Raw genomic sequence first — 143857 nt, forward strand, 5'->3', positions numbered from 1 at the left:
ATTATGCATTAATTGACTGCTTGTGTACATGGGTACAATCACCACTGTATAAAATCACCAAAAAAACATCTCATCCAACATTTACATTATATATCATAAATGGTCCATTACAGAAACTAAAAAAACTATTATAGAGTAATATAGGTACATTATGGGTATCACTAAAAACTACTTCCCTACCCAAGAAGATATATAAACCCTAGATGAATGAATGAAACACGTGGACTTTGGCGGCGGTTTTGTAACTTAATACAAACTACACCCTAGCCCCAAGGATTGCTAAATCCTTGGGGAATACATGAAACGTGCTCAGCAAACATTTACATTACAGATCATAAATCGTGCATTACTGAAAATAAAAAAGCCATTACAGAATAATATAAGTACATTATGTGTATCGGTAAAAATTACTCCCTAGCCGAGATGATATCTGAACCCTAGATGAATGAGTGAAACTCGTGCATTCAATTGGTCATCCTCGTTCGACTTCGTCTTGCCTTCCCAATTGCATACAACATAATATGAGGTTGTAACGTCGTCAATCTCTAGGGATTGGAATTTCTGACCGACGACAGGCTTCAACTCAGGAGAACAATCAGGTACAACCACAACTGTACAAAAACAAAAATAAAAACGGCTCAGCAAACATATACATTACAGCTCATGTCTCGACCATTACTGAACCTAAAACAACCATTATTTAGTATAATATGTACATTATGTACATCAGTCAAAACTACTCCCTAGCCGCGATGATATCTAAACCCTCGTTTAATAACTGAAACTCGTGGACTTTGGTAAAGATTTTGTCAATTAGTACATACTACACCCTAGACCCAAGGATTGCTAAACCCTGTCGGAAAACAAGAAACGTGCGCCGAACAATCGAACACGACAAAACTTAAATTAAACCGGTCAGTAAAAATGAACATTATAGGTCACAAATCGTGCATTACATAACCTAAAACGACCATTATATAATATAATATGTACATTATTTGTATCAGTTAAAAACTACTACCTAGCGAATATGATTTATAAACCCTAAATGAATGACTGATACTCGTGTACTTTGGTGACGATTTGCTTAACTTAGTACATACTACACCCTACCCCCAAGGATTCTTAAACCCTTGGGCAAAAGACGAAACGTGCGTCTATCTATCATACACGACCAAATGTAAATAAAACTGGTCAGAAAAAATGTACATTACAGATAACAAATCATGCATTATAGATCCTAAAACAACCATTACATAATATAATACGTACATTACATGTGTCATACTCGCGGTCCTTCGTACAGATTGTGTTTCACCCAATATACTACAACCCTAGCCACCAGAAATCGGCAACCCTAGGGGAATGAAGAAAACCAAAACCCCACCATATCAAAACCTGGAAATCATGTTTCCATATAAACATAGTGAGATACGATGACCTGCTCATTAAACCTAATCATTGCCGTTTACATATCATGCATTATATAGGCAATAACATCCATTACATATTCATATTTGGTGCATTATTTGAAGCGATTTAAACTACTAACCTAGCCACGACGAAAACTAAGACCTAAAGGAATGCATCATACCCGTGGTCCTTCGTAGACTTTGTGTTTCACACAATATACTACAACCCTAGCCCCCAGAATTGGGGCAACCTTAGGGGAACGAAGAAAACCTAAACCTCACCTTATCAAAACATGGAAATCATGTTTCAAAATAAACATAGTGAGACACGACGACACAAAACACGAATTGCCTGCTCTACAACGAACGAATACTGTAACTGATGTGGATTGAATTTAACATCTCCGATACGTAAACAAGAACGGAAAGAGAAAAATTACCTTCTTCCATTATCGAGAGAACGATGACTGCCACAATGTCGATAGCAGACGTTTATAATACTGAGCATGCGTCGACCAAAGCAACGCCGGTAACGGACGAGTGAAAGCGTGAAGAGAAGGAGTAGGGAGAGAGAGAATTCTGGAGCGTGAGATTGGAAAAAAAACCGCAAAGATTTTTGAGGGAGTAAATCATGGAAATTTCCTTAACAACCATATTGTTGATTCTCTCTATTGCCCTTTACGGTTTTAATATGGATTAAATTTAATGATTTCAGCAAATAAGTTAGGCCATAGGAATTGAGTAAATAAACGCATGAGATTTAGAAGGAGAAAGGAGAAATTATGGGAAAAGGAAATGAATACATCTATATATATATATATATATAGGATTGTATTCAATGTCGAACTAATTTTAAAGACCGAACTATTGAACAAATCTCATCCACCCTTTATTCTAATCTAACGGTTAATTCATTATCAATTTTATCTCATTTGTTTATTCAATTAATATTACGAAAGGGTTGTAATGGAAATTCATAATTCATACGGTTATTGCTTTTTCATAATTCATGCTAAGTTGATTAAGGAAATTGGATCAACATTATTGTGATTCACGATTATTTGGAACTGAATTTTGCATTCCACACCATCGCTCACACCTTCAATTACATCTCCATCACCAATTCACGCCCTGCAAGTAGATGAACACGTTTCCATTCTGCGGCTGCAATTAACGCACACCATGTCTTTAATTCAGCGCCTGCAATTACATCTCCATCGACTGCAATTCAATATATGCAATTCAGCATCTGCAATTACATTCACCATCTGCAATTTAATCTCCATTGATTTCACGCATGCAATTACATCTCCGACTGACCTCGAGTCGGTTACCGCCCATAACTCAGCTCCCAACACCGCGCCTCGGCCCTCCCTACTCGCGATTCAGCGTTGTTGTTCGGGCACCGTCTCGAGGTCAGTCCCGGGTTGAAATTCACCCGCAACTCGGCCCCAATGTATTGTGTCACTGCCGCCGCTGCTACAATGTCGTCGTTCAATCACTTCATCTTATAATTACTGTACTTCATCTTATAATGAAATAACTTCATCCGAGAAATGAATCAAATTTCGAAATTATAGTATGAAATCACTTCATCCTATCATCAAATTTCTTCATCTTTTAATGTAATAACTTCACCCAGGAAGTGAAAACATTTCAATTAAAATGAATCAAAAATTTCAACAATCCAAAATAAATAACTTCATCAAATGATATAATTTCTTCATCTTAAGAGGAAATCACTTCATCTTACATTGAAATCAATTCACCTTATACAGTTAAAAAAAATGAAGCTTACTAAATTAAAGTATCACTGCACTCACCACCACCAGATCTGGAACGCAGATTCCGCTCATCGACAACCAAAATTCAAGACTTTAGTTTGTAAAGTTTTCATCGATACCTTTGATTTTCTTCTGCCTCATGTCAACCATGGTGAGAATTGGATGGTGAAGACAAAACGATGTCCGAGATCTCTACATTGTCGATGTGATTAGAGAGAATGGAGTAGTGAGAGATGAAACCGGGGCAGCGAAAGTTGGAAGAGGGAAGACGAAGGTGTGAATTTGATTTACCCTAATTCATACTTCCGTGATTTTTGTTTACCATGTTTGACTAAATTAAAAAATGACCATGCGACCCTTGGCTGAACTAATTAAATAACGGGATGAAAAACTGAATAAAGATGTTGTAAGTTTAATCTCTTCCATTAAAATTTTAATCCAATGGTCAATATTTAGTCTCTAGTTCTACACTAAGGAGGTGTTGTGCATATAAGGTGACCATATATATATATATATATATATATATGTATATATATATAGGGGAGCATTAAGCTCCTATTGCCCCCTTAGTGTTAAGTTCTAACTTAATACTAGCCATTAGATTATGATTATGGACGCATTAGATTAGTAGGAGATATGAGGGTCCGTTTTACATTTTTAGGTGGAATTGGTACATTACAGGGGTAGAAATGTAAACACTCCAATATTATCTTCCGTTTCAAAACTGCAAGCACGAAAATTAAGAGTGATTTTTGGAACAATGATTGATATTCCAGTTCCACACACTCTCTCTCATCGTAAACGTTTCCCCCATTTTCACTACCGATCAAAACCCTCCCCAAATTCCAATCTCGATCAAACCCTAGCAGCCGTAAAGCATATCAGAAAAATTGCACTACCACTCGTTTGGCGACGTAAATAATACTTAATCTTGACATTACTCCGTCGTTTCGATATTTCTCCTCAGTTTACGGTTTATTTGGCGACGATGACGAAGCCGATGTCAACCATTTCTACCGACGGGAAAATTCGGTAAGTTTTCCACCGTCGATTTTCAAAATATCTGCATATTTTTTGGAAAATTGTGGTCTTTATTTGTGTAGTTCACATAACATAAAAGTAGTTAATGGATCATAACAACTCTTCCAATGATCTAACTAGTTCTCTTCCTTTCTCAGCCATCGATCTTCCTTAAACAACTCTCAAAGAGTGATGCATGGTTATATCCTACAATCTCCACCTTAATCATGCCATCAACCTTTGTTATTCTTGCCAAAACTTTGTCTGAACTACTCTTCAAGCCCCACCGGCCCGAGAAAATATTTAAATTTCACGCCTGGTAACGGCTTAGTCAACATATCTGCAACATTGTGATCCGTTGAGACTTTTACCATTCTTATCTCCCCTTTCTTGTCTTTCACCTAAGTCTTCCAAGTTCCTCTTTATCCACTTGGCTTCCTTTACTACTTCTGTAATAGCAATATACTTGGCCTTAGTCGTTGATAGGGCCACTACATGCTGAAGACCTGACTTCCGGCTTACATCAGTACCAAACAAATTGAAAATATAACCAGTTTGTGACCTTCGGTTCGATGTATAGTTCAAATCACAAAAACCTGTGAGAACTCCACCTTGAAAATCACTTTCTGTCTTGTATACCAGACCAAATTTGGATGCACCCTTGAGGTACCTGAGCATCCATTTCAATGCAACACAATACTGTCTCCCATGATCAACCATGAAACGGCTGGTCACACTAATGGCCTATGCCAAGTCTGTCCTAGAACACAACATCGTGTACATAATATTTCTTATGATACTTGCATAGAGTATCTTGTTGAGCTCATTTCTCTCCTCATTATTGCTTGGTGTTTGATCCATAATCAACTTAAAATGGCTAGCTAGGGGCATGCTTACTGCCTTTGATTAATTCATTTGAAATTTCACCAGTAACTTCTGAATATAATCATATTGAACCACCCTGAGCTCCTTTTGTCTTCTATTTCTGAATATATCCATCCCGAGGATCCTTCTTGCTTCCCCTAGACCCTTTATTTCAAATTTCATCTCCAAACCAGACTTTACCTTCCTCACTTCATCAATGTTGGGTGCTGCCACCAACATATCGTTACATACAGGAGAAGAAAATCCATAGCAACTCCCTTACTTTCTTAATATATACACAGCTGTCGAAATGAGATTTTCTAAAACCAAAGTAGTGATGTGCTCATCAAATTTGATATACCATTGTCTACTACTTTGCTTTAATCCATAAAGACTCTTTTTCAATAAACAGACCATACCTTCATTGCCTGGTGCTATGAAGCCCTGTGGTTGTCACATATATACAGTTTCTTCCAAGTCTCCATGCAGGAATGTTGTTTTCACGTCTAGTTGGTACAATTCCCAATCGTGCTTTGAACCAGAGCTAACAAGATCCTAAGTTTGCTTGACTACGGGTGAGAACACTTAATTAAAATCCACCCCTTCCTCTTGAGTGAAACCTCTTGCTATGAGCCTAGCTTTGTACCTGGTTCTTTCAGTTTACCCAACTTCCATTTTTCTTTTCAAAATCCATTTGCAACTGATGAGTTTTTGAGTGCCCGGATCCTTAACCATAATCCATGTCCAGTTCTTTATCAGAGATTCATCTCATCTTTCATTGCCTTGTTCCACTCTTTTCTATCTCTGCTCTTCATGGCTTCTAAGTAACTAGCACGCTCTGAGTGCTCTATAATTTCACCAACACATGAGGCAAAAAAACTCATCTCATAGTCATTAAACTTGGATGGTCTCCTCACTTCTCTTCTGGCCCTATCTCTAGCCGACATATATTCATTGTCATCACTATGAATTGGCTGTGATTGCTCACGCCCAACTACTTAACTCAAAGATATATCTTCACTCTGAGTAGCCCTTCCTTCAGCAGTTGCATAGGTCTCAGCTCCACCCAAATCAGATTGCTCAAAGATCACAGACTTATGACTATTTTGGAGTTGTTCTTCACTTTTCAGATAAGGCATGCATGTTTCATCAAAGATTACATCCCTACTGATGATGATCTTCTGATTCCCTTTCTCTATGCACCATAATCTGTATCCTTTTACTCCATGCTGATACATTACACATTTCAGAGCTCTTGGATCTAGCTTCCCTTGTTTGCAATGAGCATATGCTCTACAACTAAATCTCTAATCTGATTGTAGTTACTTATCTTTGCCGTACCATCTGGTATTTGGAACTTCATTCCCTATGGCAGAAGAAGGTGAATTGTTGACCAGTGTGGCCGCAGTGGTGGACGGAGGAAGTATTAAATACAAGAAAATTGTCAAAAATAGCAATTAAGATCAAACTTGTAAAAAGACAATTCGGCTAAACAGTTTCTAATCTATGTAATAAGAGTTGAGTGTAAAACTAACTAAACTTAAATATTTGATATATACTATTAAATTAAGTTAAAAATGTGAAAATTGGAAAAATCCTTATTTGACAAGAACTCCTAATAATAAGTTAAGTCTCCACACCGCTATATTAACCAGTAGAAGTGGGTTGAGGTTTTGAAATCGAAGGTTTAAGCACAACGGTAAGACTAGGTCTGGGTACACTCCTAGCTAGTTAAAGTGAGCACGCGCACGCACTAATATAACATAAAAGTCTGCATAAACCGATGACCTTTCAAATAGTGCCGTTGTCGGGGATTAATGGCATACTTTGTTTATTTGCTTAATATTTTGCTGTGAATATTGTTAATAGTTTTTGTTATTTTTCGCAGTTTATGAGGCTTTAGGGTAGAGGCTCGAACTTTGAGCGTTAGAGAGAAATGATTGTTCTAAAAGATACAGAGTCCACTTGGCGAAGGAGAAAGTGGGTAAATCCAGTTACTACCCGTTCCGGATTAACCACAGCCTTACCCATCGACTTAGGTTCGAGTTAGAGATGTCAAGTGAATCGGGCCAACCTAGCCAAGCCCGGTGTGGAATAATTTTAGATTTTAACTACAACCAATGTCATGTGTTGAATTATTTACCAATGTTTTACTAAATTTGTTAATATCTAATTGTTGTTTACATATATAATCATTTTTTTTCGTAGTGTAGATATTGGATTATTATAAAGTAAATTAAGATCTGTATCGCACAGGTGGTATACTAGTATATATTTAATATTTAAGTTTATAAAATGTGTTGAAACACATTTTATTTGAACAAAATCTATAATTTTAGTCTTTTGACAAATAAGGTCTAAGAAAGATCAACGGAATAAATATGTAGGAAAGAAATATCTAGATTTGTTATTAATACGTGAAGCATTAATTTAATTCTTTATTTGTTTAATGGGTTATTTTTAATTCATTTAAACTAATTTATTTAATTCTTTATTTGTTTAATGTTATTGGATTTGCCGAAAGTTAAACTATTTAGTGTTTTTTTACTTACTTCATCTTAATAGATTTAATTTATTTAATATTTTATTTGCCTAAAATTTTATTGAATAATGTTCATTAATTATTGTTTGTTAGTCAATTGAACTACAAAATCAAAAAATCCATAAAATTTTTTGATATTTAAACAAATAAAGTTGTGGACTGTGGTACTATAATTTATGTAATTGTGATATCTTATATGTATTATATTATATTTCAATATGATAATTTATGTAATTGTGATATCTTTATATGTATTATATTATATTTCAATATGATATCTACATTCTCTGGAAGAAGTTACCACAGCCCATATGTGTTCTTACATAAGTTTTGCAAAATTTGCAAGGCCCAAAAGAAACCCATGAGATCAAGTGAGGATGACCACATATTGAAGGCTCTTCCCTTTGCTCTTAAGGGCAAACGAACACTTGGTTTATGAGGTTGCCGCCGAACTCCATCAAGACGTGGCACAACTTCAAGATGGCTTTCTTGGATCAGTTCTTTCTGGCGACCAAGACGAGTGCTCTCCAGAAAGAAATTTGGGTAGTTATACAAGAATATGATGAAACATTGAGCCTGGGCGAGGTACATGGGTCTGTTGTATGCATGTCCGAACAATCGCATGTTAGAAGCTGAGATCTATTCAGTCTTCTATGAAGGAATGAATGCAGAGAGCAAGAATTCACTTAATTCATCAAGTGAAGTAGATTTTTCCAAGCTGCTAGTCAGTGAAGCCAAGAAAATAATGGAGATACTTTTGAACGCCAAAAGAGTATGAGAAGCAATTGATTAATGTGGGTCATAAGTCTTGATTTCCATACAGCACTAACCAAACCCACCCTTTTAAATTTTTATAACACTAGTATCACGCTCGTGCTATGCACGGTCTATTTTACTTTTTTTTATGAAATATTCTCTTAAAAAAATCATTATATGGGATCCAAAATTATAAATGTATATAACAATAGGGTCCTGTTAGGTTGAGATTTTTTAGCTTAGTTGAGAATTGAGATGCATTTTCAGCCACTCATCCGCAACATTTTCGAAATGTCAACTGCAAGTAGATTATGTCAACTCAGGGGTATTATCGCCAATAGCCTGCACATCAAATGTCAACAACTTATAGTTGACATTATATGTGTGTAGTTGACATTAATTGTATATGTAGTTGACATTATATGTGTAGTTGACATGAATTGTATATGTAGTTGACCAAAAAAAATATTTTAATTTTTTTTAAAAAAATTTTAAAAAAAATTTTAAAAAGTATTTATTGAATAAAATATACCATGAAATTACCATTTTTCCCTTTCATAATTAATTAATCTAAAAATATTTTCCTTGTGGCAAATTTTGGACCACTCATTTAATAAAAATGAGTGGCTGATAATGCATCACAATTCTCAATTAGGCTAAAAAATCTCAATTGATCACAACCCAATAACCATATATATAATAATATATATTTGATAAAAGTAGTGAAAATTTTATAAAAAGTTTTGATACAAAATTATGACTTTACTTGTGTCACAATTTTGAGATTTTATTTATTATATATAATGATATTGATATATAGCAAGAATATATAAATATAGTAAGTTTGAAAAAATATTCAATGTACATATCCATGTTTTTAATATTTTATTGAATGTAATTTAAAAAATTTATATTATTTTTAGTCATTGGATCTTTATATACGCATCTTAATTATGCTAAGATGTGAATACAAATTATTTCAACAAATAACCTCTTACGTGCATTCAACATTATAATTATGTTAATTTTAATTTAGTAATTAAGTAATTAGTTAATAGAATCCTTTAATGTTTTAGGTGAATAAGACATATTTGTATACGAATGCACCTAAATTATTAAAATAAAATTGCTATATTGGAAATAAAATTACACTTAATAAATAAAATAAAAGAGAAAGATGAGCGTCTTGAGGGGTGGAGAGCGCAAAACACACTAATTACAATATTAATTTTAGAAGGATAAATAAATATACAAAAGGCGATTCAAAATAAGATGGCCCTATAATCACTCAATTTTAATAAAATTTGAATATAGGGTTCATACTTCCTCTTCTTCAAGTCTCTCATCATATCTCTCTTTTCCTTCCAATTTGAAAACAGAAATATTGTGATGCTCTTTCACTGCTCACTTCTCAATCTGCTCTCTCCTTGTAGCCGTGACACTCTACTGCCGCCTTCTCCGTTCCGGCATTGCTGCCTCCTTTCTAGTCATCTACTAATTTATATAGGTATATATATAGATTTCCTACCATCCAATTTATAGTGTTGTTCCAATTCACAACTTCATACTTGAGATCCATGTGGGATGAATAGGGAGAATTAGCTCTCATGCTTCATAAAATGATAACCTTTTAGTTTATTTTCTTTTTTTTTTTCTATCCAAACCTGAAACAGGAAAGTGTGGCTATTTATGTCATACAATGTTGTTCTATTGAATATTTGATCATAAAAAACGATGATTTGGAGCTAGAGTAGTCTGTTTGTCCTTTCATAAATTTATTTTGGTCATACCTTCTTTCTTCTTGATCTTTAATTTCTGACAATATTTGGAGTTTCAAAGATTATTGACAAATGATTCTTGGCATGAGTGAAAAATTAATTTCCTATAGCTACAATTAGGGGCCAGGATAATACTTGAAAATCAAATATCTCGATCAAAAATAATTTCGAAATTTGTTCTGACTCTTTCTCAAATTTTGGTAAAATTTGATTTAATTTTTTGTTATATATCGATTTCACTTAGATTTGATTCAGGAAAAAAATCCAAATTTAATTTTAATACTACTATAATAGTGTATGCATATGGGTTGATATGATTACTTTTTAGGTAGATTCTAACAAATAATTTTGGATTTTCTACATTTTTCTAATATTTTGGATTTTTCAGTGTGATTTCTGATTCAGTATGTATTCGTAGTTTGAATTTAGAACTGAAAATTGAATATTTACCCCTAGATACAAAAAGTACTCACCACAGAAATATGAAATGGGCAATATTTTTTTCTTATTAAACAGAAACCACAAGTAAACTGGTGCTCCAAATATTTGCCAAGGTTGTGTCATTCATGTATGACAACAAAAAATAATTTAAAAAATATAGTACAAAATGAAGAAAAGTGGAAAGAGTTAGATAAAGTAGGATGGTATTCATGAGAAGTTACTTAGTTGGGCATGTAGCTTGTGCTGATATTATAATAATGCCTAGGATGAGACCGAACAATCCAAGTGCATTGCCAAATATTTCTTAACAAAAAGCGTTGAGCACACCTACTTCCTATGATACCAAGTAAGAAGACCCCACCCACAAGGGGGAATACTATACTATGAGATGAAATTGCTCTTGTCTACACACTAAGGACCCGTTTGGTAGCTATGTCATGTTTCGACTAGGCATGATACAATTCATGATACTTATCATAGTTTCAATTAGTTAAGAAATATATATTGAGGCCTCGTTTGGTAGCTATGTTACGATTAGATAAGAGGATTAATCCGGGTTTATTTGTGCATTTGGTAGCTATGTTAATAAACTTAATAGCCCGTGTTCTGTATCCGGCCCGCACAAAGCCCATTAAAAAATCTATGTTTCAGTCACATATGTAACCACCCATTTTGGCATGTTACATATCAAGGATACCTAGTTAATTTTGCAAAATACATTTTTACCCATAATGCAAAAATTTCTAGCCCTAATCCAAAACTAACGCCTCTAATTGTTAGACTATTTCTCCAATCATCTTCGATCTCGACGCCTTGAACTACTTGTAGATCTCGCCGGAGGTGCACAACGGATTCACGATGGTGGTGGTGGCTGCGCCGATCATGGACGCCGCCATGAAAGTGAAGACGAACTCGGCGCGGTTCTAGAGGAGCGACATCACCACGTCGTCTTTCCTAATTCCGACGGCGGAGAGGCCGGCTGCGACCTTCCGGCAGATGAGGTGCGTTTTGGCGAAGGTGTAGGATTTTCCGGCGCTGGCGCCAACGATGAGGCAGGGGCGATCTGGATACTCAGAGGAGTGCTGGAAGCAGTAGGTGTGGAGAGGAATGTCGTTGGTTGCATCCTCAAAAGAATAGTAGCTGTTATACAGTCTGTTTCATGATTTGGAAGCATATTTTGTTTTTTTCTTTATCATAAGCACATTCATTCATTGAGAAAACGGAATCGTCCATTCACAACTCACTTATTTTGCCGGGGTGTGAAGCACATTTGTGACTATGCAAAAAAAAATTTTTTGTGCAGACAAGTTTGATTATTGAAGATGAAGCCTATCTTATGTAAAAACCCTTCACTTGAGTCGGTTTCAGAAGAGATAATGCATCAAAACGTGATCGAATCAGTTGTATTTCTTATAGGAATAATTTGGGCAACATAAGGATAATTAAGTAATTAAATAAAATAATGAGGATAATTTTGACAATTACAATTTTAATCCTTATTTGTAACTTGTTGAACCAAACACTTAAATAAGATAACTCTCAATTATCTTAATCTACCAAACACCCAATATATATTTCTTAACAAATTGAAACTATGATAAGTATCATGAATTGTATCATGCCTAGTCGAAACATGACATAACTACCAAACGGGCCCTGAGTGTTTGATAGATTAAGATAATTGTGAGTTATCTTATTTAAGTGTTTGGTTCAACAAGTCACAAATAATGATTAAAATTGTAGTTGTCAAAATTATCCTCATTAATTTTATGTAATTACTTAATAATCCTTATGTTGCCCTAATAATTCCTATAAGTATGGGTTATGTTGCCCTAATTTTTAGTTTTGATTGATTCTAATATATCGTTATTAAATTAATATTTTATAGAAGATGTGAGACAGTGAGAGGATCTGTTCAATAAAGAACTTTAATTACGTGTGTTTAATTCTATAGGTAGTGTAGTGTATAAAAAAATTCAAAATTTATGTGTGATTCCTCTCTTGTTCAATTCTTTAATATAATATGTCTTTATCTTTAATTTAACAATAAAATATTATAATATGTGATTAATTATCTCATATTTATTATTAATCTATATTTATTATATATTATTAAATTTTTGTTTACCATTTTCATATAGTGATATTATTTCTAATTTTATTTAATTAGTTTATAATCTAATCAATATTTCAAAATGTCTTAGTTTGTGCATAGCACAGTGTAATACATAGTTTAAAATTTAAAATTCAAGCATAGATATTTGCATATTTCCTATCTCTAGTCTTACTCTTATATATAATTAATGATTTCTGGGCCTACAATAGTTATTTATTTTTATGTGAAATTTTGTAATTTCACATTTTACAACAATTCAAATAATTAGATCTAAGCCAACGTTAATTATGTCTCCAGCAATAAATTGATAATACAAATTACCTTTATTACGTGATTGCATAGTTTACCCTGATTAGATGAGCAATAATTAATTATATTAAATTTGTCTTAGTTATTGCTCTTATTGATAATATCTAGCTAATTAGTAATTATAAATAATAATATACTAAACGTGCCTCATGTATAATAATATTGATTATGACTATTGTAATATTAAAATACAATATTATCACACTTAGGTGAGTTTAATAATATGAACCTTTTTTCCTTTTCTTTTGGAGCTTATTTTTATTACCAAAGTTATATCTAAAATTTTAAATTATGGGTAAAAATGTATTTTGCAAAATTAACTAGGTATCCTTGATATGTAATATGCCAAAATGAGTGGTTAATATGTGACTGAAACATAGATTTTTTAATGGGCTTTGTGCGGGCCGGATATAGAACACGGGCTATTAAGTTTATTAACATAGTTACCAAATGCACAAATAAACCCGGATTAATCATCTTATCTAATCGTAACATAGCTACCAAACGGGGCCTAAGATTATCCGATTTGACGGTTTAAAAGAAAAGCGTTAGGCAAGCAAAGCCCACGATCATTCCAGATGCAAATATGGATTCAGGGTCATTAATCTTTGACTTAGCCACACTTTCAAGCTTTGTCTGTAGAATGATAGCAACTATCACTCCATATATTGCAACACCCTCACAGAAAATGACACTGAAAACAAGAATGTTGGAAAAAGGTAAAGCTATGCCATTGTTAATGCTAACAAATAATTTTCTCAAGTGCAATATCAGTGCACACCAAGAGTAGACAATCTCCACATAGAATAATGAAAAATTATACTTTCTCCGTCCCATTACAAGTGAGAGGTTTCAATTCGGACGTAGTTTTGCAAAAATGACTGTAATAAATAAGTAATTAGAAGGAAGAGAAAGTAAAGTCAGAAAAGAATACTTAATTAGAAGGAAGAGAAAGTAAAATCAGAAAAGAATACTTAATATATATATATATAGGGGTGTGATAAACTACAAACCCCCTCAGATACAAACTATGCAAACTCTAATCCTACACATTTATTAGAAATAATCAACGCTTAGTATAGATTGTATATATAATGTCAACATTACCTATATAATTGTTCACTAAGGGTAATTTAGTGATGTAACTAAGCAGCCCACATAATTAGGTGTTAAGTTGTGATTGAGAATCCAGTCAGTTACTCCTTTTCAACACCCACCCCTTAATCACGTTTCTTCTCTCCCCTCTCCTCCATTCGAACCCTTCGATAATCTACTGCAGTCAATCGCGTTTCTTCAAGGAACCAAGCCTCCAGCAATCGTTCGAATAATCGGTGTTGACGCGACCTCTGCTTCGGTGACATGAGTGCTAATAATCTGTGTTGACGCGACCTATGCTCCGGTGACATGAGTTCTCCGGTGACCTTTGCACCAATTTTAATCTTCGTGATTTCAATTCGATTTTAAAAGTTAGGTAGAGGAATAAAACATTATCATGTCAGTATCATATTTGTAAATTATGCATGCAAAGTTCAACAACAACATACCAGAAATGCACCAATTCTCTATACATAATCTCATTAGCCATCATAAAAAAAAAGTTCAATGTCAGTTGTGGATAATGTCAACAGACTATTTGGGTAGTGTGTTTACTTTGCAATGTTAACGCCTAATTATGTGGGAATGTCAACAGAATATCATTAGAACCACAATGTCAACAGAATATATATATCATGGGTAGTGGATAATGTCAGCAGAATATTTGAGTAATGTCAACGGAATATCAGTAGAACCACAAAGGCACCACACAAATGGCAACACGAAATTGGGAACATATCTAGAACAGATCAGTGAAATGTTATTGACAAAGTTAAGGAATGGTTGGAGTGAAATGAGGGCTTTTTGTAACCGATGCATGAATCACATTCCATAAACACCCCCAGTGACATAATTTGTGTTAAGCGTTGACATCCCCATATGCATCCCAAACGTGAACCGTTGATCAATTACAAGGAGTGTGTAGGATTAAAGTTTGTAGTTTGTATTATAAATATGAGTTTGTATTTGATCACACTCCTATATATATATATATATATATAACTCTCTTTTATAGTATTATTTTTTCTCGTATTTTACTTTCGCTTCACTATAACTATTAAGTATTTACTATCTTTGCAAAATAGACTTTAGTTTATTTCACTGTAATTATTTATTATTATAATGGCTGAAAACTTATAATTTTTCATTGTGTTTCTATTCTACTACACTACTACATCCCTCCTTAAAAAATTTGAGTTGATTTTTTTTTTCGTTTTTCTGTTCATCAATATTTTCAATTAATATTTTCAATTTGACTCCATTGGTATAAGCTGGCTTCTTCTCTTCGTCGTCCCTTTTGTTCTTCCTTGGTACCCTCACTGTTTCTCCATGGGCGCTTCAGAATCATCTCTCACGAGCTCCAGAGTAAGAAGCCCTAACCCCATTCCCATAACTACACTTACGTCTCTCCATTTTCATTTCTCCAATTCTCCTTTCAATTCCTGCATCTTTCCGCTTGATTATTGCTATTATCGCCTTTGTATGTCGCGACAAGATTTCGGAGGATGGAATTACCACTGTTTTAGAGCGCGCGGAGGGCGTAGACCCCATTTTAGAGAGGCTTAAATCCCTCAAAATCGTAAAGTTTCACTCTATACATATTTTCTTTTATCCCTAATTTTGGTGTGTTGATTAGTTTCCCTAATTGCATCACAGACGACTCCGATACTGGCATCAGCCCCACCGGAAAGTACCTTAACCGATATCCTTGTGCGGAAGCCATTTTCTTCTACTACTTCTGGTAATAGTGCCTCCTTATTTTCCTTTGCTTTGATGTGTATCAATTTGGGTTAGGTGTGACTGCAGCAGTAGCTACTTGGAAATTAGGTTTAGATGTGGTGACATATTGTTTCATATGGCTATGTTGATCTGTGCATAATGTGAGGCTGATACTAATCTAGCTTTCCAGCTTCAATAACTGTTAATTTTGAATAAGGGAGTTCAATGCATCAAAGCATGCATAGATTTCAATAAATTGCTTTGCTCTCTGTTAACGTCTCCTACTTATTTCATTAATGTATTTCTGTAATCATGCTTGTGATGGTGTCTATATCTTCTGTTCTGTATGTTTCAAAATGATGATTGTGTTGTTTGTATTATTAACATGTGATGGAATTGAGGAAACCTGTCACTAAGCCTTAATCAAGTTGATAGTGTGAGATGCAATGAAAATCTATATTATAGTATATTTTTTCGTATTTGTTATGAGTGATCAGTTGGACTTCATTGTAAAAATATTGTATGTCGATAGTGGAGAACTCAAAACCTTGTGCAATTTTATTGCGAATGAGAAATGTAGTAACATTAGCGTAATTTCAGGGAAAGCGTATCTGGTGGTCACTTTCTTGCATTTTCATACCTGAATGGGAAACTCTTGTTGTTTTTCTTTTCCAATCTGTTCATTTTGAAAATAGCCTCAACCAGTATGGCTGACCCCCAATTTTTTTTATATTTCTTTTATATTTGGTCTAGGTACTTTGGATCCTAATGTGCTTCTGGAGCTTTTCACAATCTATCGCGATTGGCAGGAGGAGAAGGCACAAAAGATAACTAAAAGACAGGTTGGCCTTATCTAAGTTAATGCCTATCACTTTTACAGTGTGTTAGCTAATTGTTTTACTATTACATTTTACTACTTGTTTGCATGGGCATGCTTATTGTCCCTTAAAAAAGTGGATACCAACACCGATCCAGTTAAAGTTGTGCTTCAACATATGCAATCGTCTTAGATTGCCATATCGTTTGCTTGCTAGCCCCTTTTTTCTGGGAAATCATGTTATTCTATAGTGTAGGAATGCAAAGAAAGAATGTTATGTTCTGCTTCTTGTAACATCAGCGTGATGGTTGAACACCGTATGGGCATCAACCTAATTTGTTTGTTTATGTGAAGCCAGAGTGCCAGACCTAGAGAAATGTAATGGCAAATGTAGCACCATATTCTCACAGGAGGTGAAACTTGCTTATGAACATATATGTATTGGTTCTCTAGTGTATATATAAATTTGTCCCGAGGATAAAATTTCAAGGATAGATAGTGAAGGAGAAGTTCGGTTCTCCTCCCATAGAATTTGAAGCTTCATTGCACACTTTATTGTTTGCTTGTCTTCAATCCCTTCAATACCTCTAGAGGGAGGGAAAACTGATGCATTTTCTGTATCCACTTACTTCAATATGCAGGAAGAGATAGAAAATAAAATAGAAGTTGCAGATGCTTTGGCTGTGAAGCTTCTTCAACGTTTCAATTACTCAGTCTCAGCAATGAAAACCACATCTAATCATCTATCAGAAGGTATCTGCTATATCCTAGATCTACTGAATCCTAATTTTTGGGGACTCTGATGAAAGGTAACTGTTGGCAAGTATATCTATTGTATTCATACAGTTATGAATTATACAAATCCAGTGGTTCAAGTGACAATTCTGTTACAACTTTAGATCACATGTACATCATTTATCTAGAAGCGTACACAAGAATGGTTATGATAATTCTTTAATTGTACAGTCCATTCATTGCAAGTTGAACTTGGAGACTTAAAAGGAAGATTAACCGAAGTTATTAGCAATTGCGATGCATTATGCAAGAGAATAGCTAGCGAGGGTCCAGAATCACTGCAATCTTCGGTAAGGCCATTAGCAGCAGTCGCCACCGATCAAAAGACCATCTCCGTGTTAGCAGCATCTTTGTCAGAGAATCAGTCTCCACAGCAGGAGAAACAATAGTTAGTTTCTCCCTTTTCTTTTCTTAGTTGATTTCTGCTGTATATTTGTTTAAGGTGCAGTTATGTCAAGTAACCATAGTTATGTATTGTTGATCGATTCATGAAAATGAATAATAATAATTTGCCACTTTTCAAATATAGTTTCCTCACTTCCTTACAGTTTCATGGAGCTCGATTATTGGTTATTTCAAGAATGAAACAACATACCGACAGCGAAGTGTGAAGTAGGAGTACTTGTTTATGTTGTCTGACGTGAAGTAGGAGTACTTGTTTATGTTGTCTGACTCTATATCTCATGTCTGAATCTATAAAAGTGAAGTATCGACTTAACCATTTTCCATATTTCATATGCATAGGGTAAAATGTACATAGACAAATAATGTACATAGACAAATAGGATCGCGTATGATGCTAACTAATTTTCAATACATAATTAAGAACTATTTAAATTCTATATATTAAAAATAGAGTAAAGCCCAAAATTGTTACTGAACATATGCTCATTTTTTTATTTTGATCCTATTATCTTTTGAATTTTTATGTCCTGAACATTTCAACTCGGATCATAATTGGTCCTACACTAACAATTCTGTCAATTTTAAAATAGTTTTAACTCGGTTTTGACCAATTTTTAAATGGTTTTTAACCCGAATGGGACTGTTAAAACCATCAAAATTGGTCAAGATCGGGTTAAAACCGTTTAAAAATTGACGGAATTGTTAGTGTATGATCAATTGTGATCCGAGTTGAAATGTTCAGGATGCAAAAATTCAAAAGATAAAGTATATGACCAAAATCATAAAATGAAATATGTTCAGGACCAATTATGGCCTCTACTCTTAAAAATATCAATATAAAGTTATAAGTTTATTAACAAAATATTGTGTGGATAAACTTAGGTCATTGTGTTGACATGTAAATATACATATCAACACAAAATTGTGTTAATAAACTTATATCATTGTATCTATAAATATATATTATTGAGATAGCTCTAAGTTTTGTATTGAAAACTAATTACTACTATTTTTTTATCACATCCCTAGACGGATATACATGCCGCGGGCAACCGTTTGGAGAGTCTAAATTTCCTCTAGAATCTAGCTGAAAAATATCATGGTCGCCCACTCCAAGTGTAGAAATACAGTAGCTGAAAAATATCATGGTCGCCCACTCCAAGTGTAGAAATACAGTAGTTTTCAATACATGTCATATAAAATCCATTAGCCTATTAGCCAAGTTATTAGCCTTTTAAGGGCATCCACTATAGGGGCGGCGTGCAGACCGCCCCCATTCCGCCGTCGCCCCGCTGGCCTATAGTGCAGGCAGCGTCCGCCCTAAGGCGAACGCCATTTCTGGGGCGGAAGGCCCTCGTGCGAGAAGAGTGCGAGGACGCGCCGGGCACGCCTCGCCGCGCCTATAGGTGCTCCGGCGGCCCCCATAAAATTATATTATAAATACCACTTCTCCACCACCAATTTTACATCCATTTCAAACTCTCTCCATTAATTCACTCTCTACATTTTCACTCTCTAAAAATGCACTGTGGAGACGACGAATCACCCGGCACTGACGAATCGGGATATGACGGCTATCCTTCCCAGCCGTGGGGTTGGAGTCAAACTCCCCCTCCTTGGGGATCGAGTCCAACTCCTCCTCCATCTCAGCCGTGGAGGTCGAGTCCCACGCCCCAACCTTTTCAGAGGAATTTGAGCCGCTCGGTGTTTGGAGATTACTGTCCCAACCTGGACCGGCTTAACCATCCGCGGCCGGAGACCCATTTCCAATCCAGCCAATCTCCTTTCACCGATGCAGATCAAGACGCACTGGAGACGATGATGGGTCTGCTCAGTCTGGGCGTACCGGATACGCCGGCAGCAAGCGTGGATACGCCCGTTCCGACGAGAGTAGGGGGGTCCGGTGGGGAGGGTGGAAGTAGTGGCGGCGGGGGTGGCAGCGGCACTGGCAGTGGCGGTGGCGGCGCGGGCAGCCGTCGGTGGACGGGCCACGCACTACACCAAAGCGGAGTCCATTGCTGTGGTGAGGGCGTGGGATGCCGTCACATCAGACCCCATAGTGGGCACCGATCAGACCGAGGGAACTTTTGGAAGCGCGTCTTGTTGGCATACAACGAGTTCAAACCTCGAGGCGCCAAACCGCGTGACGGGGAACAGCTCCGCAAAAAGTGATCTAGGATTCTGAGAGCCACAAAGAGGTTCGCGAGCATATACGAGAACAACCTGCTCAGTGCTGAGAGTGGCCGAAGCGAAGCCGACATGAAGACGCTGTCTATGACCCAATTCAACACGGAAGGCTGGCCGAAGTTCAACATCTGGGAGTAGTATCTCGTTCTTGAGCACTGTCCGAAATTCAAGGTCATCTGTGCGCAAGAGCGGGCAGGAGCTCCTGGGGCGAAGCGTACTAGACACAACATAGCCGGGGACTACAGCAGCGGCAGCGGCAGCGGCTCGCACTCAATCGACTTCAACGACGAGAAAATTGAAGAGCCCTCCGCTACACACTCTAGGCGCCCACGCCCTCCGGGCCAACAAGCCTCTATCTGAAGCGCTAGAGGGGTTGCAGGTGCCTCCCGCCTCTCATCGGCCGCGTCTGGATCGCGCATCTCACAGCCCGCCCGCCCCTATACTGCCATTCATGGCCACTGGTTCCCACGAGGTATTGAGGGCGAACCTAGATGTGCAGTTGATGAAACAACTGCAAGACAACTGCCGTTTCTACGAGACCACAACCGACCCGATCACCAAGGGTATATACTACAAGCTCATGTGTCGGATCCAGAATAAGCTAGGGTTGTCTGAGGATGTGGCAGGAGGGGGGGCGAGTAGCAGCGGGGGAGGCGGCGGAGAAGAAGATGAGGTAATACTATATTAATTAATGATATAAAAATGAATAGGTAATACTCCATCCGTTCCAAGATAAGCGAAGCACTTCTTTTGGGCACGAGATTTAAGAAATTGATATTTAAAGAGTTTAAGTAGAGATAGTAAAGTATGAGAGAGATAAAAATAGAGAAGTAAAGTCAGAATAAAGTAGGTGGACAATAAAGTAAGAGAGATGATTTTTTGCTAAAAAATGAAGATTAAAGGCCCTTTTTGATCCTAAACATATTTAGATTTTATGATTTTGGTCAAAAACATTATCTTTTGAATTATTCGGTCCCTCACAAAAAAAACGGGTCACATTTAGTCTGAATTGGACGGAAATGGTTAAATTTAACGGTCAACGAATATTAATTAAATTTTAACCAGATTAAATTAATAATTAAGTTAAGAATTAAGTTAAAAATTACACCGCCGGAGCCGGTTCGTCTCCCCTCCACCGCCGGAGCCGGTCCCCTCTCCTCCTCCATCATCTCCGCCGCCGCCATATGGTGTCAATTGTCCCCCTTCGCCTTCGCCGCCCTGTGGCGGATGCTGCGGAGGCGTCTACTACTATCCACCGCCTCCACCAGCGCAAACCTCTTACTATCCGCCACCTTCCGGCGGCGGCGCGTACGCAGTGGATAGCGTACGGCGGAGATGGTAGATCAGACAAATTTATTCAATAATCCTATATCAGTTTGTGTGAATAATTTGTAAAAAGAATAAATTAAATACTAAAAGGATTTTTGTTCAAGCAATTGGCAACATCAATCGACAAAATTGAGACCCTTACATCTACTTTCGACATAAACCTAATTGAGACAAACGAAAACTAAATGTTGATGATGAGCAAAACATGCTGGTGTGGCCTCCTTCTCAGTTGTTGGATTTCTTGTTGGCCTTTGAGGAGCTAACGTTGGTGGCGGCGGAGGTAGTGGGCCAATTGAGATCAGGGATAGGGATTCCAGCGGCGGCGAGGTGGTGGTTGAGCTCGTTGAGAAGATGGCGGCGGAGAGGGGACCGACTCTTACTATCCGACACAGTATGGCGGTGGCGGAGATGGTGGCGAAGGATAGGGGACCGGCTCCGGTGGTGGAGGGGAGAGGACCGGCTCCGGCGGCTGAGGAGAGGGGACCGGCTCCGGTAGTGTAATTTTTAACTTAATATTAACTTAATTCTTAACTTAATTCTTAACTTAATCCGGTCAAAATTCAATTAATATTCGTTGACCGTTAAATTTAACCATTTCCGTTCAATTCGGACTAAATGTGATCCGTTTTTATTTGTGAATGACCGAATAATTCAAAAGATAATGTTTTAGACAAAAATCATAAAATCTACATATGTCTAGGACCAAAAACGATATTTACTCAAAAAGGAAATGACTCACTTATAGTGGGACATCCTAAAAAGTAATATTACTTACTTATCTTGGGACAGAAGATATATATATATATATATATATATATATATATATATATATATATATATATGGTTGTGATCAATTGAGATTTTTTAGCCTAATTGAAAATTGAGATACATTATTAGCCACTCATTTTTATTAAATGAGTGGTCCAGAATTTACCACATGGAAAATATTTTTACATTAATTAATTGTGAAAGGGCAGAATGGTAATTTCATCATATATTTTATTTAATAAATATTTTTTATTTTTTTAAAAAAAATTAAATTTTTTTTTCGATTTTTTATTATTTTTATTATTTTTATTTTTTGTCAACTACATATACAATTCATGTCAACTACACACATATAATGTCAACTACATATACAATTCATGTCAACTGCACATATATAATGTCAACTACATATACCATTCATATCACCTATACACATATAATGTCAACTATAACCTGTTGACATTTGATGTGCAGGCTATTGACATTTGATGTGCAGGGCTATTGACATTTGATGTGCATGCTACACATCGTAGTTGACATCGCGTGAAAACTAAAAAAATTAAAAAAAATTTAAAATTTTTTTTTAAAAATTTTAAAAAAATAAAAAAAAATTTAAAAAAATAAAAAAATAAATTTTTTTTAGTTGTTGACATTTTAATACGAGTTGTTGACATTTGATATTCTGGCTATTGAAATGACGATAATACCCTTAGTTGATATAATCTACTTGTAGTTGACATTTCAAAATGAGTGGCTGAAAATGCATCTCAATTCTCAATTAAGCTAAAAAATCTCAACCTAACAAGACCCTATATATATATATATATATTGGAAATTATTGAGGATCATGGGCATGGTGCTAACGTGGCTTCGCCACTGCTGTAGTGTTATCTATGTTGCAGTTTAGTTGTAATTATTGCGGCTAGCAGACGCGTTCCACTTGAATATTAATTAAAAACATATTTATTTTTTGAATATGTATTTAATTCTTACACTTTTTTTTTAAGTTTTGGATCCGCCACTATCTATAAAAATGAGGATAGGTCAATTGCCATATTTCATATACATATAAATGTGTATTAAATACCATACATAAATAAATATAATTATATAACGAGGATATCAATTGTATTGACTTATGCAATTTAAGGATAAGATCAAGCAAATAATATATAGAAGATGTATAGTATAATGATTAATAAATAATTAAATTCTACTATATAATTAGAGATAAAATTCAATTATTAGATTAAAAATTGTTGGATCAGATTTAATTTTAGAATTTTGAAAATAACAAAAGTTATTTTTAGACCATTTTAGTTTATACTATGGATAACATAATCATTTTACTAATTCCGTGAAATGTAGTAGTAGTAATTTGTAAGAATAATAATATACCATATCATTTAAAATAAAAAACAATTGCATACCAATTTGGGTAAAAAAACATTTAACCCAATAGATTCGTTTACAGTGAAGGTAAAGCTGAAGGCCTAATTTAGAATAAAGAAGAAGGCCGTATAATATTCCAAAAAGTCAATCAGCATTTAAATGTTATCATTTGTTGGAGTTTAATACTCCCTCCGTCCCTGAAAATTTGTCACTTATTTCCTTTTTCGTCCGTCCCTAAAAATTTGTCACCTTTCACTTTTACCATTTTTGGTAGTGGACCCTACATTCCTCTAACTCATTCACACTCACATTTTATTATAAAACTAATATATAAAAGTAGGACTCACATGCCACCAACTTTTTCAACTCACTTTCTATTATATTTCTTAAAACCCGTGCCGAGTCAAATGGTGACGAATTTTGGGGGACGGAGGGAGTAATTGGGAAGAGGTTGTTTGAGAATGATTTGGAATTTTCTGAAACTGGAGTACGTTTATATACGACGGATTTAACTTAGGCTGAGCATAAAAGAAGAGAAAAAGAAAATGTGCTTAATTAAATGTGATCTGGTTTGGCATGACATGAGATATGTAGTAGGAGTAATTAGTAGTCCCTTTCCTTTATACGAAACGAAAGGAACACAAAAGCTATCCTATAGTCTCTCCTTAAACAACTTCATTATTAGGAAAGGGTATCTTGCATATTAAATGAAGATGAATAACTTTCCTAACATAACGCCATAATTATTCTCTTCTAATCCTATTTAAGCAAATTTATTATATCTCATACATTTTTTTATTTTATTTTATGCGTAGCATGTTGATGATACTTGCATTAGCTGCAGTGCTTTTTTAGTCTTCATTTTTAGGTATGCAATATTTCTTTATTATTAACTATAAAATTTGTGGAATGTAAGGCAATTTGTCTGCAAAAATTAAATATAGGCATTTGGTGGGTCCACATTGGATAATTTTACGTTGTAAGTAGAAATTACTGGCTTATAAAATTTATTTGAACAGTTATTTCTGAGTTGTGATATTATCTCATGTTGCATGACTTTCGACTATTCGTCTTTAAATGAAAGATCTACTAGGCACAGCCAAAGCTGTAGTCATATTAAGCAAAATAGATCTGCTGTGTATGCCTACTAGCTTAATCCTTGTTGCATAGAAGATGAGATTTTTTTGGCTGTTGGAGGGAGCCAATAAGGTTGAAACATGTTTCAGCAAGACACATATTAGTAGTGGCCACTTATTACATGGAGATAGCTCTTCATACTAAGTTTACTTCCATTTGACAGTTGTCTTGTAAATTGGGTCTATATTCTGGATTTTGATTTATGAAGGCATTTATTGTCTATTGTTATTTATATATATTGTCTGGTTTCACCTAATATTTCTTCAACACTTTGCTTTACATACTGGTTTGGTTGGCTTGTTGCTTCCGGTGAAGAAAGCCAGGAGGCAGAACCTCAAAATTTAGGGTATCAGCTGTGATCTCACCTCACTGCACTAACATCATTTCACCTCAAAAGTTGCAGAAATGCCATATGATACATCAGCGGCAGTGAACACTAGTACCAATCAACAACCACCGGTATCATGTCCATTAGTATCCGGTGATCTTCCTGCTTCTCGGTCTGATCCTTCTTTGTTCATGGTAAATCCCTTCCCCAAATACCGCATGGTCTAGAAAGTGGTGGTCTGGAAATTGCTGCTGCTGCGGCTGCAGTAATGCCAAGTAAAGATCATATCGACACTGAACTGCTGATCAAGTTTCTTAGCGACCCAGAAATGACTAAGAAATTGATGGATGGAAACGGGTGGACATCAAAGCCTGAAGATGAAGCTCCTCCTGCTCCCAAAGCAATCATATCCTCGTCTTTGCCAAGCTCAACACCTGCAACAGTGGTTGATAAACATCCTAATTGGCGTAATGAAAAGTAATCCTATCCAGCTCCACTAAAGAGCCAGTGAGTCAATCTCCTATCCTGCCTGGTTGATAAACATCCTAATTGGCCTAATGAACCAGGGAGCAAAGTAATTGTATCCAGCTCCACTAAAGAGCCAGTGAATCAATCTCCTATCCTGCCTTGCTCTAAGGCCGAAACAAAAATCAACAAAGCTGCAAGTAAACCAAATGGAATGGGTGCAGAACATGGACCAACACACACATCACAGGCAGCAACAAGACAGAGTCAATCCCCAAGGTTTATCCCTGATGGCCCGACTAAAAAGGTGACCGCTTGTTCAAATGCTCGGGAACATATGGTCAGACCTCTAGTGCCGTCCCCTTTGAGACCTGATGAGAAAACCATCGACAGACTAGTGAAAAAATATGGAGGTCCTGATATTACTGGTGTGAAGCCTGCGGACTCCACAACGGCAATGAAGAAAATGATTGATGATTACGGAGCACCTGATGTGGCACGGGTAAAGCCAATGGTTTCTGTGGTTGCTCCCAATGCAATGCCACCAAATATAGGAGAGGTACATAGAAGACCCTTCATGGGACCAAGAAGTCCTCCATTGCTGACCTTGCCTCCCGTGATGAATACGAATCTGCACGCCTTGCCCATGAATGCTACAGGTAACTTTCGTCCCTCCTTCCCACCAGTCAACTTGCAGTATCACAAGTCATTAATCAAACAACATGGAGAAATCCAAGAAACTGGCAATGACAATGTCCCAAAGATTGGCCAATCTGGTAACTACATGCAAGGACTCGAACGGGCACATAAGAAAACCAAAATCGAAACGATTCCAAAATACCGGAAACCTTGCCTATATTTCACTAGCTCATCAGGGTGTCGTAACGGCTTCAATTGCTCGTTCCAGCATGATGTGCCTGGACAGTGGAGGCTCCGATAAACCCGGTAGCCATGGCCCCAGTACCCAAGAGGATGAAGCTCAATGAGCAATTTGGAAATCGCCATTATTTCTGAGATGGTGAAGCTAATGAGCACACTAAATCAGTGCCTTTAAACTTATATAACTGCAGAAAGATACAGTTTTTTTTTTCTCCATTGCAAAAGTGGACCACAGTTTTGAAAGGATTTTTTTTACCAAGTGCCCTGTAGTCCTGTCAAATGGAAATAGATTTCATTTGCTAATGATAAATCAATGACTTTGGAGCCAAAAGGTTGAAAGTATTCCATTTCAATACGTAATTAAACAACCATGAGTTTACTTGTGCAATGTATGGTCAAGAATATAGGTGTCAATTAGGAGTTGAAGGCATATACAATTATTGGTTGAGCAGGATGGGATAGCCCACCAAAGGTATGTGAAAACGAAATGTCTCCTCGATGTTAAAATATATCCTCAAAATATATAGGTATATGCATACAATTCGACATGATGGTATTTTATTTATGGGTAATTTGGTCGCTATACCGTGTACTTGGGCCTGGCCTAATTCTGGACATCCATACCAACTTAAAACTTGATTCTAAATATCATGAACATTGGCAATTTTTCACCATCCTCAAAATCGAAACTAGATGTGAATAAATTAAAGTTATTAAATATTGAACAATTGGTATAACATTACAAACTTTGGCAAAATTAATAGTACAAAAAAAAATCTCCTTGAAAAATCTCTCCTCTCTTGCACCAACAAATTTTTAATTTCAAAAAATTTAAACTCCATTCATAATTCGATTAAGCATATTATCCCTCTCAAATTTTCCACTCATTAGTCTCTCACATTTTCTCTCTTCGTCTTTTAGGTTAAGCATATATCTCTCAAATTTTCCCCTCATTAGTCTCACACCTTTTCTCTCTTCGTCTTTTGTTGCTGTGTAATAGTAGAATGTTCTTGTAATTATATGATAATGTCATTTATGGGGGCATTTGAAAGGGAGAGATAAGAGTTTAGAGGGGCACATTTTATATATTTTGATATTTTCAGTAACTCACATTCAATATTTATAAAAAATATCCACTTGTTTTAACTTATAATTGGCCGCAAAGACCACTAATTGACCGAAGTCACCAATTCAATAGCGTTGTGGACTTGTGGCAAGGCATTCGATATAAGTATTAAGGAAAATTATCATTTATTTTTTTTTTATATTTTTGTCTTATATAATTAAATTTTTGATGAAATTTATTATTTAAATTATAAATTTTTTACTTCTGAATAAATTTAGCATTATTCTATTTTATGATGGTCGACTTTAGATGATTATTAAGTAATTGGTGAAGATATAATGACAAAAAGTATGAAAAGCCTAATAAATTAAATCAAAATTTTTTAATTACATGGCTAAATTGAGATATTAACAATTTTTTTTATTTAATTAGCTAATTTTATAAAATTTAAAATTAACCGGAAGTCAATTAAAAGTTATGATTTAAATAATAAATTTTCTATATTTATAAAACATATGGTAATGGCATTCCCTTTGTAATGGTGGATTTGGAGAGGCGGCGAGTTTTGCATTGCCAAGTGACAGGATTGTTGGGTGGCGCCCTGGACTATGTAAATGTATATTGTTGACTACGCCCGTAGGGGCGTAGCGCAGTTGGCAACGGAGGGGCAGATCTTGCTGCAATGAGCCTGAGTTTGAATCCCACTGCTGTCGTGTAGTTGCTTCCATCTCTCAGGCACAAGTGTGAGGCTTTAGGAGTTGCTTCCATCTCTCAGGTACAAGTGTGAGGCTTTAGGAGATGGACTTCTTGCAACCAGTAAGTTAAGGTCTCCCCATTAACGGGCTACTGTGTACCCTGATTGAACCTCCTCACATAATGTCGGGCCGGAGTGTGGTGGCCGCCAAGGCAACGGAATCGCCAATTTTACTGCAATGTATATTGCAGCATAATTTTAATACTATATTAAATTAAATTTATAGGATAACTTTTTGTATAACTTCTTCAAACTTCAAATACGTGAAACATTTTGTATTCCTCCAATGAATTAAATAATTACCCAGCAATATGGATTTTGGTGAAGAGCAACAAATGAAATGACACCCGATTCCGGACCCATTTACCTAAATTACCCGACCCATTTACCTAAATAACCCGACCCATTTACCCATAAGTTTTAAAGTTATGGATTTACTTCGCCACATCTCAGATATATCAGCCTTTCCCAACGGCAAACCCTACCTCTCTTTAAAACCCTACCTCCGTCGCCGGCCGTCTCTACTTCCTCGCCTCCTCTGTTTGTGCCTCCTCGGACGTCCCGCCGACTCCTATTCAACTTCCGCCCTCCAGCACCGCCTCCGCCTCAGTAATTTTCCTCAACATCATTCTTGTCGATGTAATCATGTTATAGCAAAATATAAATTGATGCTGTGCAAGTAATATATTTATATCAACTATTGTCACAATATAGTTTTAGCATTTCCTTTCTATGAATAAAAATATGAATTGCATTTTCATCACTCTACACTACTTCATTAAGAAGCATTCAAAAATAATTTGAGAAAGAAATCGCCTGTAAACGAAAAGGTGACCAAAGGACCGTGAGTAAATCAAGTTTGAGTGATTTTATAAAATAGCATCCACATGGAATCAAATAGAATAAAAAATTCTGTATTTCAATAAATATTTGTATTAATGTTCAATTCGAATAGTTTAATTTGTAGTCATTTTGTTCATTTTTGATTTGCTGAGATGACTTTTTAACCAATACAAACAAAAAATTATGTTCAGACTAATTTGATATACTTATCAAACTTAACTTGTAAGTTTGTAAGATGCAGTAAATATACAGTAAGTATTTATTTCATGCTTCAGTAAATATTTTATATGCTTATACTTTTTGCAGTTATTTGTGGGCTCCAACTTGGTGTTGTGGAAGAAAGTTGTATCATGATGGAACAAGCATCTTCTGTAGCTCAGAGTGATGCTAGTGCTAATGCTCCTGATGCTGCTGGTTCCATTCTTTCACCTTCTGAAAATGCAGCTAGTCTTGCTCCTGGCGACATAGCTAATACAGGAGAAATAGTTTCTTCAGCAAGTGGAGTGAATGCAGACCCTGGGCTTACTCATGTGGTACCGGAAAATGTTCCCGAACAAGAAATCCATACTGTAGTGTCATATGATGCTGGTGAAAATTTAACTGGTCTTGCAAACTTGTCAGCAAATTCAACTCAAGTTTCTGTTTATGATGCTTCACTGAATGGCATTGATGTTAGTACAATCAGGGATGGATCTGCTGGTATTATTTCTGAAAATGGGATTGCTTCAGCTGATTCTATGGAAACTGCTGCTATGCATCAGCCTTCGGATGGCCCTGGTATTTCTCTATGATCCTATAAAACTTAACTGTGTAGAGGCTAGGTAATTATATCCCATTATTCTGATTTCCTTGTGGAATTAGGTTTTGAATGTAGTTGGAAAAGTTTTCCCGCATGTTGAAATCTTTGGAATGGTGTTTTCTCTGTCTTTCTGTTTTTCTCAAATTGAAGTCATAAGGTCGGAATGTCTAAAGCTTTTTTTTGTATTTTGGTTGGATAAACAGTGAAGTTTTAGTAAATTCCCTATATTTAGAAATATAATGATGGTCGTGGTCATTAACTCGATGAAAAGCATATTTTGTTTTTGTACAGTGATGGTGGATTTGCATGGCTCTGTAATTGCTTCCTGGGCAATTTCCTGGACTATTTTATGCATCTATGGGTGGATTTTCCCACCAACTGTGATTCAGTTAATCTTAAACTGCAAACTATTATAATTACATAATTAGGTGGCTGGAAATTTTCCACATGTAAGGTTTTGACTATTTTGTTCTAGAGATTAAAGTTTTCAATGCATGAAAATCATTAATGTTATTTAACAGTTGAATATTTTACACACTTTCCTTGCAATGCGCAATTGTGCAAATACTATTTTTGATGAATGCTATTGCTGATTCTCGTGTTGAAATATTTTCTGGCAGCCCTCACTGCAGAAGAAGAAAGGTTATGGAGCATAGTAGCAACTAATTCTCTGGACTTTGATGCTTGGACTGCCTTAATTGATGAAACAGAGAGAACATTGGAGGTATGTCTGATAGTTTCAATTTTAGGACTTTGATGATCTTCTGCATTTGTTAGTTTTATATTTTGATGTGACAAACTTGGTACTTAAACTTGCGAATTGGTTGGAATTATAAGGTGCAAGTTACTCCGTGACGTGCTACTTGCTTTTTAGTTACTACTCCCTCCGTCTGCCATTAGGAGTCCCGGTTTACCATTTTAGTCTGTCCGCCATTAGGGTCTGCCATAGGATTCCCAGTTCACTTTTACTATAAATGATAGGTACACTTCACTTTCCACTAACTCATTCTACTCACATTCTATTATAAAATTAATATATAAAATGGGCCCCAAATTCCACTATCTTTTCTCACCCACTTTCCTCTACATTTCTTAAAACCCGTGCCGAATTCAAATGGGACTCCTAATGGCAGACGGAGGGAGTACCTCTGAATGGGTTCAGGGATTCCTCTTGCTTCATGTTTAGTTATGATTTATGTTAAATTAAACTAACTGTTCTTTCTTCTCACTCTTAGGGAAATATTTCAAAGATTCGAAAAGTTTATGATACATTTTTGGCGGAATTTCCTCTATGCTATGGTTACTGGAAGAAGTATGCTGATCACGAGGCACGTATCAGCCCAGTGGAAAAAGTTGCAGAAGTTTATGAACGAGCTGTTCAAGGAGTTACCTACTCTGTGGACATGTGGTTGCATTATTGTGTCTTCGCTATTGGCACTTATGGAGATCCTGACACTATTAGAAGGTAACTCCTTAAAAACTACACTCATTCAAGCTGTGTGGTTATTTTGTCACACTCTAACATGCTTTCAGCATCTGCAACGGCCATTACTGAAGTCTGAGGTGTTAAGGTTTGTAGGGAGTGCACATTATACAAGTTATTTTTTTCCTGATGTGCAAACCCTTGTTTTCTCTGCTACTATTTAGTAGCTGAGTTTTTGGGATTCAATCGTAATATGGCCTTGTCAGCCTTTCAGTCACACTTTCTCCCTAGGGTTAGTAATGTAAATTTCCAATAAATTTTTCTGTCTGTAACGATGGCACATGGGGTGCTTCAAGACACAATTGCTGCCCTGAAGCTGTTGCACAGTAAGTCTAAGATGGCCTGTATCTCTCATCCTCTGACGAGCTGTGTAAGATTCTATTGAGTAAGGTAAATGAACAGCATAATTTGTTAGTTCAGATTTCTCAACGCTCTTTGAGTGAATAGTTCCTTGTTGATACTAGTCCACTACACTTTTTTGGGTGATTGTTGGCTACCTTGTATCTTTACTGAGTGTTACTGCCATCTACTGTTATGATGTTTCAGGCTATTTGAACGAGCCTTAGCTTATGTTGGAACAGATTATCTGTGCTTTCCACTCTGGGATAAATACATAGAGTATGAAATTTCACAACAAGATTGGTCCCATGTTGCCACAATTTATACAAGGGTGTTAGAGATTCCAAATCAGCAGCTGGATCGTTATTTTGAAGGGTAATATTTTGTACTTTAGCCTGTCACGTTAATTGTTTGTTTAATATTAAATGAACTTGCTATGAAGTGAGGGTTAGTTATATTTATGCCATGTCTACATTCTTTTAGTTTCTACCTCTTGTGCCCATGCTCCTTGATTGTACTAAGATTCAGTGTCACTTGCATGTTAGTTGTGGCAGTTTTTGATTCGTGTTGCAGTTTAAACAAAATTGAAAACTGAATGATTTTCCCAAGCCTGCTTTGGTTACAGTTGTGTTTTGTTTTAAATCTTCCTTTATGGAGTATGATGGAGACAGTTAACTAGCATTCTGTTTAGCTCCTAAACTGACTGTTCACTCATGTATGTATTCAGTGTGCTCTTTAATTGTGGTGTGGGTTTTTTCTCCTTGACTGGTAGGCTGACCCTTGTGTTGGGAACATCTGTGCACATGTTATTACAGGTTTAAAGAGTTGGTTGCTAGCCGTCCTCTGTCTGAGTTGCGAACAGTTGAGGAAGCAGCAGCTGCTACTGACACAAATTCTGAAGATAATGTTGAAGAGATTCCTCCCAATGCTGCAGAGCAATCATCGAAGTTTGCAAATGATAGCTTAAAAGATGCTGAGGACTTGGAGAAGTACATTGCTATTAGGGAAGAGATTTATAAGAAAGCTAAAGAGTTTGATTCTAAGATCATTGGTTTTGAAACAGCGATCAGAAGGCCCTATTTCCATGTGAGGCCTCTCAATGTTGCGGAGCTTGAAAATTGGCATAATTATCTTGATTTTACAGAAGGTGGAGATGACTTCAATAAGGTACCCAAGTGTGTTTGATTTGCACAATTTCTAATTTCTCTTTGCATTTAGCTTTAGTTGTCCTTGTTATACATTGACTAACAGTTAAGTAGTATCTGCCGCATCATATGCTTTATTGGCTAAACCATTGGAGAAGCTTCTTAAAAAATGGGATATTGAACTTGGACTCTAGCATTGGGCCTTCCATTTGCTTTCTATAAGGCTAAGTACCTCAAACTCTCATTTGTGAGTTGAAATTCTGGGTCAGATGTGTAGTATGGCAATAATTTTGTTTTAAAGTTCCAATGTTATGCATGCAGGTGTGTTGTTATCTTCCTAACCATCTACTATCTGTCAGTCAAGGAGGGTCCCTCCTTTCATATTTGAGGGGCCTCCCTTTTTCCGCCAGCGAGGAGTATTCTTTGTGCATTCCTCCTTCGCACTCCTTTGTTTTTTGTCCTTTTCATAATATTGAAATAGATGTTTGATCTGTAACACTATCTATATTTTCAGGTTGTTAAGCTCTACGAAAGGTGTTTAATAGCGTGTGCTAGATACCCAGAATTCTGGATACGTTATGTCCTGTGCATGGAAGCTAGTGGCAGTATGGAGCTTGTAGAAAATGCGCTTGCTCGTGCTACTCAAGTATTTGTCAAGGTAGCATCGCTCAAGTTATTCTATTATCAATATAGTAAAAAATTATGTCATGCCTTTGATCTATTTAAATTGTCAAATACTCCCTCCGTTCCACTCAAGATGTCCACCTTTCCTTATGAGTTTGCCCCACTTAAGATGTCCATTTTCTATATTTGGAAATAAATTCCTCTCTCCTCTCATTATGTTCACCTACTTTTTTCTCTCTACTTACTCCACCTAACAACTCCTCCTAAAATCCCGTGCCACTCAAGAATGTAGACATCTTGAGTGGTACGGAGCCATGGAGGGAGTATGATGGTTTCTCGATTGCTAGTTTATTTTTATTTTATTACAGATCTTAATTACATTTTCCTTGTTTTAATCATTTAGTATATGAATATAGATAGCTATGAGAGCTTTTACTTATTATTGTTGTTTGTGATAACACACTAAGTGATTACCGCTGTAAATGATAACTTGAGTTATTTAGACTGGTCAGCAGGCTAAAACTTGTTTTAATGTTGTTTAACTATGTCGCATATACACAGAGGCAGCCAGAGATCCATCTTTTTGCTGCTCAATTTAAAGAACAGCATGGTGACATTTCGGGAGCACGAGCTGCTTATCAACATGTTCACACTGGGATTGCACCTGGTCTTCTAGAGGCAATAATAAAGCATGCAAACATGGAAAAACGACTTGTGAGATATTCTAACTATGCTTTCCTGTTTACTGGTTGACAATGCAGCCAAAATTTTTTTACTAAATGTTTTCCCGTTCCACAGGGGAATTTGGAAGATGCTTGTTCTTTGTATGAGCAGGCAATTGCTATTGAGAAGGGAAAGGAACATTCACAAGCTTTATCTTTGTTGTTCGCTCAGTACTCACGTTTCATATTCTTGGTACATTTTGTAATTTTATATTACTACTCATTCTTATGCTAGTTGGCTCATGTTCCATTTATATTGCTAGTGTATCCTGTTATTATAGTTCACTATTATTATATTATATGCAAATTGCTTGCATGTAGGAATTAACTTAGTTTTTTAGACTTTTTAAACCAGTGTTATGTTTAAAGTAGTTTAGGGAGTAGTACCATATTTTGAATTAGAGTTCTGTTTCAGTATGCTCAGCATTTTTTTAAATAGTTTGATAAGTGCTATCTTTTTTTTTTCTATGTCTAGAATGCTTGTGTTTCATTGCAATATCATTGACAGATCAACTTGCCCTTTAATTTGTTGTTTTATCTATCCCTCTAACTATCACTAGTATCTTAGTAAATGTTTTCATATTGAATTGTTTGGAAGCACTGACTTTTTTATGACATGTGGGGTTGTGTATACCATTGGAGATTTTTTTTGTTTTTTTTTGTGGGCAACATCTCATACATCCTTAATTTTTTTTTATTCAAGGTTTCTCGCAATGTTGAAAAGGCAAGAGACATTCTTGTTCAAGGCGTGGAGAGTGCGCCACTGTCAAAGCCACTGCTGGAGGTTCTATGATTTTTGCTATTTGTTGATCAGATTCTGCCCTTAGTGGCTTAGCTTTCAGTTATCTCTCTTTTTCTTATAACAAAACAAGGGGAAAATGGCCATGCAGAGAGAAATTGATAGGCACATCTATGTAAAAAGAAATGTGTTTCTACTTTTCTCATAACATTGCCCTTTGGTTTCATTTGTTAAATCTGATTTCTTGCAGGCAATGATACACTTAGAGTCAATTCAGACTCTTCCAAAGCAAATAGAATATCTAGATTCGTTGGTTGAGAAATTTATTGTTCCTAGTCCTGAGAACCCTAGTATTGCAAGTGTTGATGACCGGGAGGAGCTGTCGAGCATTTTCTTGGAGGTAATGAAGAAGTTCAGCTTCCATAAATTTTTTGAATCTGAAATTGAGCCATAATGATATAACTGTGCCTATGTTGGCTAGTCAACTGTTAAGTTTCTTATGATGATGTGGAGCACACAATTGTGCATGATATGGTTGATGGGTACACATTTTTGAATACCATGTGGACTTCTTCAAATTTGAATTATACTGGCACTTTATCTACAAGTAGCTTTATTGTGCATTATGTTGTGTACTAAAAATATAATGCTTAATTTTCACGTCACCACACAAATGTCTCAATTTTATCTATGAGACACTGCTTCGATTTGGGATTAATGAATGAGAGGTCATGTATGGGCATATCATATCATGGCTGATATTACATTTGAAATTTGCAGTTCCTGGATCTCTTTGGAGACGCTATGTCTGTTAAGAAGGCAGATTATAGACATTCAAAATTGTTCTTGAACCGTACAAGCACGGCAGAGTCAAAGAAACGTCATGCTGAGGAGTATTTAGCTTCAGACAGAACAAAACTTGCAAAATCACTTGTTTCGACTTCTGCACCCTCTGTGATGGGTGTGTATCCTAGTTCACAAAATCAGTGGCCTGCAGGTTATGGTGTACAACCTCAAGCTTGGCCTCAAGCTGCACAAACTCAGGCACAGCAGTGGAATTACGCACAACAGGTATATTTCACTGTTCTTTTCGACCTTTTGTTTGGGGGTACAAAATGAAATTTAAATATCCTGCAACTTTAGTGAGATAATATGCCGTGCTTATTTTCCCTGCATTTTGATGGTGTGCGCGTGGTTTATTTCTTGTATTAAGAGGTTACGAATAGGTCTTTGTAGAACATAATAATCTGACTTATTTTGTCCACTACTTCATGTTCTGCTTTCGACTTCCTGTAGGCTGCTGCGTAATGCAACTTGCTGCAATTATTTTGTTTATTTATAATTTTTCTATTGGCGCATAGGCTGGGTATGGCAGTTATGGAGCAAATTATGCACATCCACAGGCATCTGTTTCAGTTCCTCAAAGTACGGCATATGGAACTTATCCTCAGACCTACCAAGCGCAGGTAACATAATAGTTTATTGTTTGTTACTTTAGGTGTTGTGCTAGTTTTCTTGTTCTGATCAATACTTGCCCTTTACTTGTTCATGCTCCCATGAATTTTCTTGTGTCATTTTATTTTATCTTCAACTTGTACATGAGGAATTACATATTCCACTTTGAAGGAATAGTTTTACCTTTTTGAAATATGTCACCAACGCAACACAAAATGGCGATCTTAGCTTCATTCAGAATCAATATAACCTGTTGCTTGGGGAATTGAAATTGGTTGTCCACAAATACTTTATGATGAATTGGCGCCTACATTATCTCCAAACTACATTAATGCTATTGTTCTTTTCAATTTATCTCATCAGTACTTGCATATATTGATGATTTTTTATTATACTACGTTTTGGACACCAATTGGTATAATTAGGTGCTATGGTCAAATTGAAGCAAAGATTACCTTTGTTTCCTGTTATGTGTTTAGTGGTGATTTATTCAACAGAGATTATGGTGAGAAGTTCTATTTTGCCTTGTTATCGAGCAGGCCTTTCCCCATGCACAGCCTGCTGTAGCTGCAGCTCCAGCTCCGGTCCAGCAAACTCCTGCTGCATATTACTCTGGTTATTACTAAGGAAACATTGGATAGGTCCAATTTTGTAAGTCGGTTGTAAGAAACAAGGACCGATACACGCTGTAAGATATAAGTGACCGATATGATGAGTTTTTTGTGTGCTATGGATGGGGGTTTAGCTTAATATCGATTACTTTCTCTTCAGATACTTACATGCAGAAGATCAATTTCCATTTACAATTTAACCACTTTTCTGGCTATTTAGTTTTAAGTTTCTATAGATTTATTAGTCTTTGTTGTGCATTGTTGATTTGGAAGCTCTACTGTTATCGTCGTGATAAAAGAAACTTGTGCATTATATATATATCCAGAAGATACAATCAACATAGACTAAATAATACTCCACTATCTTTTCCATCTGTCTCATGCTTATATCCATTTATGCAAATTTTCTCTTTATTTTATGATTTATGGGTATCGCTATTTACCAATACCTTTTCAACTATCTTTTTTCATTCTCTCATACTTTTTTAATTGCGTGTTAAAACTCGTGTCATTTCAAATGGTCTATTTCTATGTGACATTGTACATTTATAAATACATGCAAGTTTGAATACATGAATATTTAGTGAACACTTGCCAAAATATACATGCATTAATACATACTTTGAAGACTAGCTTACTAAATTATTTTATGAGCTAAAATTTGACTGCATAGTCTAAGTTCTTTCTTTTCTGTGCTAGTGGAACTGTTTGTGTAGTCTAAACTTTTAAAAACGCTAAGATTTAGGAGAACGCCTTCTTATTTTTGCTAAGATGACTTGGTTCCATATGTTCAGATGAAAAAGAAATTCCACAATAGACTAAGTTTTGTCACCAAATTTCGTATAGCGAGACATTTTTATAGAAAATGTAAAAGTTTAAGATATTTGATGAAAACAAAAAACAAAGAAATAACTTTTTGACATATACTAAAAGTTGTAGACATAACACACTATTTTGTAATCTAGCAAAACTTTGAGATATAACAAGAGTGGAGCCAGCCCATAAGCAGCAGACGCAAATGCCCCCTTACCCTTTCCCACCCGTCACCCTTTCCCACCATTATATATTTATATATAAATTTCAAATTATATACTACTATATAAAATACACCAAATGCTTCTTCTCATATACATAAATTTTTTCCATATTTTATATTTTTTCCCTTCTTAAATGAATTAATAGCTTCGCCCAAAATATATAGACTTTTGTATTTCAAAAACTTACTATAGTACTACTATAAATTATCAAAACACCATGCAAACAAAAGAAAACTTGTACTCAATCTTTCAAGCCGTACATAGATAGTTATAGCATGTACAAATTAAGTCTAAAATAGCAACGCAGCAAGTAGAAAGATGTTATGTTCTAGATTTAACAAATCAATTAAATAATCATGGCAACCAAAGAGCAAAAATCTTGTTCATCGCAAGGGAGGGTTAATCCCATATCGTGGTGAAATCCAAACTCCTCTTCGGCCTTTAGCAATAACGCTTGAAACATGGAATTTTCGAGAAGTGTAATAGGAACGAGATATCTGGTCCTATTTTCGCCCACGTACACTGCAAAATGGCCTTTTGGGACGTCGTTTCTCCTCCCATTGCTTGAGCGCTTGACGGCTACTGCACTTGTGGTGGCGGTAGTAGTAGTAGTAGTAGTAGTACAACTCTTGTTTGTTTTCCATATAGCCATGGCTTTTTTCTTCTTCTTTTTGGCTTGAGATATTAGAAACAATTTAGGATATGGGGAAAATGAAAGGGGATTCTTATATATATACACACATAATGGGAAATGATAAATTTTGGTAGAAACAAAAACATGTGGAGTGTGGGGGCAAAAAACTAATTGTTGCATGTTTTTTCGTAAGAAATCATGTTGAATGGTGGTCATCAACCATTTTTAGTGTGGCCTACATTCTTGCATTCAACAGGACACTAGGGCTATCCAATGTTCAAATTCTGAAATTCCTACCTTAATATTATTTTTAAAATTAATAAACGTGGCTTCATATTTCATAATTCATTATTATAAAAATGAGGAATAGCAATCTTGAATGCAAATTACATAATTTTATCGAATTTGGAATTTCGTGCAACTCTTGACACATTACAATTATAATACAGCCGGGTCCTAATCCTTTATTAAAAATTGTCTAAGCTATTGTGTATTTTTTTTATAATAATTGTTAAATAAACTCAATTGGCAATTAAATATGAGGAGACAATACTTGTGCAATTTTTTTTATTCTTCTTGATAATTGATAGACCTACCTGTGATCACATCATAATTATATGTTACATAGATATTTATTATGTATGCATTAATTATCGTACGATCATATCCTTGATTGATTAACCGAAAAGAGGATAACGTGATGTTGCATTTGAAAGGAATTAAATAAATGAATCCAGAACTAAACTTGTCCAATTTGTTAATCTCACACGAAGAAATTACTAAGTGAATTAGGTTAAACCATAATATCATTAAGGGAAATGATCCATTGCTAACTAATTTGCAATCACAAATTAAGACCAAATTTTAGTCATTAGATTAGAAGATCTAACGGTTGAAATAATACCACATGTATTATATTTTAAATTAAAAAAATTATTAAATAAACTTAAAAGGTATTAATGTCAATTCTCTCTCATCAAAATCATCTTAAAACTTTAAATTTACGTAACTATCTCGATTTAAATTATTTTTGTGCAAAAAATATATCAAATTAAAGACAATTTTATAAGGATTCCAACGAGATCTCAATTGCATATGTTCCGACGATGTTCGGGTGATGAAATTTGATAAATTATATTTCAATTTTCGTAAATGTTGATAAGCAGATTTTATCAATAAATGCAAAAAAAATCTCAATATAGTGTATGCAAAATCTCAATATAATGTAAGTATTGATATTTTCTTGTGCTTGTGTTGATATTCTCATGTCATATTATTGGTATTTGTAATATACTATGTTGATATAAAAAACACCCACGAAGATTATCATATGATAACATAATGACGATATTACCCTTTTGTTGATATTTTGTCTACTATTTATTAAAATTTGTGAACTTTAATCTCATTCACTCATTTTAAAATCTAAGGGAGTAGATTTAGTCTTAATTTTGGATTATGGTGTTATAAGCATTAGAAGAGGACCCTATACATTAATATACAATTATTCGTTTACGCAGTTATGGATTCTGGTAGATATTCATTTGTATAAAGCTTTCTATACAATACTTTGTATGAATGAACTATAATGGCCAACGTCTCATCTTAAGAGGGGATGATTAGTACTAATACCTTATTTCAATGTCGATGTTATGACCAACTAAAAAATTGCAATATATACTGTATCATGGCATTTGAAGTTCCTAGTAACAAAACGTTTGATTATTGAATGAATAATGAGACATAGTGTCTTTGCAATAAAAGGGATTAATATATAATTTTCTATCATTTTGTTAATTATGAGGTTTATAATACTTTATATTTAGACATTCTTATCCTCTCTCCCTGTTTATTAGGATTATAATAAGTTGATTTTTTAATTTAACAAACAAATCCAATCTAATCTATACTAGTATTATTTTATTTTCTATTAGAAATTCTTATTAAATCTAGGAATGACATGCTCGCTAGTTAGAATTAGTGGCTCTGTCGATTTTTTCTCTTTTCAATATTTAATTTTGCTTTATTTTTTTATTCACTTCATCTTCTTCCTCTATGTTAAAATAAAAGGTTTCAATTTTCTTTCTCCGTTCTAAATTTTAATTATTAATGAATAAATTGGTTTAATATTTCTTAAATTTTCAATTCTAAATTATCTTTCTCTATTTCAAAAAATATCTATAATTATTCAAAATTAATTACTCCATATTTTTCAATTCTAAATTATATTTCTCTATTTCATTAAAATATCTATAATTATTCAAAATTAAACTCTATATTGCTATTGGAAAATTTGCAGATATTATGTTTCAATGTGGACTAGAAAATCTAATTAAAGTTGATAAAAGAATGAATCAAGCAAAACATGATGTATGTTAATATTTCCATAATTAATTTAAATTAATTTTTGAGATAATATCGATTTAGTGTGATATGAGGGGAAAATTCTCAATGGTGCGATCAATTACTAACTCTCCTTAACATGTTATCTACAACAAATTAGTGATTATATGATCTATATAGATCTAATTGTTTCTAAATTGCCATGAGTAATTTTATTTTTCACTCTGTATTATTTAATCTTAAAAGAATAATAACAACCACCAAATTTAAGGCATATGATCGCGCTATACTAAAATATCAACACGATGACATAAGTATGTCAACACAATTTAATATATTGACATTGTACAGTAAATTATATTGATATATTAGGATAAATATATTAAACTGCTTATCAAATTTTTTGAAAATTTATGAAAATATTATCAAAATTTGTCACTCGATATATATGTAAAAAAATAATTTAAATTGAAATAGTTATATGAAATCAAAGTGTTGAGACATTTTTGAAGAGTAAGTTATAACTAAATTATTGTTAGTTGACTGACATTAAGACACCTACATTTTTTGTAGGTTGTATTGATATTAAGAGCTAAATAGGTCTTGATTTGATGATATGATGACTATTATTTAGAGCATTTTAAGTTAGCATTATAACACATTACGCACCCCATACCTAATGGCTAATATGTGTATTTTTCCGTCCACGAAAAATAGTCTTATTTTGTCATTTTTGAATGTTCATAAAAAATAGTCTATTTTCTAAAAATTGAAAGTTTATGTGTCATACCTCTCTCTCTCTCTCTTACTTTACCCACTTTTTGTCCATATCTCCCTTATTTTACATATTTTTCTCATTCACTTTTATTTGACCAATTTCATATTAAAATCCGTGCGGTCCACAAATAGGACTATTTTTTATGGATAGAGAAAGTATAAATGTATTAATGTAATATCCATATATATTTGAGATTTGTGCCTAATATATAAAAAATGATAGTCTGAACATAAAATATAATTATGGATAAAAAATCGCTAATAAAGACATTGGATATTACAAACATTTCCCTTATTGAATATGCTTTAATAACATGCTTGATCCAATTCAATGCATGGCCAAACTAACTAATGGTGAGCATGCTCTTAATCTGTTGCACGATCCATGGATTTCGAACTGATTCAACTAATCTTTTGATGGAAATAATTAATACACTTCTTCATAATAATATTAAGAGATGAAAAAGACAAATCATCTAATTTCTTGGAGTTTAACTTCATAAATATTTCTTGAACTATGCCGATTGCACTCTCATAGTTCCAGAGAAGAAATACCATTAGTAGTCCTTACACTTTGGGTATAATCACGAAAAATCCCTTTTCACTTTTTTGACTTTTTACACTTTATATCCTGCTTGGATTTGTTATTATGTTTCTATTAGGTTGTAATATGGTATTTAGGTTATTTTTCTTTATATTCGAATTGTCTTCTTGTCTTTTACTTCCTACAACGTTTTTCTTGAGATAGAATATATAATTAAAAATTATACTAATTAATTAATATATTTTTTATATAATGGATTAAAGTACGTTCATCAACTACCAAGCCTGACTTTTACAAAAACTTACTGTTAATCGCAATTACATAAAGTCTAAAATACCCTCAGGTGTGGTCGGTTTAGTGAGCAAAGAGATTTTTTTCCAAGGACATCATTTACCGCGCCATATAGGAGAGGAGAAAATCTAGCCCGAAAACAAAAAAGGTTGCCTCATTAATATTCCTACACAAAACTCATGCAAGAATGTAATCAACACATACAACTAAAGCATATAGTGTGTGTAAAAAGGTTATGAATTACTACTTATCATTTTGCTGTACATAAATACGTTTAAGTGTATCATAGAGCACAAACCAGAAGTCATTCTACAAAACAAACAGCATACTTATTAATTGGAACGAAAGCGATACCTATAAAAGGTGGTGGTTGGGATGCAAAATTGAACACCATCATAATCAATGAAAATTTGGACCAGGTCACTAGACCACCATTGCACCACCACATAAGCCTTTCGTCCTTGTTCACACACGTTGAGGATCTCCTCACGACATCAGTTGTAGCAGAATAGGATAAATGCTCTGGTATATATCACTATGTGCAATACCAAATTCTTATCAATCAAACACAGTCTTGCCTCCTAACCAGAATAAGCTCCACCAGAAACGACCATATTTTCTGGTGATCGAAAACTAGATATCTCCTATTGTACTGGGGGACCAGGGGCAGAGAGCCACCTTGCCTATATTTTATATCTCCTATTCCTAATCAACAACCAAAAACAAAGTTAAACATGTTACACACATCTGGTGTAAACCAGTCTACAGTCCCTGGTCCATGCTGGGTTATAGGTGGGGCCATACAACAAGAACTTAAAAGGTCTAGTTTATGAATGCCAGAAAAGATGAGCTAATTTTACAAGATATTAGAAGGTCTAGTTTATGACAATGACTTTTGAACTTGGCATGTGCGACATGTTAGTTTGTTATTCTTGCTTACCAAGATCTCTAATGGAGACAAAGTGGTAAAAAGCTGCTAAGACTAAGAGCATCCAACTCGAGACATCTCCCCTAATATACATTCTAAGAGGAAATTAATCTGAATTAAATGTTGAGTTTAACTATCAAGGATTCCTCTTGAAAGAGATTCTAGAAAATAGGCAAGCTATTATATTTTCAGTGTTGTACAGACAATATGATACCACTGCATTTTCGCCAAATAGTAATTTCTCCTCTAATACAAAATAAAAATGGTGCTCGAATCCCAAATGCAAATGGAGAGCATGAAAAATAAATGGCCTACACCAAAGATTATCACAAATTACAGGTTTCCTGCCCTAAGCTGATACATATATGTGCATATCCATGGCATATACCCAAGTTACCCTGATTCATCATCTTACGTGTCAGTAATTAGAGCCTGGTTTCCATGACTGTAGTGGCAGCCCATCGATGACGCTCAGTTGCCTTCTAAGCTTGATGATATGGGCTTGGACCTACCACAATGTTGACAAAGTCAGAAGGTTTGTCCATATAATGACAATGTAGACAAAGTTAGAAGGTTTGTCCATATTATGACAATGTCTGAAAATAGACACACTAGTATCTGATTGTGACAGTCAAAATAATCCCCTAGTACTCTAGAAGAAGTAGCACTAAAAGGCACTTAAAGCAACCTACCTTCAATTTCTTAAATAATCCCAATATAGTCACTAGGGAGAGCACAGGAAGAGGGGGCTCTACTTCAAGTCCTGCCCCCATGAATCAACTTTTTTTCCATAGTAAATACAAAGAGATAGACAATTGAAAGACAGGGAAAACACAGCTAGCGCAAACGACAGATGATAAAGGAAGAATAGGACATTTTTTGGACGAGTTCAGTGTTTGATAGTAAAGGAACAAAAGTTCAAACCACAAAGTAACAGGACACACTAATACATATTCAGGTTAAGATATTTAGGGTTGGATGAATGTAAAATCTTCTAGACTTAAATATTCGAGGTTATTAATTAATTTCTTTTGAGAATATCAATAGAAAATTAATTAGAGGTGTAAATGATAGTAAATATTCCCTCCGTCCGCGATTAGAATTCCCGATTGAGTTTGTCACGGGTTTTAAGAAATATAGAGAAAGTGGGTGTAAAAGATAGTGGAATGTGAGTCTCATTTTTATATATTAGTTTTATAATAAATTGTGGTGAAATGTGAGGCCTACTTACCATTTTTAATAAAGTGAACTAGGACTCATAATCGCGGACGGATCGAAATGGCATACTGGGAATCCTAGTCGCGGACGGAGGGAGTAATAAATATTGACTTTTGAGAATGATACTGAAGACATAGTTTCAAACGGCAGAATTAGTTTCAAATACTTTCCAGCTGTCGAGAGTAAGAAAGCAATTATTATCAATGTTATCAAATAGCAGATATGGCGGTGCCATGGCATGGCGTTCGGTGATGGAAACGCCAAAGTACCATGGCGCTGCCATAGCACCGCCATATCTGCCTTTTGACAGCATTGCGTGTGTACCCCATTTAGGATTGGGTCATTATGCAAGAAACATGGAGATTAGAGTTGTATTTTATGCTTTTTAATTGTTTTAATAGTTTTAGATGTTATATTTTTATTATTTTCTAATTTTTGAATTATATATACATATATAAGTATTATTTTATTTATTTAATTATTGACCGCCATATCCGCCATACTAATACGCCATATCCCTGTGGCGGTTTTTAGGCGAACCGCCATAAGCCGCCATACGAGATTGATAACATTGATTATTATCAGTACTTGCACATGTAACTCCCTAAGTAATTTAAAGTTGCAACTACATTCGGTTCATGCTTGCACACGTCAACCATGGAAGAAACAATAAAAATTGTTTTACTGCTCTAGAAAATGCCATGAAAATCCATCTCATAAGACGATTACACAATTATGGTATACTGAAGAATTTATTCCTCTATATAGTACTATTATTTTTTAATTTTAAAGCACATGTCAAAATAATCTATAATCTCCATTCTGTAGGCAGGTGCGAAGGATCATATATTAAGAGAAGATAGAATAATTCGTCTCACTGAATAATTGCAGATTGATATTATACTATGAAAATTTTGTTCCGACTATTGGATATGGCTGCTTTCCCTCATCCCAACGTCAGACTCAACCAGCCAACCCACTTAAGAAAAAATGAGAATAATGATTCAAATAGGACATTTTGGCATCAAAACTTTACAGTCACAACAATCTGAAAAAATTTGGATAATCCAACCACAGCAGCAAGTTATGATTTATGGAAGTTTATGGGCATACACATAAGAAATAATTTGAAGGCATGTCCTCGTGCAATTATGGTCCAACTAATATGCAAATGAAACAAAACCGCATTACCTGCTGACGAGCAGCGGCAAGTTTTAACAGCTCATCTGCCTCAGAGAAATTGATAAACCATTGACTCAACGGGTTATCTTTGCTATCGCCTTTCTTTCCATTAGGATCTTCTATAAAGGTACCAGAAAAGGTAGGAATTTTAAGATTGTTGCTCATTATGCTAAGAATAAAAAAATAACATGGAATCAAAATAGATGGTAATGACATTACCAGTGGCCAAGTTTAACATGACTGGAAGTCGAGGCACAATTACAGCAGGATGTTTCTGGATACGGGCATAAAAACTCTCAGATGGATCTGGAAATACTATCTCGTTGTATGTTTCCACGACAACAGGCCTTTTAGTTGACTGAGGGCCACTTTCATCTTCGGCATATAATTTAAGATGGTGATACCTAAAAACAGAAAAACATTATCAACTATATTGATGACTGGTGAGCAATAAAGAAGCATATTCAAAGACAAAACTAATAGACTTACAAGTCCAACTGCTTATCGCAAACATCATTGTGGAAGAAAAGAGAGATGGCAATTTCAAATTCACCCCAACCACACTCTGACAACTCAAAAGGTGGAGACTCAACAACTCTAACAGGGTTTTCGAAACTTGGATGCAACTGAAATACAACACGCTTGATCACTGCCCCAATATCCTCATTTGTTGCCCCTCGGACATAGACCGTCCACCTATGTGACTGAGTTCTAATGACCAAAAGAGACATCAACTAAGTTAATTGGTCTACCAACATAATGAAATTCACAAGAAAGGCATATAACCCTGATATTCAACTTACTCGGAGGCCTTTCTACCAAGCCAAAAGGCGATTGTTCCATACACTATCGGAACACCGATTTCAACATCTTTGAGTCTCGTCTGTAAAATCTGTAAGGCAATGCACCCATAAAACACTACATTAAATTCCTAGAATTGCCAGCTTAATGATACAAAATATTATCAATACATATTTAGGTGGAATTGAATAATAATGACCATCAGGAAAAAAGTTATGACAAAGACATGAGCTTCATCATGTCTTACCCTCTACAATAAGCAGAAAAGAGTAGTTCAAAAAGATTATCATTGTATGCACCTGATTAAGTTGTAAATTATACAGTTTTGTTCTCGTAAAGAATTGATCAACTATAAACCAAGTGACACTACGTTTGTGCGTTTGAATTTAAAATATTAGACAAGGTAGTCATATTCAGTCCGATAATGGTAATAGTTCAGTAACAAAGCTCAAGTTTCGAGATATAAGGATTTATTTGTCGTATCCACTGCATCTCATGCTTCTTTCTAGTTTCTGGAGCCAGGAAGTCCGGATTGATTGAACACATACACAAACTCTTCAACCTCATCCAAGCCCCCCAAAAACAAGTAGTCAAACTGTGATTGTACAAATCTTGTAAAATTCCCCCAACTTACATACTCAAAGTGTAACTGAAGTTCGTTCACTCATGCATTCATGTCTCTATGTTGTCCATGCAACTTGCTATGTCTATGCATATACAGTTCATACGATGGAACAGATTATAGGTTTAAAGATTCCATAAGTACCTAAAATTACGACAGAAATACTGCGTGCTTGTGTGTACATACTTTAATAACGTACAAGCTACAGATTTTGTGGCAAAAAATTAAAATTGGAAATCAAATTGTGTAGTCAGAGCTACCTTTTTGTCTCCATCGTCTGAACCTCTAGTAATTTTTATCCGCTGCGGTTTTAGGGTGGATTCGTTGGTATTTCGTTCCGACTGACCGTCAATTTCTACTATTTCGGCCATTGCCGAGCATCTGAAAAGTAGAAAATTGCGATTTTCGGTTATGATGAATTAGGGATTTTGACAAGAAATTAGGGTTTATAGTTTTATTCATTTAACCGAAGAGGGCAATATGTATCTTGGCTTCGGTTGCGTCTTTTGTTGGATTAAATTACTTTTTCTGCACAAATAATTTATATTCCCGTGAATTTTTATGCATAATTAATAAAGTAAGAGAGTTATACAAAAATAAAATGGTTAAAGTATTATTAATAGAAAATCAGATCTACCTCATTAATGAGAAAAAAATTTATTAAATATAATTAGTCTATTTTTTAAAAGACTCGCCAAAATGACAAATGCAGTCTATTTTTAAGGAACGGAAGAAGTACTACATATCTTGATACTTTTACAAAAAATAATCTCAAATTTTTCATTGATATGTCCATCAATTTATATAATTACTCATATTCTTCCCATAGAAATAGATCGAATTTCCTTTTACGTCATTCACATAAAAATAGTTCATATTTATTTATGGAAAAATTTTGTCTCGTCCCAATTAACTTATTTATAATGAACGGAGGGAGTATTATTTGTAAACGTTCTCACTAGTTTTCCCTTTATCTTTTCAATTTTACTATTAATCATGCATTAAAACTATCCGCAAACAAAATTATTTATTGTGGATATGCGAAAAGAGAGAATATATATGTCTACTACTAGGTACTTAACTAATTTGTGCGAGTGAATTTTATATCTGTATTATATATACTAGTACTACTTATTAGTAGTGAATTTATATAATTAAGTATACATATAATTAGGGTGATATAGTAATAATTTCTAAAAAAATGAAATTGGTTGATTTTAAGTAAAACTAACGAACCTCAAAGTTTATAAATATCACTCCACTATTTTTCCCGCCCTCATACTATTTTCATTTTGATCCGTCGCATAAAAATAGTACACTTCTATTTTTGGTACTCCTAACTTATTTATCTAATGAGGTGGACTCATTCTCGAATAATTTTTTTCTTTCAATCTCTCTCATACTTTATGTTTTTACCAATTATATATCAAAACGTGTACCATTAAAAAATGTCTCTATTTTTATGGAACTAATGAAGTAGTAGTATTCAACATACTCCATCGAAATGGATCCAACTTTTGACATTCAAATTCACTATTATATTTTCCCATCTTTCATTTATTTTGGAATTGTGATCGAGATAAGAAGAACTAAATACTTCAAAATTCAACCCCGGATTTGTCTAGTTGCTCGGCATGCTTAGGCCATCCACAACGCTGTCACTATACCGTCCCATAACTGTCCCTTAAAACACTATTTGCGGGCCCCACTGTACTTTTTTACTTCATCCCTTAACTAAGGGATGGAACCTGCAACCCTCCGTCCCTTAACCGTCCCTTATATTACTGTTCATTCAATTTCATTTTTTAATTTTTTTTCCAACAAATTCAATTAATAAAAAACACACTTCATTAACAATAAAATAAAATTACAACATAAAATAAAAATACAACTTAAAAGTTAAAAAATTAAAAAACACACAATTAAAATCCTAAAAAAATAAACCTGGCATAATTTAAAATACAATTTTATAGAAAATAAAAAACTACTCCGCCGGCGAATCATCACCTGAAGGCGGTGGAGGTGCACTAAAGCCGGTAGGAGGCGGAAGGCCAAGTTGTGCTGCCATAAAGACAATTCTGTTCCACCAGGCTTGGTACTGGGCGGGCGTAAAGCGGGAAGTGTCCGCCATTGTGGCGGCCATAAGGGAGTTCGAGCCTCCCCCGAGCCCGAGCCCGAGCCCGAGCCAGCCTGGCTTGATTCGCCTCGGCCCTTCTTCACTCTAGCCGCCTTCGCCGCCTTGGTCCCTTGCGGCCGACGGCGTCCATGGGAGGATCCCCCGGCATCGCCGGCCGTGCCCTCAACCTCCTGCGAGGCACCCTCTTGTGCGTCGCTGCCCTCACCGGCGTCACCAGACGGGTATTGGCCACTCGCCGTGTGCTTCGTGCGCTTGGAGGTTGAGCCCGAGCTGGAGCGGACACCGCCGACCCACCTTTCCTCGTCCTTGACAACCTGCCAAACATCAACAAATTTGAATTGTTTGCCGGTGTCGTCGCGGTAGACGCGCAAGCCGACCTCAGAATGTCAGCGCCCGTGGATCTGCTTTGGTACTGAGCCATTTTGTTCGAGTAGATGCCGCAGAATCTTTTGACCTCTCTGTCGACTCGGTCAAAGTGAGCGCGAAGCATCTTATATATGCGGCGGCGGGACCCCTTTGGCTTAATCTGGTGGTAGGCCTCGGAGACCTTTTCCTAGAAACATTTCCGGCTTTGTTGATTCCCGACGATGGGATCGTATGAAACACTGATCCTGGCGTTGTACACCGCCATCGTTTCTTTGCTGCTGTACGGATGCCGGCCTAGATCATCCTCCTCTTCCTCTTCCCCCTCCCCCTCCTCCTCCTCGCCCGCCTCCGCCTCTGCCCTAGAGCTTCCACCGTCTCGGCCTCCTCCCGGAGTAGGTTCAACGGAATAATCCTCCCGAATCTGGGATAATCCCTGCTAATACTGCGGGGCAGAGGGACGGGAGTATGTATCCACGTCAAAATTAGGTGGTTGGTACCCCCCGGGGTCGACGAACCCTGGGTGCCCGGCGTCGACGAACCGGAACCATCCAATGTGTTGTACATGCTCGTCCAGACGCCGAACGCGTTGAGATCCCACCCGCCGGAGCCGCCACCGCCGGACATTTTGTGATGAGATGTTAGATGAAAATTGGAGAGGAAATGGAGATGATTTGGGGAGAGAAGATGTGTAGTTGTGTGAGAAATGAGGATGAATTAGAAGTATTTATAAAGTAAAAAATAAAAAAATAATAAAAAAATGGCTAATTAAACTGTAAACGGTAATATTACCGTTTACAATTTTTATTTATTTATTTTTTAAATTCGAATTTTAAAAAAATGATTTATTGCGTCTGCGTGACGATGCCCACTCGCGGGCCGGCGAGTGGGCGTCACGCATGGCGCCTGGGCGCGCCACGTCGCCTCGGCGCGTGGCGAGACGGCTCGTCACTCGTCACGCCGCGACGGGACGCGGGATCGGGGTCGGGACGGGTTGGGGACGAGACGGGGCGCCGCCGTCCCGTCCCTCTATGACGGAACGCGGGACACCCGCGTAACGAGTTACGGGTGCCCTTAGAACGTTAATTATTGTTTTGATATCCAATAAATTCATTTATTTTATCAATTCTGTTATCAACTTGTGATCGCTTTACAACTAATTTATGAATGATCAATTGACGTGTGACAAAATTGAAAGAGGCAATACAAATTAGAATAGGATGGATAACACTGTAGTGAATTTACCCAAAAGGTTAAACAAATAGGTTAATAGGTGAATTTACACCGTAGTGAATTTATCCAAATAGAAACTTTTTTTTGAGTTACTGCATATGAAGTGTGACAAACCCCTATATGTAAACTGTATGTTCTAACACATAAAGTAAGTTTGGAGACTAGCTTTAGTAACACTGAGGTCAATAATTAATTATCTTAATGGTTGATTAATAAACCAAATAATAAATTCATATATCTATTAATTTTCTCTCTTTGCCTAGCTATGTTATGTTAGTGCTTTATTTTTCTATTTTTCTACTACTAATTCCTTAGTTATACTCGTGTAGTTATAAAAATCAAATTAATCCTCCCATTCAGTGGCGGATCCAGGGAGGGGCAGGAGGGGGCGACCTCCCCTCCCTGACGACCAGCTACCATGGACCCGAACGTAAATTTTCCATAGACGCTCCCTCCAATAGCTTCCGATGTTGCCCCTCCCCCCTCCGTTAGCTTGCATTAAGTTTTATTTCGTCCATTTCTTTTTAGGATCTTGGATCCGCGACTGTTCCCATTTGTACGTTACTTGCTTGAAATAGTTACTTAATCTATTAGTTCCCATAGTTTGATACAGTGATTACCTAAATTTATATTAAATTTAATGTATACTTATGGAGTAGTTGTTTTAAATATTTGAAAATTGTGCATCTTGCTCCTGCTAAATTTCACTGGAAAAAAAACGAACCGGATTAAAAAATTTGACACAATTCATCAAATATTATGTTTTTATTATCTAATTAACGTTTAAAAATTGAAAGTATATACTCCAATATAATAATAGTATTAGTTTATTACCTTTATTTCCCGAATAGTGATGACTCCATTTCCATACATTGGCTGCTTCTAATCAAATCAAATTAGAGTATATACTTTTTCATTGATTGAAGCTGACGTAATTTTGTAAAAGGTGAATGTGCGGATAGCAAATCAAAAAGTTCAGCACCACAGTTGGCCATCTCTCTTTCTCTCTCTCTGGCTCTGTATTTTTTTCTCATCTTTTTTTTTATACTTATTTTTTAATTTTACTCCTGGCTTCTGACGATCCCTGTTAGACCTTCATCGTCATTTATTCTTCTGTTGGAAGCTCCTGATTTTTCCAGATATCGACAAAGCAACTGACGTAATTTATACTTTTTGTAGCCTTTTTAATTGTCTTCTGCAATATATGAGCCGATGATCTTCTTAGAGAATTTTGTTTGGGAACTCCGGTTGTGGAACATTTCGTAATTTTGCTACGAATTGGTTAGGTTAGGAATTATTGGCAAATGTGCTCAAATGATGTTTTTGTTGGATCTTTATAATAGATGTAGCTTTATTTATTTTTTGGCTAAAGTAATCATTTTGTTGATGGGTTATGGCTTTTGTCACGGTTAAGGATTGAAATACTGGAAAATGAGGTTTATATATGAATTGTGAATAATTGGAACTTTTTATGTTCTTTGATTTGGAAAACGGATAATCTAATTTGGGTTTTAGGTAACCTTAGGATTATCTGTCTCAACCCCCTCTGTTATTCTATATACTTCTGTGATCTTGTTTAAAGTGAACTTAGGTAGCTAAAATGCTTGGGTGAGTTTTAAAAATCTAGTTTAGCTAAATAGACATTTCAAGTGGTAGTGCCAAACTGGAGCTTGAGGATGATTGTCTGAATCATTTTCATGATTGCACTGGGAGATCGATGAAAAAATATTTTCTCTTTCAGATATTTTGTAAATGCATCCTGCATTCATCTAAGATTAAGCATCGTAAGCCCATCTGAGATTTATTCGTATATACATTGTCTTGTGAGTTTATGCTGAGAATGCAGTGCTATCACGAGAAATTTGGGAAGGACAATAAGGAAACTGTGCATAGTTTTATCTTCTTTCGCCGTTAGCATAACTTTGAATGAAGAGCAGATTCTAGGTTTTGGGCTCTGGTGTCCATGCTCAGGAACATTGTCCTGAACTGTCCCGATTAGGCTCTTATAACAGGATAGGGGTCTGTAATCTTTTACACGAAAAGAATCATGAACTGGATGTAATCTCCCACATATTTGATTCTGTGACTGTGAAATTAAATAGATGTTAGGTTTGTATGTTGAGACAGGCTCCTATAATTTGTATCCGTTCACTAGGAAGCATCTGCTTTTGGTGTGGTTAGAATGTTGCATGTCATTGTAGCCTCGTGGGAAAGGTTTGCTGATTTTCTTTCTTAAAGCATTATCCTCATATCAGCTCCTATCACTTGAAGAAGCTACAAAGCCCGTCATAGGCTGCTCACGTGGTGCCTATTTTTCATTCTTATCATGTGTGCTTTTTCCTGTTGAGGTATCAGGTAAAATATAATGTGTAGAGTGGGTCTACTGGAATTTAAACATTTGTAAGATCAAAGAGTCTGATTTTTTTACGCAAACTCTATCCATCTTCTAGCATTAGATCCATAAAAAAATCAGTCTTGAAACACTTAATCACTGATAAGGATTGTTGCATTGATTGCTTCATACTCCTTCCGTCCCTTAAAAATATGAACTTTTGAAGGGCACAGGTTTTAATGCACAATTGGTAAAGTAAGAGAGATAGGAAGAAAAAGTGATCGAAGTATTGTTAGTGGAGAATGTGTCCCACCTCATTAGAGAGAAAGAAGTTTCCTAAAGTATAAAGTGCATCATTTTAAGAGACAAACTAAAATGGAAATAGTTCATATTTTTAAGGGACGGAGGAAGTATCATTTTGTGGCATATTCTTGTGCTTGCTGACTTATATTATTGGCTTTTGAGGTCCTAAATGAATAGAGCTATCTTCCAGGTAATGGCAACAGAGGAAGATATTGGCGTGCCAGATCTGAAGTCACAGTTGACCAATGCACAGACCCACTTGAAGCAGGAGATAGGAAGAAGCCAGTCTCAAGTGGATGCATTGCAAGAGAATCTTACGGAGGTAAAGGCTTGTGTTCAAGGCTCTGAAGTAGATGCTAAGAAGGAGCTGAAAGTTCTCTGGCATAGAGTCAAAACGTCTGCAACATTGTTGACATACTTGAAATCAAAAGCAAGAATCATGGCAGTTCCTCATTTGGCTCATACCTCTTGTGGTATCAAACAATTGGAGGGTGTGGGCCTTGTTGATAAAAATGGTGTGCCATTGTCTGGATGGTCAAGGAATGTAGATACTTCTTTTTTCGACTATGCAGATGAGGAAACATGGACAGCGCTTAGCAGTAAGGATGGTGCTCTTGATGAACAAGATGGAGTTTATATTGGCGAAGTACTCAAAAGTGTACAAATGGTTACAGATGTAATGGAAACTCTTGTGAAGAGAGCTATAATGGCGGAATCTGAAACAGTTACGGAGAAGGAAAAGGTAATAGTAGGACAAGAGGAAATAAAAAAGAAGGCATTTCAAATCGATAACATGTCACTAAAATTAGAGGAGATGGAGCAGTTTGCAATGGGTACAAATACTATTTTGAACGAGATGAGACAGAGGGTACAAGATCTGGTTGACGAAACTTCAAGACAAAGGCAAAGAGCTGCTGAGAATGAGCAGGAGCTTTGCCGTGTTAAGCAAGAATTTGAATCCCTGAAATCTTATGTCAGTACACTGATTCGTGCAAGGGAAACACTTCTTTCATCAGAGAAGCAATTTCAGGCCATTGAAAAGCACTTTGAACGGTCAGTGTGCTCTAACCTTTATCATTTTGTTAGGGATTTTGACTAGTATCATGCTCTTCCTTGTTATAGGATTCTATATGGTAGCTCATGGCGATCATGTAGGTTGTTATTCAGATTCTTGCATCTGTTTAGCTCCACTTTCCTCATTTAACTTATATCTGTTTCTTGTACTTCCATGTTTTCACTTTGTCATTTGAGTCCCTTCCTTTTTAGCAGAAGTAGACAGATTATATTAGAAGACTATCTACTTCTGAAAGCTAAGATTTAATTAATTTTTATAGACAGTGGCAACCAACATGAGCATATAAACTGTTAAACCTTACCTTGACTTGCTTCGTCCTGATCGAATGTGCCAAGAAGATTCTTGTCTTGTTTTTAAGAATCAATCCATTTCATTGATATTGAGGATTTGTGAATGAAATATAATACTTGAATGTAAATATCAAAATTTAATTGAATTTGCCCGATTTCTTTTTCTTTTGTGTCTTCAGTTACCGGGTTTGAGTTAAACAAGCTCTACACTTTTTGGGAATTACTATTACTTATTTCTGCCGTCGGAGATTAGGCTATAAACTTACTTTCATGTCTGGAAAATTTACTGTTTGGTTCTGTTGGTCGCAACCAGGCTTGTGGCCAAAACATCGCAATTGGAAAGTGAGAAGATGCAGAAGGAAGTCGAAGTCCAGAAACTCATGGAAGATAATGTGAGACTGAGTGCTCTACTGGACAAGAAAGAGGCCCAACTCGTGGCCATGAACGAGCAGTGCAAGGTCATGGCACTGAACGCTTCCAAAATATAATTTTGAAATCCTTAACTCATTTGATAGAGCTGCCATCCTTGAACAACCCTGATCACGCATTGTAGCTCTCTCCTGCATACCCGCGAAAGTATATTGATCGAACTTGACATTCATTTTTCATTTCCAAGGTGCCATGGAACTTGTACTTCATCTTGTTGTATGTTCTTATTTGAGAAGTTTTTGGTTGATTGGATGTAAAACCTGCACTGTTGGAGAGTGGAGACCTTTTCCATTCTACCCAGTGCAGTTTGTGATTATCCTGCTGTCTAGTTATTTCTTTGGTGTCTTAGTCGTGTTTTCTTCACATTTTATGCTTATATAATCTTTATATAAACTGTCCAGTTGTGTGTATTTTCGTCTTACTTTGTCGATGTGTGTATTTAGGTCGTTGACGCCATAGTGATGGTATGATGGAACAATAAGTTGGGGTTCAGTGTGTGTGTGAGTCGGCCTGACAAATCTAAACCATCATAACCTTTAAATTTATGTTCATTTGTCAATATAAAATTACTTCCTTTTGGTGGCGTTCGGTTGCCATGACTAATATCATGAGACTATCCATCTAGGATTAAGTTGTGGGATTATTTTAGTTGGAGGGGGGAGACTATGACTAATTATCATGAGACTATCAATCTAGGATTAAGTTGAATGGTTCAATCGTATGAATCAAACATGATACATATTTAATCATGAGATTTAATCTTGCCAACCGAACACCTCCTTTGAATATTAGTATATACTAATTTATTACTGGGAAAAATGAGTAAATTAAGAAAGAGTAATTGATAAAGCAGTGAGAAGATTTTATAAATAGAAGTGAGTTAAATTTTGGTGAATAGATTAAAAAAGATAAATGAGATAATTTTTTCGTAGACAGATGAAATATTTAAGATGGGCGAGAGCTTAGTCCACCCAGGCCACAATTGCAGGTTGACATTGTTCTGTTAATGTATCACTTTTATTTTAGTTAACTTAATATTAAAAAAATATTAATGAATAATCGATTTATATTAAAATTACAATTGTGTTTCATTATTATAGATATAGTAATGTAGAAAAAATAAAAGAAATTTTTTTTCTTTGATAATTATGTCTGAGAAAGTCAATTTGATTCCATGATTTACTATACTATTTAGGATTAGCTAGCACTAGAAAAACATTAATTGGAGTTAGTATTTAGTGTGTACTATTTATAAGAAGGAACGAAGTAGTGGTGGCGAGGCCGGATAGGAGACCAACCAAGAGTGATGTATTATAAATGGTTGGCTCCATCTGCCGAGTATTGTTCCTTGAGTCGATGTATGTATCATTGAGAAACGGCCCTCCTCCAACCGCTACATTAGGATTAGGCGCGGTTGAGTTGAGCCATTTGAATCCGTCACTGCAACCCGTGGTCGCATCCCTTGGGATCGAAGCACCCCTATGATGCACATACTCAGGGTACTTGCTTCCGTACCCCACCAGGTTGCTCGTCCGCATTGGATTGCTTCCCAACACATAATCCGCCTGCATAATGGCAAAGCTGCGTACGTGTTGTGGCTCGTATAGCTCCCCCTCGCAGTATATGTTTCTCGTCTTAGTCGCCACCATGTAGTCGCTGTAAATCAGCGCTAGAAATGTCGACCCTACCGCGTACTGCAGAGGATTCCACTCATCCACCCATATAAGCCCATCTGCACTGTATCAGCCAATTAGAAAATGAGCAAGTAATATATAAGTGGTAATTTTTTTGTATTTCATTAGTACGAGGCCTTTTGGAAAGTGAACCTTCTGTTCTCTAAAAAGCTGACAATGAATTCGTGAGAAGCCCACAGACCACGAGCTCGGCAGTTCTTCTGTAAGAGCATCCACAATGGCGGATGTCCCGGCGGACGTCCCGATTTTTTATTATTTTTTGTGGATGTCCGTCGGGATGTCCGCCATTGTGTAGTGGGATGTCCTTATGACGTGGCAGGAGGTGTTTTTGGAAAGTCTGTCGGGATGTCCGCCGGGACATCCGTCCCATTGTGGATGCCCTAAAGCTGCAACGCGATACTCTCTTCGCCTCTGACGGTTCTCGAGTCGAAAAAACTCACTCGAGACAGCAGCACATGAGTTCCGGCGAGTTTGTTGTCCCAGCTAAACCACGTCTTTGTTCCCCAGTTAGCAAAGTAGTTCCCTTGTACGGTAGCGTATCAGAGATATGCAGTATCTCCGGTAGCGTGGTAGAGCCAGGCCGCCGCCCAGAGGAGCTCGTCGCCGTAGCCGCTCGAGTTGTAGTAGTTCCGCACTTGCGGGATGCTATCACTGTAACAGCCTCTGTAGGTATCCGCAAACACAAACAACTGTCGAGCGTGCTTCAGAAGCAGTCTCGAGTAAGTGGAGTGCGTCAGAACACTAGTGATGCCGAGGCCATGGCTGCGGCTGTCTCGGCGGCGACGTCGGAGTCGGGGTGGGAGGAGTTCACCTGCGTGAGGGGCCTGGGTGGCGCGGCGGCCTCCGGTCTCTACCAGCATTTGTGGTCGGAATCGGGGTCTCCGACCTGGACGTAGAGGAGGTTGGGAGAGGGATGGGCATTGATGAGATAGTCGGTGATCCATTTCAATGAATCCATGGCGTGGTGAGTCTCCTTTGCTTGTTTGATTTGATCCTTGTACTCGAGAATCGCCCAAGATAGCATCGTCGCAGTGAAGGCCATCGGTAGCCTTAACTTGGCGTTGTCGCCAGCGTCGTAGATTCCTTTCTCATGTCTAACTTCTCCCCTTTCCCATCTTCTAAGCCCGAGTCTCCTCTCCAACTAATCATGCTCTTCTCCAGCTTTCCAGCTAAAGTTGCAAGCAATATATAAGTGCAGATGAATTTTGGTAAACATGTATAAACTGATGACTTACATTTCTGGACATCGAAGAATAGGAGTGCGATGCTGAGAGCTTCGGCATACTTTGCAACGACCTGATTCGGTCGTCGCGGGGAATGATGGAAGAGGTTCAAGGATCGGAATGTCAAACTATAAAAGCAAAAGATCAATTAGTGAAGAAGATTTGTGATTGATTTGTAATTGATTACCTTGTAATAGGGTCCTAAAATAGGTTGATCCCTTTCCTTAGATAGCCATGTTCCTCTCCTATAAAAGATGGAGAATTGTACACATTACATACACCAAAAAACAAGAGAACGTATATACTATTCTCTCCAATACAATGTCTATTCCATCAACCTAGCAATTGGTGCCTCTCTCGATTACCATCTTCAAGATGGTATCAGAGCAGGTTGTTAGAGTGGGGACTCAGAGAGAGTTCATCACCCCCATAACCTTTCCCGACCCATCGACCTTGAACCTGTGAGCAAACAAACATGTCAGAATCCAATAGTTCAAACACAACCGATACAGCCTCAAACACAATAAATATTCCAACCGATCTTGCAGCGCAATTCGCCGAATTTCTCAAAACCAGCAACAGGTCATATACAATGTCATCCCAGATTGAATCTCTCGGCGATGTTACCGTCAAGACCAAACTGAACGGGGACAATTACCCCTTGTGGTCGAACTTGATGGAACGAGCGATTGGTGGTAAAGGGTTGACATCTCACATTCTCGGAGTTTCAAACCCCCCACCACGAACCGATCCGAACTACCCGAAGTGGCAACAAAGGGACCATTGCACCTTCAATTGGATCATCAACAATATCGAAGCAGATCTCGTCACAAAGGTCTCCCAATATGCAACCGCCAAGGACCTCTGGGAAGGCCTGGCAATCACATACGGAAGCGGCAGAGATCCGTTCCAAGTATATGACCTACACAGACAATGCATGACAATGAAACAAGGAGGAATGACCCAAGAAGCCTTGTGGGTCAAATTTCAAGATTTATGGATATCTATAGATGCCCGAGATCCAAGCACAATCGACCACCCACCGTCGATCGAAAAGAATAATCAAATGACACAGAGGATGAGAGTATACCAATTCCTCACTGCATTAGATGAAGGATATGAGGGAGTAAAGAGGGAGATCATCAACAAGGATGCACTACCGAATCCACGACAAGCATACGCAATGGTGAGGCTTGAAGCTGTCAACGCAGGCCTAATTAAGCCAAAAGAGCAACCGAACTCCGGAGTCGGAGCCGGTACTCCCCCAAACTTAATTATTTGTTTGTCCTGAAACGAAACAAGAGAAAAACTAATAAAGAAACACGGATGCTAAGAACTAGACTTCATAGTTGCCTCAAAAATTGTAACAAGAAATAAAGAGTTTGACAAGAATACAAATCAAATCAAGCAAAGCTTATTAGTGCATTTTCATTACTAGCTCGTTGATCACCTTGAAGTACATGCGCTCACAAGTGTTTAGAAGTGTGTTTATCACTCACTCACAAGTGTACATTGGAAAAAGTGTATGCTCTCAGATCATGCAACATGCAAAGTTTACCATAGGCTTGCTCGAAGTCTAATCCCTCCTCTACTTTATGTGATTAAAATAAAAAATCCGAAAGGTCTTTATTTTAGGTTATAATGTAGGCTCTTTGGTAAGGTGAGGAAATATGGCTAAAAAGTGACTAAACCCAAACATAGCAAAAGTGATCAATTTCTACTACATCAAACTTAACACCCCACCAACAAATCAAATCGCAGTAAATTCTAGACTTTGTCTAAATTTCTTCTCGCTTCCCAAATTCCTTTGATTTTTTTTTCTTTTCATTTTTTTCTTTTGTACATCCTTTCTTTTTTTTTCTTTTATGCACAACCAAATATCTCATTCAAACCACATGCGTCTATGCACTTTTTACAAGTAAGCACACTACTTTTCTTTCTACCTTATCTCTCCAACTCTTTTCACAAAATATATACTAAATTTCACCAAAGAGCGTATGGATATTCCCCTTTATTTAGCTTCCAAAGAAAAAGGCTTTAAAGGCTCAAAATGGCTAGCTAGGGAAAAATATTTTGAATAAGGTCATAAATTTGGATATATAAAGTAGATAAGAAGGATGGCCTAACGTCCTCTTTTATCATTTAAACACTATATAGACTTAGGCAGACCAGGAGCAAGTTCTAGAAATAAATACATGAATGCAGATAAATCACACAAGAAAGAAAATATAGCTCAAGTCTCACAAGGTATAAGCATGATTCAAGGTAAACAAGCAATTCATTAATTATACACCTTTTTACAAAACTCTCAAATCAATGTATCAAGTCAACTCAACCAACACATAAACAAAATTTTTATCATAGGCAACTCGGTCTGATGTCCCTAAACATGAGTATTTCTAAGTTTTCTATGTTATGTTCATGACAAGATTCACCTCGGGTTTATTAAATAAAATAAAACTAATAAAAATAAGCAAAAACAACTAAACTCACGGTCCACCACTTCATCCCCCCAAACTTATTCAAAACTAAGTTAAGAATAAGTTTGTAAAGTCGGTAGGGACGTGGGTAAACTAAGAAATCACATTAAACTAAAACAAAATTAAATACAAAAAATGATACCGATGTTGGGTTGCCTCCCAACAAGTGCTTGGTTAACGTCTTTAGCTTGACGTTCTTTGAAGCTCATAAGTTAGCTCCCATTCTCGGGACTTCCTTTGGGATGCCTTTTGTACCGGAGCGGATGGTAATCCATTGTTGTGCTTCGTGCTCTCCTCAAATAGTAACCCTTGTAAATCAGATAAAAAAAATTCAAAATAAAACTATACAAAATATTATACTCTAAATTAGTATTATCAACCGTTCTACAATATCAGCTTAAAGTAATAATATTCCCCGACAACGGCGCCAAAAACTTGATGCACTATTTATTAGCACTAAAAATACCTGCAAGTTTACAGGGTAGAACTAGTATAGCTAAAGGTCAGTACCGGATATCGAACACATGGAATAAGATTGCAACTGACTATCATATACTATCTAGAGACACGGAGTTTTGGGTTTTGGTTTTATAAACTAGACATAAATATAAACAAATATAAAAACAAAACAATACAAAGCAGGCTAAAGAAAGTAGAGTTTTAGGATCCAACTACTACAACCTAGTGATATTAATCTCACAGAACCTTTACCTTTATGTGTCTCCAGGATTATTAGGAAAGTCGCGATTTTCAGATAAGCCCTCTCTCAAGTGCACCTATCCAGTAGATTAGACTCTAACTATCAAAGTCTCCTTCCAATAGATTAGATTATAACTCCTTAAGTTCCTAAGACTCAAGTCCTCACAAAGGGTCCCCTCTCTCGAGTGCAGATAAACCTATGTGTTGTACTCGTTCCTCTTACCACGTAAAACTAGCTATCTCTCGATTAATATAGTTAAACGGACATAGTTCTAAAGTTGGACAGACAAAGAATAATAAAAGCACGAGAACAAGCAAAACAATCACAAGAGCTAGGAAAAGGTTCAATTCAATAAATCAAAACATATTCATAATAGTCTTCACCAAAAAATCTAAAAATGATGTTTAACTACTCATAGACAAGTAGTAAAATCAATAATAAAAGTACTAGACATGAAATAAATTGATAAAACCCAAGGTTGACTCTTCAATCTTCAGTCTTCTCTTGCCTGGATCTGCAGAGCTCCGCTCCAATGGAAGATGGATGAATTATGTATGAAATATGGAATGGAAGAAAGTGTAGAGAGGGAGTAGGATTGGAGGCTCTGAGATGGGGATTATGAATTAGGTTTAGGAGTATTTATAGTCTAGAAAAAGGGTTAGTCTTGGTTATTTTCGTGCCCTATAAGAAATGAGAGAGATTTGGTTTCACAATTTAATAATTTATTCTCTTTCTTGAATTTCCGCCCAAATTTCCGTCAGCTTTGACTGCATTATGCAATGTTCGTAGAATTGTAATAACTTTCTCTACAGAACTCCGATTGAGACGTTTAAGGTATCCACGCGAAGCTCTTTCGAAGACGAAGAGAATGACATGTAGTAAGTACTGATTGGACTTCAAACTTGCTGGCAGAATGAGCTTGAACAGAGGCTGCTACACCTTGGCCTTTTTGCATCTTTTTTCTATCTTTTTCTATCATTTATCAACAAACACATTCAAAATACCAAATGTATAATATATGCAATTTAAGAACATAATTTGCATGATTGACATTTAAAACTAGTCAAATCTAGCCCTTAAAAACATGCAAATTCTGTGTTTGTCAGTCTGATTACCTTCGACCGAAACAGAGTCGTCAACAACCAGCCGCCTCCTCCACCACCGAGATTCCCTACCAATCGGAGAGGAGAGGAAGATAAAAGTCGGCTAATCTGCCATCACTGTGGAGGGAAGAAACATACAAAGGAAACATGTTTCCTCCTCCACGGATATCCCGATTGGTGGGAGGAAATGAAGCAGAAGCGGCAGGCAAGGACGAATCGCGGCAAAGGAGGAAGAGCGACGGCGTCAGTGGCAGAGGTGACTGAGGAACGCGCTGCCTACGCCGATTATCCGACGGGCAACAACGCTCCCTCAACCACCGGTAATCATGGAACCGAAGATAGAGCCGTCGCCACGGTTGCGGCGGCTAAGGCGTGGAGCGAAGGAAAGGGGGAGCAATCGGAGGCGGCGAGGATTTGGGCTGAAGGTAAAGAGGGATCTCATTCACAAATGGATCCCTCAACTCTGCCTTATTTTCGAAATTTACCCCATTCCAACCCTATTTCCGTTTGCACCCCAGAAATCCCAAAACCTTACTTTTCGACTCTGGAACTTATAATAGTTTATATTTTGAACCCTCAGAGTTTAATAATTTCCGGACACAACCCAAAAAATCCGAAAATTGTAATTCTGGTGGTACAAAATATAAATCTTTGGAAATTCACCCTAGTATTAAATGTCATAATCCTTTTGAGGCACTAGCAAACTCGTCAACCTCAACAATGAAGGAAAAAAATAGTCATTGGATTTTCGATTGTGGGGCTACCGATACCATGTCTTATGATGCAAATGATTTTTTAGACATCTCAAAATCCCAAAAAACCTATGTCCAAACAACAAGTGGGGATTTAGCACCAGTTAAGGTGGCGGGCACCATCCATATTTCACCAACCATACGCCTCTCGAATTGTTTATATGTTCCATCCCTATCTCATAAACTTCTGTCTGTAACTCATGCAACCAAGTAACTTAACTTCAAGTTACTAATGCAACCTCATTTCTGCTTATTACAGGATACCCAAACGGGGGAGATAGTTAGGCGTGGCACTGAACAATACGGACTGTACTACGTGGATAAGGCAGCCCAACAGAGTACTGCGTTGCTGTCTCACGGGCTGACTAACAAACAGACATGGCTTTGGCATCGCCGGTTTGGGCAACCTTCTATAGGATATCTTCGTTTACTTTTTCCGAAATTAGTTGATTCCTCTTTTACCTCGAATTGTGAGACTTGTTTTTTGGCCAAAAGACATAGACATTCGTATCATCAAAATAATACTCGTGAAAAGACTCATTTTGCCTTAATTCATTCTGAAGTTTGAGGTCCTGCACCCGTTACTGGGGGACAAGGGTTTCACTATTTTTTACTGTTTGTAGATGATTTTACACGCATGACTTGGGTTTATTTTTTGAAAACAAAATCTGAAGTCTTTGAAAAATTTGCTCAATTCTATACTCTCGTGCAAACTCAGTATAAACAGTCTATCCAAATCCTTAGATTTGATAATGGGGGGGGGGAGTTTGTTAATTCTAAAATGCGATATTTTTTCGAGGAAAATGGATTAATACACCAAACCACTTGCCCACATACTCCGGAACAAAATGGGGTAGCAGAGAGGAAAAATAGATATATCCTAGAGATGACCCGAGCCCTTCTCATCGACTCAAACATACCCAAATCCTTCTGGCCAGAAGCTGTCGCAACCTCCGTTTACCTTATTAATCGTCTCCCAACATATATCCTCAACTTCAAAACACCCCTTGATATCTTCTCCCAATCCCACTCTATTCCGTCCTCCCTTAGCCTTGACCCAAAAGTTTTTGGTTGCACCGTCTTTGTCCATATCCCGACGCCAGACAGATCTAAATTTGCCCCGAGAGCAATCGAGTGCATCTTCCTAGGATACGGCAAATCCTAAAAAGGTTATAGATGTTATGACCCAACCTCTCGGACCTTGTACACCACCATGAATTGTGACTTTGTGGAAGACGAATACTTCTACTGCCAAACTAGGAGTCAGGGGGAGAAACAGGGCAACGACTCTCTAGATTGGCAGCCTCCTATACCAACTCCCACTATACCCATGACTGAACCCCAGGGGGAGAGTAACCAGCCTCCACAGTCATCGCCTACCACCCGAGACGGTTAGCGGTACCACCGGGCAGCCAAACTCCGGCATACAGAATGCAGAGTTAAGTGACACTACCGAGCCTTCAACCCCGATCTCGGATCCCGAGGTAAACAGTTCTAATAATAGCAGTGTACCTTTGCATGTTACAGACAACACTAACAATGACAGGGCAGAAGAGGTCGAACCAGTGGGCATAGATGGAGATACCGGGCAATATGAATTGCCCAAAAGAAGTACTAGAGGCATCCCTTCACGAAGATACTCCCCAGATTGGGGAGGACGAAAGTCCAAATAATCTTTGGTGAATACTACTCAGGGACAACTCACGGAGATGACAAAAGCATTTGAAGCTGCTCTATATGAGGAGGAGGAGATTCCACAGTCTTTTGAGGAGGCAATGAGGCACAAACATTGGAGAGATGCAATGAAGAAGGAGATAGATGCCTTGAATAAGAATGGCACGTGGGAAAAGTGTACTCTACCGAAGGGGAAGAAACCAGTTGGATGCAGATGGGTCTTTACTATCAAGAGACGAGGAGATGGTTCAATCGAGAGATACAAAGCACGACTGGTAGCTAAGGGATATACTCAAGTATATGGAGTAGACTATGAAGAGACTTTCTCTCCAGTGACCAAGTTAAATACAGTAAGAACATTATTGTCTGTAGTTGCCTGTAAGGATTGGCCTTTGCACCAGTTTGATGTAACCAACGTCTTTCTACATGGAGAACTCGAGAAGGACAAGGAAGTGTACATGGAAGTCCCTCCAGGATGTTCGGAGGAATTTGGGGCAGGAGAGGTATGCAGATTAAGGAAAACTCTATACGGGCTCAAACAATCCCAGAGGATATGGTTCGGAATATTCTGCCAAGCAATGGTTAAACATGGTTTCACACAAAGCCAATCTGATCATACGCTCTTTCTGAAGAAAATGGGGGATAAGATGACATGTCTAATCATATCTGTGTGGATGACATGATCATTACTAGAGATGATGTAGAAGAAATCCAGAATCTAAAGGAGAATTTGTGCAAAGAATTTGAAATGAAGAACCTTGGAGCCCTGAAGTACTTCTTGGGAATCGAGGTGCTAAGATCACAACGTGGGATTTTCCCAAGACAGAAGAAGTATGTACTGGATCTACTGGCGGAAACTGGGCTATTGGAGTGTAAACCTGCAGAAAGTCCAATGGTCCAGAACCATGGATTGAAGATCAAAGAGGGAGTGAAGTTGGCGGATCGTGGAAAATGCCAAAGGCTAGTGGGTAAGCTGATCTACCTATCGCATACAAGGCCCGACATTACCTATGCAGTCGGTGTTGTAAGTCAATTCATGCATAAGCCTCAAGAAGACCATATGGAAGCTGCTTTGAGAATAGTGAGGTATCTCAAAGGAACTACAGGGTATGGAGTGTTCCTAGAGAAGAAGAAAGACCTAGAAGTTGACGGGTACACTGATGCTGATTGGGCAAGTAATCCGATTGATAGAAGGTCAACGGGAGGGTACTTCACCTTTGTAGGAGGTAACCTCGTGACTTGGAGAAGTAAGAAGCAGAAAGTCGTAGCATTGTCGAGTGCTGAAGCAGAATTCCGAGGAATCAAGAGTGGACTAATGGAGATCATGTGGCTGTGAAGGTTGTTAACTGAGATAGGTTTTCCCCCGACGCAGAATAAGGAGGCGATTAGCATCTCGGAAAACCCAGTGCAGCACGATAGGACCAAGCATGTGGAAGTAGATCGACACTTTATCAAAGAAAATCTCGAAGTTGGGGTCATCGAATTTCCATTCGTGAAGTCTGAAGATCAACTTGCAGATATTCTTACTAAGGCAGTACATCAAAAGGTATTCCACGAAGTCTTGAACAAGTTGAACATCAGAGATACCGTTGCTCAACTTGAGGGGGAGTGTCAAACTATAAAAGGAAAAGATCAATTAGTGAAGAAGGAGAATTGTACACATTACATACACCAAAAAATAAGAGAACGTATATACTATTCTCTCCAATACAATGTCTATTCCATCAACCCTAGCAATCGGTGCCTCTCTCGATTACCATCTTCAAGACGGAATTCTTTGCGGAGAGTGATGTAAGAAGCGGCCATGACTAGAGCGGCGATGAACACAAGAGTGAGCCACAACTTCCACCCTTTCACCATCTTCTGCTTCTCCGCATCCATGCCTAGAATCGATATGGAACAGTCAGCGCAGTTTGTTCCGGAGGGACAGAATTGCAAGGATATGGAACGGTCTTCTTGTTTAAGGATAGGGGCGAAACGGCTTTGTCTGTGGGGAGAGTGAATCATCACTTTCTCGATAGAAATAAGGAGTGTGGAATCCTTGTCGCCATATATTCCCAGTGCTATGTTTTGTCTCTCTCATATCACGATGCCGATTCTTAACTCATTGAAATTGAAATTGAATCACAACTTCGTGGTTTGAAATATCATAATCATACTAATAAATACTCTCTCGGCCCCACTTTAGCAGTCCGGTTTACCATTTTTTAGTGTCCCACCTAGACCCTATTGGAATATTCCATTAATGGTAATAGGCCCTACATTCCACTAACCTTTTTCCATTCACATTTTATTACTCCATCCGTCCCGGATAATTTGTCCCATTTTTTTTATTTCGGCCCGTCCCACATAATTTGTCTCATTTCACGTTTACCATTTTTGGTAGTGGACTCCATATTCTACTAACTCATTCCTACTCACATTTTATTATAAAACTAATATATAAAAGTAGGACTCACATTCCACTAACTTTTTCAACTCATTTTTCATTACATTTCTTAAAACCCTTGCCCGGTCAAAGTGAGACGAATTATCGGGACGGAGAGAGTATAAAACTAATACTCCATATAAAAGTAGGACCCAAATTCCATTAGTTTTTTTCACCAACTTTTCTTTACATTTCTTAAAACTCGTGCCGAACTCATATGAGACTCTAAAATGAGACGGATGGAGTAATAAATAAACAATTATTTGTTGTTTTGTTTTTTTTTATAATAATTTTCAAGATTATTATTTCGAAAAATCATAGTTACATGCATTGACTTTAATTAAATTAGAGTTTAGTAAAAATGTCATCAATGTATTATTATCAGATTACATCATAGCAGACATATCTCCCTCTCAAAGTCGTTTTAAGAAAGTATAGTTTTAAAAATTGTTATAATCATAACTTTTCGATGACTTTTGGTTAATATTATGCTCACTATATTTCATAAAAATACATGCACTTTTCATTGCATTTGCATTTGCATTTATGGATTCAATTTGAATTATCTAATATTTTGGAAAATTCACTATCTATATCCAAATTATTGGTCGTTGTCTTAGTCGTTAATCCTTTAACCTTAAAATTAAGGGGTGCAAACTGAAAATTAGAAGTTGTAAAGGGGTAGAGTGCAAATTCACAGTAAAATGATAGCTGAATACAGCGATTTGAGATTTCCCAAATTTAAAGCGACGCATTCGCCGCAGCTTCCACCAGACCGTGAGTTAGTTGCCGGAAAAATTAACGTATAGAAACAAGGATATGGCAGGCGGCGGCGGGAAAGAAGGCGACTGGGAGTGCGGCGGATGCCACAATAGGAACTATGCCTTCCGATCCTTCTGCAATCGTTGCAAGCAGCCGCGGCTTCTCGTCGACACCAATACCCCTGCCGATTCCAAGTGGCTTCCTCGGATTGGCGACTGGATCTGCACCGGTATGTTGTCCACTGTCGTATTTCTTTGCTATTTGATTGTGTTGCTCTGTTCGGAAATCCGATAACGGAAGTTGTTTTTAATCCTGATTTTTTGTTTGTGGAGTTGAATTGGGTATAGAATCTTATCATCATATCGTAAATTTTTGTTGCTGCACTTATCTAGCTCGCGAACTTGGAAGTGATCAGCTCATGCTTGAATGTAGTCAGTGATGGTTGTGAACCTAATTGATTTTGATATACTGACTGATAATTATTTAGTAAATATGATTATGAAATTGAATTTTAGTGTATATATTCATGTTAATTGCTGTTGAAAGGCTCTTCATCTGTTGGTGGTTATTACTAAGATGGTGTTAGGTCTGTTAAATGATCACTTAAGTTTCCCAAACATTCAAGTAGACAATTACAACACTATATACATAAATGAGGCAATATAAAACTTTAAAACCCTGGGCTCTATTTGTTTATTTTCCTTATACAGGTAGATGTGATAGTTTTGTCTGAATCAGATTTTCTGAACTTAGTCTTCGTGTATTGAGTTTCTAGGATCCTGCCCAAAGGTGACAATTGGTAGTGACAATGTTAGTTGGTACTTGGTCTAATGTGCTGTATGAATTTCAGCAGTATTCTGTGAGGACATGCCATGAACTTAATGTTTTACTATCTGTTCCAGTTTACACAGATACTGCTAATGTTTCAATATGATCCCTCTCATGCTTCCACCTTTTACTATGTGAGCTTTCATTTCCATATGGAAAGTCGTAAATATGTGATGAACATGCCAATGTTTCATATCTTTGTTGGTTAAAATCTCTTAATTTATTCATCAAGTGCTGTACAATTTAGCACGTCTCTTACAATAATGAAGAAGTTGATTTCAATTAGGTTGAGTTGTTTCATGTTTTGTGTATGTGTATTTTGGTATTGGATGGCGGGTTGGCGTGCGTATTCTTCGCTTGTATCTACTTCGTGGCTGCATTCTGGGTTGCGTGTGTGTGCAATGGATCAATAGGTTGCACTAACAACAATTATGCATCAAGAGAAAAGTGCAAAAAGTGTGGCCAACCTAAGGAGCTAGCAGCAATGCCGGCAGTTGCAATCCTCGGAGCTTCTGTCCCTACTCATCCTACTTATTTTGCCAGGGCCCGAGGAGGAATGGAACAAATGGTGAATGTTGGATCTATCCATCCATCAATCTCTTTGAACTCTGATTGGTCCGTTGGAGGGGCCAATCAATATGGAAACCAGCCTAGTGATCTTTATGGACTTCTGTCAGTATCTAATTTGCCCTTGGGGGGAGGCAGCATATCTGGACTATCATATTCTAGCCAAGCAAATCTACTTCCACCAGCTCCTAATGGTAATGGATGGCGTAGTGGTGATTGGATGTGCACTTGTGGCTTCCACAATTATTCCTCACGTTTACAGGTATGCACAAGTATAGTAAGCAGTAAGCACCCAGGCTGATAATTTTGCTCAGATTTGTGGATATAAAATCAGTTATTCATATCATGCAGCTGTATTACTGACAGGGATAGTCCCCTGCTATTCTCTGCTTTTTCTATATCCGTTTATTCTTTATTGGTTGTTGATAGAGTCTAGTAGTTTATTAGGGATCAGTTTTATCTGTTAGAGTTAGAGATGGTTTAGTAGTTTTTTTCGGTAGTGTTATAAATAGCTCTCAATGAAAGAGCTGTGTCTTAAAAATTACTAGAGTTTAGGACAATAGTTTACTGTAGGCCTCAATTGAGGAATATCTTTCGTTTTTTTGTTTTCTGTTCATCAGTTCAGTGCAATATCGAGATTACTTTTTTCTGTTCAATTGTTTTTCTTCCTGTTAATTTCCTGCAGCAGCCGCCTTAACTCTCAGTTACTGAGTTTGAGAGGAGGTTTGCTATCGATATGTTAATTGCCTGCAGTTCGCTGCTAGTATATTGACTTTGAAAATTAATAGGAAATGGTCTGTTACTTTTCCCATCATTATGTTCCTTATGAAAACCTTATTGCTATTAGAAATGTAATTATGAATTTGAGTGCTAGAGTTGTGTATTTCCATTGAATTTAAATCTTGTAGCCTATTCATCTCAGTTTTACATTTGCAGTGCAAAAAGTGCAATGCCCCTGCACCAATATCAGCACCTGCATCTCTAGGCAGCCCTGTAACAGGTGTGTGTATAAGATTATTAGCTAAATCTGTGTTTTCCAAATCAATAATGCTGAGTGAATCCATTGGCTCTAGACCTCTAGTATCTTTGTTGCTTTCATACATTTCTTCCTTTCCTTGAGCACACCTGATGTTGGTTCCTATATGGTTTAATTGGAGATGAACTTGAAATCTGTCATGACTAGATATTTTTAGTTTTTTGGTTTTCAACTTGATAAGAAGCTTTAGCATATCATTTCCTTTATTTTATTTATAGAGAACCCATGTGAAGAGGCGGTATCTTTTATTAGTCCTACAATTCATCCGCATTTTTTTTGTTTTAAACTTCTTTATGTGTTCAAATCTGGGGAAGCATAAGTCATCATAACATTTGGCTATTGTTGAGTTCATTTTAAACTTGTGGAGAACAGTAAGTTATAATAATAAAATGTGGAAATGGTTTGGAGCTTACAATCATATATTGAGGAAATAATGGTATATCCTAGACCCCTTGACAAAACTTGCACTTTTTTTAATGTATCGGGCTATACTGATTCATTGAACAAAGATACGGTCATACAGAGGACATAATACTTGCTCCTTTCTTCCCACATTCTATTTTGAGATTTACCTAGAATAATCGACATGAATACTTAACTTTCGGACAACACTCATTTTTATGAGGTAGTACATTACTGGACTCGAATCATATTAAGTAACTAGATTTCATTTTGGCTTTCAGGATATGAAATCATAGCATATATATTTCCATACTTCAAATCTCTTATTCCAACCACCAAATATTTGGGTTTGATTAATAATGTTTTGACCTTGTGTTGTTCTATTACTAGTATACATTTTGATCAGCACTCATAGTTGATGGAACCTAACTGTCCGGATCTACTATCCGAACAAACTAGTGATATTGTGTTTGCTCTTCTGTTGAAGCTCATGGAACAAAGCGCTTGGCATCTGAAGAATTTGTTCACAACTTCGATAATAAGAGACTGAATGCTGGACAAGTATGGAATATATTTTTAGGATCTGCTTTAATTTATATACTCCTAGCAGCTATAGTTCACTGTTTATATTGTTTTGGTGCTATTTTTTGTTCGAGTCCTATCTGATGACTAACAGGCATATGGGCTCCAGCAACCAAATTCAGGGCTTGACCCATTCCAAAGTCCCGGTGGCAGTCAAATGAACAGTATGTACACTCCCATGCACAGTGTTAATACCCCAATTCCTCCAAATTGGCAAGTTAACCTTCAAGTATCTCGCCTGGCAACAGCACCTGCACACGTTGGGAAAGGGTAAATTTCGAGGACTGCTTTCTAGATGCAGCAATTGGTTGATTTCACATTTTTTTGTTAAGTTTAAGGTTATATGTATCTCTGCTACCTTTCCATCCTTATTAGTCTTTTTTTCCCTTTTACTCGTCTACAATTCTGTCTGACAAATGAAATCACATATTGGAGCAATAGTGTAAAATACTGAAGGTAGACTGAGTTTATAATGTTCACAAATTTTGTATGTTCAATGTAGTATTGATATCGAAGTAAGATACAGAAACCTAGGTATCTTTGTGACACACTGTTAGAATTTGACAAAAGTTTGAAGACAGAATCTACTGTCTTCAAAATCATGGAGTTTGACTTCATTTTATTTTCACAGTACCTTTTTAAACGCCTGAAGGTTACCTTCTTTATTGTACTCTGCAGAGCAAAGCAATGGCGTGATGGGGATTGGATGTGTTCAAATTGCAATAATCACAATTATGCCTCACGAGAACAATGTAATAGGTGAGTAATTCAAGCGGAAGTTGATTGCATATAGTACATGCTAAAACTGCTGAGTAACATCCTAAGCTAGGAAAGTATTTGCCCTTTTGTTCATCCAGTTTCCCATGTTTTCCTGAACAATACCAATTGTACTTTGGACTTTGAAGTAGAACCTAATTTTGTGTAACCATTTATTCGTTTCACTAAAATATTCTTACCTTTCTGACTGTGATCGAATGAAGAGGACTTGGGGTACTGATTTGACCTTCATTGAGAGTTTACGATAGCCCCTTTTGCATTTGCAGGTGCAAAAGCATGAGAGAGGTGCCTGTTCAACCCGTAAGTGTTGCTTAGAGTTGTGAACCCCGAGAGCTTGTTGTGCTTCGTGTGATTTCCCACCAAGGGAATAAGAAGACTGCAGATATTTGCAGTGCTTTGTGTCAAAGTTTGATGTTTGCGATGTGTTTGTTTGGAAGTGTATTGTAGATTCAATCATGGTTGCCTGCCTGCCTGCCTGCGGCTGATGATAATTTGCAGTATTTGCCGAACTATGGATATTTTTTTCCCTTTTCTTCGTCTTCTTTAATATTATAGCAGAAGTGTTACCAAGTATTGTGTGGAAGTATTTGAATTCGATTGATATTAAATGCAAAAATAGTTGAATCTCATTTATTAGGGATAATTACACCATGCATACAACATGTTTCACCAATGTCTTAAATTAGTACAAAAAGTTTTGAGTGAGCATATTCATACAAAAGTTGTGTTTCAAATTAGTATATTATGTCTAAAATCACTAACAATGTTATTTTTATTTTATTATTTCTCACCCTATTCACTCCGAAATTATGCCCTGTTAAAATTCCATGGAAGAGGATAATCTTCAGCTTGCCAATCTGGGCAGTAGTTGCAAATAATTTTACTTTTCACTATGCTCTTTATGTACTCATGAATTGGCTTCCTAAGTGGAGTACGTTGAGTTGGGCCTCAACAGTTGTCTTCAAGAAATGGGTTCCTCTATGATGGTTCCTTATCTAAACATGTTTCTGTTGTCAAATATTGGTGAGATTATGGCGGATCACTTGATTACCAGGAGAACTATGTAACTAAAACTAGAAAGCTTTTAAACACAGTGGGATTCATGGTGGCTTTGTGTGCGTTGGTTTGTCTTCCCTTATTTGGAACGCCTAATGGGGTCGTGCTGTGTTCGTCACTGGGACATGGAAAAGCTGGATTTGCCGTTAACCATATGGATGCGGCTCCAAGATATGCAGGAATTTTCATGGGGGATGTGTAATACGGCTGGTATCTTAGCCGGCATAGTTGGGGTCGATCTTACGGGTAGACTTCTGGGGTGCGGGTGCTAAGGCTGAGCAATTGGACTTGACAAATCCAGAGAAGAGAGCCGGAGAGCAGTTTTCCTTATTCGGGGATGCTATCTTCAGCTCAATAATATTCCTTAGTAATATCAACAGGGAGAGAATTTTTGAATGAGGTGTGTATTTACTATTTAGTACTGAAAAATAAAAAAAAGTAACGACGTTAATGATTTTGGATGGAATGTATTAATTTAAAATATTAATCAAACTTTTTGTATAATACTCTCTCTCTCTTCATCCCTCATTAATCGACAATGTTTGACTTGACACGCGTTTTAAGAAATATAGTGAAAAGTAGGTGGAAAAAGTTAGTGGAACGTGAATCCTACTTTTATATACTACTATGTATTATTTATTATAAAATGTTAGTTGAATGTGTAAAAAGTAAGAGTGTCAATTAATTGGAGACGGACAAAAAAAAAATAGGTGCCAGCAAATGGGGACAGAGAGAGTATATGCTAACTTAAAATTTTTTGTACTAATTTGAAATATTAGTGTAACATTTTGTATGTACGATGTAATTATCCTTATTCCATACCATAATCCAAAATTGGCACCCAGTAGTATTAAGAATTAAGGCCACAAATGATTTATTTAATCAAATTTATCCATAAAAAATCAAATAATATGAAGTTCTCAGACAAACGAATATACGTCTCATTTGGATGTATTTTGTAGATCAAATATAATGATGAAGGGGTGAAAATGTTAAATGTACTCTCTGTTCTACTGTAATTTGTTCTACAATAAGATTGGTCGATTTTTAAATGATTATTATATATATCGCGCGGGACAATTGGGAAAGATACACAAATTATTATTTATTGTGAAAGTTGTCAATAATTAAAAAGTACATTAAATTTTATAATAAAAAGCAAAATAAGTGAGACATAAGAAAAAATAGAAACTAATAATATAAAAAATAACATAAGAAAAAATAGGGGGAAAACACATATTGACAAACAAAAACTAATAAAAAGACAAAAAAAATACATAACAAAAACAAAAAGAAAAAAAAAATATATAGAAATTAACATAAAAAATAGATAAAAATATCATTGCAGCAAAAAAGGCGATTCTGTCGCCTTGGTGGCCCCTACACTCCGGCCCGACATCATGTGAGGGGGTTCAATCAGGGTACACAGTAGCCCGTTTAGGGGAAGGCCTTAACCTACTGGGGGCAGAAGCCCATCTCCCAAGGCCTCACACTTAGAAATGGAAGCAACTACACGTCAACAGTGAGATTTGAACCCAGACTCATTGCGGCAAGATCTGCTCCTCCGTTGCCAACTGCACTGACTCGGCACGAGTTTTAAGGAAGTGTTTGAATGTTTGGGGTAGTAAATTTAATTGAATCAATTCAATGTCCAATTTAACTAAATTTACTGCCTAAATCAAATCAATTAAATTTGGTGTAATAAATTTACTGCCTAAATCAATTCAATTTCAATTAAATTTGGTGTAATAAATTTACTGCCTAAATCAATTCAATTAACTTTAACGGTGTAGTGATTTACTAAATTCCATGGATTACACTTGTTTACTTAAACTTGTCTTACCAAAATTGAATGAAAAAAAAACGTCACAGATTCACTGTCAACTTGCATTCCAATTTCACTGCCAACTTGCTGTAATTGGAAAATTCAATGGAAAACAAAGTCACAAATTCAAACTCCTGCCTAAAAATAGGGAGGGAAAGCCAAATCCATTCCATGGAGGGAATTTTTACAGCCAAGGAGGGAACATGTACAAGGATTTTCAAAGTGTCCACCAACTCCTATAAATACATTCATTTCTACTCTTCATTGACTTCCACCAACTAAAAAAAAAAGAAAACCTATTGGTTTTGTGGAATACCCTCAGAAAATTTTCATCACTGGGCAATGGAGCTTGAGGTGGTCCGAGTGTTGGACCATGAGCAGGAGCAGCAGGAGCAGGGGCAGGGGCAGGGGCAGGGGCAGGGTGGATGGCAGCGGCCTACATTAGCATTGACAAGCCAACAAAAAAACCTCATTGCGCAGTTTCTTCTACAACGAAGTAAGGCTGGAGTGCTGCCAAGAGGTTCTTCTGCAGAGGCTGCCAAAAGATTCAACATCCACAAAAGGACAGCAGAGAGAATTTGGCACATCAGCAAGCAGCAAATAGACAGAGGGGAACCTGTCATGATGCAAGGCAAAGCAAAATGTTATCAACACAAAGATAAACTCATTCTAGATGGAGATAAGTTTAGAAACATGTCCATGCTTGAGAGATCAACCATAAGGAAGGTTGCTTCTAAGATGGAAGTAAGCAAGACAACAATTGGTAGATTTCTTAAGAGTAATCAGTGAAACCTCATACAAGTGCAATAAAGCCTACACTGACTGAGACCAACAAAATTGCAAGGATGAAATGGTGTCTTTCTCATATTCAGCCAACACTAGCTGAAGGTAAACTTCTTTACCATTCAATGCACAACATTGTTCATATTGACGAGAAATGGTTCTACATGACAAAGACATCAGACAGATACTACCTTTTGCCGGATGAAGATGTGCCATACAGGTCCTGTAAGTCCAAGAGATTCATCACTAAAGTGATGTTCATGGCTGCTGTCAGCAGGCCACTTTGTGGGCCAGATGGGGAAATCATATTCGATGGTAAAATAGGCTTATTCCCATTCACAGAACAAGTACCAGCCCAAAGAAGTTCAAAGAACAGGCCAAAAGGGACAATTGAGACAAAGCCTATTCAATCCATCAACAAGGAAGTCATGACAACTTGTCTCCTAAACCAGGTATGCCAATTTTTTCTGTCATTAAAGCTATCAGACATTATTCATGTCATCAGTTAGTCACATACACATATCATTGCCAGATTATACCAACAATCAAGGCCAAATGGCCCGCCAATGCAAGCAAGAAGATTTTCATCCAGCAAGATAATGTCAAACCTCACCTCAGAGCTGTTGACCAACAGTTTGAATCACTAGCTAGTACTGATGGGTTTGAATTCCATCTAATTAGCCAACCACCCAACTCCCCAGACACAAATGTGTTAGACCTTGGGTATTTCAGGGCAATACAATTACTTCAAGATGACAAACAAGCCACAAGTGTAGATGACTTGCTTAGGAATGTGTTTACCTCATTTGAAGAACTCTCACCACAAACTCTCAATAGAGTATTCATCACATTGCAAAGCTGTTTGACAGCAATATTAGAAATGCATGGGAAGAATGACTACAAGATCCCTCATTTAAACAAGGACAGATTGCAGAGAACAGAGGGGCTGCCTTTACAATTTCAGGTTGAAGAGGGTTTGGTGAGAGAGAGTTTGGAGTACCTAAAGATGCCTGAAAACAACACTGGGGACACATATGACATATGGCTGCTTAACCATGATTTAGGGTACTAGACATAAGAGTAGGGGCTGGAGTTTACAGTATAAGCACCAACATATGTTTGTGTTTAAGATGTAAACTCTTTTTTTGTGCATAGGCTGCATTTTTTGTTAATGCCATCCGAAAAGCTTCATCACATGGCATCACTCTTTCATAGGGGATGGCTTACTAAGCTAAATAGGCTGCATTTTGTATAAACATCATCACTGTACACACTACTAAGTAATCAGTGAATATTTTTTGTATTATCACTTCAAATCAGCCTCCAAACCTTTCATAGGGGTGGCTATTTTTGCATTTCCCTCAGAAAAGCTTCATCATAGGACATATGGCCAACAACACAAGGCATAGGAGCAACACATTACACTTACAACAGCCTCCAAACCTGACACAGGGGTGGCTGAGTTAAGTATGCGGACATCAGAGGACACTAACACAGCCTCCAAACCTGACACAGGGGTGGCTGAGCTTCCCCTCAGAAAAGCTTCATCACAGGGTATATAAACAACATCACAATGCATAGGGACATCAGAGGACAGTTACAACAGCCACACAAATGCACATACACAGTCATCAACAATTCCCACAGCCTTAATATCACATAAACATGGACCAGTATCACATAAACAGTCAGAAACAATTCCCACAGCCTCAATATCCCATAAACATGGACCAATATCGCATACACATAGAGCAATGCACATAAGCATGGAGTACTTCAGAAATAGGCTGCATTTTCCTAAAGTCAAAAGCCTCCAAACCCTAAAAAGGGGGCGGCTCTGAATTAGAAAGAAACTCACAAATCAAAAGATATCCTTCATGCACGGAAACATGATTAATAGCATAGCTTTTTCATTGTCGGTGTACTCTCTGTTTGGCTCCACCGCCGGCTGCATTCCTCCATCTATGCCTTCTAAGATGTCATCCAAACCAATGGAAGGTGCTCCGCTTTCCCCCAAATTAACAGGACATGAAGGCGGCTTGATCTCCGACCAATCAAAGGGGGCAAAGGGAGGCTGAGTTTCAGATCCGTCGAAACCCTTAACCGGATCTTTGGTTTCAGATCCGTCGGTTATTGGGGACGGAGATAGACTTTCAGGAACGTAGAAGCCCTCGGACGGAGATAGACTGTCAGGAACGTAGATGCCCTCGGACGAAGGCTGAGTTTCAGATCCATCGAAACCCTTTACCGCAGCTTCGGTTTCAGATCCGTCGACAGCGTCGGACGGATCTTCAGTTTCAGATCCGTAAAGGACCAAATCGGGAGGTGTCGGCCCTTCAGCCCCGTCGTCGCCTATGAACGGTGGAACACCGTGAGCCACAGACCGACGACCAATTGCGTCGTAATCAACCCAGTCCGGCGGTGTTTCAGGGACGACGGTGTCCATCGTTTCGGAGGGAGGCGGAGGGGGAGACTGAGTGAGGCGGAGGGGGAGATGATTAATGAGAGAGAGTCGAGAGTGAGAGAGGGAGTCGAGAGTGAGGGAGTTGAATCGAGAATGAGGAGTTGACTGCAAACCCTAATGGGTTTGCATTTTCTTTTTTTTAGTGTAAATAATGACATTTTTTTGTAAATTTTGCTAAACATAGAGGGTAATTTTGATGTCCAAAAATGGTAAGTAGGAAGAATGACTCTTATTGGGGGACATCCCGAAAAGGAAATTAGCGACTCTTATTCGGGGACGGAGGGAGAGTATCATATAGTGTGTATTGTGTGTATTATATGTGTGGTTAGATGTAATGTGTGTGTGATGTAATGTGTGTATTGTATGTGTGGTTAGATGTTATGTGTGTGATGTTTCTTCAGATTCAATATCATGTCACTTAGTTCATTTTATTAAATAAATATTTAAAATTAAATATTCCAATTAAAAAAAAAGTCTTTCATCAAACTTAGTATTTAAGTATTTTAAATTTACAATTCTAATTCCAATTCAATTTCACTTCTAATTATCAAAAGGACCTGAAAGTTATTATTATTCGCGTGGAGAGAAAATTAACCATTAAAAAGATTCATGCCACTCATGGAGAGAAATACTGGCTCGTTTAATCATTTTACGGTGTTTACAAATGAATTTTGTCTTTAATAGTAATAAATGAATTAATATGCCGTTCCACTAATTTCGAAACATTGCTTTTTATGTAGCGTTATTTTATGAAATAAGTGGAGAAAGATTTCATTTTAGAAAAGATGTCATTGTCATTGTGAGAGAGACAATTCAAAAAGAAAAGTACTCATATTTTATTTTGAATAGGGCAGAAAGAGCACTAATTTCTGCAAATCAAAACGTTAATTTAATGATAGACAAAGAGAGCACTTTAGTATACTATATTTTCATTTTGCGACTTTTATTACAAGCTGGGTTTTAGTTTTGTTATGTTTTATGCTAATTGGCATACATAACATACCATACCAACCATCAATCTGACAGGAAGACTCCACTGACTCCGCAGCGACTCATCCGCCATGACTGGCCACGCCAAACCTCAAAACCCCGACGATTTCCTCCTCAATTACGACGACAACGAAGTCCGGATCGCTGCCGAATTTTTGTCCAATTGGTTGCCCTTCTTAGCTCGCGGCCTCTGCCAATCTTGCACCCACACCATCTCCCACAGCATCCGATCTCTCAACACAGGTCTCCACCTCTATTCTCGATTTCCTCTTAATCATCCCTACATATCTATCTCAATTATGTCTATGTGCTGCTGTAATTAATTGTTAGTACTACTATTTAAAGCTATTTTGTTTCCCTTTCAATTTTAGCCAAAAAAACCTGAATCTTTGTCGGCTATTCAAATTAGGAATTCCAGATTATTTTGCTATTGAAACGTATTCACTGCCGCAATTTTGCGAAATTTTGTATATTTTTCTCTGAATTTCGATTTTTCTATTCCCCTTTTGACTCAAGTGTAACTTATTTGAGTTTTTTTTCCTGAATTTCTAACAATCGATAGGTTTTATCAAGTTTGTGAGTTATTTTTAATGTTTAGGTGACTATTGGCAACTTAATTAAGCTGTGAAACTTGTGTATTTAGAGCGGGATGCTGCTGTTTCTACACCAAGTATTGACTGCAAGGAAGATTCGGCTAACTGTAGTGCCCGTTCGGACTGGATTGCAAAAGACGGTGCAGATAACTATGGTGATGATGATGATACACATTCTTTGGGTAGTTGGAAGGATGAGGCTGATCGATTGTCAGAACAAACTGTTGAAGCATCGTCTACAAGTGAAGTATTAAACTCCTCAGCACGGCAACAGAGCCCTAGGTTTAAAAAGTCTTGGGCAGATATGGCTATGGAGGATGAGCTTGCAGCAGAAGAAGACAATGAGGATAGCAATGGGCTTGTTGAGGCGAATGATTCTTTTTCAGAGGGAACCTCAGTGGCTGTAGCTAAGCCAAAGGTGGCATTGTCAAGGGATCAGAGAGAATACATTCGGTTCTCTGGAGTCCAAAGAAAAAAGGACTTTATATGTTTGGAAAGGATCAATGGAAAGCTTGTAAACATAGTAGATGGGTTGGAGCTACATAAAGCTGTCTTCAGTGCAGCAGAACAGAAAAGAATTGTTAGTTACGTTGAAGAGCTCGAAGAGATGGGAAGGAATGGAAAATTGAAATGTGAGTGTTTATTGCATAACTGAGTGATATATTATGTGTTTAGTTCAGCTATATTATTTGAGTTACCTTGCCTATGACAATCGTAAGAAATTAAGAATACCTGTATCAAAGATTCATTATATGAGCATATCTCTATTTTTTGTGTGGTCTATGTTGGCAATTTAATTACTTTGTAATGAAATCCATTTGCTCGTTAGGTAAAGCGAAATGCCTTTCTAAGGAAAACATGGTTTTATATCTCTTGGTTCCATTTCTTATTTTCAAATGTGTTCTTAAATAGGCATATATATTGAGGGTAAAATTGTATATTAGAATGAATTGCATTATCTCATACCTCGCTCTCAATATGCATACATGCATGTTCATAGTGCTAATATAAGGTTTAATTAGATGTATACCTTTTTGCACATCTATGCAATATATAATAACTTGAATAAGTAAGTATAATCTTATAGTAGAAGGGAGATTTATATCTACCATTCTGTAACTTACATTACAAAATATTGCATACCATTCTTGTTTACATGCATTATATACTCCAATAATTTGCTGAAAGATATAGCTCCCCCAGGATTCTATATTTGGTTCAAAGACTTGGGTTTCTTTCTTTCCAACTCACTCAGGATTTCTTGAATATAATGATTGTTAGAGTTTCTGTTTTTTTTTTTCATTTTTGGTTGCTAAAGAATGATTACCTTTGTAACTTATATGCTTAATGAGATAGTTGATGACTTGATGCATTGAGAGGACTAGATAAGGGAATTTGAAAATTGACAAAATCTGTTGTGGCCTTTTATGACCAATTTTCATAGTCACACAACTGTTGATATTTTACTGTAGTATCCCTATTTTCTGCCATGATTTTGACCCGGCATCTTGAGTTGACTTGATAAAATAGTCCTGTATTTGCTTTTGATTTTTAAGCAGTATGGAATTTTATTCTGTTTGCTTTCAACTTCTTTTTATGTAGATGTTAGGAGTAATTGTGGGGATTCGAAATATTAAAGAAAGAAGTTTAATGCAAAACAGGTGGCTGATATTGGGAAACTGAAAATCAATGAAATATCTAGAACATTTGGCTGAATGTGGTGTTTCTTGCTTATTTTGGAAAAAAATAGAATTATTCCCTTTTCATGCTTTCTAGTGTTGCCCTACACTGATGGATTCTTGGATCCACACCATTGATGACTGATATGATCCGTTCCATGGTTCAAACTGATATACTCCAGTATCTTTATTCTGCCACAGTTGAGAGTAGTTTTTAGTTACCTGAGGCGCTGTACTGATTAAGATTCTTTGTATGGTACTTGATTGTAGCGCGCACATATACCGCTCCTCAGAAGTGGATGAGAGGGAAGGGGCGTATAACTCTTCAATTCGGTTGCTGTTACAACTATGCCACAGTAAGTGCCCAGGAATGCTGCTTTTGATATGCAAATAATGTTTAAGTGGTTTCAATAGTTTATATCTATCAGATTCCATAATAATGATAATTGGATGGCAGGATAAAAGGGGCAATCCACCAGGCATCCTCAAGGCTGAAATTGTTGATCCGTTGCCTCATTTGTTCAAGGTTATGATCAAAAGGCTTGTCTGGTGGCATGTTTTGCCACCTTTTTGTGTTCCTGATAGCTGTATCGTGAATATCTACGAAGAAGGGGACTGTATACCGCCTCATATTGACAATCATGAGTTTGTCAGGCCATTCTGTACAGTCTCGTTTCTTAGCGAGTGTGATATACTTTTTGGGTCGAACTTGAAAATAGCTGGCCCTGGTGAATTTGAAGGTGCTTTTGCGATTCCCCTGCCACTTGGGTAAGTATATGGTGGACCTTACATTTATTTTATTCTGGATCTTTCATTTCATCTAAATCATCTTTCCCTAATTTCCGACCAGATCTGTGCTTGTATTGAATGGAAATGGAGCTGATGTGGCTAAACATTGCATCCCAGCCGTTCCTTCCAGAAGGTATTGTTAAATAGAAGATCGATTATTTCTTCTCTCCAACACAAGCTACCAAATTTTTGATGCCTACCCTGTATTTTTTCCAGGATATCGATTACCTTTAGGAGAATGGATGAAACTAAAAGGCCAATCGGGTACACTCCTGAACCAGATTTGCAAGGGCTTCAACCATTGCTGGATGAAGAGGAAAGATTCAGAAAGGATAATGCCTCAAGAAACAGACGTGCTTCGAGAAGGCCAGGAGATGGAAGGGAGTCCAGGATAGATAGGGGAAGAGGATTGGCTTCGGAAAACCCAAATCCCCGTTATTCAGGACGAACAAGACAAGGTCCTCCAAATAGGAGAAGGTTCCAGTCTAATCTGGAATATTGATGAGTGAGAGATCTGTTACAGTTGGTTACTGCATTCCCAGTGGTCTCATATATATTTCCCCAACATATCTGTTGAGCGACTCTCTGTCGCCACTCATCAGGTATAATCAAAACTATCACTGGAAGCATCTTGGTTTAAGGTTATTATGACACGTGTGCTTTGCATTTAGCTATAGCAAACTGTTGTCCAAGTCTTCTCCGTACTTAAAAGAATCAATGTTAGTTAGGGGGTGAATTCGTGAGTGGGTGCTCGGATGCTCTGTTGTGGTATTGTGTGCTTCCTATTTCGAAGATAGGACGATATGATGACTGTGTTCATCTCCGAGTAGTGTTAATATCGCAGGCTCAGCTGCGAAAATGAGTAGTTGAATTCGAACTTAGAAAGCTGGCTGGAATATAAGAAAACGGCTACAACCATTCAAGGGGAAATTCGTTGAAGATTGTTTTTCAATTATTTTTTTCTTCCATAATTTGCTTGTATTTGAGGATGGATGAACACGTATATTTATTTAATCCTGGTTTTTTCATGACTCTATTATTGTATTGAGTTATCAGTTTAAATAAGTATTTGGGATTCTCCGAATCATGCTGGCTTCGTTTTCTAGAGTGTCTTCTTGTTGGATGTTTTAACACCAAGGTAATAATCTACGGTCATTCTTGGTATGATGGAATGAAATGAGAGTAGAATAGAATGAAGGTATGAACGAAATTAAGATAGGAATAGAATGAAATTGTTGATTTCAATCCTATGTTTGATAACAAATCATATTAGAATGGAATGAAATACACACACCATGTATACTATCCACACACAGTCACACACTAATACACACACATTCATTGCACACTACACACACTATATAATAGTCGCTGCAATTTAATGGGAAGAGAATTGTTCAAATAGTTGTTCCTGTATTTGCAATGGGATAGCAGCTTTCAACTTTTGAACTAGAGCATTAAATACAAACTTCATGGTATAAGTATTAGTGGTTGATATATTAGTAAAGCTAGAGTTTGCTGTTTATGGTTTTGTATGTCACTTTCCGATAATTCAATTCAAGAAAAGCAAGAATGTGTGTCTGTGTGTGAGAGAGAGCTCTTTGGAGATATGGGAAAAGAAGAAGATGATTACATATAAGAAAAGAGTTATTGGAAAATAGAATGCAGGTAAGCTATCCAGGATTTGGGATGGAATAGTAGGACTGATTTTTACTGCCTAATCATACAGCTAGTTGATGGGTAATTAGACTAAGAAATGACCAAATAGATAAGAAAATTAAAGCTAGAAAATTAATAGAGACAAAAAGATTGTAAAGCTAGAAAATTAATAGATAGACTAAGAAATTATGATGATGGTAGTGTCAAAATCAAAGAAAATTGGGAAGCAATCTCAAAAGTTGAACCAATCCATCACACAGAGGCAGAAAAGTGGAACGAAGATGATTTCAAGGAGGGACTAGGAATAACTTTTATACCAGTTCAGCAATTTGCACAATCAAGAAATTAATTCGATTTTTTTGATGTAGTGACGATGTTCTATTTATTCATATTGTTATTATCACTAATATGATTGTAACGCATGAATACCAAAACATCCACGACATATATACATATCTAAATTAGTAGTTCTTGTTGCAAGGCAAATGAAATATACCTCCGTCCCAAAATAGTTGAGGCGTTTCTTTTACAAACGGGATTAAAGAAATTAGTGTTTTAAAGGTTAAAATGTGAAAGAATAAAGTAGAAAACATAATACTAGTAACTATCAGAAGAAAAAAAACACTCCCTCTGTCCCGCATTAGCAGCCCCAGTTACTTTTCTACACTCGTTTTATAAAAATGATAATAAATAGTTAAAGTGGAGAAATGGTAAAATAAGAGAGAATAATGCAGAGAAGAGTAATAATAAAGTAGGAGAGAGAGTAAGATTTTTCCTAAATAAGAAAAGACTTAATTACCTTGGAATGATCCGAAAAAGAATATGACTCAGTTACCTTGAAACAATTGAAACAAAATAAGGACGTTAATTAAACTATACCATTAGAGCACCTGCATCGGTGCTTGATGCATCGAGCAGGTGCCGTGCCGACGGCGCGGTGAGCACCTTGCTAGCCGTTGTACTCTTGCCGACGGCACGGCCCTGATCGATGCATCGAGCACCGTCGTGCCAAAGAGTAGGGTGACGTGACGGCTTCTGACTGGCCAACGGCAATGCCGTTGGCTATTTTCCTTTTTTTTTTAAAAAAATCAAAAAATATAAAAAAATCATTTTAAATAAAAAAAATATTTTTCCACTTCCCAATAAAATATATCCGCTTTTCCTCCACTTTTAATTTATTTTTCACTATTTTTACCCCAAAATTCACATTTTCATCTATAAATACCCCAATTTCCACACAAAAACTTTTACCCCAAACTGCACGAAACAATTCTCTCATCAATTCTCTCTAAATTCTCTCATCAATTCTCATCTAAATTCTCACTATTTCACTCTTGCAAAAAATGTCCGGCTCCGACGATCACCCCTCCTACTCATGCGGATGGAACCACTAATGGTTTGGCTCATCGCCATTCCTTAATCCGGATACGGATTTCTCGCCCCCTCCTCAAACCCAAGGTTCACATATTCCGAGTGGCTACCGGCCTTACCCGGTGGACGAGCAAGATGCCACCGAGGGGCAATAGAGGTGGGCTCCCGAAACAGGTACAGGAGGGAGCGCCTAGACGCCACCGTTGTCCCAAATCCCGGAGGGCGGTTCCGACGCTCCTCGTTCTCGTAGTGTCCGTGTTCGTACTCGTGGCAGTACCGGTGACCCCAACGTCCGCACCCCGTACACTCCGGGGGAGATGGAGAAGTTATTCAAAGCCTATTTGGTAATCTTCGAAGATGTGGAAACAGGCACGAACCAAACCGGAGACAAGTTTTGGTTCCGCGTCGCTCGCCGGTACAATGCCAGCCGACCGAATGGAACCATCGAGCGCAATGAGAGTATGGTGCGCAATATCACCGGAAGAGCCAACGAAGAAATCCAAAAGTTCCAGGGGTATTACCTCTAGGAACAACGGTCGGCAGGGAGCGACACGAGCGAGGTCGACATCATCACGGCCCCCATGTCGACCTACCAATCAATTCACTACAAACCATTCAAGCATCTCAACGCTTGGCAGGAGGTGCGTCATCATCCGAAGTATAAGGGAGGCGTCAGATCCTCCTCCAGCTCCTCCAGCAAATGGTCGAGGTCGGTATCCCTATCCGACGGCGGCGAGGATGAGGTGGCTAGCCAGCTTGCCGGAGCTCACTTGGATAGCCCCGACGCCAGACCGAGCAGTTCCCAACGCCGGTCGCCAGGAAGGAAATAGGCGACGACCAACCGCCGTCGCGCCACAACCCCAGCCGCACCGCGAGCTCCCGCTTCCTTTGTGCCGCCTCCACCCCCACCAGCAAGCTGTGGGCCCTTTTGGCTCAAGCCAATATGGCCGATACGTCTCGGATGACTCCCGAGCAACTTGATTCACATCACGCAATGATACGAGCTCTCCGACAAACATTGGAGATACCGCCATCGGGTTAGTCTTCTTTAAATTTCCACAGATATATTTTTTAGGATTTAATTATGTAGTTTTTAATTTGTAGGATTTTAATTATGTAATTTTTATTTTTTAGGATTTTAATTATGTAATTTTTAATTTTTAGGATTTTAATTATGTAATTTTTAATTTTTTAGTAATTTGTAATAGTAGTTCGGGTATTTTTAATGCATTTTAATATTGTGCAAATGTTTTTAATAATTGAAGTATTTAAATTGAATAATAAAATGATGGGACCCTTGAGCATGTTCTTACGGAAGAATATGGATGTGAGTGTTGTGCTTTTGTGGAAGAATATAAAATAAAAAATGAATAAAAGTGGATTCGAGCTCACATAAAAAAGAGCATAGACGTGGATGCTTTTAATTAAATTTGACTAATTTTCCTCTGAATCTCCCCTTTCAGTTTAGATAAATCCTACCATCCACACCACGTAATAAAACCTTATTTGTACACATGTTCAACCATGATATCCGTTTTGATTCTCACTCAAAATGCCTTTGGAGTCGTGCCATAATAGTTTGGACTGTTTTTTTTTTTAGTTTAAACTCGAAACACTATAAACTTGCTTTTATGTTGAGTTACCCTTGCTATGCACTAGATATAAAAGTTTCAAATTATAAATACAAAATAAATGAATATATAAAACCATAAACCATGTATGGCTATATCTTTCACCCAACTACTACATTAGTACGAACAAAAATATAGTAATTTTCATTTATGGAAAGTTATCTCAATTTATTACCCATATACACCAAGTTATTTATAACTTATACCACAATTAAAACATTACTACAACTACTCTTCCCCTCTCTCATACTTTACAAATTTTATCTTAATTTCCATAGCATATTATATGCCTATATTTTTATTGAACGAAGAGAGTAATGTACATAAATATAATATTTTAAGAAGCATAAAAGAGAAATAGAAATCAAAGTTATAAAGAACAAAATCTTATCTCATAAAAGAAATCAAAATCAAATAAATTGTACCTTTTCATACTACCTTTAGTGTCCACAATCTTATCTCATGACGCAAATTATTTTGTCACAATCTCATCCTATGAATATCATCACTCAAATACTATCATTTTACTTAATTAATATTTTAACATTTCTTGAATATATGTACTATGCAAGTTTAGAGAATTTGTTTTCTTTCATCCAAAATAAAATTATAATAAAATTTTATATAGTTATACTATCTTAATAATAACTTATAAAAAAACTAAATGTCTCAATAAAAAAATACTTAAATCGCAACAAATATTATAATAGTAAGTACCAAATGGATCTTTAACACTATAGGTTTTAATGATTTAGCATGACATATGATGTATGGCCAAAGACTAAATACATAATAATTATTTATAATAGATAAAATAAAATGGAAGGCAAACTAACTCTATAGCACAATTCCAATTTTAATCCAAATATAAGGCTAATTAACATATACTACTACTTTTATAACTAAATTGTAAAAAAAAATTAAAAATATATATGAAGTATATACTAAATCCAATAAATTAATAGTCCGAATTAAATCTAACTTTTAAGACACAATAATACCTAACATTCAATTAAAAAGAAAATCAATCAATGGAGTATAAAATTTTCAAAAAATCCAACTCAATAAAAACCTAAATAAACCCTACCAACCCTACGATAAAAGTTGCGCCTCCCTATTCTCCATCTCTCTCCCAATCACGCCTCTCTCTTCCTCTCCTGCGCCTCCACACACTCTCTCAATCGGCCTCGCCACCTCCCTCTCGTTGCCTTGCCTCGCCACCTCCCTTTCTCTTCCAATCGACGCCGCCACGCCCACCGCCGTGCTCGCCGGGTTTCCTTCCATCGTGCTTAACTGTCTGTTTGGTCGGCCATGGTGTCGCCGGATGGCTCTTGCAGAGTTGCAGTTCCTGCACCGCCGCCGCTGCCTACGTCCCTTCCGCCGTCGCAGCTGCCTCCGTCCCTTCTGCCGCCGCTGCCTTTACTTTCCGGCCATGCATCTCCGGCGCTGGCCTTATCCCCGATGAAGTATCTTTTTCATGTTTCAGAATATAGAATTTAAAACCAATATTAAGTTATTCAAAGTTTCAGAAATGTATAAATTGAAAGATTCTACATAGATTTTTGCTAATTTGATATGTTTGTTCCTTTGCCAAAGCCATTGCCGGAGTTCTCGCCGGAGCCATCACCGGATTCCAAGCAGACCACCCCCTATTTTGCAATCAGAAAATTAGAAAATTAGTCCATGATACATAAATGTAGATTCAACTAATGGCAGGCTCTATTTAAAAGTGTTTCAAAACTTTCTCAAGAAACTAGAATTTTATTGAACAATACTCAAAATAAAATAAAGAAATAAAAGCCACTCCATCTCTCCATTTTCCCTCCAAAAATGATATCATTGTCTTTTCACCAAACTGACACTTTAGATTATGATAGATGATTCGGAATCTCTAACAACAAAATCACTCGTGCATGAGGATTCTACTAAACCTTATAGGCTTATACTCATCATTATTTAAGTCTATTTTTTCTTGAAGCATTTCGAGTGCTTTATGATAAAAGAATAACCGTGTGCTCTCAATATTGCAGTAATTAGCAGGTAACATTATTTGTATATAATTTAGGTATTTAATATTAGTATATGTACGTAACATTAATTACTTGGGCGCGCGTGCTTTTTTTTTCCAGAAATTCATAACAACTGTTGGGATTCGCACACAAGGCTTTCACACACTCAATAAGATCACACACACACTCACTGTTGTATGAGATCACACAATGCAGAAAACACACACACTCACACTTTGAGTATTGAAGATGATAATCTTGGAGAGAAAACTGGAAAACTCTTTATTGATTAAACTCTACTCTAAACTACATACACGGTGAGCTATTTAAAGCTCTACAATCAAGTAGCAACTGCTACTAACTAACTACAAGAAGAATCAAGAAAGCAAGAAGAATAACCGTTACATCTCAGCTAACTAACTGCTGCTCCAACGGCTAGTTCGGCTAGGTTGCTTCTTCCTTTTCGGTTCAAGACCGAACTCCTTCCTCGGCTCAAGACCGAACTCCTTCTCGGCTTACAACCGAACTCTTCCTTCTCGGCTCATTCCAGCTCAACGCCGAGCTTCCTTACCGAGCTTCCTTCTAGCTGAGCTTACCGACTTCTGCCTTCTTCTTCTCGGCTAGTTCCAGGCTAGTTCCGGCTCGGTAAGCCGAGCTTACCGAACTCCTTTCTAGCCGAGCTTCTTCCAACTGAAATGAGCACTCCATTATTACAATTCTCCACCTGAGGGCTCATCTCAGTTCTTGCACAAACATTGATCAATTTCTTGCAATGATCAAACTTGTCTCTACCTAGAGACTTTGTTAGCATGTCAGCCGGATTGTGCAAGGTGTTAATCTTAATTACCTTCACTCTCCCCTTTTCAATCTCATCTCTAATGAAATGCAACTTTATGTCTATGTGCTTGCTCCTTTCATGAAAACCCGGATGTTTAGCCAAGCACATAGCTGAAAAAAAAAAAAAAAAAAAAAAAGCCAAGCACATAGCTGAGCTGCTGTCACAATGAATCACCATTGTCTTTTGGTCAAAACCAAAATCAGAAATCACTCCCTGAATCCAAAAACTCTCCTGAGCTGCAGTGAGAGCTATATACTCTGATTCTGTTGTTGAGAGAGCAACAACACTTTGCAACCCTGACTTCCAGCTGATTACAGTTCCAAACATGGTGAAAAGATAACCTGTTTGGGACTTTCTGTTGTCCAGGTTTGCAGCATAGTCTGCATCACAATAGCCCTGCACAACCTCCTCAGATTCACCTTCCCAGCCATTGAACACAATCCCCCAGTCCTTAGTTGACTTCATGTACCTCAATATCCACTTAAGAGCATTCCAATGCTCCTTCCCCGGGTCTGCCATGTATCTGCTAGTCACTGAGATAGCATGAGCCAAATCTGGTCTTGTACAAATCATAGTGTACATAACACTTCCAACCACACTAGCATAAGGGATAGCCTTCATCTCATCAGCCTCTTGCTTAGTTTTAGGGGCCTGCTCCTTTGAAAGCTTAAAACTCTGGGACAGAGGAGTTGATGCAGCTTTTGCATTTTCCATTTTGAATCTCTGCAAAACTTTCTCAATATAGTCAGTTTGCAGCATCCACAGCTTCTTGCAGCCTCTATCTCTCTGAATATGTATGCCTAGGATCTTCCTTGACTCTCCTAGATCCTTCATTTCAAAGCTTGACTTCAGATCTTGTTTAACTTTCTGAATTTCTGTCATAGAAGGCCCTGCAAGTAGCATATCATCCACATAGAGTAATAGGTAGGCAATGGGAGTCTTGCCTGCCTTCTTGATGTAAATGCAATCATCATATTCTGACTTGGAGAAGCCAATCTTCTTCATCTGTGCATCAAACTTCTTATTCCACTGTCTAGGACTTTGCTTAAGTCCATAAAGACTTTTCTGTAACAGGCACACCTTGCCTTCTTCTCTAATCTTCACATAGCCCTCTGGCTGTTCCATGAAGATAGTTTCCTCTAGATCTCCATTTAGGAAGGTTGTCTTCACATCAAGCTGTTGTAGCTCCCAGTCAAGCTGATTCACCACAGCCAATAGAATCCTAATCGAAGTGTGCTTCACAACAGGTGCAAACACTTCATTGAAATCGATTCCCTCCTGCTGTGTAAAGCCTCTAGCCACCAGCCTTGCCTTGAACCTGATTCTGTCTTTATCAGTGGTCTCTACCTTCTTTTTAAACAACCACTTGCAACTGATCAGCTTCCTCTCCTTTCCATCTGTATTCAGCTTGGATTTGTCCACCAAAATCCATGTTTTGTTCTTGAGTAAAGACTCTATTTCCTCATTCATGGCTTCAATCCATCTTTCTCTATCTTTGCTCTGCATAGCTTCTTTATATGTGAGTGGATCTGCACCATCAATACTTTCAGCTGCACACAGAGCATAATACACAACATCAGAGAACTTTGTTGGTGGCCTTGTTTCTCTTCTAACTCTGTCTCTTGCAAGCTGATAGTCTCTGATAGAGTCTGATATAGACTCACCAGCCTGGTTGCCCTGAGTTGGAGCCTCTTCTTTATCTGAATCAGACTTACTCCCTGAGTCACTAACTCCACCTGCTCCTAGGCCAACCCCCACAGGCTCCACCTTGAAGAAATCACCCTCATCTTCACTGGAGTCCAGCTTATCTTTCAGGTATGGCATCTGATCCTCCAAGAACACCACATCCCTACTCACCAAGACCTTCTGCTTACCGGGCTCAATACACCAGAGCCTATACCCCTTAACACCCCTCTGATACCCCAGCAAGATACATTTCAGAGCCCTAGCTTCAAGCTTACTTTGCCTAGCATGAGCATAGGCTACACACCCAAACACCTTGTATTTTGAGTAGTCACTATGAGCTCCATACCACATGTAATCAGGAGTTTCAGATTTCAGGGCAGTAGATGGGCATTTATTGATGAGATAGGCTGCTGTATACACAGCCTCACCCCAGAATCTGCTGCTCAAACCAGAACCAAGAAGTAGGCACCTCACCCTCTCTAGGATTGTCCTATTCATCCTCTCCACAACACCATTTTGCTGAGGATTACCAGGAACAGTCCGGTGCCTCTTCATACCCTTCTCTTTACAAAACAGATCAAACTCAGCAGACAAGAACTCTAGGCCATTGTCTGTCCTTAAGCATTTAACACTTCTACCCTTCTCTAGCTCAACCTCCTTACACCATATCTTGAACTTTGTGAGTGTTTCAGATTTTTCTTTAAGAATATATACCCACAACTTCCTTGTATAGTCATCAATGATAGCTAGATAATACTTTCCTCCACCAATTGAACACACCGGTGAAGGCCCCCAAAGATCACTATGTATGTAGTCTAAAGGGGCTGTAGAAGAGTGAATACCTGTAGGATAGGGTGCCTTCTTAGCCTTTCCAAGTATACACTGCTCACAGGGGTCCATCTTGTTGAAATCTCCAGAGATCAGACCCTTCTTGATGAGTTCTTTCAAGCTTCCTTCAGCTGGGTGGCCCAATCTCTTGTGCCATAGCATTATGGAATCATCTGACACTGCATTGCTTTCTCCATCAACAGCCTTAGCCTTCAGATAATAGAGAATATGCTCTCTGTCAGCCTCCATCATCACTGCATCTCCAGATTTCACAAACAATTTTCCTTGACTCATCAATATGGTGAACCCTTTCTGCTCCAGCATTCCCAATGAGATGAGGTTCCTCTTTACTTCTGGAATATACCTCACCCCAGTTAGGATCTTTATAGAGCCATCTTGTAGGCTTAGCTTTACCTTCCCTATTCCTTTGATCTGACAAATGTGATTATTACCAAGAACAACCGTACCCGATGCTTCTTGAAGATCATGAAACCAGCTTCTATTTGGGCACATATGGAAGCTGCACCCCGAGTCCATTATCCACCTATGACTGACCCCACTATCACTGATATTCATGAGTTGAGCCGGGGGATCAGCACTCTCCACACAATCAGATTGATTGTGTCCCTCAGAGGCCATCTTTCTCTTCCATGCATGACAATCTTTCTTCAAATGTCCAGGTTTCTTGCACCAATAGCAAGCTCTGGTTTCCTTCTGAGCATCAGAACTTGAGGTTTTAGGGCCCTCAAACTTCTTCTTGAAGTTCTGCTTCTTGAACTTCTTCACATTCAAGGCCTCTGCAGCTTGAACATTGGAGCTTGCAGAGCCTCTGTTGGCTGTCTTCATGAGTTCTTTGGCCATCAAGGCTGAATAGACTTCTGCATAGGTGATAGGTTTATCTCTTCCATAGATAATTGCATCACTTAGCTGGTCATACGAGCTAGGCAAGGCATTCAATGTGAGAATGGCCTTATCCTCATCTGAGATCTTGACATCAACAGATCCCAGGTCATCAATGATCTTGTTGAACTCCTCTAGCTGCTCAATGATGGACCTATCTCCAGAAAAACTATAGGCATACAGCCTTTTCTTGAGATACAGCCGGTTAGCCAAGGATTTGGCCAAGTAAACTTCATCTAACTTGTCCAAGATCTCCACCGCAGTCTTGGCTTCTTGAACTTCCCTCAAGACCTTATCTCCAAGGCACAGAATCACTGCAGAATGTGCCTTGAGCTGCATCTCCTCCATCTTTGCCTGAGCTTTTTCATCAAGCACTGGAGCCTTTCCTTTCTCCTCTGGTTTTGCAAGAACTGCCGCCAAGCCTTGTTGAATTAAAACCGCTTTCATCTTCATCTTCCACAGGCCATAATCATTCTTGCCTGTGAACTTTTCTGCATCAAGCCTTGCTGCCATCTCTGAAACCGTTTGATCCTCTGCAAATCAGCTTCAATATCCCTTCCCACAGACGGCGCCACTTGTTGGGATTCGCACACAAGGCTTTCACACACTCAATAAGATCACACACACACTCACTGTTGTATGAGATCACACAATGCAGAAAACACACACACTCACACTTTGAGTATTGAAGATGATAATCTTGGAGAGAAAACTGGAAAACTCTTTATTGATTAAACTCTACTCTAAACTACATACACGGTGAGCTATTTAAAGCTCTACAATCAAGTAGCAACTGCTACTAACTAACTACAAGAAGAATCAAGAAAGCAAGAAGAATAACCGCTACATCTCAGCTAACTAACTGCTGCTCCAACGGCTAGTTCGGCTAGGTTGCTTCTTCCTTTTCGGTTCAAGACCGAACTCCTTCCTCGGCTCAAGACCGAACTCCTTCTCGGCTTACAACCGAACTCTTCCTTCTCGGCTCATTCCAGCTCAACGCCGAGCTTCCTTACCGAGCTTCCTTCTAGCTGAGCTTACCGACTTCTGCCTTCTTCTTCTCGGCTAGTTCCAGGCTAGTTCCGGCTCGGTAAGCCGAGCTTACCGAACTCCTTTCTAGCCGAGCTTCTTCCAACTGAAATGAGCACTCCATTATTACAACAACAATATGCCATCAATTTCTTTGAGGTCCACCACGTTTTCATTTTTCATTATCACCCCTAAATTTTGCCAATTGGTCGGTTAATAGAATTGTCATTTTATTTTTATTATAAATTATAAGTAAACATTACGTTTCCATTAATTAATTCAACTCATATTTCATTATAAAATTAATAATATATAAAAGTGTGAAATATATTATATTAATAATTTCAACTCACATATGCTAGAAAAAAAAGCAAAACTCTTATTCGTGGATGGAATGAGTAGCTAATAATGTTTATTTTCTCCCTAGATCCTCTTACAGACATGTTTCTTTATTTTTGAGATCTGTTTATACTTCCTTGAGACATGGCTCCTTCAACATAATATGGATGGGAAGATATAGAGGGATGAAGAGGGGTTAAAAATAGGAGAACCTGTTTGGAACTTTAGACCATGAAAAATCAATTAGGAAATGCAATGGAATAGCTCAACATGAGACTTGGCAAAATGAGGTGCATCAGTGGCACAACCAAAACCAAATATCTGGGGAGAGCAAAACATTTGGAGGTTGGTGGAACAACAATTTTTGGAGGATAACACTTCACTTTTTAGTCCTTCCTACAAGAATATGCACTTTCTAAATTTGGAAACTCTTCTCTTTCTAATGAGGTTAGACACATTCTCCACTAATTACTTTTTCTTTTTACTCATCTCTTACTTTATTAATTGTGTATTAAAACTCGTGTCCAACCAAAAGTGCATATTCTCATGGGACAGATGAAGTATTTAGGAAATAATTGAAATATTCAACAACTTTTTCTCTCTTACTTTATACTCCTCTCTTATTTTAAAACAATCTCTACTCTTTTCTCTCTTTTACTGTATTCGTCTTTTCTATTTTAAAACATCTAATAATTTTTTTTCTCTTACTTTATTCATCTTTTCTACTATAAAATATTCAACAACATTTTCTGTCTTTATTTGAACTCTTTAAAGAAAGTGTATAAACATTCAACACTTTAAAATAAAAGTGTATAAACTCCTATACTATCTAATTAAGAAAAGAGTAATCATCTTCATTGAAAACTGAGGGAGTACCTCATAATCTCCTCTAGCAAGTGAGCCTTGGAGTTCCAATTAAAACACATAAATACTAGTGTTACTCCTATAAAGATAATGTACACCTACAACATGGTTTATGTACAACATCAATTCAAGTTCCAACAAGATCTGTAGATTAATCATGTCCAGTCCTGAGGCACATCCATCACAAACAATTAATGGTAACTAGGTTTAATATAATACTATGATGATGTCTGTAAAACCCTAATGACTTCATTACACACTAAATCATTTGAGCACAAATGTAGCTAGGTAGACAGGTAGCTAGAGATGCCTGTTTTCATCAATGTCTCAATCACACACTAATTAATTTCTCTGTCACAACTTTTCCTAATTTATTCAAAAAGAAAATAATATAACTTTTGCAGCCAAAAGGAAAACCATTTATGGGGGTAGACGATCGTAGGCCCTTTATCACAGATTCACAGTACACTAGAATATCTCTCGAAAGGTCTGTTTAGTAAGAAAGTACCTTCTCTACAAATCTCCAATAAAAGAATAATCCTCCTTCAAACTTTAACACACACACACACACACACACACACATTAATGGGACAAATGGTTGCACTGATTGTACTTAAATTCCAATATTTTATTGTAAATGACGGTTTAATTAGGCTCAGTCGATTAAATGCACTTAAATTCCAACCTTTTTCCTCCTAAATGGGGGTTCTAACTACCAAAAAAACCCAATCTTTGCAAAATTAGGGTTCCATTTAGGGCACGTGATTGTACTAGAAATCCAATCTTTTTCTATAGATTAAATGGGGATTTAATTTTAGGCTAGCTCATCAATGATTTGTACTAACACTCCAATCTTTTCTTCTAATAAAATGAGGGTTTTTATGTGCGTTTGTGTGTGAACTGTGAAATGATATGATCCATGTGATTGAAGGAAGGGAAGGGTAACAATAATGAGAAGAAAATCTTGATGATGGATGGCTTTTGATCCAAGCAATTGGTGTCTGAATTGCTCCTTTCTAGTTCCTATTTTGTCCCTTCCTTTTTGTTAGCCTTGCTCTGTCAACTTCAGTCCTTCTCTCCCAGATATCTCTCTGATATCCTCTCTCTCAAATCCTCCATGTGCCCTCCTGTCATCTTCTCTCTCCCTCCTCTTTATAATTCCTATCCCACCTCACTTCACTCAATTAACCCTATCTCTCTCACCCTCTCATTATTAGCCCTCTCTCTCTCTCAGTCATGGAACAGCAGCAGGTGGGAGGAAACGAAGATCAAGGTGGTGGTGGTGGTGGTGGCAAAGCGACGACGACGAGCTTCCTCTGCAGACAGAGCAGCACGAGGTGGACTCCGACAACGGACCAGATCAGAATCTTGAAGGATCTTTATTACAACAACGGCGTGAGGTCTCCCACCGCCGAGCAGATTCAGCGCATCTCCGCCAAGCTGCGCCAGTACGGCAAGATCGAGGGCAAAAACGTGTTTTACTGGTTCCAGAATCACAAGGCCCGGGAGCGCCAGAAGAAGCGCTTCACCGCCGACATCCCATTGCACAGACCCACCTCCTCCTCCGCCGCCGCCGATCACCACATTTACGGCAAATTCCCTAACATAAACCCTGGTATACTGTGAATTTCGTCCAAAGGTCATCTTTTTCTTTGACCCTTTTTCGTGAATTGAAGAAAGATGTGTGCTTTTTTAGGGAATTTTGCGTCTTCATCTGCTTCCTCTGCGGGTGGTAATTTGCTGAATGTTGGAAGCTATGGGTATGGATCTATGGCCATGGAAAAAAGCTTTAGGGTGAGTATAAATTACAAAATGCAGTACAGATTCTCATGAATTGGCAGATGATTTCTGTTTTGTTTGCTTCCCACTTTGATTAGTTCGTGTCTGTTGGCTCACTTTCAGACAACATACAACACAAACATCAGTTTCCATATGTGTAACTAAAGCAGTCTGTCTATTTGATTCTGTGATTGGTACACAAGATCATATGTACAGCCTTTTCTTATGTAAGAATCTTCAATAAAATGAGGAGAGGGAGAGAGAGAGAAAGAAAGAGTAGAGAGAGAAACCCTTTAAGTTAGATTCATGAAAATGTGGAGAGAGAGACACAAAGAAGCCCTTTTAAGTTTTGTTGGTTCAAATTCATTTCCAAAAATTAGATCTTTACAACTAAAATGTGGGGAGGGAGAAGAAGAGAAGCCCTCTAATCAGTTTTCTTGGTTCAAATTATTGATCAAGAATTTGATCTTCAAGAAATTGAGGGCAAGACCAAATTAGCTTAAAATGGTTTATAATCATGCTTAATTTTTTTGTTCAAGATTCTTGAAAGATCATATTTTTGGATGTAATTATGCAGGAATGCTCAATAACACCAAATGCAAATGTGGGAGGGCAGAATTTTGCATGGATTGGGGTTGATCCCTACTCTTCACCCTACCCTTTTCTCGAAAGGAAAAGAAGCATCAACGACCAAACCCTAGAAACAGCTGAGGAGGATGAGGAGGAGGCGCCGGAGATCGAGACCCTCCCGCTCTTCCCCATGCACGGCGACATCAAGCAGGACTTCAGCGGGTGGCACTACCGCGGCGACGATGCCATGGCCGCCGGTTCTAGGACTTCTTTGGAACTTAGCCTTAACTCTTATGCAGCCGGATTCCCTCACTAGGACTTCAATATTTGGGGCTACATGAAATAATTGTAAAGTAATTGATTGCTATTAATCCATATAATATGATGATGATGATGATGATGACTAAATTAGGGCATTTTCATGAATCTATACTATATAACTATGGGATGAGCCGGTGTAATTAATTAATTAATTAATTAATTATGCTTAATGTTGTGGGGGTGATGCCATTGCCCAATCAGCTTGTTGATTACGACTATGCATATGTCAGCTTATTAATGATGAGTTTGGTTGAAGAATGTTGTAGAATTTAGACCATCTACCTCCGTGCTCTTGCCAACTAGCATGGATGTGGTGTGCCCAGACCCATTTTTACTCCCTACTCTTAGGCAAGAGCACAACACTCACATCCGTGCTCTTCCGCAAGGACAAACTCAAGGGTCCCAACATTCTATTATTTAATTTAAATAAAAACATTTCCACAATATTAAAATGCATTAAAAATAACCGGAATAATATTACAAATTACAAAAAAATTAAAATTTACATAATTAAAATACTAAAATTTAATAGAAATATCGTTGGCTAATCAGAACGCGCCACGTCAGCTGCTCGCTGGCACGGACGTGCTCGATGCATCGAGCAGCGCCGCGCCAGCGGCAAGAGCGCAGTGGCGGGCAGCGGTGCCGTGCCGCTGGCACGAACGAACGGACAACATCCTGCTCACTGCTGCGGATGCTCTTATGTTGCTCAATTGTACATAGCACATGGTTTTTTTCCTTAGTATCCAAGTATTTGATTTTCTGTTTCTATTTTGGGCAAGTTAACTACAAAATTTACAACATGACCTAATTAATATACAACATGAATTTGATTTCGCATGTAATGGCAATTTGCAATATTACTTCAGACGAATGGAATTTGAAAATAAGAACCTAATTAATTATATATTGTAAATTTGTAACATTAAATTATTGATGTGGACATACTCGAGTATTTAATGTTCTTACAAGCAATCCCCACTAGAATTTACTAAACTAGTTGCAATAGTGTGAAGAGAAAGGTCAATGGCAGTTAGCCATCTATAATTGTCAAATTTCAGAAAATTCTAAGAACAATATATTAATGTAAACTATTTCGTATAATTCGTTTATAACTTTTGAAATAATTTCAATCAAAATGTTAAACCCACTCGCCGGATCCTAGCATGAAATATACAATAAATAAATGGGATGGAAATTTTGTTTTCCATCTCGCTCATACAAAAAAGTTGTTATTTATTGTATATTTTACGTGAGAGACAAATGAATTAATCTAAATTTATGTTACAAAATTCATGTTGCAAATTAAAAGGAAAATGCATTATTATCAAGCTCACTTTACTTTTGTTCTCTTTAATTCTGCTTTAAATTTTAACTATACTAACTTTCTTTTGCATTGGCCATCACAAGTTTTCTTTATCTAACTATATTTAGTGCTTATCAATTGTTCACACATTCAAAAATAAATAAAGCAATTGTTAGCTTAATAATTATTATCCATGTCTCAGAATATATTATCATATAAACTATATATGTGTCAAATGTAGTAATATACTGAAAATATATTACTATCATATAAACTATGTGTCAAATGTAGTAATATACTGAAAATATATTACCATCATATAAACTATGTGTCAAATGTAGTAATATACTCAATTTTGTAGAGGGTTTAGTAATTTTCATCATCTATTCTCATGATGACTTGAACTCTTAAGCCCCTTATTTATTAATTGAAGGGAAAACGTTTTACCAAAGTTGTATCACATACTAGGTATGTGACTTCTATTTTGCAGAATTGCAGCACAATAATTAGGCGTCACCTTCCTAGTCCTTTGCAAATATTGCCATAAATTTGTATGAATGTTTTTCCGTCGAAATTTTGGGAATTTCTTGTAGTGTTCTTCTTTATATAAATCAAACACAACTTTAGGGTTTGTATCTAATTGACTATTTCCTTCATTCGAAGGCTCTGACTAGGCGGCCGTATATGTATATATGTTAGTACCTTTTAGTATAATAAATTAACTTTGATATTAATTGCAACTCTTTAGTAACCTTTACATTCGCAAGGAAATCGTATAGAAAATGTTGTAAAAAATTAATTCACTAGTCCTAATTTAGGTTTTGGAAAAACAAATGATTGTGTGGGTAGTTGAAAATTCTTTCTAACTATTATGTCTAAACAGAATTAGTCACTGATTTCCTAAAAAAATTACTAGGAAAATGGCAAGTATTTGAGGCGAGTATAAATTGAATCATTGCAACATTGTCCAGCAATAAAAAATTTAAAATAAAAATAAAACGACCACCTAATTATATAGGTTTATATGGATGTAGCATAAGTTAGTTCATAGTTGCACGGATAACAGACAAGGCCATGTAACTGACATGTGGGCCAAATTATGCAAGACAAATTGAGCATTCACTCAATTATAAGTGCCAACAACTTCAAGTAACACATACTCTCTCTTCCCTCCATAAAAATAAAATTCAAATATTATAATTGATGATTAGACTAGATTAACTCTAATCACATCAACTAAACTTTAAAAATACAAAGCCTTTGTAGAAACTGAAATTTTATACATATAGTTTTAGTACATCCAACATAAGGAGGCTGAGCTGTATATGTATATAAATAGACGTTTCAGGCATGAATGTGTGAATATTCTGTCACAGAATTAGTCACCTAAATTAAATGAGAGGAAGAGAAGGTGAATTATGATATAGAAGAAGGTCGCAATCAGAAAGATTTGATATGGATGGGGTTTGCTGAAGTTGGTTTGACAAAATTGCATGCTTTATGGCAATTGATGAGGCATTATCCCAAAATAAGGGGAGCCCAGAAAAGGGTAAGTGGTGCATGTGAAATGAAGCATCCTCATCCATCAACATTTAGTTTCATACATAGATCCAGCTTTCAGATCTTCCAACCCCCTTTATGTCTTTTGTTACGTAATACCAAGAATAACCCCATCACTGCCATATTCTTTCACCTTACTGAACCTTCCTTCTCTGTCTCTCTCTCTCTCATGAAACAGGTAGAATTTACTACTAGCGTGGGGATCTAGCTAATAATTTGGCTACTCTGGACCATTAATGTATTCTGAGTTTCTGATGACACCCTTGCACAATACTCCTATAATAAAATAGGATTTCTATATGACCTCATCTAACTTCAAATTCCCCTAGCAAATGAGATATTAAAGTAAGAATGCATTTCCGATATGCAATTCTTTCCTCCTACATTCCTTTCAGCTATTTTATGGAGTGAAAAATATTCATTTCCTGCCTATCAATATAGGAATGGTTATCTATTGGAAAATATAAATGAACAAACAAGCTCATTCTCTAGCCGGTTGAGGAAGCCATACGCTAGCAAATTCTATGTTTTGATACCTCAGTCTACACATGTCCTACACAAATTATACTCCACTCTTGTGTACAATCAAAGCCATTATTCAATTGCTTAATTAGAAGTAATGTGCCATCCCAACCGAAACACAACATTTCATGCATATTCTCAATTAGAAGAAGCAAGATGTACATTAAAACACAAACAAGTAATCACCGGTCAAGTAGCTACAACATCCAATGTTCTACTGCTATCATATATGGGAAGCATAGGATTGTACATATCGAGCTATATACTGATACGGATGGGAAGAATTATCATTTAGATATTAAAGTCTGTTAGGATAGTCTTTTAAGTTTATGTTTATCCTCTACATAGTACTATAAAACATTTAGCTTTTAAGTCTATGTTTATCTTTTCCTGTTTTATTCTTGTTAGGGTTTGTATCTTTATTCTTTATTCCAATTTGGTTTCGTTTCTCTAAATACCTCTGAAAGTTGAGAGGAGAATCTTGTCTTTGAGTTTTAGTTGTGTGGCATGGGCCTCGTAAGAGGATGTCTGAGTTTGTTTTCCATTCTTTCGTTGTTCAGTAACGTTACCAAACAACTGGTATGCGCTCTGTTTCATTCAGTATATTCATTTCAGTATCTTTTGAGCATTGTAGGCTCGCCAGCTATTCATTTCACAACCTATCATATACCAAGAAATATCTAAAACAGATCAGATTGATGTAAGAGTTACATGGAATACCTACTAGACGCTCCAAGACGTCTTATTGCTTCGACAATTATCAACTCCACCAATAGTCCCTCACGCCCCACGCCAGACTTCAAGAAGCTGCCATGAATTGGAATAACATTGAAAGCATATAAAACTGCTTTATTTTCTCACGTGGAGAGCAGCAATAGTTTGTAATCTCCATCTCTTAGTCTTTAACTCATTTGTTCCTGTAGAGTAGCAGGAAAAAGCTTGGTGAATAAAAAATTTCATGCTATTCAGTGGGATCACCATAAACATGCAGGCAAAGCGCAGATCAGGTGCCATTGCAAATTCCTACATTCTTCCAACATAAGCTGCTAGAATTAATAAGTCCGTTATCCAGAAGGAAATTCAGAAGAGCCAGTTACAAACATTAAGCTTCCTGGGGCCCATTTGATTACAGGAGATTCTGCTTCAGTATTCGTCCAACTGGTAACCTGAAACATGTAGAAACAATGAAGAAAATATAGCCTTCCAGCAATAATAGTAGTTTACAAATTACAATGTTTAGATGGATTTATGCTTCAGCAAGACTCGTATGAAAAAGGATTAGCATGTGAAAGCAAATTAATATCAATACAGAAAGAATTTTATAATTTCAGAAAGCTATCAAGCACTCTTTGTACACAAGTTTTTCCAGCATTAACTGCAGGCGTGCGTGCATTATACAGTTTTGCGTGCCCCCAGAAAGAATTTTATAATTTCCAAACATAAACTCTACCTCATGAGTTTAAAAGCAACAAAGGAAAAGAAAATTGTTAGCGCCTCTTTTACTAGGCTGGAGGCATCAAATGGAGGCATCAAATCCAACAAAAAAATGCTTCATGAGATGAGCTCACATTCACAAGGATCAAAAGGGCAAAAGGCGTAGTTAGATATAATATGTCAACTAAAGCTCATTTAAAAGAATATTGTAGAAATTTCAGGTCCATTCTCTATCCAGATTATTATACTCTGAAAGTGTAAGCCTGGCTTAACTGGATCCCGGTTGAAATAAAATTTAGAAACATGAATTCTTCATCATTATGGCATTTTAGACTACTATTATATAATTCCCAAGCATTCTTTCTGCATGCTGACACAAATCTATTTTCAGCTCAATTTATTTTCCTAAACCTTGTAATGACTCCCACTACTCCATCATTATTACAGTATTAATTTAAGTAATTGTTGTACCAATTTATTCTTGCACGATGTGTATCAGAAACAAATTATTTCATTGTTGAAGATTGTATAAGATAGTATATGGTTTATTATTGAACAGATAAACACCATTAGAGATCATCTCCTAAAGTATGATATGATGAATAATAAAAAGGCACTAGAAACTCCAGTTAATGTTAAAACCACAGAATAGCATTAGTATCAATGTCTCCTGCAAAGATGTAAAATAGTTGAACCTTATATGACAAACATTGCCTCAGGACTGAAAAAAGCCTCCAAAGTAGAATTTCTTGACATTGGCTTGACGTTGTGTGTCAACAACTAGAGTAAAAGGACAAGCTTAAATAAGAGCCCACTCTCATCCACTGAAGATCCTACAGTACACATGAGTTTTCTAGGAAATATAAGATAACTTACAAGAGTTCTATGGAGAGAATCAAGCACATGATTACATGAATATGTCCAAGTGATGTCATCAGAAGCATAAGTCTTCAGTCATTACTGAACTTCACAACATTGGCTCCTGAAACATCTCCTCCAAGAGAAAATATGTCAAAAGTATAAACATTCTCTTAATCAGAATCTGAAAATTTCCTAGATAATTAATGATGTATGATGATTCAGTCATATGATATATTCTGACGTTTTCATATTTCCTATCATCAAACAATCTTATGTATCCTAAAAAGGCAACAGCTAAAACAAGTCCTTGGTCGTCATAAGCTGCAGCCGGCCTCCCTTGAACACATAGAAGACCCCTACTTCCATAGGGACACTTTTAACAAAGATCGATGAGAAAATAATTCAACAAATTAATAACGCAATTCACACTTTGTACCTGACATTTGTCAGCCATTTTGTTCCAAAGCAAGACAATTCTATTCAGTGATCCAGATACAAAACAATCATTTCTGGAGCAGAGACTTAGGGAAACAGCCTTGTAATACCATCATCATATTCTCCATTGTTATTTAAAAAAAAGTAGAGAATGCCGAATCCTAGAAGTGTAAGCCACTTAAAGGTTCAGATTGCATGCCTGTCGTGGTGACCCTTGAAGTACCTCAAGTACTTGTTGTCATGCAATTAAAGAAGCTGCAGTGATTCTGTTGGCATTGAATATGTTTAGATAGTGCTTGCATGTGTTACATCAAAATTTGGCAGCTGAGTTATCTAAAAGCCATTCTTTGACGAGTAAATAACAGTTGTAAGGTGAGAGACTGAGAGGTAAAGCTAACCAGATCAACCCCCATAACTTTTACTGTTGATTGTCTTCAAAAATCTGAATACAATAAGAAGCCTCTCTTAGCATATCATGCAGATGTAATATCAAGCAGACTACAACTTTACTCAAAGATGTGAAGCAATATCAAAGTTCATAATGACACTCCAACTACACTCAAAATGTATGCATGCCTTCCCATATAAGAAAAGAAAATGCTGTGTTGGCAGAAATTAAAAAGACAATCATATAATAAGTATTGCAGTCATGTGATGCAAAATGAGAACATTATGACATGACTTGGTGCATGTGGATATCCAGAGAACCATAAATCCCCCAGTACAATTTCATAGACATTTATAAATTTGACTCTAGGGAACTACACTGTGAAAAGTTTGCATGTCAGAATACTACAAGAATTTAGTTGAAGATAACAGTCACAAAGCAGTGCATAGCTTCCTTAAGTCAATTTATATGTATGCATAACAAAGAAATAGATCTCTGTAGGAAGCTTTCTTTATATCAAAAGAGCACTATTTTGCATAGCATAGAAAGCACAATTCAACATGAAAACTTGAACTGCAGTCTGCAAATGGGGAGAGGATCCATATGTGGCACTAGCAACATCATAGAGACGAATGGATTCATCATCGCTAGCAGTTACCAAATGACCTGATGTGTTATGATTCTTCCATTCAGCGGAAAAGAAGTACTACTAGTATAAAATATACACACTGAATACGTAAACAACTGAAAAATAAAATGTTAAGCACTACGAAAAACTATGCTCGTTGAATATTCCAATCGGTCTAGATATTAAAGATTAATTTCAGCAATCCAAAAGCAACACATCAAAGTTCAATAAGTCTGCAGAAAATACTATACACCAGAAACAAAAATTGACCAATAAATACATCTTCAAAACCAACATACCCGTGCTCACCTACAACAGCTGTGCGAAAATTTAAAAGCAATGGAAAATAGCATACAGCAAGGAAAATATGAAGGTCATCTAAAAGGTAAACAGTTTTCCAGTAAATGAATCAACAAAATTACTAAGAGTAGAGCAAAGAACGCATACATAGCAGCGGCACGCCAATCCAGCTTCCAATGAAACTTTGTCTTCTCTATACTGACCAGCTTAAACAAAAAGTTTAAACAAGCTTCAAATTGTAGCATAAACTCAAACAGAACCAGCAACAGACTATCACACACACACACAAAAATCCGGACAAAAGTGAAAAGCGATTTGAATATGCCTATTAGGATGTTTATTGGAGCATCTCCGAATCCTTGACAATTCATAAACGGAGATAAAAACTGATTCCTCGGAGCTCCAGTTACTCGCAATTCGAATTAGGTGGCCTAGCCATCGATTGGGGTATGAATTAGGGTTTTTAAAGCGGGATACAAATGGAGTTTGCAGAGGAAGTCTGGTGTGGAAGGGGAAGATAAGAAGTCCAAAGATATGGAGGATTAGGCTATGGCGTTGAAGGAGGTTGCCACTTAAGATGAGTAAAAATGGAGTTAGTTATTTTAAAGTACTACGCATAAATAAAAAGCATTAATGTGTGATGCATTCATTCTGTCAGTCTCCCTCTTCGCAATTTTCTCTTCCAAATCTCATTTTCCAGTGAGTTTCATTTTCTTATTTTCTTGAATTTGTGTTTTTCAGTCCTAATTTGGTAGATTGGGATTTATTTAAAAATTGTCAACTTTTTGTAATTTGTTGCAGGAATTAGTAACAATGTTTGGGAGTTTGTATTGAGACTAAAAAATAATCCAAATTATAGGAATGTGAATAGGTCCATTATAGTGTGTGTTTCATAGTATCATAAATTGCAATTGACATTATAAATTGTTGACTATGGTTGTTGATTATATATTAAATAATCTTTTACTGCATTTTGAGAGAGATGTAAATTATTTGATCTTGAAAATATGTCATTTCTACAATTGCGACTAGGACTACTGACTCAAATTATTTTACAGACCTTGTCCATCAGTGGCGGATCTAGTTAAGAACAAAGGGGTACGAGGGTACTGCCAAAACTGCCAGCAGCTTAGTGGTAATATGCTCTTCTGACATAGCATTCGCCCAGGTTCGATTCCTCTTGGTGTTAATTTCTTTTCTGCCTTGTTAATTACACCCTACGCCCTATTATATCTTGAGTTGTTTTTAGTTTCTACCTATGTATCAAATATCACACTAATATAGTATTATTTGTTCTCTCATTTATTTTATACTACACAATAAAACATGTATGATTGAAAATCTTTATTATTTATGATTTTGATGCTCAAATTTGGGATTATATAAAAAATATGATATGTTTTATTTTTATTTCAATATTTAAAACTTTTTCAGAACTAAAATAATTTTTTATATATATAAATATCCATGAACTTTCATTTCTAATAGTGAAACATTTTCTAGTCATAATATTAAAAAGTAATCTATCTTTTATATCGATAACAAAAGAAAAGATAGATTTAATATTAAATCTTCAAAGTCGGTGTAATTATTTATCGTACCCCAGTATGAAATTTCTGGATCCACCACTGTTGTCCATACCCTAATATTAATGCTGATTTGGTTTTAGTTGGCATATGATCAAATGGTGGATGGATTTTAATTTAATCAGTCTACAGTATTATCTTTTGGAGTTGGACGATTTTAATTTGATCAATCTGTGATAATTAACTGTTTAATCGTAAAACGGTATGATTAGAAACGTTGAGAAAAAGTCGTCGAAATAGAATCAACCATTTCCACAATTCTTTACTAACACAATAAAATTGGATTCTGATTCAAATAACAAGCCATCACAAATTTATTGCAAGTAAAGAAGAGAGAATTGAGTTCAATCGATTGTGTTCTTTGATAAGTTGATGCCTCACCCTTAATATAGGGTTTGTTACAATATAAATTAGGTAGAGAATAACTCTATTTCTAGGAGGTTATTTACTCTATCAATTACAATGTTTTCCTATAATATCTTCTTACATATTTGGTAAGTCTTGGGCAAGGAGGTAGGGTTGACACTCCCCCTCAAGTTGAGCAACGGCATCCCCGATACTCAACTTGTCCAGAACCTCACTGAAGAACTTCGGATTCACTGCCTTGGTGAGGATGTCAGCCAGTTGTTCTTCTGATCGGACAAATGGAAGTTCCACAATTCCCCATTCAATTTTCTCCTTAATAAAATGGCGATCGACTTCCACATGTGTTGGACTGGGTTCTCGGAAATACTGATGGCAGCTTTGTTGTCACAGAACAATTGGCTTTTCTGTGTAGGTAGGAATCCAATTTCAGTGAGTAGCCTCCTCAGCCACAGTATCTCAGTTAGGCCACTTTTTATTCCTCTGAATTCTGCTTCTGCACTTGATAACGTCACAACCTTCTGCTTCTTGCTTTTCCAAGTGACTAGATTCACTCCAACAAATGTGAAGTATCCACCAGTCGACTTCTTATCTATCGGATTACTTGCCCAGTCTGCATCAGTGTATCCATCTATCTCAAGATCTTCACTCTTCCTCAATAGTACTCCATAGCCTGTAGTTCCCTTTAAGTATCGGACAATTCTCATGGCTGCATCCAAGTGGTTCACTTGAGGACGGTGCATGAACTGACTCACAATTCCAACAGCATATGCGATGTCCAGTCTCGTATGCGCTAAGTAGATAAGCTTGCCCACCAAGCGTTGATATTCTTCACGGTCGACCAACTTGGCACCTTCTTCAAACCTCAATCCATGGTTCATCATCATTGGAGTGTCAGCAGGCTTACAGTCCAACAAACATGTTTCAGCTAGGAGGTCGAGAACATATATCTTCTGTCGCAGAAAAATTCCTTTCTTTGACCGTAGTACTTCTATTCCCAGAAAGTACTTAAGGGGCCCTAGATCCTTCATCTCGAATTCTTGGAATAAGTGTGCCCTTAGGTTGCTGATTTCCTCTACATCATTTCATGTTATGATCATGTCGTCTACATAGATGAGAAGACATGTCGTTTTTCCACCTCGTTTCTTCAAAAAAAGGGTGTGGTCTGAGTGACTTTGGGTGTACCCATACTTCAACATAGCCTGTGAGAACCTGCCAAACCACACTCTAGGCGACTGTTTTAGCCCATAAAGTGTTTTCCTCGGTCCGCAGACTTTCTTACCTCCTGTGTATCCTGGTGGCATCTCCATATAGACTTCTTCATTTTCTTTTAGCTCTCCATGTAGGAATGCGTTGGTTACATCAAACTGGTGCAGGGGCCAATCCTTGCATGTAGCTACAGCCAGCAGTGTTCTGACCGTGTTCATTTTGGCCACTGGAGAGAAGGTCTCTTCATAGTCAACTCCGTACGTCCGAGTGTATCCTTTTGCAACTAGTCGGGCCTTGTACCTTTCAATCGAACCGTCATCTCTTCTCTTGATGGTGAATATCCATCGACACCCCACTGGTTTTTTTCCTTCTGGCAAGTCACATTCCTTCCAAGTTTCGTTTCTGATGAGGGCATCCATTTCCTTTTTCATTGCCTCCTTCTAGTATTTGTGTTTTATTGCTTCAATCCATGAGCATGGTATCTCTTCGTCTTCATATAGGGCTGCTTCAATCGCTCGTGCCATTTCAGTGAGCTGTCCCTGTGCAGTATTGACTATGGAATACTGCGTCTTCCTTTCTTTCCAGTCTGGTGAGTACCTCTTGGGTGGTACCCCTCTGGTGCTCCTTGGAGGTAAAGTGAAACCTCCCATGTTTCTTCCACTGGTCTCCGTGGGTTCATTGACTTCTTCATGTTCCTGTCTCAGATTGTTATGTTCAACATTATCACTATTGCTTACCAGAGGAATCATAGACGGAGAAGATGGTGTAGCATTGTCACCGAGCTCTTCAGGTTGACTATGAGACTCTGTAGACGGCTCGATGGGACTACTGTGCGCATCGTCTGTTGGACCAACGTCAGGCACAGAGACTGGATTTGGCAAACAAGGATTCATGTTCTGGTGAACTGGGTCGCTAACTGGAAGGCAACTGAGATGGTCACTACTATTGTTTCTCTCCCCCTGACCACGAAGTTGGGTTTAGTAGTATTCACTCTCAACAAAATCACAATTCATGGTTGTGTAGAGGTGTTTGGTTTTAGGATCATAACACCGATACCCTTTTTGGTTTGTCCCATATCCTACAAAAACACACTTAACAGAGCGGGGAGCAAGTTTGGATCGGTTATGTTTCGGAATATGGACAAAAACAGAACAGCCAAAAATGCGTGGCTCGAGATTAAGAGGTGGTTGTATTTGATGGTGGGCACTAAACACGTCAAGTGGGGTAGCAGAGTTAAGGGTTTTGGTCGGCAGTCGGTTTATGAGGTACACGGAAGTAGCTAAGGCTTCTGGCCAGAAGGTGTTGGGTACGTGGGATTCAATTACTAGGCTCTAGTCATTTCAAGGAGAGTTCTATTTTTTCGTTCTGCTACTCCATTTTGTTCCGGAGCGTGAGGACAAGTGGTTTGGTGAACTATTCCCCTCTCAGAAAAAAAAGCTTGCATATTTGAATTAACAAATTCACCCCCATTATCTGACCTAAGAATTTTAATATTTTGGCCATATTGAGTTTGCACGAGAGCATAAAACCGAGTGAACCTTTCACAAACCTCAGATTTTGATTTTAAAAAATACACCCAAGTCATACGTGTGCAATAATCAATAAAAAGAACAAAATACTTAAACCCATTACCACCCAAAACAGGGGCGGGACCCCAAACATCAGAATGAACAATGGAAAATGGAGATTTCTCTCGGGTATTACTGAATTTAAAAGAGTGTCTATGGCTTTTGGCCAGAAAACAAGTATCACAGTTTAAAATTTGAAGTTTGCTAGTAAGTTTAAGAAACAATAATCGTAAATATCCTATAGACGGATGTCCTAACCGGCGATGCCACATCCAGGCCTGTGAGTCAGTCGGTCCGTGAGTCAGCATCGCAGTCCCGTGTTGAGCTATCATGTCCACATAGTAAAGCCCTTGACGCTCAGTGCCACGCCCAATCATCATCCTCGTCTTGATATCCTGTAATGCACAAAAATTTGGTTGCATTAGTAGGTTACAATTTAGCTCTTTAGTGACATGACTAACAGAGACAAGTTTCAGCGCCAGAGAGGGAACATAGAGACAGTTCGACAATTGCAGTGTAGGAGATAGTTTGATAGTGCCTGCTCCGGCAACTGGGATCATATGACCATTCGCTGTGCGAACAAAGCTCTTTCGAGAAGTAGAGATATTAGTAAAATCAGATGCATCGAAAGACTTAGTGTCCGTGGCGCCACAGTCGAAAATCCAAATGTTCTCATTGTCCAATTTTGTTGTGACAGAGGAATTAGCTAGGGCATCAAAGGAATTCTGGCAAGTGATGTTGGGCGAAAATTCAAGCGTAGTGGGCTGAGGGTTGGTTTTTCCAAAGCTTTTGGATTTTGTGAATATTTGGGGCTTGTTCGGCAATTTATCCGGTCTGGGGAGTTTTTTATGGGATTAATTAGGACTGGGGGTGGTCTTTGGAGATTTGGTTAAATACTGGGGCGGAAGTGCAAGGAAATTTCTGGGTGGTGCCTGGTTTGTAGTTTCTTAAGTCTGATGGGGCCAATGTGTGAGGAATTTCTTTGGTGGTGCCAATTGTGTAAAATAGGGGTTATGGTGGGTTTAAATTGAATACTATTACAATTAGGGGTTAAATTCCCCCAATTGATACCTGCAACGGAGAAGACCCTTGCCGCAGCCAAGGAACTGACTCCTTCATCTCCGGCAGGGCGATGGTCGGCCAGGGTGTAGTGCGCCGCCCCGGAACTGCTCGTTGTTCTGCCGGCGTCGGCAGTCCGGCTGTCCCCCACCGCGGTGGCCACACGTCCGCCGCGATTCCCTGTTTTTACGGCTCTACTCCGCTTCATATCGTCCCACCATTCCGGAAATCCGATGAGGAGGAAACATCCTTCCTTTGTGTGCTTCTTCCCACCGCAATGTGTGCAAGTCAGACGACTCTTGTCGTCCTCCGGCCGCTTCTGCCATGGGCGATTCGTCGGAGTCTGATGGGTTCGGTGGGCCGCTTGTGCCGATCCCCTGAATCTGGTTGTTGACGGACTCCCGGCGAACTCGGGCGTATACCTCACGTGCCGACGGTAACTGTTCTGACCTGATTAACTCCTTCTTGACTGCCTCATATTTATCGTCTAGAGCAGTGACGAATTGGTATAGGTGTAGCCGTTCTTTGGTCATTGGCGTTGTTTCCCGTCGGTCAATGGAGATCCAGGGATTCTGGAGTTTGTTCCATAGCGATTCTAAGGACATCTCGTCTTGCTTGATGGTATTTGTCTGTCTGTGCAGGTCGTAGACCTGGACAGGGTCAGCTCCGCTGCCGTATGTTACGGCCAGCCCATCCAAGAGCTCTTTGGCTGTGGCATATTGTGAAACTTCGTTCACGAGGTCCGCCACCATGTTGTTGATGATCCAACTAAAGACGCAATGGTCTCGTTGCTGCCATTGTTGGTAGTTGGGGTCGGTACGGGGTGGAGGGACGGAAACTCCATCGATGTGAGACGTCAGTCCCTTTCCCCCGATCGCCCTGTCCATGAGGTTGGCCCAAAGGGGGTAATTGTCCCCATCGAGTTTTGTTTTTACCGTGATTTCACCCAACGATTCGGAGTGATGAGTTTTTTCTGGTGTTTTGTTTGGGACTGAACTCATGCTCTGCCGTAGGAACTCCGCGAATTGCACGGCGAGTTCCGCGGGGAAGGGTGATGGGTTTGGGGATTCAGTGGTGTTGTGAGATGTTTTTGTATCGGAGGATTCTGACATGGTTGCTGCTGTGTTGCAGATTGGAAAAAAAAGGTCGGGAAAGGTATGTTATGGGCGATGATGAAATTTTTCTGAGCCCGAACCTGCTCGTGATACCATATTGTAAGTAAAGAAGAGATAATTGAGTTCAATCGATTGTGTTCTTTGATAAGTTGATGCCCCACCCTTAATATAGGGTTTGTTACAATATAAATTAGGTAGAGAATAACTCTATTTCTAGAAGGTTATTTACTCTATCAATTACAATGTTTTCCTATAATATCTTCTCACATATTTGGTAAGTCTTGGGCAAGGAGGTAGGGTTGACAAAATTATGTGAATAATCAACAAATCACCCCAAAGATGGTGTCAAAAGAGAGACACCAAAACCCAAGAAAATCTATGATGTAAATGAGCCTTCGAAGTTATGGGCATGTCACCACAGATGAAATCAAGAAACAAAGACCTACTGATCACGCTCTCATGCTTCTCCTCATCAACTACACCATTCATCCTCTTCTCTCACAAAACAACACATTAAAAATATCAATACCAAATCAACCATTTCATGATCATGAAAAAAATTAATGAACAAACAAACACACAAACCTGTGGGAGGAAATCACAATCACCATCAAGATTGAATATTTGAGGTGTGTTTGCAGGAGTTGGTGCATCAAGATTGAAGAAAGGTCGTTTTTCGAGGGTGATCATCGTCTCTTCCTCGACCCTCTGGAGAAGGGTCTTCACCTGGCCTCTCAAGAGGGCTTCACCCGCCTGGGGTTCGGGTGAACCGCCCTTTATTGCTCATTCTCGTCTTCGATAAACCCGAAGACCGGGGTTTTCAGACTCCCCATTGCAAGCCCTACGATTGGGGAATCGTTGGTTATATCAAATAGGGCATACCGATCTTGCTAGGCCCTTTTCTGCATCGATGATTCTTCAGTTTTCACTGAAAAAGGGAAACAGATTAGATAATTGTTTATGATTTTTTATAGGGTTTTTGAAATGGAGTTGAAACGTACTTGATGGGGTTTCCATTGAAGAAAGTGATCGGAATTTAATTATGTGGGTCGCCGGAAAGTTCGGATTTTGCGATCGCCGGCGGTGATTGAAAGATTTTATAATAACATTATGAAAGAATGGATTTTGGAACGGGAAATTTGACCGTTAGAGCGAGGCAAATCGGAGGAAACTAGCCGTTTTGATTGAAATGGGTCGGAACCAATTACAAGTATTTTGTTTGGCCCACTTTCTATTGGGCTTTAGCCCATGCCACCTGAAATAAATAAATAAAAATATCGTGTATATGGCCAATAAAGTTTGCTGGGTTTCTCTTAAGGTAACAGAGATATTTTTTTTTGGCAATTTTGGACAACAAATAATGCTCGATTTTGTCCACGCTATTCAATTGATGATCAGCCATCTCACAGTATTTTGTGAGAGAATAAAGTTAGTGAGTCCTCTAATTTATTATATTATTATTTTGAATTTTAGTATGGACTTGTGCTTGTTGCTTAGACCATCCACAATAGGAATAGCCCAGCAATAGCCTAGCCACTGCCATATCATCAGCACTAAAAATCCTCCTGCCACATCATCAAAACAAGCAAATAGCCCAGCAATAGCCCAGCCATAGCCTAGCCACATAATATCCACATCACTATTAACAAATATATACAAAATGAAATAATTAACAATCACACAATATACGAAATTTAATTTACGAGACAAATACGGGAAAAGTTTAATAATAATATTAAAATTTAAAAAAGTAAAATAATTTTAAAAAATACATTAATTTAAAAAAAAATACAATAATAAAAAGGAGTGTCAATTCACTCCTCGTCTCCGTCGTCGCCGCCTCCGTCGCTGTCGCCACCATCGCCGCCGCCACCACCATCGCCGCCGCCACCACCGGTCTCCCTCCGTGCCGCCTCCAACTCGTCCTGCAGGCTCATGAGCAAGGTTTGAAGCACGCTCTTCTCCACGGGATCCGTCGCCACCCGCCATTCGGCCATCGTCTTGATCAACTGAGCGCGCGTTTGGGCGCGAGCGAAGAATTTGAGATCCTCGGTGGATTGGCCAAGGGGGGATGCCGACTGGACCTCCTGGGAAGCCCCGGCGTTCCCCCTCGCCTCCCGCTGAGCGCGCTTGCGCCCCATCGGGCGAGGTCGGCCACCGACCGAACGCGGCATGGGGAACTCCTGCGTCGTCTCGGGGAGGTCGTGGGAACCACCGCTGCTGCCGCTGAAATCGTCGGTGTAGTTCAGTCGTTGCTTCTTCGGCCAGCCAGAGTCGACACCTACTCGGAACTTCTCGGACTCGTTCAGCACAAGATAGCAGTTCCAGTAGGTGAAGTCCTTGTATACCCCCTTCAGTGGGAAGGCTTTCTCAGCTATTCCCCTGCAGTCCTCCTCCGTTTGGCCACTGATCATCATGCGGAGTGCGTTGGTGTACAAACCCGAAAATCGGGAGACCGCACTCCTGATTCGGTTCCAGGCCTTCCGGCAATCCTCCCCGTTGCGTGGCCTCCCCTCCGGGCAAAATCTCATGTAGGCTGCTACTATCTTGCCCCACATGTTGACGATCCTCTGCTCGTTCGAAGCGAGAGGATCGTCGCAAACACTCACCCACGCCTTGCAGAGCGCGACGTTCTTCTCGTCCGTCCACCTCCTCCGTACCTCCTCCTCACCCGGCTGCGACGACTCGCCGACCTTCTTCTTGCCCTTCTTCGCTGGGGCGCCACGCACCCGCTCTGCCCCTCCCCCTTCAACGAGAGTTTCCGGAGCTTCGGGAGTATCAAACACCAAGTCATCTAAGGAGAAACTATCAAACCCCAAGGGCGTTTGGGTCGCTGTGTGCGATGAACCAGTCGAAAAATCTAAACTGGGGCGATAGACATCCCCCGCCGTCGCCGGGGACCCCCCATAAGTCCACTGTGTAGCCGGTACTACCCCCGGAGTCCCCTGTGTCGGCGGTACCCCCCCGGGCATCATCTGCATCCCGGGTGCCCATCCCGGTGGTGCCCATCCCGGTACCGCCGGAAACCCCCCCGGCGGACTCCCCCCCGTTGGCATCCCGGAATACATCTGCTGCCACGGGTACATAGTACCCGGGCATCTGACCCCATCCACTTCCCACGGGGATCGACGGAGTTTGTGACCCGCTACTCCCGGAACTAGGCTCGTTGTTGAGATCCATTTCCCTTGTTGATCTTGTATAGAAATTAAGATAGAGAGAGTACTCGTTAAAACAAGTGGTGCGAATGAAAATGACGAGCAAAGCGCGTATATATAGTGTTTCGGAAAAAAAAAATTAAATTTCGCGCTAGGCGGTGCGCTGGGCGATCCGGGCGCTGCAATAGCGCCGAGCGGACCGCCCAGCGCCACGCGACCGCCCAGCGCTGCGCGGTTTCTCTCTCCATTCGCCCGCTGGGCGACTGCAATAGACCGCCCAGCGAACCGCCCAGTGCCGACGCTCGGCTGGGCGGTCGGCTGGGCGGCATTGTGGATGGTCTTAAGGACGTACCCATGCTTATAGCATTTCCAAGTTCCAACCATTTAATTTTATACTAAACTCAAACTCATTTTAGTATAAATATTATATTAAATAATTATTTTACTACAACCATTTATACTAAATTTAAACTTAAAAGAATATTTTCTATATTATACTCTTTTACTCATAAAATTAAATTTCAAAAAATTATTGGGTTTGTTTTAGTGTAAAGATAGATATTTCTTTACTCAGACCAAAAATGATACTCCCTCCGTCCCATTAAATATGCAACATTTGTTTTTCGGCATGAGATTTTATGTAGTGTTGTTATACGAATTAAGAGCATCCACATCCGTGCTCTTGCCAACGAGCACGGATGTGGGCCCGAACCCACTTTTATTACTTTTTTACTCCCTGCTCTTAGGCAAGAGCACAACACCCACATCCGTGCTCTTCCGCAAGTACAAGCTCAAGGGTCTCACCATTCTATTATTCAATTTAAATAAAAACATTTCCAAAAAATTAAAATGCATTAAAAATACCAGGAATAATATTACAAATTACAAAAAAATTAAAAATTACATAATTAAAATTCTAAAAATTAAAAATTACATAATTAAAATCCTAAAAATTAAAAATTACATAATTAAACACCTAAAAATTAAAAATTACATAATTAAACTCCTAAAAAATAAAAATTACATAATTAAAGGCTAAAAATATCCTCGTGGAAGACTATTCATCCGGCTCTACCCCCAATGTTCTTTGGAGACCCTGTATCATTGCCACATGCGATCGAAGTTGCTCGGGGGTCATAGTTGACCTATCGGCCAAATTGAGTTGGGCCAAAACCCCCCACAACGAGTTGGTGGGGGGTTGAGGTGGCACAAAGGGAGCGGGAGCGGGATCGGGGGCGGATGGAGTCGCGGCGCGACGGCGGTTGGCCGTCGACTTCTTCCTTCCTTGCGGCCGGCGTCGGGGCTACCCAAGTTAGCTCCGGCGAGTTGGGTGGACACCTCATCGTTGCCGGCGTCGTATAGGGATACCGACCTCGACCGTTTTCCGGAGGAGATAGAGGAGGATGATACGCTTCCCCTATACTTCGGATGCACACGCACCTCCTGCCAAACATTGAGGTACTTGAACGGTTTGTAGTGTTGGGATTGGTAGGTCGCCAACGCGGCACTGATGATGTCGACCTCGCTTCTGCCGCTCCCCGCCGACCGCTCTTCCTGGAGGTAATACCCCTGGAACTTTTGGATTTCTTCGTTGGCTCTGTATATGACATTGCGCACCATACTCTCGTTGCGCTCGATTGTTCTAGCCTGCCGGTTTTCATTGTACCGGTGACAGATGCGCCGCCAAAAATGGTCCCCGGATTGGTTCGTGCCAATCACCGGATCTTCGGAGATAGACAAAAACGCTTTGAATAATTGCTCCATCCCCCCGGAGTGTACGGGGTGCGGACACCACGAGTAGGAAGAGGAGGAGTTTGAGAGCCGCCGCTCCCTCCCGCTCTAGGTTCAGTTGCCCACCCGTATTGCCCATCGGGGGCATCTTGGTCGTCGACCGGGTAAGGCCGGTAGCCACTCGGAGCTTGCGAACTTTGGGTTTGAGCAGGGGCCGAAAATTCCGTTTCCGGACTAGGAAATGGTTATGAACCGAACCATTCGGGGTTCCAACCCTGGGAGCCGGAGGGGTGATCGCCGGAGCCGGACATTTTTTTTGCTGTTAGAGTGAAAGAAAGATTGAGAATTATAAGAATGGAAATGAGAGAATTTAGATGACAATTGTGTAGTGTGGTGTGAAATTTTGTATGTGGAAGTGGGGGTATGTATAGATGAAAATGTGTATTTTTGGGGAAAAAAATTGAAAAATAAATTAAAAGTGGGGATAAAACGGATATAATTTTTTGGGAAGTGGGAAAATATTTTTTTATTTTTAATCGGATTTTTGAATTAAAATCCGATTTTTTTTTAAAAAAAATTGAATTTGCCAACGGCATTGCCGTTGGCCAATCAGGAGCCGCCACGTCAGCTGATCGCTGGCACGGACGTGCTCTTAGCTAAGAGCAGCGCCGCACCAGCGGCAAGAGCGCAGTTGCGAGCAGCGTTCCGCCGCGCCGCTGGCACGGACGGACGGACGCCGTGTCCGACCGTTGCGGATGCTCTAATGAAAAGAGATGAAAGTAAGAGAGAAGAAAAAGTAGAGAAATTATTGTTTCCATTTTTAGAAACGTTTCAGTTTTAATGGGACAAACCAAAAAGGAAAACGTTTCAATTCTTATGGGACAGAAAGAGTATATTGGTTTTAGATCACCATTAGAGCTAAATGCCTACTCCATTTTAGGTTTTAATGCTTCATTGGAGATGATCTTAGGCATTGCCTAAGCACGCTAATAATGCCTAACCACGCTGATCCCATCACTCTTATTACCATGTGGTAGTAATAAGTTGGGGTCGATAATCTGATTACCATGTACTAGTAATAAGTTGGGGTCGAAACTGATACGAGTAAACTCGTATCTAAAGATATTAGCGAGAATTCGCCAGATAAAGGGGGTCCGATCGCAGGATGAATTCCCGTCGAGCAACCGAAATAACCCTAACTAGGGTCTTGGAATGATAAACTTGCCGAGAAAGTAAATAACAAGATAAATTGAAAGTAATCCTTATTATTGATTGAATAACACGAAGGTCTCTCTTTCTTTTTTTCCCTTTCATATTTACATGCTTTTCGTTTCTTTGTAATTAATTCACCATATGAAATCTGAGATTTTTTACTGACTAATTCGCTAAAAGGTTGAATCGGGGGAAATTGTTGGGATATCGAATTCAAACCCAATGACTTGTAGACTGATAAATATTCGTTTAATAAAACTAAAAAAATCTATGGGATGACTTTGTCAGCATAATGACTTCAGTGTCGGTGAAGTCAGCAACACGACTTGCTCAATAATCAAAATCATCACGCGGCAAATTAGACACTGAAATGTACTACTAGGATTGGTTGGTTCACTTGGTTGATATATCAAATCATGAATTATTTTAATTTATACATAACACAATTTTTATTCATAATGTAATTTTCAACGACTTTTAAACCATGTCCGTGTAAGGACTAGATGATGTAGATTCAATACAACATTTAGCTCGACATCCCAGTAGACATCTCAAAAACACCTCCTATCACGTCATAAGAACTTCCCACTGCACTGCCACGTTATAAAGACTTCCCACTGCACAGTGGCGGACATCCCCAAAAATATCCCAACGGACTTCTCATATTAATAAAAATTCACAAATTCACCAAATTAAATAATTTACGGAATTAAACAATTTACGGAATTAAAATTTATGGAACGATTACGGAATAAAAATTTCATTAACTAAAAAAAGAAATGTACCTTTAAAAAAAAAACTAAAAAAGTACATTTCAACAAATAAAAATTTCATCCACGTCGACTCATTCGTTGCCATACTTCTTCAACTATATCGTTCTGGAGTCGAATATGAGCTTGTTTTTGGCGCATGTCGGCAAATGCACGGACTCGCTCGACCTCGTCATGGGGTATACCCATACGTACATTGCCGGTGGCAACGTCGTGGCTTGGACCCGCAGCATCAGCATCATCAGCATCATCATTGGCTCAATCCGTCAGTGCTGGACCTTCATCTTCGACAATCATGTTATGCATGATAATACATGCGTACATGATATCGGCAATGCTCTCAGCATACCACAGCCGTGATGGACCCTTCACTGCTGCCCATCGACTCTGGAGCACACCAAATGCCCGATCCACATCCTTGCGCGTTGCCTCCTGACGACCCGCAAAATATACCTTTTTTTCTTCTGTTGGGCATCTGATCGTCTTCACAAAGACGGGCCACATAGGGTATATCCCATCAGCCAAATAATAGCCCATGTTGTGCTAGTTGCCGTTGGCGACGAAATGGACGGCCGCACCGACCCCCATGCACTGGTCGTTGAAAAGGGGCGACGACTGGAGGACGTTGATGTCGTTGTTCGACCTGGCTACTCCAAAATAGGCATGCCAAATCCATAGCCGGTAGTCAGCTACCGCTTCAAGGATCATAGTGAGATTCTTGCCCTTGAAACCCGTAGTGTACACCCCTTTCCAGGCAACGGGGCAGTTCTTTCACTCCCAATGCATACAATCTATGCTGCCTAGCATCCTCGGAAACCCGTGCTGAGTCCCGTGCATATCCAGCAGGGCCTGGCAAACTTTGGGGGTAGGCTTCCGAAGATACCTATCCTCGAATATCTCCCTAACGCCTTGACAAAAATACTTAAGGCAATCGCGGTAGTCGTCTCGCCGATGTGGAGGTACTCATCGAACATGTCGGTCGTGCCTCCATATGCCAGCTGCCTTATTGCGGCAGTGCACTTCTGAATCGGCGTGTGGCCGGGTTTACCAGCCACATCCTCCCGCACCCTGAAATACCCGTATTGATGCTCTAAAGTGCCCACGATACGCAGAAAGAGCGGACGATGCATCCTAAAACGTCTCTGGAACACGTTCTCACCAAATCGTGGCTCCGGAGCGAAGTAATCCTCGTACAACCGACGGTGTGCAGCGAGGTGGTCCTGGGTACTATAGATCGACGATGGATGGGTCGAGGTACAGCCGGCGCCAAGGCCACCTGTATCTCCCTCTCCGCTGCCTCCCGCACACGTGCATGAATTCGCCTCATAATGTCATCATACCCCCACCACTACCACCCGAACCGCTACCGCCCGCACCAAAACCACTACCAGCCATTCTCGATATATAAAAGAAACGTAAAGAGAGAGATACTCGTTAATACAAGTTGTGCGAATGAAATGAAATTCAACGAGTCGTATTTATAGAATTTTAAAAAAAAAATATAAAATAATCGGGACGTCCGCGACGGACGACCCGGGAACGCCGCGGAACTCCAGTGTCCGCAGCGGACGTTCGTATCTGCGTCACCTTTGCACAATGGCGGACGTCCCGCACGGACGTCCGACGGGACGGACGCCATTGCGGATGCTCTTAGAGCATCCGCAATGGGCGGACGATGGCACGCCTGACGGCACGCATCGTCCGCGCCGTCCATCGTCCGCACCCATTGCGGGTGCGCGCCATAGGGCGCGGACGATAGTCGTGCCCTATACTTCGGTCGCGGAGGATAGCGCGGACGATGGCCATCGTCCGCGCCATCGTCCGCCTCATTGTGGAGGTCGCGGACGATGGCACACGGTTTCGTTTTTTTATAAATACCGTTCATTTGTAACATTTCATTTCACGCGATTTCATTTTCGAAACTTACATTTACATAATTACTACGAAATGGATTCAAGCCCCAATAGTCCTACGTTTAGCGCAGGGGCGCATTGGCCGGGTACAGAACCCGACGATTATCGTTCGTTCGACACCAACACCCATTACGATCCCGATTTCAGTACAGAATCGTATGGGTTGTCTGACATGAGGCCGTCTCCGCACCGCCCAACCGCAGCGGCCGATCCCGACCCCGCCGCGACCGCTTCCGTCCCAGCCAGAAAGAAGCGGAACCGGCAGCGGGCGCAGAAGTTGCCGCCTCCCGGTGATTGCGATGAGTACGCCCTCGGCCGTACGAACTACAACGACGACGAAACTCTCACTTTGGCCCGGTTTGGGTAGATATATCGGAAGATCCGATATTCGCGAACAACCAGCGACAGATCGCGTACTGGGAACGCATCGCGGACCTCTACAATTCGGTCAAGCCACCGACCGCGTACAAGCGCAAGCGTGAGCAACTCCGCAAGCACTGGGATCAAGTCACGAAGCAAGTGAACTTGTACGCGGCGGAGTTCGAGAAGTTCACGCGGTCACAGGTGAGCGGCGAGAGTGCGAGCGACGTGCGCACTAAAGCGATGCTGTCATACCGGTCGATATTCGGCGATTTCAAGCATGAGGCCATCTGGGCGCTCTTGAGGGAGAAGCAGAAGTTCCAAGGTGGAATTCTGCACACTGGTGCGCCGAAGAGGACGAAGGTCACCGAAGTTGATGACTACACGAGCAGCGGCAGCGGCAGTCACCCGGTTGACCTCAACCGGACGTACGTGGATGATGGGAGTTCTGGCACACCGGTGTCCTTCCGGCGTCAAGGCTGCGAAGGCCAAGGGGAAGGCGACCGCGACCTCATCGTCGACCGCTGCAACCCAAGCTCCGGTCCCGGTAGAGCTCCCGACCCAGACGGCCACCGCGTTTGAGTCGTTAGCAACAGCGTCGATGGCAAGGACGATGTTGCAGACGCACATGGCCCTCAAGAAGTGTACCGACCCCGACGAAGCCGAATATCTCCGGGCGTTACTCGATGAGCTGCGTCGGAAGTTGGGAATTGGTCCGACTTAGTTTTTTTTTTTTATTAGTTCAATGATGTAACTTTTTTTATTAAAACTTCGCCGTTTGTTATTTAGACCGTTTTTTATTTACTCGTTACTTGTTATTTGAAAACAGTTAAATTAATTAAACAAAACAATAAAATGATGATGTGGCGCGTCATAGGGCGCACCTAATGGCGCCCCACTGCAGGTGGAGAGGTAGGAGGATAAAACTACTGACGTGTAGGGCGTCCCATTGCTAATGCTCTTAGAGCGTCCACTATAGTAGGACGCGGCTATAGCTGCGTCTTGGGGGCGGTGGGCGGGCGGCTATAGTGGGGAAGGTGGGCGGACAACTTTTGGGGCTATTGGGGGGGGCGGACTCGGGATAGCCGCGTTCGCGGCGAGGACGCGGCTATTGGAGGGATGTGAAAATGTAGAATTTTATATTTGGAATTTTGGGGCTATTGGAGGTGTCCACTATAGTAGCGGAAATAGAATTTTGGGGCTATGGATAACAAAATTGGGGCTATGGACAAAAACTGGGGAGGGGCTATTGGGCGTGTCCGCCTTATAGTGGATACTCTTATGGGCATTAACTAATTTGTTTTTATTTTTATAATGTGTCCATTTACATGTACTACTATCGCTTAGCATGTCAGAACGTCAGTCGTCAGGTTATTATGCTAAATTGCTAACAACTTAATTAACTTCTATCGTTAGTACTCCATATTTCAGCACTAAGTTAAATACTAGTGGTAATATTCAAATTATGTCGAATATTTATTTTTTCTAAGCTCAATTATGTCGACCTAATTATGACAAAATAATTTACATTTAAATCAACGTTCATTGGGATCTGGATTAAATTATACACCTCCCATCTTTAATTGGATCGTGTTGACTAAAATTTCTTATAAAAACAAAAAAGTTAAAAACTGGATATCATATTAGATGTTACTTTTATAATTAACACAGCATTTATCTTCATTTGCAATTTTTGTGCAAAATATTGCTATTGCAATATGAAATTTTAATACAATTTAAATTACGAGAAAATTTTGGATAAATTATTTATCGAATATTTACATAAAAACGGCATTGTTCAGTCAATGAAATTGTATAGTTATACACTTAAACCGCAAAAATTCAGTATAGTTTAATAGAAATAATTAAAAGATAGAATTGTAATTTAAAGGTTTTGAGAATATTATAAAAACACTACATTGGCACATTGGTTATAGGTTATTATTTGGATAAGATACGATCAATTTCTCTACTAGAAATATACACATTTAAAATAATAATATCGAAAAGAGTGAACTACGCAAATGGTCCTTGAACTATTTGTTTCGCATGCAAACGGTCCCTGAACTTTAAAAATATCATGGATAGTCCTTGAACTAAGGTGTAATCATATTTATTGTACTTTTTCACTAGTCATCACAATTTTGTACAAAAAATGCCCTCAAAGGCATGGAGGGCATTTTTGAACTTTCATATCTAGGTACGGAAAATGATATTTTCTCTATCCCCCTCTTGAGTATTGGATATGATACTTTCTTATAGTTTGAGTACCGGAAATGATATTTTTTATTTCACTTTTTCAATCACTTTATGTCAGATTCTCTTTCACTAAAATTTGTAACCAGATTTAATTTTGATTGTGATTCAACTATTTTTTTAATAATAAAAATTAAAAAATTTTGATTAATTAAAATTAAAAATTTAGGGCTAATTAAAAATTTTTAATTTTTAATATTAAAAAATAATAAAATTACAAGAAAAATTAAATTTAGTTACAAATTATATTGATAATTAAATTTATAATTTTAATTTTTATAGTTAATATATTTAAGAATTTTATTGTATTTTTTATTTAAATTTTTTACTTGTAATAGTTTAAGAGAGAGAGAAAGAGGATTTGACACAAAGTGATTGAAAAGGTGAAATGAAAAATACTCCTCATTTTAGGTATTCAAACTATAAGAAAATATCATATCTAATACTAGAGAGATTGAGAAAATATCATATTCAGTACCTAGGTATGAATATCCAAAAATGCCCTTCATACATTGGAGGCATTTTTGGTGCAAAATTGTGATAAATAGTGAAAAAGTACTATAAATGTGATTACACCTTAGTTCAAAGACTACCCATGATATTTTTAAAGTTCATCAGGGACCGTTTACATGCAAAACGCATAGTTCAGAAACCATTTGTATAGTTTACCCTATCAAAAAATGATAATTCACTAAGTCATATCTGCTCTCCCAAAATGATTTAATGACAACTTGATACGCCTCATCTTTCAGAACTAAAATTTCTTACATAATGTCATATTCTCAATAGCATGAAAATATATGCTCGTAATACTTCTAACATTTATATTTAACCTAATCAAAAGTATAAATTATTCAATTAGTTAGCCTTTCACTTTATTTCGAACTTGATTCAAAATAGTTATACTATATTCAATAAAAGTTCAATCATGCATATACGATGTGTATATTTATCAACTTTTCGCCATAATAACAGTGTATGAACATACACGTATTCATAGCAGCCACCGGCACACGTGTATGAATTTCATTTAAAATTTTATTACTAGTACTATAATTTTTTAAATAGGTGAAATGTGAACTGAAAAACAAAGTATTACAATAAATCCCCCATCTCTATCTCAGTCTCTATCAGACTATGACACACACAGACACAGTAGTGGGAAAACTAATTCTGAACCCACAAGTAATTTTATTATTTCCAATTATTAATACTTGACCACCAAAGCTACAAAACTGTTCTTAAAAAACAGTAATTAACACTGACCCAACTTCAATAATGCTACTCCATTACTTTTAGTTTATGAAACTGATAACTCCAATAGTAAAGTAGCAAATCCAATTGTTTCAATGTCATCTTGATTACACCATACAATTCAAAACTAACTAATGTTAGAATATGATGAATTTTATTTTTGGTTTGTCATTACATAAACTCATTATGTAAGTGGTCAGGGTGATGACAAATCCTTATAGGAGTAATTTATAGGATTCCATCATATAATCAATTGATGATAGGAGTAATTTATAGGATTCATATAATTAATTTATGATAGGAGAAGTGATTTATAAAATTTATATAATGATTTTTGTTCTTTTTATACTAGTGTTGTATAATATTTATTTATGTTTGTGTGTCAATATCCTCCCTTAAATTCTTTAAGGTGAACCTTATGCCATGTTTGGTTGGCGGGAAAATAAAGTTGGCAAGGAAAATGATTCCTGGGAAAATGATTCCTGAGAAAATGAATCCCGGGAATATGATTTCTAATAACTTTACTTTCCCGTGTTTGGAAAATATCAAGATTTGAAAGTATATATTTGATTTAAACACTAAACTAAAAATATACTTATCATTTTTTATTTATAAAAAATAATAATACATATTATTTAATAAAATTATTAATTACAAATGATAATAATTATATTATTTTATTTATTATTACTATGGATAGTTTAAATATGGGTTATACATCATAATATATAATAATAAAAAAGATTATTATTATTATAATAATAAAAATGATTCCTGGGAAAATGATTCCTGAGAAAATGAATCCCGGGAATATGATTTCTAATAACTTTACTTTCCCGTGTTTGGAAAATATCAAGATTTGAAAGTATATATTTGATTTAAACACTAAACTAAAAATATACTTATCATTTTTTATTTATAAAAAATAATAATACATATTATTTAATAAAATTATTAATTACAAATGATAATAATTATATTATTTTATTTATTATTACTATGGATAGTTTAAATATGGGTTATACATCATAATATATAATAATAAAAAGATTATTATTATTATTATTAATATTATCACTATATTTACTTAATTTTTAATTGAATAAATTTTATAATTTAAAATTTCACTACAATTTTATTGTTAATTACTAATTTATAAATTAATAATTATTATATAATTATATAATTATAATTATAATTAATTATTTAATAAATTATTATTATTATTATGATAATAAAAATAAAAATAAATATTAATAATATAGTTATAATTATGATAATTAGAATTATAGTTATTTATTATCCTGAAATTAAGTATGGTTTATACTTTTAAATTATTTTTAAAATATTATAGTAATAAATAACAATGATGATGATGATGATGATGATGATAAAAAACTGTACTATATTGCATTAAATATGTAAGAATCCTAAAACTGGGAAAAAAAATACCTAAGAAAAGTTAGGATTCAGAATCCTGGAAAGTTGTACTAACTTTCCTTGTTTCAGGATTTTGATTATTTTCCCAGTTTGATTAAAAACGGAAACAAACACATGAATTTAAAATTTAAGGAATGAAATTACTTTCCCAGATAAAATTCTGACAACCAAATATGACCTTAGAATAGCTGGATTCTTTTCTGATTGTATTGGACCAGCTTTCTATTAAACTACCCAAATTTAAAATTTAGATATAATGTTGGGTTAGTTGAATGTAGTACACCATTGACTTGCTCTAATACAATAATAAAAATATATAAAATATTATTCTAAAACCAATTAAGTGAAAAAAGGAATGATCCATAAAACTTACTGTTATGTTTGAATTGTGGACACCTTATGCCTACTTGTCTTTGATTTATAGAAACTCTAGATTGTACTCTGAAAATGACGGTGGCAGTTAGTTCACACATTTAAATAATTAATTAAGCACAGAGAATACTGAACTATGATAATTGACGAAAACATGCAGAGTCAATGATATATATAGTAAACCAAAGAAAAAGTAGTACTCCCTTGTCTTGTTTGAATCCATCACCAATTTGAACGTATAACATCCTAGTATATTTTTATATCATTTTACCAATCATAACAATGCTAAAAAATTTCTGTGTCTAAAAAAATGTTAATGCTAACAACTTGTAACAGCGCATATTTGAATTTTCGCATAGATAAATAATTGAACAATAAAAATTCTTAGAAACTTCAGCGCATTAATAATTCAAATATTCGTAGTAATTAACAAAGACTGTGAAGTTGACATAGTCACTAATCACTACGCAAAACCAAAAACGAACTAATTTAAAATTCAAAGTTGATGAAAACAAAAGATATAAATAGAAATTGATTTTTATATATTCTACAGTTGTTAAGCGATTAAATCTGATTCAAGCCTCCTGCTTACTCAAATGATTAGTAACAATTTAATGCTACATGCAAAACCAAAAAATTATTTAAAGTTCGATTAAACAGGCATTTTTCAAATTAGCTTAAGCTCAATTCAACACTAAGTAGTACTATATCAAACTTAATTAGAGCTAGCTCGAGGTCGAGTATATTTAACTAATTAACTCAACACGATTACACAAAAAACCTTTTAAAATTTCCATTTCGTCCACCAAAGAAGTTTGATTTATTATGAACATTTGCCAAGTACAAGTAGGAAGCCATTATAGGGCATTGTCCATTTTTTTTTCTATTCTATGTTGATGATATTGTTATGGGTTAATTATAGTGTCTATCTCAACCTTTTAGCATATTTTCAAATATATTTTAGTTTTTGAAAAATATCAATTTTATATTTAATTTTTTTATTAAATCTATCGCTTGATTCAGTTTCCGGCATCACAATAATGACATGACTAGTCGAAGGCTTATGTAAAATGAGGTAGATTGATTTTATTTTATTTGAAAAAAAGTCACATGAGAGAATATACATATAAATTTTTTTAACATATTATTTCATCAATGATGGCTGAAACATCATAACATTACTCAATTTGTCCATCATTTATTTCCACACAAGAACATGTTTAATTTACTTGATATATGTAATAAATCGATCTAAAATCAACTTTTAATGATCGAACGATCTAGATTTGAATTATTCAATTTATCAGTACATTACCCATTTTATTTCGAACAAATTGAATTCTATTAAAGCACGTTGCAGATCTTATTAGAATTCGAGAATACGAATAATCGAATCTATTGTACAACAATAGGCTTAAATAGTTGACCAGAATGTCAGACACTTCATTTTATAAATTTCGAAATTCATTTCGGAAATGAATTTGGTTATGGATTTTTAGTCATAAAACACATGCAAAAACAAATAAAATAGAAAATTAATAAAAGCAATATTTGTGGCATCAAAGTTCATATCTTTATAAGCAGACAACAAAAATTAATGAAGGTTAGAAAGGAGGGGAGCTTTTGGCTTAGCCCCTTCTCTCTCCTAACCAAAAGTCTCTTTGACCATTGCCTTTCTTCATCTCCTTCTTCCCTTCTTCCTCCTCTCTGCTTTAATCTTTCCTCTTATAATAAATAATGTCTCATCATTTCAGATTATAGTTCCTCCAATATATATTCCTTCCTTTTTGCTCAATTCGTCCACCATGTCCATGTCTGTGTCTGTCTGATCATCGCCCCTGATCTTCCCTTTTTTCAATATTCAGAATTTTAGAGAGGGAGAGAGATAAAGTTTGAATCATTGTGGTTTTTCTGCCGCTTTTGAGAAATGGGTAGCTGTTTTTCAACCTCAAAAGTTAGTGGTTCCAATAGCAACACCCCTTCAACCACCACCACCACCACCACCACCACTGCGGTCAACAACCGCGCCACCGCAAGCGCTCCGGAGAGGAAGCAGGAGAGCTCTCACAATAATCATAATCAGAAGAAGGCAAGAGAGAATCACAAGAGTCAACAGCAGAAGCCTTCTCACCATAATCTCAAGAATTCTTCCAAGAGGCCAAGTGGGGTGATTCCATGTGGTAAAAGAACAGATTTTGGATATGACAAGGATTTTGACATGAGGTATTCGATCGGGAAATTGCTGGGACACGGTCAATTTGGTTATACATATGTTGCGATTGATAAGTCCAATGGAGATCGTGTTGCTGTCAAGAAAATAGATAAGGGCAAGGTAAGATTTTTAGATACATTTTTTCTAGTTTGCTGAGCTATGTTTCTGTGTATTTATAGGAAGTTTTGAGTCATGCTTAATTCTTTAATATTATTAAATTGATTTATTGGAATTATTTTGAGAGTGGGAATCTTGTTTTCCTGTTTGAGGATTGTGGAAGCTCGAGCTTTAAGTCATCCCACACTCTATAGAGATGCAAGATTCAGCAAGAATCTTTTGGTTGCACTTTTCATTCACTTTGTGTTTTTGGATGTGAGTGAAATCACATGATCAATCACATGAGTGTAATATGATCGATTGCCTTTGCTCTTTTGTTAAGCTAACATTTGAATGAAGAAAAGCATAATGTAGGCCAATGGATAAATTCCTTTTCTATACAGTCTGTTGTTGTACAAGTCTATTTTCTACATGTGTTTTCCTACCCGGCCGTTTGTGGAATGAATGTTTGTGTGTATATAGCATTGATTTGGGGCAGATGGCTTTATTGTGAAATGTAAGCATAAGAGGATATGAGGTGTTCGGCTAATGGAACCCTATAAGCTGTGTAGCTAACACTTTCTTGAATACATATACATGATTAGATGGTTCTTCCGGTTGCTGTCGAAGATGTCAAGCGGGAGGTCAAGATATTGAGGGCGTTAACTGGCCATGAGAACGTGGTTCACTTCTATAACGCTTTTGAGGATGATTCATATGTATACATAGTGATGGAGTAAGTTTGTACTCAGAACTTAAGTTTTCCGGATTGATCTGTTTGCAATTGAGATGGTGTTGATATACTATCAACTTTGGTCGTTTAGGTTGTGCGAGGGTGGAGAGCTTCTAGACCGTATCCTGTCGAAGTAAGCACTCCACAAGTTCTGCACTATCTTTCTTGTTGATTGTATTTGTTGAATGAAATTTTTGCTTTGCCTGAAGCATTTTCTGGCACTTAAAAAGCTTATTACTCTAACAGAAAGGACAGCCGTTACACGGAGAAAGATGCAGCCATTGTTGTAAGGCAGATGCTAAAAGTTGCAGCTGAGTGCCATTTACATGGTTTTGTACACCGTGATATGAAGCCGGAGGTATGTGCTAGCGTTTTCCATTGTTTTTGTCAAGACGGTTCTTGACTGATGTCCTAATGAGGATTTTTCCTTTCCTTTGTTTTTTCTTTTCCTGCAGAATTTTTTATTTAAGTCTCCGAATGAGGATTCAGATCTCAAGGCCACAGATTTTGGTCTCTCGGACATCATTAGACCAGGTATAACTACTAGATTCAAGTCCTGAAAATTACGAAGAACCTACTATTGTACTACCTAGATCACCACTTCATATTTGAAACTCCGTTTTAAACCATCTACGTTTATTAATTTTTTTCCGGAGCGAATCCATTCACTAAGTGTTACTATATTCTATGTGAATTGTAAATCTATGGAGATTCTTTGAATTATTCTCACTCATCAGATTCCCTTCAAATTTCTATCAGGAAAGAAATTCCAAGACATTGTTGGCAGTGCATATTATGTAGCTCCAGAGGTATTAAAACGTAAGTCCGGTCCCGAGTCAGATGTATGGAGCATTGGTGTAATTACTTACATCTTGCTCTGTGGACGGCGGCCTTTCTGGGACAAAACCGAGGATGGCATATTTAAGGAGGTGGAATACTTGTCTTTTTCACTCACTCCATAATCTGGATTATTTGATCCATTTTTTCGGTGGATATGAGCATAAACTTAAATTTTTGGGCGCATCAACTCGATTTCATTAATTCCCTGCTCTACTTTATGACACGAAAAATGATGATACATGCATGATTTTTGGCTCCCGTTAGTCCGCTTTGTTATATACTACTATATGCTAGTCTATTTACGACTGTGTCCTTCATGTTTATAGGTTCTGAGGAACAAGCCTGACTTTCGGCGTAAACCATGGCCCAAGATTAGCAATCCTGCAAAAGATTTTGTCAAGAAGTTGCTAGTAAAAAATCCTCAAGCACGACTTACTGCAGCCCAGGCCTTGTGTATGTTCTACGCCTCCCGTTTATATTTATAGCTAGTAATTAATTGCTTCAGCTGTAGATTTAGAGCTTGTCCCATATCTACTACTATAACTCTTTATTTTCTAATATTATGATCATTGTTAAACAAATAATTATGTGAAGGTTTGTATTAATGTGAACATCAAATGTTGTTGTTTTTTAACGGTGTTATAACAAGCGTACGCTTTGGGTCAGTATATTGATGCTTTAGCTTGTGCAGCACATCCATGGGTTCGAGAAGGAGGCGAAGCCTCAGAGATTCCTTTAGACATCTCTGTTCTATCTAACATGCGGCAATTTGTGAAATACAGTCGATTCAAGCAGTTTGCTCTTCGGGTTAGCCACTCTTTATGCTAGTGAGTAGGGGGTAGTAAAAGATAAAAAGATGATGCTTCATTAATTGTGAATTTTAATGTGCCAGGCGTTGGCTAGCACGCTCGATGAAGAGGAGTTATCTGATCTTCGAGATCAGTTTGATGCGATTGATGTGGATAAAAACGGTGTCATCAGTCTCGAGGAAATGAGACAGGTTAGTTGCTTGTTGGTGATTTTGCTACACTGAAATTGCTTTGCTTATTTGCAGTCGTAGTGTTTACCTTATTATACGTGTTTACAGGCCATGGAGAAGGATCTTCCTTGGAGAATGAAGGACTCGAGAGTTCTTGAAATCCTTCAAGCGGTATGTCCTGTTTCTCTGCCTCGTTTGTCGTGTCAGTATGGCTCGAGTTTTTATTCGTGCAGTTCTGATTTCTAATTGCTGTTGTCTGTTTTTTTGTCAAGCAGATTGATAGCAACACAGATGGACTTGTAGATTTCTCGGAGTTTGTTGCAGCCACCATACACGTCCACCAGCTGGAGGAGCACAACACAGAGAAATGGAATCACAGGTCGCAGGCGGCTTTTGAGAAATTCGACGTTGATAGAGATGGATACATTACTCCAGAGGAGCTCAAAATGGTTAGTACATCCCCAAACCCCCTCCTTTTGATCTTTCAACGTATTGAAACCGGACTTGTAATTTTCGATGGCTTCACAGCACACGTGTTTGAGGGGTTCACTTGACCCGCTACTGGAAGAAGCAGACATTGACAAAGACGGGAAAATCAGCTTGTCCGAGTTCCGCAGGCTTCTAAGAACTGCTAGCCTGAGCGGTGTGGCAAGCCCGTCTGCAGCTCGAACTACTGCGCTGAAGATGTAGCGGGCTGATGAGTCATGTATAGGTTCCTCCATTCTGCAGCAATTTTCATTGGGAGACTGCTCGTTTTTCATCATCTCCGTCGTCGTCGTCATTGTCGTCCCTTGCCTAAGTTGTGGTAGTAAGAGCAGCCCACATTATTTCGGCAACGATGTGGAGGGTTTGATATGCCTGTAAATGATGTGGTGCTGCTGATGTTGTTGTCTGCTTTTATGTAAGATGTATGTCCGTCAATGAAAATTTGTCGCCTTTTGTCAATTTTTATGGGAGAACAAGGATACTCTGATTCCCGCCAAATTTAGACATGATAGGCGGTGGCGGATTCATGATGTTTGATATGAGGGTGCGACACGGTGGAGTTGTCAACGTTGCGCCAAAGCAATCGGTGTCATGTCGTTGTCGAGCCATGTTATTGAGCAATTACTATCCTAATCATCTAGATGATTTAGAGCCCTAAGCGATGCTCTTGATATTTGTCTATCAAAATTGGAAGCATTAACACTACTGTTGAATGTAACTTTGCTATATATTCCACACACTTCATGAAATGTGGACAAGCTGAAACTGCTGCTATTATTGAATGAAAAGGCATTTTAGTCTGGTGAGTTACAGCTTCCATTGTTCAAGAGGTATAAACATCTTATTATATTTAGGAGTTTGCTAAATTATAACAAATGTATATTCCAATTCTAAAATACAACTATTTTCTCTGATGACTCTACTTGACAACTAAAAGATTTGATGTAACATCTTGGGAAATACAAGCCTTACTTTAGAAGTTCATCAAGTAGTTCAAATGCAAGCAGTAGCTTCCTCTCTCTACAAATTAAATCAATCAGAACACTCCATGTTAGAGGATCTGGCTTTAAACCCCTCTGCACCAACCCAAACAACAGCCTAACAGCGTCGTTCACCTTTCCTGCGTTGCAAAGACTAACTAATAACTCATTTGACGTGCCAACATGGGGCACGAAATCCCTGTGCAGCATCAGAGCCAGCAAATCCACCGCCTTCTCCAGTTCTCTTTCTTTGCACAGAGAATTCAAAACGATCCTATAACTAGCCTTATTAAGATAAACACCATCGTTGGGAAGCCTCTCGAGCATGTTAAGAGCCTCAATATATCTGTGTTCCCTACACAATCCACCAAGAATAACGTTAAATGTTACCTCATCTGCCTTGCATTCGTTTTCTTTCATCTCCTTAAGCAGCTCTATAGCTTCGTTAGTTTTGCTGGACCTACACAACCAATTAATCAAAGTGGTGTACACAACAGTATCGGGACTCAGCCCAGCAGCTTTCATCTCATTCAACACTCCCTTTGCTTCCTCAAGCTTACCATCCTTACAGTACCCGTTCATTAAGGATGAGTAGTTGAATATATTGGGATTGCATCCATTTTTCTTCATAAATTCCATTATTTTCTTGGCTCTATCTGTTTTCTGTCCACGACAAAATCCATTTATCAGAGCATTATAAGTTAATGCATCCGGCACTATCTGATGCTTAGACACCATTTCCTCGAATAACTGAATTGCGTCTTCTAACCTGCCACTCGCACAAAGACCATCAATCACAGTAGAGTAGGTTATCAAATTTGGTGCAGAAACTTCAGACTTCTCCATCTCTTTCATCACTACAAAAGCAGATTCAATATCCCCTTTCTTGCAGTGATGTTTGATCACAATATTGAAGATACACGTGTTCGGCTTCAAGTGGAAGTCTTTCTGAGTACTCAGGAGAAACTTCCTTGCCAAATCAGTTTCATTTGCATCAACCAGAAGGTTAAGACATGCACTGATGGCTTTCAGGGACGGCTGCGAACGTACAATAGGCAGAATAGAGTGAAACATTTCAAGCACTCTCTCATGCTTGGATGCTTTAGAGAAATGGTTCATGAGATTAAGGAATATACCTTCATGGAATCTACACGTCTCATAGGTCATCCGATGAAGAACTCCATCAAGGGCCTGATATTTCTTGCACTGGGCAAGCTTATGGAGAATTATCCCATAGGTGGAATTGTTATGCTGAAAACCACTTTGTGCTGATGCTTTATTAAAGATTTCCAAGGCGTCCTCTGGGCTTTTCTCACGTTTTATGAAGTTGATGACGGACTCATGGGAAATGTACTTGCTTTTCCTAGTAAATACTGTTTGTGTAGCTGTAGCTTCAGAAGGGGCATCTACTCCGTCTGGGGCGACCTTTGGGTTTTGGAGAGGAGAGATGAACTTAGCCGAAGATGACAAGGGTTCAACATATAATAAGCGGCGGCTCTTTCCGGAAACAGCATTCATTATATCATCCGCATAAATCACTGGATCTCCTATTATATCATTCAGAGAAGTTGCAAACATGATAAGTACAAACATCATAAAATGCCCAGGAGCCAATAACCCCTCCAAACTTCGTCGATGGCTTACCTTAAAGATCTTATAAGCTGCCATACAGTTTCTACTTTCTAGGGCTATGTTAGAGCTTATAATAAGAAAAGGCTTACTAAATTATTTTATAATTAACAGAAAGAAAGGAGTACAGTTTGTCAAGATCTTAGAAAGAAAGAGATTGTGATTTTTCAATACTTTTGTATAACAATACATAAGGCAGCAAAATCTCAAAAGATCATATTTTCAAAAATCATACCAACATTTTACAACATTTTAAATTCAATCAAACGCTGAAAACTTATAAATGAGTTCATAGATTCAAGCACATCGCCAAGAGCATAAATTTATTAAGCAGTAGACAAGGTCAGACAAATACTGCAAAACATACAAAAGTAGCGCCGGACGGCCACGAAAATTTCTCCTTCCCGCTCGCCTCCCCCTTCTTCCAGTTTCCCTCGTACGTGCACCCGTCCTCCCATAGGTACTTCCCCGATCAGTGATTACTGACCTCGGTTTGCTTCTTTTCCGTCAATGGCGTTTAGAAAACCAGGTTTTTCTGTTTCTGTGGTAATTTAGAATCCTATTGCTCACCTATTGCCGGCAGAAGTGAGAAATCGAGCTCTGTGGAAGAGAGAGCTTGAAATCGCAACAAACGAGTAGAGTTATGAAAATTGAAATGAATCAAGGCAATCTGAAACAAATTTGGGGATGTTTCGATTTTTGGCAGGGGTAAATAGGTCATTATAATGTCAACAATTCAGCCATTACTTAGAGCATCTGTAACGCGTCGGGCAGGGCCGCAAATTGCGAGTCCCGGCCCGTCCCATGCGTTACACGGAGGCGAGTCACGGCCCAGGCCGGTCCCGGGGCCGCGTTCCCGGCCTGGTAAGCGTCCCGCGTCCCGGCCCGGGACGGGGTTGCACGGTGACGGGCCGCATGCTCCGCGGCCCAGCGTTACACGCTCTTCGGGCCGGGCCGAAAATCCAATTTTTTTTTAATTCGATGTCTATAAATACGAGCTTGCGTTCCATCCATTTCAATCCCACGTTCCATTTCAATACTCTATTATACCCTTTGTTTCGGCGCCAATGGATTGGTTCAACAGCGATCAACGTGAGATGGATGAGTTCGTTAACTCGAACAATTGGTACATACCGTCGTCGCAACCATCGCAGACACAACCTAGTCCGGGAGTCGGTAGCAACGTCGACATTACATCGCCGGTCAACACCGAAGATTTCGAGCTCAGTGATATGGAGCCCGCTCAAGAGCGGGGAAAGGAGAAGGTCAGGGAGGAGGATGGGCCGAAGAAGTACACTCCGCACGAGACATTGTGGCTTGCGAGGAACTATATCGATATCGCCGAGGATCCTATCATCGGCAACCAGCAGACCGGCAAGGCTTTTTGGGAGCGGATTGCGCAGAAATATAACGCTGGCCGTCCGAAAGGGTCGATCGAGCGTAGCTACGTGAAGCTGCGCAAGCATTGGGGCCAGGTCCAGGCGGATATGAGCAAGTGGAACGGAAAGTGGGCCAACGTAGTCCGTATGTGGCCGAGCGGGCACAGCGAGACGGACCTCGTCGAGAAGGCGAAGGATGCGTTCTTCACTGACGGGAAGAAGACCTTCAAGTACTTCGAAGTTTGGAAGCTCGTCGAGAAGAGCCCGAAGTACACCAGCGGTGCCGAGCCCGCGGCAACAGGTGCGGCGAAGATAACCAAAGTTTCCGCCTCCGGAAACTACTCTTCAAGCGAAGGAGGTCCGACGATCGACCTCAACGTGACGGACGATGATGTCTTCTGCTCCTCTCTTAGCATTCAGAGCCGCCCGATAGGAACAAAGGCGGCCAAGAGGAAAGCAAAGGGGAAGGCAGCTGCGAGCAACTCCGCTATGGTGCCACCGCCGACCAATCCGTCTCTGGATAAGATGGCCGACACTTTGTCGGAGATGAATATTACATGGCGGATGAGCCAGCTGACGGAGTTGACATCGAGGGATACATCGAAGATGTCGGACGAGGAGATCGAGTTGCACCGTGAGATGATCGCCTACCTTCGCGCCCAAATGAAGAAGTAGTAGTCGTGGCCCGGGTTTCTTGTATTTCAAATTTGCTTCGTCTAGTAATGTAATGTTAATTTCTAATGAACAATGCATTTTCCCGGTTTCAATTGTTCAACGAATTGCGTTTACGAGTTAAATAGGTTGGAGTTGTGAATAGTGTCATTTATTAGTTGCGGCCCGGGCCGCAACCTGCAGGGTTACAGCAGTTGGGGCCTGGGCCGCAACTGTAGAGGAATGATGACGTGGAGGGGACTTGGGGGCGGAAATGGGGACGGGGTTAATGATGCCCTTATTTACTTGGCTAACCAGATCTGTATATCACGTTTTTTTATCTGGGCAAAATTGAACCCAAATAGTGCGGGCCTGCTCATTTTCTTGGGCCTGAACGCATGAATTTGCTTAGTTTTCAGCCCATAACTGGGCATATCTAATGTTTAAATGCATGCCTACGCCTGGTTTACTTAATTTAATTGTTTCATAATGTGATATTTAGCTTATGGTAATTGATTATAAAAAAATTCGTTTAGGATTATTTTATTGTTATTGGGTTGTTATTTAATCTACAATTGGTCCATGGTTTTCATCTATTTGGGCTGTTTCAATATGAGATTTTAAGTTATTTCATACTCCATTGATTTTAGTTTATTTGGCCTCTTATATTTGGGAGGCTTTTTTTGGCCTGATTTTATTTAACATAATTTATGTAAGAGTATAATGAGAAAATGATTTTTTTATTATTTATATTTATTAAACCCAAGCACGAATCTTTTCGATTTTAGGCTCATATTTGTTAGGTCTTCACCAATATTTGACACTCATTTAGAAATAAGCCGGTGGTTTGGATCTGAAAACTGTTTTTTTAATAAAATTTGCGTACTAATTATGGAGATTTATGGAGTAGTATAATTCGTTGCCTAAACGGTTATATAGTTTTATTTTTGCCCAAAATTAGTCCATTGCTTTATTTGTGTCAATATTATGTCAATTTATATATGATTCTTTTCAAATTGAAAATAAGGTAGAAGTAATTAGTATGTTAATTCTTATTAATAAGAACTATTAAATTCCAAGAAAGGTTATCTGCATTATTTTCAATGCAGATAATTTGTTATAAATTTAATTATATATCAAAAATTTCGATTATACTACCTTAGTGTTTGGACTTACTAATTTTAATTTATTTTTGTGTAGCTAATATAGGTGTATCGGTTCAAAGTTCAATAGCTACGAGTGGTATTATTCTTGATCAAACTAATTCATGCACGGGACCTGATAGTATCATTTGTTCGTCTATTGTAAATCAGAATGGAGGTATGAATTTTTTTAAAAATTGAAACTTTTTAAATATTGATCTTGAATGCTTTTATATATGTATCTGAATGCATGGGTTCTTTTGATTTTATTTTTAATATATTTCTGTTTTGTTAATATTTTCTTTTTTTTCCTAGAGTATTGGGATATTGGCGATGCTTTATTAAATTATTCACATTGTGGTGCATCATTTTGGTTTGAGGAACGTATTGGAAAACCAAATAATGTTAATAATCCAAGATATTCAGGTTGTTGTATGAATGAGAATATCAAGATTCCTAATATGATTCCTCCTCCTCAAGCATTTTCTCTTTTGATGTTCTCTGACGACTCGAAAAGTGCTCACTATTTGAAAAATATTCGATCATATAATTCGATATTTGGATTTACCTCATTGGGAGGTAAAGTTGATAATAGTTTGAACACTGGTCATTCTCCACCTGTTTTTCGTTTGCATGGCCAGAATTACCATTAATGGGTAGTTTATTGCCATAAGATGTTTGCCCTCCAAAGTTTGCCCAGTTGTACATTTACGATACGGAGAATGAGATCAATAATAGAATTATGTCTGTGAGGTATGTCTATTTTTTATCAGACAACAAATATAAAATTTTTATATCAATTTTTAAACTTTTGTGATGAATTAAATATTATTTTACTGGGGGAGGAATGATTTGAATAATCTTTATTTAGAAATAGTGTCTGATCTTCAAAAAATGTTGCATGAAGAAAATGTTTTGGTCAAAACGTTCCGAATGGTCAAAGAGAAAATTAATCAAGAAAACAAACCAAATGTCAGTTTAAGGTTACTTGGCAAGAGAGACAGGGATGATAGAACTTCCTACCTATTGTGTCTGAGGTTGTGACGCCCTGAAATTTCGTTCCCTCCTTTCGAGGTAAATCGGATTTAATTAGTATTATTAAGCGCTAGTAGAAGCCGTTTACTTTGTAATTGTAGGATTGTCGTGTGATCTCAACTTTTGAATGCTAAGTATTTGTTTTGGAAATAAAGTTTTAAGAGATTCTTGATTTCAAGAGAAGGTGAGGGAAATACTTTTATTTGAGGAATGTGGAATATACATGTGGATATTAAGGTACAATACATGCTATACAAGTTTGAATACTTGGATGAAAGGGACAACACATCCCCAAGCTACTCTACACCTCCTAGCTACACAAAAGATTCCATTCATCAATTGAAAAGAGTTAGAAATGAAGCTATTACTATTCTAGCAAGTTCTAGCTTTTGAGAAGTAGCCAAAGATGGAAATGAACAAAGTAGTATACTAGTAAAATCCTACTTTCTTCTTCTTCTCTTCTTCCTCTCGGTCCTCACAGCCACAAAGCTCCAAAATGACAACATTTGTACCTGCAAAGGAGATGACAAGACAAAGAAAAAAGGGGTATTAGAAATGGATCACACAAAAAGCTAGAGTTGGAGCTTCACTAAAATAGTAAAAATGCTTGGATTTGTAGAATCCTTATAATCACACAAGCTGCCAAGGTTCAAAGCTTGGGCAGAGAGCAAGTACTCTCAAATCTCCCAAATAGGGGAATAGAGACGATAGGAGGCATGAGATGAAGTCATCGCTAGACCCAAAGGAGAGTAAGGAAGATTCCTTGTGCCACCAGAATCGAGGTTGAAGATCAGCCAAGAGAGCAATCCCAAAAGTTTACACCAAATGGGTTTGAAAAGTATAATCACAAAGCTTGAAAGAGAGCTAAGATACAACCCCAAAATAGAAGCTCAACCTCCCAAGATTTCGGGCACAAAATGTCAAGGCTTGAGGCCTATATAAGTAGCCCTCATCTCCCTTCTCCTATCCACTCTTCGATACCACAAAGTCACTTAAAATCAAGGAGTGGAGGAGGAGCAAAGAGGAGTTTTGAGGCAGGACATCAGTCCACAACCAAGAGGAATCATCAAAGCTAGGTAAACCCCACAACACCACATCTGCATCATGATAGAACTCCATGTTTAAGCAAGAACTTAGAATCACAAACATAGGAGTCCCACATCAGTAGCAAGCATGCGAATCAAGTACCAAAATCGAGGTATGAAATTATACTCCCTCCGTCCACGAAAAATATGACACTTTGTGAATCGTACGAGTTTTAATGTAGAATTGGTAAAGTAAGAGAGAAGAAAAAAAATAAGAGAGAAGGGAAAAAAGGTAAGAGAAAAGTAGTGTTAGTGGAATGTGGGGTCCATATTATTAGTAGGAGAAAAGGGAAAAAAATAAGAGAGAAGTAGTGTTAGTGGAAATGTGAATATTGTAATGCGACGTATGTACTAAAGTACGCTATGTTATACCGAAATATCGGTAACAAAATTTCAGTACGTCATTTCGGTAACAAAATTTAAGTCATTATACCGAAATGTCGGTAACAAAATTTCAGTATAATGTACTGTACTTCAGTACATATGTCACGTTCGACAATGCAGCTCTAAGAGTGATCCACTTGACACATATCCATTCGACAACCATTTAGTTTTGATAGTGCTCCACTTGAGAAACCTGACAGTATTGATAGTGATCCATACGAGAGCGACTGCCTACTCGAAAAAGGTGCTATACAAATGAAGTGTGCATTTTCATTTCCCCCTTTAGAAAAGGGGACTCAAGTAAGATCACTTGAACCCCGAATCTACGCACATGGAATTTGGAATATAGAAAACAAAATTCAGTCCCGTATAGATAAAGTCAAAGTTTTGCAATCTGTGTTGGATAAGGAAGACTATGATCACGAATTAAAGGAAGCTCAGAAAGAATATAATGATATGATAAAGAAAAATGTGGACGAGTATGTTAATGTAAGTGTTATCTACTAACTATTTTCAATTATTTATTAGTATTATCTTATTATTTTATTAATGTCACAATTTTTTTTCCAGGTGTTTATAACTTATAACTTACAAACGTAACGTTCAAGATTACTGGATTGATTTGAAAAATCCATCTTGTACACGCGAAACATATCATTTTCACAAGCGTCAGTGGAAGAAGCATGGACTTTGTACTGGATTCCGTTTCAGAGTTTACTTGTTTTATCTACTCGCACTGAGGCACGCCTTATCAGGTACTAGTATGTAATTTTTTTTAATTTTGAATTATTATTTATATATTATTAACTATTTATTTTATTTTGTTGTCAAGCTTTGATCGTACCCGTAGGCATTCCCACTAAGGCGAAACAGATGTGTGATATCATAGAACATGAGATATCTCGATTGGTTTTGTTTGGAAAGCATATTGGCAGGCCTTGTTGCTATTCCGAACTTCATTTAGAGAAAACAGTTCGCATCAACAATTGCTTCGTGGTCAACGAGATTTGAATTTTGATTGAGCATGATGTAATGGGAGACAAAACTCAAATGCGTCCAGTTCAAAGACATCAAACTAAGTATCGTTAATTAGGTAGATTAAAGATAAAATGAACAGATTTGGTGATTATACCAAATCAGGGACATGCATGTAGATATTTTATTGTGTCTTGATTGGATTTGTGTAGGTTTTTGTATAGTTTGTTGAGGTTGTGGAAATGTTTTTTTTCCGATCCAATACATAGCCCTTGAAATGAATATTCAACGCAAATAGAATTCGAATTTCAAATTCAATCATTCTAGATTCATACACGGCAATGATACAACACAAGATCAGTTGTAAATATGAAAATCATGATGGAAAATGAGAAATTAACTACACAAAAGTAGGTGACGTGTCGCCTGGATATGAATATTGATATAAACAAGTCGTTACACCATTATTACCCCTTTGGAAGTTATATGAATTTTGAATGTCGTGAACTATGTTTGATTGTGACGGAATTTTAACATTTTGGACATTTTTTAGATAGTTAAACTGTTATTTTCAATATTATATATATCAAACATGTTTGACTTGCGGTATACCGCAATACGGTACGGTATTACAGAAATGTCAGTAAGGTAACGGTTTTAATATTTTGATATACCGACTTTACGGTATACCGAAAAAATCGGCACGGTATGGTATCGTGTGTTCTCATACCGTACTTTTCGGTACGGTATGCAGTAATACCCATTTCGGTACGGTATACCGTACCGATCCAGCTCTATAATTACCTATCTCATTTTACGTTTTAGTGTACTCTTGGAGATGGTCTAACTCATTCGAACTCACATTTTATTATAAAACTATATATAAAAGTATGACCCACTTTCTACTAACTTTTTCGAGTAGCTTTCTATTACATTTCTTTCAAGTCGATTTCTATTAGGGGTCTGAAGGCGGTGTGGAAGTCATGAAAATGAGAAGAGGAAGCGAGGGTGCGGTCAGAAGAGGAAATCATTAAATTTGTTACCGACATTTCGGTATAACGTACCGTACTTCAGTACATATGTCACATTATAATGTGGGGTCCGTATTACTCCCTCCGTCTCATTAAATATGCAACATTTGCTTTTTGGCACGAGATTTTATGTAGCGTTGTTTTGTGAGTTAATGAAGAAAGAATAAAGTAAGAGAGAATAAAAAATAGAGAGAGTATTGTTTCCATTTTTAGAAACGTTTCATTTTTAATGGGACAGACCAAAAAGGAAAACGTTTCATTTCTAATGGGACAGAGGGGGTATTTGAATGTGCCCTATTTTTCATGGACAATCAAAAATGACAAATGTGCCCTATTTTTCGTGGACGAGGGGAGTATGTAGTTTTTTTTGGATTTTGAATGCTCATCGAAGCCAATTATCATGGACAGGATAACACAGTGCTATTTAAATTTTAATATTTTTATTAAAAATAATTATTTAAATACATATTTCCTACGTTCCAAATAGTTGAGTTAATTTTTCATTTTAGAATGTTCCACTATAATAACGTCATTTTTTCTTAATCTTCGCATCGAAAGAATATGACTTCACTACAACACAACAGAGGGATTATTAGTTATCTCATTTATTCCGACCCCACGATTATCAGTTTCTGGATTCGCCATTGCTTATAAGTTATGTACATATAAATGTGCAAATATCCCAGCCCAACTTTACCTACAAAAGAGCAGAAGAGATTCAATACCAATTCCAATTCCAATTCCAGATACAATAGGCGCAGAGTTAATCGTAAAAAATCAATACACATATTAAGGAAGAAACTCACGAAAGAGGGCGTACATTTGGGGTAAAGGAGAGTGATGCCCTTTCTCCTCAAACATTTGGGGCCATAGTGGAATATGATAGCTCCAAAACTAAATAGAATGAACATAAGAGGGCGTACTATTTCGTTTTCTTTGTTAACTGGATATGATTAAA

The 143857-nt window shown here is 37.7% G+C and overlaps 11 protein-coding genes, 1 long non-coding RNA gene and 1 pseudogene across 23 annotated transcripts; 9 read left to right on the plus strand and 4 right to left on the minus strand.

Annotated features, from left to right (window-relative positions):
* Nucleotides 1-15326: 15326 nt before the first annotated feature.
* On the plus strand, nt 15327-17972 carry LOC121773334. Its single transcript, XM_042170161.1, has 6 exons — nt 15327-15482; nt 15613-15696; nt 15774-15858; nt 16590-16678; nt 17295-17406; nt 17620-17972. The coding sequence occupies exons 1-6, from the start codon at nt 15447-15449 to the stop codon at nt 17835-17837; spliced, it is 624 nt and encodes a 207-aa protein (XP_042026095.1). The 5' UTR covers nt 15327-15446; the 3' UTR covers nt 17838-17972.
* A 7290-nt stretch (nt 17973-25262) lies between these two features.
* LOC121774258 (zinc finger CCCH domain-containing protein 6-like) lies at nt 25263-26399 on the plus strand. The gene is made up of 2 exons (XM_042171164.1): nt 25263-25461; nt 25561-26399. The coding sequence occupies exons 1-2, from the start codon at nt 25263-25265 to the stop codon at nt 26397-26399; spliced, it is 1038 nt and encodes a 345-aa protein (XP_042027098.1).
* Nucleotides 26400-28571: 2172 nt separating this feature from the next.
* Nucleotides 28572-37118, plus strand: LOC121773993 (pre-mRNA-processing factor 39-like). Of its 4 annotated transcripts, none has more exons than XM_042170905.1 (14): nt 28572-28797; nt 29308-29778; nt 30421-30524; nt 31036-31265; nt 31830-31997; nt 32438-32789; nt 33282-33425; nt 33953-34105; nt 34190-34306; nt 34817-34897; nt 35103-35252; nt 35633-35923; nt 36214-36318; nt 36847-37118. In XM_042170905.1, exons 1-14 carry the CDS (start codon nt 28587-28589, stop codon nt 36931-36933), a joined length of 2664 nt encoding a protein of 887 aa, XP_042026839.1. In that variant the 5' UTR covers nt 28572-28586; the 3' UTR covers nt 36934-37118. The 4 variants fall into 4 exon arrangements, with proteins under 4 accessions (XP_042026839.1, XP_042026840.1, XP_042026841.1 ...); XM_042170906.1 differs by having other exon boundaries at nt 28572-28767; XM_042170907.1 differs by lacking the exon at nt 28572-28797 and having other exon boundaries at nt 29449-29589; nt 29687-29778.
* Nucleotides 37119-43615: 6497 nt separating this feature from the next.
* LOC121775575 (transcription initiation factor TFIID subunit 14b-like) lies at nt 43616-47779 on the minus strand. 2 transcript variants are annotated; one of them, XM_042172668.1, is made up of 6 exons: nt 47556-47779; nt 46676-46764; nt 46362-46583; nt 46092-46276; nt 45882-45988; nt 43616-43980 (listed from the first exon to the last, which is right to left on the minus strand). In XM_042172668.1, exons 1-6 carry the CDS (start codon nt 47664-47666, stop codon nt 43891-43893), a joined length of 804 nt encoding a protein of 267 aa, XP_042028602.1. In that variant the 5' UTR covers nt 47667-47779; the 3' UTR covers nt 43616-43890. The 2 variants fall into 2 exon arrangements, with proteins under 2 accessions (XP_042028602.1, XP_042028600.1); XM_042172666.1 differs by having other exon boundaries at nt 45882-45991; nt 47556-47777.
* A 4187-nt stretch (nt 47780-51966) lies between these two features.
* LOC121774862 lies at nt 51967-55805 on the plus strand. Of its 4 annotated transcripts, none has more exons than XM_042171744.1 (3): nt 51967-53383; nt 53854-54716; nt 55342-55805. In XM_042171744.1, exons 2-3 carry the CDS (start codon nt 53857-53859, stop codon nt 55514-55516), a joined length of 1035 nt encoding a protein of 344 aa, XP_042027678.1. In that variant the 5' UTR covers nt 51967-53383; nt 53854-53856; the 3' UTR covers nt 55517-55805. The 4 variants fall into 4 exon arrangements, with proteins under 4 accessions (XP_042027678.1, XP_042027679.1, XP_042027676.1 ...); XM_042171745.1 differs by having other exon boundaries at nt 51967-52314; XM_042171743.1 differs by having other exon boundaries at nt 51968-52187.
* Nucleotides 55806-56692: 887 nt separating this feature from the next.
* LOC121774259 lies at nt 56693-66964 on the minus strand (annotated as a pseudogene).
* A 1241-nt stretch (nt 66965-68205) lies between these two features.
* Nucleotides 68206-73094, plus strand: LOC121775144 (uncharacterized RNA-binding protein C17H9.04c-like). Of its 2 annotated transcripts, none has more exons than XM_042172128.1 (7): nt 68206-68502; nt 69515-69930; nt 70605-70668; nt 71594-71667; nt 71783-71958; nt 72367-72447; nt 72732-73094. In XM_042172128.1, exons 1-7 carry the CDS (start codon nt 68331-68333, stop codon nt 72778-72780), a joined length of 1032 nt encoding a protein of 343 aa, XP_042028062.1. In that variant the 5' UTR covers nt 68206-68330; the 3' UTR covers nt 72781-73094. The 2 variants fall into 2 exon arrangements, with proteins under 2 accessions (XP_042028062.1, XP_042028063.1); XM_042172129.1 differs by having other exon boundaries at nt 68207-68502; nt 71798-71958.
* Nucleotides 73095-75688: 2594 nt separating this feature from the next.
* LOC121774260 lies at nt 75689-77201 on the plus strand. Its single transcript, XM_042171165.1, has 3 exons — nt 75689-76090; nt 76219-76581; nt 76662-77201. Exons 1-3 carry the CDS (start codon nt 75689-75691, stop codon nt 77199-77201), a joined length of 1305 nt encoding a protein of 434 aa, XP_042027099.1.
* Nucleotides 77202-79509: 2308 nt separating this feature from the next.
* LOC121773501 (RNA demethylase ALKBH9B-like) lies at nt 79510-83728 on the plus strand. The gene is made up of 6 exons (XM_042170374.1): nt 79510-79826; nt 80227-80808; nt 82126-82211; nt 82313-82623; nt 82706-82777; nt 82861-83728. Exons 1-6 carry the CDS (start codon nt 79655-79657, stop codon nt 83144-83146), a joined length of 1509 nt encoding a protein of 502 aa, XP_042026308.1. The 5' UTR covers nt 79510-79654; the 3' UTR covers nt 83147-83728.
* A 13044-nt stretch (nt 83729-96772) lies between these two features.
* LOC121773992 (protein WUSCHEL-like) lies at nt 96773-98723 on the plus strand. The gene is made up of 3 exons (XM_042170904.1): nt 96773-97410; nt 97492-97589; nt 98152-98723. Exons 1-3 carry the CDS (start codon nt 97032-97034, stop codon nt 98458-98460), a joined length of 786 nt encoding a protein of 261 aa, XP_042026838.1. The 5' UTR covers nt 96773-97031; the 3' UTR covers nt 98461-98723.
* Nucleotides 98724-102386: 3663 nt separating this feature from the next.
* Nucleotides 102387-106581, minus strand: LOC121774640. Of its 3 annotated transcripts, none has more exons than XR_006044964.1 (6): nt 106047-106581; nt 104982-105025; nt 104164-104849; nt 103983-104067; nt 102881-103019; nt 102387-102770 (listed from the first exon to the last, which is right to left on the minus strand). It is a non-coding gene; the product is annotated as an uncharacterized LOC121774640 (long non-coding RNA). The 3 variants fall into 3 exon arrangements; XR_006044963.1 differs by having other exon boundaries at nt 102955-103019; nt 106047-106579; XR_006044962.1 differs by having other exon boundaries at nt 102387-103019; nt 106047-106579.
* A 22280-nt stretch (nt 106582-128861) lies between these two features.
* On the plus strand, nt 128862-133414 carry LOC121773856 (calcium-dependent protein kinase 18-like). The gene is made up of 12 exons (XM_042170772.1): nt 128862-129594; nt 130176-130306; nt 130395-130436; nt 130550-130661; nt 130759-130837; nt 131063-131232; nt 131470-131596; nt 131835-131950; nt 132036-132143; nt 132231-132293; nt 132398-132571; nt 132651-133414. The coding sequence occupies exons 1-12, from the start codon at nt 129190-129192 to the stop codon at nt 132810-132812; spliced, it is 1689 nt and encodes a 562-aa protein (XP_042026706.1). The 5' UTR covers nt 128862-129189; the 3' UTR covers nt 132813-133414.
* Nucleotides 133415-133427: 13 nt separating this feature from the next.
* LOC121773857 (pentatricopeptide repeat-containing protein At5g18475-like) lies at nt 133428-135877 on the minus strand. Of its 2 annotated transcripts, XM_042170774.1 has the most exons (2): nt 135585-135877; nt 133428-135135 (listed from the first exon to the last, which is right to left on the minus strand). In XM_042170774.1, exon 2 carries the CDS (start codon nt 135104-135106, stop codon nt 133577-133579), a length of 1530 nt encoding a protein of 509 aa, XP_042026708.1. In that variant the 5' UTR covers nt 135107-135135; nt 135585-135877; the 3' UTR covers nt 133428-133576. The 2 variants fall into 2 exon arrangements, with proteins under 2 accessions (XP_042026708.1, XP_042026707.1); XM_042170773.1 differs by having other exon boundaries at nt 133428-135877.
* Between the last annotated feature and the right edge of the window lie 7980 nt (nt 135878-143857).

This window comes from Salvia splendens, chromosome 17 (genome assembly GCF_004379255.2).
Source record: "Salvia splendens isolate huo1 chromosome 17, SspV2, whole genome shotgun sequence".
Taxonomy (NCBI): Eukaryota; Viridiplantae; Streptophyta; class Magnoliopsida; order Lamiales; family Lamiaceae; genus Salvia; species Salvia splendens.

Bases quoted from the DNA above. Each gene is read 5' to 3' on its own strand.
- LOC121774862 (XM_042171742.1), top strand. From the start codon at position 53,833: ATGAATAGAGCTATCTTCCAGGTAATGGCAACAGAGGAAGATATTGGC. The intron at 54,717-55,341 runs GTCAGTGTGCTC...GGTCGCAACCAG, and splicing joins ATTGAAAAGCACTTTGAACG to GCTTGTGGCCAAAACATCGC.
- LOC121773992 (XM_042170904.1), top strand. From the start codon at position 97,032: ATGGAACAGCAGCAGGTGGGAGGAAACGAAGATCAAGGTGGTGGTGGT. The intron at 97,411-97,491 runs GTATACTGTGAA...GTGCTTTTTTAG, and splicing joins ATTCCCTAACATAAACCCTG to GGAATTTTGCGTCTTCATCT. The intron at 97,590-98,151 runs GTGAGTATAAAT...GTAATTATGCAG, and splicing joins CCATGGAAAAAAGCTTTAGG to GAATGCTCAATAACACCAAA.
- LOC121774258 (XM_042171164.1), top strand. From the start codon at position 25,263: ATGCCAAGTAAAGATCATATCGACACTGAACTGCTGATCAAGTTTCTT. The intron at 25,462-25,560 runs GTAATGAAAAGT...CTAATGAACCAG, and splicing joins TGATAAACATCCTAATTGGC to GGAGCAAAGTAATTGTATCC.
- LOC121775575 (XM_042172666.1), bottom strand. From the start codon at position 47,666: ATGGCCGAAATAGTAGAAATTGACGGTCAGTCGGAACGAAATACCAAC. The intron at 46,765-47,555 runs GTAGCTCTGACT...ATTGCCTTACAG, and splicing joins CAGACGATGGAGACAAAAAG to ATTTTACAGACGAGACTCAA. The intron at 46,277-46,361 runs GTAAGTCTATTA...TTCTGTTTTTAG, and splicing joins TGCGATAAGCAGTTGGACTT to GTATCACCATCTTAAATTAT.
- LOC121775144 (XM_042172128.1), top strand. From the start codon at position 68,331: ATGGCAGGCGGCGGCGGGAAAGAAGGCGACTGGGAGTGCGGCGGATGC. The intron at 69,931-70,604 runs GTATGCACAAGT...TTACATTTGCAG, and splicing joins ATTATTCCTCACGTTTACAG to TGCAAAAAGTGCAATGCCCC. The intron at 71,668-71,782 runs GTATGGAATATA...GATGACTAACAG, and splicing joins AGAGACTGAATGCTGGACAA to GCATATGGGCTCCAGCAACC.
- LOC121773857 (XM_042170773.1), bottom strand. From the start codon at position 135,256: ATGGCAGCTTATAAGATCTTTAAGGTAAGCCATCGACGAAGTTTGGAG.
- LOC121773856 (XM_042170772.1), top strand. From the start codon at position 129,190: ATGGGTAGCTGTTTTTCAACCTCAAAAGTTAGTGGTTCCAATAGCAAC. The intron at 131,597-131,834 runs GTATGTTCTACG...TAGCTTGTGCAG, and splicing joins TACTGCAGCCCAGGCCTTGT to CACATCCATGGGTTCGAGAA. The intron at 132,572-132,650 runs GTTAGTACATCC...ATGGCTTCACAG, and splicing joins CTCCAGAGGAGCTCAAAATG to CACACGTGTTTGAGGGGTTC.
- LOC121773334 (XM_042170161.1), top strand. From the start codon at position 15,447: ATGGGCGCTTCAGAATCATCTCTCACGAGCTCCAGA. The intron at 15,483-15,612 runs GTAAGAAGCCCT...TGTCGCGACAAG, and splicing joins CATCTCTCACGAGCTCCAGA to ATTTCGGAGGATGGAATTAC. The intron at 15,697-15,773 runs GTAAAGTTTCAC...ATTGCATCACAG, and splicing joins GGCTTAAATCCCTCAAAATC to ACGACTCCGATACTGGCATC.
- LOC121773993 (XM_042170905.1), top strand. From the start codon at position 28,587: ATGGATTTACTTCGCCACATCTCAGATATATCAGCCTTTCCCAACGGC. The intron at 35,253-35,632 runs GTAATGAAGAAG...TGAAATTTGCAG, and splicing joins TGTCGAGCATTTTCTTGGAG to TTCCTGGATCTCTTTGGAGA. The intron at 35,924-36,213 runs GTATATTTCACT...ATTGGCGCATAG, and splicing joins AGTGGAATTACGCACAACAG to GCTGGGTATGGCAGTTATGG.
- LOC121774260 (XM_042171165.1), top strand. From the start codon at position 75,689: ATGGAGCTTGAGGTGGTCCGAGTGTTGGACCATGAGCAGGAGCAGCAG. The intron at 76,091-76,218 runs GTAAGCAAGACA...TCTCATATTCAG, and splicing joins AGGTTGCTTCTAAGATGGAA to CCAACACTAGCTGAAGGTAA. The intron at 76,582-76,661 runs GTATGCCAATTT...TATCATTGCCAG, and splicing joins CAACTTGTCTCCTAAACCAG to ATTATACCAACAATCAAGGC.
- LOC121773501 (XM_042170374.1), top strand. From the start codon at position 79,655: ATGACTGGCCACGCCAAACCTCAAAACCCCGACGATTTCCTCCTCAAT. The intron at 79,827-80,226 runs GTCTCCACCTCT...TTGTGTATTTAG, and splicing joins CATCCGATCTCTCAACACAG to AGCGGGATGCTGCTGTTTCT. The intron at 82,212-82,312 runs GTAAGTGCCCAG...ATTGGATGGCAG, and splicing joins GCTGTTACAACTATGCCACA to GATAAAAGGGGCAATCCACC.